The 126,136-nt window shown below is 31.7% G+C and overlaps 1 protein-coding gene and 2 long non-coding RNA genes across 3 annotated transcripts; 1 reads left to right on the top strand and 2 right to left on the bottom strand.

Moving 5' to 3' along the window:
- Positions 1-17,761: 17,761 nt before the first annotated feature.
- LOC140662859 (uncharacterized) lies at positions 17,762-74,162 on the bottom strand. The gene is made up of 3 exons (XR_012046186.1): positions 73,787-74,162; positions 72,403-72,585; positions 17,762-18,140 (listed from the first exon to the last, which is right to left on the bottom strand). It is a non-coding gene; the product is annotated as an uncharacterized lncRNA (long non-coding RNA).
- Tis11 (Tis11 zinc finger protein) lies at positions 74,163-107,253 on the top strand. Its single transcript, XM_072886527.1, has 2 exons — positions 74,163-74,901; positions 99,626-107,253. The coding sequence occupies exons 1-2, from the start codon at positions 74,845-74,847 to the stop codon at positions 100,766-100,768; spliced, it is 1,200 nt and encodes a 399-aa protein (XP_072742628.1). The 5' UTR covers positions 74,163-74,844; the 3' UTR covers positions 100,769-107,253.
- Positions 107,254-115,225: 7,972 nt separating this feature from the next.
- On the bottom strand, positions 115,226-116,745 carry LOC140662971 (uncharacterized). Its single transcript, XR_012046201.1, has 3 exons — positions 116,706-116,745; positions 115,356-115,403; positions 115,226-115,298 (listed from the first exon to the last, which is right to left on the bottom strand). It is a non-coding gene; the product is annotated as an uncharacterized lncRNA (long non-coding RNA).
- Positions 116,746-126,136: the final 9,391 nt, after the last annotated feature.

Below are 126,136 nucleotides of genomic sequence, written 5' to 3'. Positions count from 1 at the left end.
GGAACTTCAAAACTTGTCGAAGTTGTCAAAAGTAATGGCCTTAGTTTTGAACCAAATATCGTTGCAATTCTTCTAGAATAAATATTTAAATATGTTGTTATTTTTCTTAGATACTGTTTAAAATATACAGCTTTTTTTAAAGTATCATTTTTTTAAAGCAAAAAATAAAGAAATAATTATGGATTAATTTATTTTTAGTTGCTTCTTATAAGTTTAAAGATGTGCAACTTCAAGTTAATACAAAATATATATTTGTTTTTTAAATGTGCTATTTAACACTAAAGGTGATAAGAATGTAACACATTAGAGCATTAATCTATTACCTCAAAAGATAATAATCCTAATGTCGTAACATTTGATTAATTGCTGATTTTGTCATTTCATAAAAAATTTCGATATCGCCATTTTCTTTAATTTTTATATAAATCCATACAATTAAAATAAAATGATTAATTAAATAGTAAAATGAGACCAATCAATTGAATACTAATTAGAAAATTATTTTTCCAATTATCTTTTGATAATTAAGTAAATTAAATCATTGAAACTACTAGGATGTGTTCAACGCTACACAGCAATTTTATTTTATGTATAATGCAATCGTTTGTTAATAAATTGCCATTAAAGAAGAAAGTTAATGTCACTTTATTTATAAATATATTCAATCCCCTTAATATATATTATTAACGCGTATTTAACGGCGCAGAGATACGGACGCGTATCGTATGCATAAAACGCCAATGAGGCTTTAATACTCTTCTCTTTTTATCGCTCACGTCGTAAAGTTATTGCATATCACTGTAACAACGCGGTTGTTTTGCAGCATGCATAATTACTTGAAATGCGGGACGAAATCGTTGGAGTAATTAAGCAGCTCCTTTCTCCAGTGCTGCAGAGACGGACTGTATATGAAAAGCCCGCAATAATTACGGTGCACGAAACGGAGAACATTGGGTCTCGCGTGTGAAACGTCGAATCGCGCGATTCCTTCGTATCTCCGTCTTGACACTTTCTTCTCAACATTGTGTCAGCTTATGTAACCGCGCCAGTTTTCGTTTCCACAGAAATACGATAGGCATGAACTATTATTCCTGTAACTGACGTAATTAGCATGTTCTTTGCGGAAAGAATTAAATACATCAATTACGGCGAGATAAATGTTTCATAAAAAATATTACAGCAATATTACTTCCGCGGAAAGTCAGTAAATAGTATATCAGATTCCATCGGTCACATTATTAGAAGGTAGTATTACATTAAAAAATAATGTCTTGAATAACAAGAAATTAATAATCTTCAATAGAGGCCCTTAGAAACTAAAGAATGTTTATTTAAAATTAAATAAATTTACAAAATATACAAAAAAAACGGTGGAAATTTTCATGAAATACTCATATATAATTATAAAGTGTTAGGAAAGGTTTCTTCTAAATAAATATATACTCGAAGTTTTATCTTTAATGAATTTATATTGATTACAATAAAATTTTTTGTTCGACCTATGTAGATCGATTTATACAAAGAGATGTTGTTTGAACTTAACCCTTGCAATTAACCCTTTCGCTCATGCTGTTCAGTAGGGGCGACATATTTGACGACGCGAATTAAGAGAGGACCATTGAGCCAATTAGAGAAAAGCTCGTATGTGTCACGAGGGTAAATATAAATCCCACGGGAGGTGCAACGCAACCACCGGGACGGTAGCAGGCAACGCCCTTAAAAGCGGAGCGAAAATGATCATGATGGAACGTCGAGAGGGGTCCTTTCGGAATGGAAAAGGAGGTGGCGGGTGGGATACGGGTCGAGGCAGGGGGACGAAGGGGAGCGTAAAAATGGAGGAAAAAGAAGGAGGATACTCTCTTGGCTTCAAATCAAGGACCAGACGAACCGGTCTACCCCGTCCGCGGGATGCGTATCATTTTTTTCGATTCCTTTTTGCCCCAGGGCGTATCCTCCCTTTTTCTCCCTTTCTTCTCGTCCCCCCCCCCCCTCTCTCTCTCTTTCTCCTCGGTCTGACCCCTTCTGGCCGCCCCTGCAGTCCCTCTTTTCTTCTCCCGGCCAAATCCTCGCAGGTGTCCGAGGCAAGAGCAGCCAAAAGTCACGGGCTTCGACGGGCCCAGATTCAAGACCCCCGCGTTGTTATCCTAAGAGGGGGAAAAAAGCAGGGGGAAGAATTGGCGAATGGTCCAATCTCACAAATGATTCGGCAAAATTCGTTCGGTTAATGCGATTCCATTGACAGAGAAAATATAAAGCTCTCTTTCTCTCACAAATATTTGCCAGAATAAAATCACTTCTCTATCTAAAACGTTTTTTTTTCGTGCCTCCTTATATATATATATATATATATATAAATATGTATAATTATAAAAAATTTTTTCTATCATTAAAGCAATATATGTGAAGAATAAAAAAGCTAGTCACGATTATTAATCGATACCTATAATATTTGCACTTTTATCGATATGTTCTTTGCACTTTCATCGATAAAAAACGAATCATCTTTTTTTGCGCGAAATACAAAATATAACTCCAAATTATTATTATATTATATACATCATATACACAGATTATATGTACGTGTGTGCAGATGCAATTAAATATTTTAGTAGAGTACAATATTCGCCGAAGCAATCGTTCAGAAAACCCAATTTTCTTTAATAACACCTTCTGTCACGGTGTCCTGTTTCGGTTGAATATTCGTTGCACGCCCACTTAAAAGGACAATTTCTCGATCGTGAGAGCCTTGTACGAAGCTCGCCTTATTTCTTTTGCGAATCGCACAGGTGATCGAACTCTGTCAAGGGTTGCGCGAGGATCCTCAAGGAGAAGGAAGAGAGGAACGCCTCTCTCGTGAGTGCTTGTTGCTGCGCGAAGAACCGCCTTTCGCGCAAACTTTTTATTCCTTCTCTTATGACTCGGTAATTTAAATTTTCGGAGCCATCTCGAGCGAAAGAGAGACAGAAAAAGAAAGAGAGAGAAAGAGAAAGATACTTGCAGAGCGAATGAGATACTTGCGAGCCTCTTTCTTCATCATGCGACACGTTCATTCAGGATCGCGTCTGTCGATCGCGAACCAGGATCTACTTCAAAAAACACTCGTTCAAAGGAAATCGTACGATGGTATACGAGAGGAATATCTAAGAAGATGCATTGTTGCACGGCTCCCCGATTTGAATGCAAAGCCGCGGCGTAAAAGGCGAAGCGAATCGTCGACGATCTTCCTTCTCTCTCTCTCTCTCTCTCTCTCTCTCTCTCTCTCTCTCTCTCTCTCTTTCTCTCTCTTTCTCTCGATGTGTGATTTTATGCTATTCGCGCAGGCACAACAACCTATCCCAGAATCGTCGAGTTTAATTTGAATGAAAGATACTTCGATATATTTGAAGTTATTTTTGCTTCGTCCAAAAAAATGTCGAGATATACATAAATTCAATAAATATAAATATAATTTTATTATTAAACTCAAATATGATGTACGCGGCTGAATAATACAATTTTATCGTTTGAATTCTATGGAAATTTACCTTCCGATTCATTTTATGTGAGTGGTTAGGTCGTGCCCGACACACGCGGGATCGATCCCACATGACCTTTGACAATCGGTCGTGCAGTCATTTGTTATCAACAACGCGGAAGCGACTTCCGGTCATTCTCCAACGCTTCCTTCCGGTTGGAATTATTATTCGCGAAATTGTGCCTCGTCAACGGCGCAAAATCGCGCTAAACAACGAGCAAAATTTTCAAGCAAGGAACAGGCGGAAAGAGAAAACGTAGACGCGACTTTGTTTACCGATGTTTATAATCGTGTCATCGGTATTCGTTGCATTGTAATGCATCTATGCTGATACATGCCAAACGCCCGTACAACGGTGGCGAGCATATAAACATTTATTGTTGCTTCTGAAAGGAAGACAACGACAACATTGAAAGCGAGCGACAGGTACAAGGTCTCCAGAATAAAGCAACCTTGAAATCAAGAGGAAGAGGAAAGTGATCGCATACGATATCACGTTTTGCTTTCGTATATCAACTTAATTAATCCGCATCCCGTAAATAATTGGCTAAGTGATACCTTTCTTTTTATATCGCGAGATTGCTCTTTGCACTGTATTAAATAATAGCTGATGTTTGATGTTCCTTCGGTAATTTGCATCAATAATAGACAAAGTCATGACAGCATTGTAATTATACTTTGCTACAAGTTTTTTGTAACGTCAGACAATTTTTCTAATCGATGAAGTTATTGGCTCGTCAGTGAAATGATATATATATAAATTAATTTTGTTACAATTGACACAAGCTTTTCCAAAACTAATTCTATTTCGATTAAATATTGTTCCTGTCACAACCGATATACTTTAACATGCGAAGAGAGAGAGAGAGAGAGAAAGAGAGAGAGAGAGAAAAGTATTATATATCTTAAATTTTCTAAAACATTTAATGAAACAAATACAAACTAACTTTATTGCATTCGTACGAAAAGGAAAAAAATTAATTCATGCGTCTCTGTTTGTCAGCGTACATAATGCTGCATAATTAGATAATCGACGTGACATTTCTAAAGATAAAAGTAACACCTCTGTCATATAAAAATGGTCTACGCGTTCTACGCGGGGAACCTTGACGCAACTGCACCTGTTGCGTTTAATAGACTTTCACCCAGTTTTCAAGTTGATGTGTGTAACGAGGGATTGCTACGTGTAATCTAGCATAAATACAAATTGTCGGTTACCTACGTCGCGAGCCGCGCTTCACCAACCGCGTCTCTCCTGTGGTGTGCGTAATGCGTAGCGCATTTAGAAGCGCACACGAGTGAAACGCCTTTATCTACTTTGAAGCAATTTGTACCAATTCAACAGCAGCATTTATGTTTTATACGCGTCTTTACTGTTTATATTTGTCATAAATTTCTCGTTAATATTTCACAAACATCAATTATATAATTTTTTTATAGAATCAATCGCTGCTTTTATTTGAAAAAAAAAAGTAGAATTTTTATGCAGAAAATAAAACTTATGCAATTATACATATTGTGCATTTATTTTTGCCATTCTATTTTGATATCGTTCTTCTAAAAACTATAAAATCAAACACTAACAAATTAAGACTAATACTTCTTAATTATTAGTTGGCAGCCGCTTGTTCGTAAATTAACAATTATGTAAGAAGGAGGAGTTCCTACAAGCAACACTGATATCGTGAGTAAATAAGTAAATAAAGTGTCAAGAGACGCGTATTGCGCGGAACACCTCGATCTAATTAAAGGCTTATCGCGACTCAGCGGTCGCTCGAGGAAGATCGTCGACGATCATGTTCGCGAATCACGCACGGATTTTTCAACATACCAAGCACAAAGTGCGAAAATCCTGATACGTTTGCACGAAATATTGCCGTCGTCGTCGAAACCGGAAATCGTGGACTTTTCCACGTCCAGCGAGCGCGCGCTCGTTGCAGCATCGCGGCGTTTAACACGAAAGATCGTGGAGAGACCTTCGTGTAAAAAGGCTAGCAAGAAGGGACCCCTGGGGGCCAGAAGAGAACCCGTTTTACGACTCTTACTTCTTCCCTCGCGGCCCCCTCGGCCCCGCGCTCTCGGTCGCTCCTTCTTTTACATTTCTCTTTTTTCCTTTACTCCCCCTCTTCCTCTTCTTTACTTCCTCAGCATCGACTTTCGTTGCGGTTGGTGCATTTTCGAGGATTCGAGCCGCGGCGAATTCGCGAAATCCTTGCTGGTGCATTCGCCAAAATATGTGCTTATCACATCAGTAAATTGTATGTACCGGCGAAAAACGGTGTTTGTATAATGAAGAAATACACGAGAATTACATACGTAACTAATGAGAAACGTAATGAGAGACACGCAAAGATTAAATTATATTTTTAGCATATTTGCGTTTTCTTTCGTTTACTTTTAATATTTAAGGATGTTACTTATATGACTTTATTTCTTTATCCTGATTAGCATATTTTCGACATTCTCGGATTTCTTCAAAATTATAGTTTAAACGTAATCATCTTTGTTATTAAAAGAGCACAAAAGCCTAACTTATTACGGTGCTGTACAAAAATTTTGTTCATTTTCTCACGTCAATTTCTTATTGTTTACTTTGTACTAACAAATAAATTATTATAGATATTATCATATATACAATTTTCTACGCATTTTAATTTTTTATATTAAAATATTCATATAATATATTAATATTTGTATCATTATTTTGTTTTGAAATAGCGACGCTTTAGTAGAATCATATTCCATAAGCTTGGCGAATTTCTTTCCTTTATTCATAATAATGCAGTAACTAAGGAAAATTATCGATCTACAATAACGAAAATAACATGTTTTGACGAAACATGTGAGAATAATAAAATATTGTGCGGTTGACAAATATATTAATAAACATGTCTCTTCGCATGTCCGGCATTTCGAGATATTATAATCTCTTTCGTGTGACGCAGCATACACTATACGGGGCTACGTGGCAAAATACTCTCTTATCGGCCGTCCTCAGTCCGCGGCAATTTATACCAATTGAGGAGCCCGTATGTTAGCAACACGCGACCTGGTCGTCTAGTACCGGAGTATTAATGCAACTTAAGGGTGGCGACGGGGTGCGGAGAGGAGCAGGCAATTTCTAAATCACATTTGAATGGGGTGGCGCGCGGGAGCGCCGTCATGCGGGTTGCAATAATAATGGGGAATTGGGAAAACGAGCAGATCGACATCTTCGCACAGATCGACAACGTAAATGCCGATTGAATTACCTTCCTAGATTCTCACGGATCGTATGGTGGTGATCGCGTGTGCTTCAATTTGATGCGAATATTGTGATGAGAGACACAGAACAAATAACAAAAATTAATCTATTTTTCTACGAGTATAATATTATAGACATATTATTATAAAATACTATTGTTAACAGCTAATATATACAATTTCTTCTGCACTTAAAAAAATCTATCATTAGAGATATATTAGAGGTATCTAAATAAATAAATTTATAAATTTATAATTATGGAAGATGAAATTTTTCGTATAATAAAATCGCATGTGTTATAAATTCATTCTTCATTAATTAATCATACGTTGAATACATAGTCAAGATCGAAGCGTCGCTATGTCTCGAAAATAAATTAAAAACTTTGATCTTTGAAATCTTTTTCTTAAATTTAATTGGCCACATTTATTAATATCTTGATATCTACCTTAACAACTATACTTATTTCGATATTAAAAATAAAATTGTTCCTTAAAGATGCGGAAAATTTTTCAAATTAGTCAAAGTTATTTCAATGAGACTGGTACAACTTTTTTTCTTATAAGTATAATTTACAATTCTGATCTCTCTGCTACCACAGTTCTTATATATCCTAAGATATCCGGCATCTAAAATTATTCACACAAATCACGTAAGTATCATTTACTCTAGCAGCCATTTATTCAATTAGATATTAAAAAGTTTGATTTTATTCATTTATATTCAAACCAAAATCAATTTATATTTAAATGAAATTAACTACACTTCTAAGAAAATAATTATTATAAAGTTTATCATTATTGTTAATCATGTCAAAATAAAATTAATAATGATTCAACTCTTGAATCATTATTGCTTTTCAAATAAAAAATTAATGCTTTCAACATTGTTACTTACACCGAAAAAATTGTATTCTCGAAATGTATACTTTATAAGCCCTCTTAATAGACATTATTTATAAATAAGAATATTTTCTTTTTTACATACGATATTCTTTTAAATACTTTACTTATAAAAAATTGTATATTTAATTTATCAACATTTTAATAATAAATTAATAATAAATGCCCATTTGTAAAATTGCTTTTTGTTATCAGTGGCATTAATATATAATCCTAAATATTAAATAATATAATAATAAGAAAATATCCCATTCAGTATTCTTATATGTTAAGATTATCTGAAATTATTCTACTCTTTTAGAGAGAATTTCTCTCTTAAATTAAAAGGATTTTTTGACGTTTATTTTAGAGAAAAATATTATAAAGATAAGAAATATTTTTTGTATGAGAATATAATATTTTCGGTGTAGTAATCATCGCCCTAATCTTAAAGAATCCAGATGATCAAGACGATTTAATTTCAAAAAAAAAAACTTAGTCAATTAATGTCCAAATATAAAATCCATACATAAAATTACATTTCGATGCATACACAAGTCATTCATGTTTAGAATCATCGTTATTGATCGCTGATGCATCAACGTCGATCGTAATTGGAAGCTAATTTCTCAGCCGTTTATTGACGGTCGCGTTTTATGTATCTCCCACCAGAATCATCGCGCGACTGGTTAGTTTAATTCGACATATCGTTATTTATCAATACGCATATCATTATACAGAGCAGGATCTCAGATACGCATCGTGTATCTCGTTGTAAATATGATTGAGTAAATAGTCGGGTGGCTTTTTCAGCACGGCCCGCTATTCCTGTTCGCCTTGGATTCGCATCGAGTTTCTCAACTTCCGCCGACAAATCGCGCGTATCCATAGATATTGGCTTCGTTTTCTGCTTAATCCAGTTATCAAGAGAGAAAATTACAGAAACACATATGTACAATGTCGGCTAATGCGACTTATTAGACGTCATTCAACGCGAAACTTTTAATGTTTAGTTAAATTAAGTAGAATATTGCTATATACATATTTATGCAGGGTAATTTCTAATTGCAAATAACAAATAAAGGCATGATATTTTGTATCTGAGATGAGAATCAACGTGTTATTAATATGACAACTTTGCTTCTTTAGTAATATTTTAATTTAATAAAGTGCTTTTAATTTAATATCGTTCATCAAGTTAATTAATTTCTTATAAATTTTTACTACAGTGTTACTTATTTCAAGTTCCTTGACCCTGCTCATCACGGAAAATTCATCATGGCGTCTGTTTCTTTTTCATCGAAGACCTCTTTGTAATTCACGTTGGCGAAGAGCGCATGCTGGCATTTCAATCGTGTCGGCCGCACATCGTGAGCGCAGCTATTGCGAATGCAGCGATTTTTATTATTCTCTCCGCTGTTATTCGATACTGTCGATATTTTGCACGCACAGATGTCACGTTTGAAAAGATAATATTACCGTCACATATTGCCATCCTTCTAAGTCATAAATTCGCAAAGTTATAAAATTTTAAACCTCTCAGAATTTTATTTTAATTTTATGTATTTTACATTATATTTTTCTAAACATTTTCCGCACAATTAAATCTCATCCTTTTTATTGTATCCCTTTGAATTGTAGTTAATTTGTATCTTGTTATCAAAGTTAATAGGTACTTATATACTTTTATTATGTTTCTTTTGCTCGCACGTCAATTGAATAAAAAAGCTGCAATAATAAAATTAGCATCTCAATGCACAAGTACACGAGTCATTTTGCGACTCATAATATAAATAAAATTATGATATAAAAAGGCATATAAAAATTGGAAATCAATGATATCTTGATATCTCTTTTTTTTTTTAATGAAATGACATTTTCTTAATCGAAGTAATCCTAGTTGAAAAAAATGGCTGGAGGAATCGATTAAGCCAAGGTTGAAGTTTAGCGATGTTACCTCTATCTCTTCCGCATTTGCGTTACTTTTACTCGTATGAAGCGTAAGTTCGCCGATGCGATTGCAAATCTAACGGGTCGCAGGCCACACCGCGCCGCGGGGTTTTTCGCTTTCCGATTGCTTTACGACTCGCTTGATGTAACGGTCACCCGCAGCGGACTTTGTAAGTAGCCGGTTGTTAGCCGGCAATTTTCAACAGCAGGCGCTTGTCATTAAACGTCAGCGTCACTCTTAACCACTTGAGGCCCATCACGCTTAAAGCGAATCGGCCAATCGCGGCCTGTAAATAACGATCGTCGTCCTAGCCGGAGGTCTTACGCGCGAGTTGCGCGCGGCTAATTCTCTTATGCGGCGCGCGTCTCGACCGCGGTTTATGCAAGCGTCTGGCATGCCTAATAAACGATAAAAGATCTTTTTTTTTTTTTTTTTTTTTCTTTCGGTCGCCTGCCGCACAACTGAGATTGTCCGGCCTCGCCGCGTCGGAGTTGAAATCGTCTCTCGCGGAATGTGGGAGGTGGACGCGCCACGGCCATTGCTTCGTCGCTCGTAATCATTGTTCGCATAATCCGCGTCCGCAATCCTCTCTCTCTCTCTCTCGTGTCGATTACGAGAGATTAGGCTCGTCGCCGCCGGGGATTATATGTATAAATATATATATATATATATGTATATATAGGTGGTTGCTCGGGGATGCTAGAGGATGGCTCCTTCCTATGGGTATTCTCCGCGTGAATAATCTTATGCGTTAATCTCATTCCCATCGCTATATTTACATTGCTGTAAATTATACGTTACATGTACTAATAACAAGCTGCAAACTGCCCTAATGAAACGCACTGTAAATTAAATTTATGCGCGCTTTTACTAGAAAAGATAACGTACTGTGTATATTCGTAAGTACAGTTTTATATCTTTCACACATATATTTTATTTATTATTTATTTTATTGTAAGACAGTTATGCACACATGTAAAATAAATGGTTCTAATATTTCATAAAATAAACAACCATAATAAAAAGCATTTTAAAATCCTGACGAGAGCAACGGCTTCAATTGACATTTTAACTACTCAACGATGCAATTTCAATAGTTATTAAATAAATTGATACAAATAATAAAATATTACGTTATTCAGTTAACTTTATATAGAGCTCGATATAAGCTCGAGCTTGAGATGAGACGAGATTGCCAATATATCAATCTTCAAAATTTCCAGAGAATGTTACGTCTTATTAAAAATATTGATAAAAAAAAAAAAATTCTTTTTGTCTCGATTCTCTCTCTTGAATATCGCCTTGTTCATCAAACGTATTTTTTTCCGACATGCGTAAAACAATTATAGCACGGAGTATTAAAGAAATTGTTGCTACATTTATTAAAGAGGTTTTCAACACCACGACAGGTTTTTCATGCTGTACCATCTGCTGAAATACGGAGAGCTTATAAATAGGATGAAATCAAGGAGCAGAAAGCAAGGCGTATACTCCACCTGTCGGCCGCCTTGTACATACCGGCACGCAATTTCATTCATTTCGATTCGCATTTAACTTTTCAGTCGCCAACGAGCCCGATATAGACCGCGTTATGAATAGTGCAACGTCGTTCTCGGAGCGTTCAGCATCGCTGCCCCACCGAGTATCGTAATTCTCTTTATCACGTCGTGTCTGCAGTCTCTGCCTCTCGCTCTCTGTATATCAATGCGATACGAATAACGAATATGCAGAACTGCGCATGCATGCATGCATGCATGCAGCGCACAAGGAAAATCGCGCCGGAGCCGATAAGAAGAAATCCAAGCGGCACGTATCCTCTCACGAATAGCCTTTCGTCGTCTTTCACGAACAAAGCAGTGTTTTATTAAAGAATTTTTGCGAAATATATTGTTCCAAATTCTTTTGTAAAAATAAAAGAAAAGATTTCATGTAAAACGTGTCTTGGAAAGATATTCTCATCTTTAAATAAGAAATATCTCTTTTTTTCTGTTAAATAAATATTAAGTAAAAAAAATATTAAGTAAAAAGAACTCTTTCTCTTAGTATTTTTTGTGTATACAAATAATATTTGACACTCGATGAGTAATTGATAATCAACTCGAAGATGATAAAATTATATTTTCTTGTAAAATATATTAAATTGCAATGTTCTTGAAGTCAAAATAATCAAGTTGTGCGAAACATCACAAGATAATATCTGAAAAATTTAGTGATATGTATAATATATCTATATATTTCTTGGTTTTGTTATTTCAATATTTTGTATGTGTCGACGTATTTCGAAATCTGAGCATGATCGTTTCGCTGTGGGAAAAAAAACAGACATATCACAATCTCGCGGAAAATTTTCTGCTAATGCACGCAATGTTACACACACACAGTTACATGTTTTTTTCGATAAATAAGTAGCGTACCATCAATCATTTAATACACATACAATGATACGCTCATCTTCTACTACAACAGTTATTTATAAATATGTATCAACAATGAAAACGGCAAATCATTGTGACGCCACTCGTTTTCTGTTTTCTAGATGAATGTTTATTATACAATCATGGTAACTAAAAATAGTGGTGGTGTTATTGCACGCTAATGACACATATTCGTTCAAACGATAATTTCTTCAGATTTAACTTATATGTTAGTTTTTATATTTATTAAATACGAGTTAATTATGCAATATGAAATTTTTACGATTTATACGTACGAGTATTTACGCAAAACCCGTTTTGCATAAATATTTTTGCGTAAACATACAGGATATTTATTATATATGTATAATGCTACGCAAAGAAAAATCCTTGTATTATTTATAAAGAAATACATTTTGATAACTTATTATAAGGAGAGATATGGGTAATGTATATAGTTTTAAATATAGGTACCTAGGTTTTCAAGACATCTTAAAATCTTTCAAAATTGTTGTTTGAATGCTTTTATTACAACTCATTACAAAAAGTAAATTTTTATTTTGTGATTTAATATTACCTTTTTATTTTTTTTGTTTTAAATTATTTATGATATCGTATAGAGTATAGAATAAATTACTCGATTAGATTATAGGAAGCTGCAGGAATAGAAAAGACATTATACTTTATTTAGCGAGTGAGCTTCGGGCTCTGCAAGATCTTAATCCAACTTTAGTAATAGTAGATATTTGACACACAGCTCTGTTTCCGCAATAAGGAATCAAGGTGATTTTATCCAACCTAATGGGATGATATTCAGATAGAAAATTATTTCTCGCAAGTTGCAAGCATTTTGCACCATGTCGATTTACATAAATTCCAACTTAAAAAGAAGAAAAAGACTACGAACTACCTGATTACCCGCTTCCATATGACGGTTGCGTTAAAATAAACGCAGCGACTAATTTCCTCGAGGGCAGCATCGTCATTACAAAGTCTGCTTTCGACATCGTAAATACTTCGGGTTCTCACAAAAGCAAAGTATTCCGGTTAGGTGCCCGAAGTACTGGCGAGAAAAGGACGATGTACAGGAAAGGTTCCCGCTTGGATACATTTATATTAAAAAATGATAAAAGATTATGCAAAATTGTCTACAGAAAACGTTAATTAAAGTATGTATGTACACTATAAAAATAGTATTGGAGAAATAAAATTCCCTGCCTCGTTAGATATATTGATTTACATATTTTAGAAAAAGTATATACGTTTTCTTCAACGAGAAATTCCAAAGTTATTTAAAATTTTTACGTTTATATAAATATATGAACGTTATGTATACATATATTTCTGAATCCTGCGAGCGTGTCTTCCTTGGATATTCCGCGGCGCGTTTCGCGCTCGCGCGGATGCAGCTGGGGAGGGAATAAATATTTTGCAGCCACGTCTTGTCATTTGCAGTCGCCGCGGCTATTTCCGATGCGGTCCCGCGGATTCAATAAGTCGTCGGGGCCAGTCTCGTCTTCTCGCTCTCCGCCTTGTCGGCGACGACACAACCGCGCGTATCCGCCGCCGGGCTTTACACGCAGGATGTCCCGTTTAAGAATATAAATGCGGACTTATCCCGCTCGCGACCGCGAACATATCCTTCCTCGTCTGCGAGAAAGCCTTTTTACGAGACATCCATAAATACTCGTGTATACGTCCTGTCTTATTATTTAACTTCTGATCTCGAATGCTCAATCGATTCGCATTATTTATCGATTCTATTAGTCCGACGCGATTAATTTTTCCTTCCTTTAAATACCAAGAGTAATTGACCTCATTTAAACAGCAAAGTAAACAAAAGTATTGTCTGAAAAAATATATTGGAGAAATTATCTTTTTCTCTTTTGTTTCATTCAGATGTATTATTTGTTATAAAATAAAAAATTTTCCAGATTTTATAAATGCATTTTTATGATTAAACTACTATTATAATTGGTTATTGCTTGGGTGCATAAGTTTTATATCAATGCTAATTTCACGTTTGAGGTATGATATTCCCTCGAGATGGATAACATCGGACAACCATTTTACGCTCACGTGCATAACAAGTAAAAAAAAGAGAGATGAAGGGCCGCAGTTTTCTCAAGTCGGAAGGCGCACTTGTCAACGGGACTGTACCTTGCCCGAGTCGCTTGAAAGCCCCGTGGTTCACGTATGGTTGTGTCGGTGAAGGAGCTCGCGTGTGAGACTTAATTTGTGGTTTTGTGACGCGTGCACGTACGAGTCACGTACACGGGGAACGGCGACAGCGCGGCGTGCGTGTGAATGGACCCCGAAGACTCACCTTGAAAAGGAGCGAGTATCGAAAGAGAGTCTTGTGCCGCGGCGCGGCATAAGACGTGTGCGACAAATACGTGTGCACGTAAGGCACATACGTTGTACGCGAGACGAACGAGACGCATTTTTACAGACGCGAAAACCGTTAGGGCAACGCTGTAATTGTTAGCGACGGCGATTGAAAGTGCGACCGGATCCATCGCGCTACCAGCCAATCGCCTCAATGATCGATAGACTCGAGTGCGAGATGATCTTTTTATCGCACAAAGTGATTCATTGTCAAGGCGATTGATTAAAGTACTTTTGAACCTCGATCGTTCAATTGAACGATTTTCTATGCAAAAGAAAGCGTTCGCTCGAGTTATAGATATTTCGCAAATTCTCTTGGATTTTGAAAGTACGTATCTTAATGCTGCAAATATAATAATTAAAAAAATGAATTTTATATATATCAAAATCAAAAGTAAGAGTTGAATAATAATGCGAAACATAATATATGATCGCAATTATCAGTGTAATTAATCTCCAAGATAATGAAAGTCGTGCTAATCTTGTTGTTTCCAATCGCGAGGATAATGTATATCTCCTGTTATCTCTCTGCGAAGAAGGAGGGAAACATTTTACGAGGACGTACGCGCGTCAAGTGAATTTACAACGACAGAGAGACATGAGTGTAAATTTGTAAAGGAATTAGGAGATGCCGTGAGCAGATCATTTTTGCAAGTACGAGCTCGTGTATATCAGATTTGCATCTATTGAGCAATCTTATTCTATTAAAAAGCGAAAAATAAAAAATAGTATTTTATATGCACGCTAAATTCTTAATTCGCGTACATCTCGATAAATGCGTGGACGATAATTTTTCATCAAATCAAACACATTTTTCTGCATTTCCACACATTTATGCAAACGCATTAATTATTAGTAAAAGAATACAAGTTTCAAACATCACGTATATCAAGGCAAGCAGAAATTTAAATCGCACGTGGTGCTCTGTTTTGTTAACGCGCCGTCCCTTTGTAACGATTCAGCGTGAAAGCGTTATGTAGAAAAGCATATCACACATATGCATAAAATCCTGTTTTATAGAAAAATCGAGACATATATATATATATTCTTTCTCCGAATTCCCCGTGAGAAGGATCGTCACGGTAGGATTGGGAATTAGGTATTCAGGAAAGCGCCCGGAATTCATAGGAAGTCTACTACGTGACGACGATGTCAACCCAGGGCCAAGGAACGAGAAATGATTAAAAAAAATAAACAGAAAAAAAAGAGAAGAAAGAAACGGGCGAGGCGGTTAAGGCGGCGACGAAGCGTTCGACCGTCCCATCTCTCGCATATGTAATGCATCCTTAAGGAGCTTTTTTTAGCTTCACTATACGCTCTTATCTTGACTTTTACCCGAGTGACAATTCCGTTGTAAACTTGTTTTTCAGTCCTCAATTATATTCCGAAATCAATCTTGTTTTAAAAAGATATCTTATTATGAAATATTATCTCTCTCTCTCTCTCTCTCTCTCTCTCTCTCTCTCTCTCTCTCTCTCTCTCTCTCTCTATTTTTTTTTGTAATTTTATATGTGATACTATTCTTTACTGGTATTGTACAACAAGTAATGTAAAATATGTAATAATACTTATGCCATTCATTTGTTGAAATTATTATTGGATAATTGGCCATCCTGTTGAGATGAAAAGATTTCGGCACGCGAGAAACATTGTGACTGGAGCCCGCTGTTAACCTTGTGATATTTATGGACCAAATGGAGAGCCAAAACAGAGGACGCGGCCTCTCCGAACCTCCGGAATTATCTTCAGGACGACGCGAGTCCATACACACTGCCACTCGCACCTGCCAACTCCTTCAAAATTCCGAATAAAAAAAAATATTCTATCATCCATTGTGTACTTTAGATCTGTAGCGACTATCATTTTTTATATTTTAGAAAATCTTTTAACACAGTGTTTTCATTAAATAAATACAAAAATTCAAAATTTCGTCAAAAAACTGAATATATTACTGGCAATTCTTCAATTCACATGGTAAAATTAAAAATTAAAAATAAATAAACTAAAGATTATTCGTATATATTTAACAATCTAGCAGAATAATAATTTTTTTTCTTCAAATAACTATCTTTTCTTTTAAATCGACTTATTTTATCGACTATTTTCAATTTACTTTATTACTAATTTTAACTTTCTCTTTCTTGTGGTTGATGATTAAAAAAAAAGATAAATCTAACTTTTCTTTTTATTCATTTAAAGAAAAATCCGGCTTATGGCAATATCAGAAATTTTTTCAGTAAAAAAAAAGCTATTTTCACTCAAGGATAATGTAAGATAAGATAAAGTCTACATATGTGTCGCCTTACAATTTGATAAGCAAATAAACTCCAATTTTTAAATTGCCGAGAGCGTAAAAATATTAAATGGATGACTGATAATTTCGGAGACAAAGTGACGTCATAGCCGACGCCAACGAGGGTTGGTACATTATGACAAGAAGGGACCATTTGACCCCACTCATTGTTTCTAATCCCACAATAAATTGAAGCAGCTGTACCGGCAATTGATACAAATTTACGTACAGTCCGACTCATAAGGCGTAGTTCTTACTCGTTACGACGCTGTTGCGACTTAGTCTCTGCACACATGACTCGTTTATTAAATTGTATACCGTTCTGTATTTTACATAATATAAATCATCTCTTCGATTCTGAGAGAGAAAGAGATAAATCATAAGCTATTAAGAACAATATGAACATCATAGCTTTTATATCATTGAACTAAAAGATATAAATTTTAATTATTGATATCACATTGAAATACTATTAAAAAGTAATTTTTAACATTTATATCAAATATACAGAATATTATATTAGTATATATTTAATATATAAATAATATTTTAGAATATATCTTTTTTTAAGCTGCTCAAAATTATAAAAGCAGAATTTACATTCATAATCATAATAATTCAAATAATCTGAACCTTGAGGATGATCACTCGACAGTATTTTACTTTGTCAACTTGGCGACAGATGAGCAAAAATTTTGTGTGTTTTTGCGAAAAGTGAGTACATATATTAACGTCAGCGATTAACCAGAACGATCGTTTTTTTATTTCCTTTTTGCATATCGCATTCGTATTACTTTTAAGTGTTTATTCCGCGTAATATGAGCCATTCAAAAATATTTTAGAGTCCTAAGTTCTAGTTTTGATGACTTTAATTTATATCATATTATATTTAATTTGTAATATATAATTGAAAAAGTTTGACAATTCTCTCTCAAAAAAAGATCACATTTTGTGATTATATATATATATATAGAAACATAATCACAAAATGTGATGTTTTTTTGAGAGAGAATTGTCAAACTTTTTTATATATATATATATATATATATATATATCTTATATCGTTCAAAAATACAATGTAGAACAAGCGTAAATTATCAAATATTGTACTTTGTGTGTTATCTTCAAATGTGGCGTAACATTGTTTTTTTTTTTTTTCGAAAAAATAGTAATATCAACGAAATGTCGGCGCAGAAGAATCTGATTTATGTTATACAGATGAATTCAGCCGCCACCCGTGATGGTTTCTGACTGCCGCATATCCGCAACAAAGATAACACAGATTGACACGAGCAGGCCGAGCGATAACACACAGCCGTTGATTTTTCTGTGGAGTCAGTTGAAAGTTACCGGACAGCCTCCGGGAGGTCAGGCCGGGGCTCGGCTTACAACCGTCGCTTCTCTTCCACGCTCCGGGGTAACCCTACGCACGGTCATCTCTCTTCGTCCGTCCGTCTGTAAGATGTCAGAAAAAAAGTGATCTCGAGTGCATAATATACACTGATATTATATGTGCTTTTTTTTCATATAACGCACATGTTTTGCAATATTGTATTATTTCCAAAACATGTAATTTTTCGATCCTGATCATCTTGCGATTTTACGATTCGCATAATTGAAGAGGGAATTCGGGATGCAAAATTGCTACCTTTTTCTCAATATTTGTGAATGAATTCATTCTCTCTCAGTAAACTGTTTTCTAACAAATTTTTTAAATTTTACTATTTTCTAAAAAATTATCTATCTGTCTGTCAAGTATTATATTTTTTGTTTATATATAACTGACCGTTTTTCGTAAAATAACAATAATTTTTTTTCTTTTAGCATGTCTGATTCGATTTAAACGGTTGGCTGCGTGATACAAGTCATTATTTATTTTTATTCTTTCCGGAACAATTTCAGTGTCGGATTGATTGTAGGTTGTATCCATTGCAGGAGAGGCTTTGTTTGCGTGAAACTCTGTTTGGCGGTTAGTTAATCGCCGAGCGATGACGACACGCGATTTATCGTGCGTATATAATTATAACTCGCGATAAAAACAGCATCGGCCGACTTTAACAGTGAGATCGGTTGATTATGTGTCGGTTGGTATTATTCAAATTAATTTTGTGATAACCGGAGATAACCCTTTGCAGGCCAGATAACGTTAACGGAAAATCAAGGAAGTCTCTCTCTTTCTTTGCCTCGCTTAATCTTTCTAAATCTTTCATAATAATTGTAGACGTTACAAGATTTTTACGTTGTATTTTTCGATCTTAAATACGCTCGATGAACATGATAATTTGATCCGCTATTTTATAAGCTATTCTTATCGTTTTTAATTTCATAAAATTCATATTAAAAACAAAACCATTATTATTCATACAAAAATATTAACGGAACGTTCTAGAACATCTTTTAAAGTTTTCAATCTATTTTAAAACTTATTTTCATTTTATTTATATACCTAATCATATTAATAGAAATAAAGTAATCATATTAAAAAAGAGCAATTATTTATGTTTCTTTAATTTTTAATTTTTATATACAATTTTTCTCTTTTGCAAAATGATTGCAATAATTTTTGTAAAAAATAAAAATTGCATAAATGTGTCCATACACTTTCCAGCATTGATACGAAGCAAGTCTTCGATCCGTGACTTCAAAGGCCCTGATAATAATCATGAGAAGAGGGTCGCAATTGTGGGAAGAGCGACTCACACAGAAAACGAGTTCACGCGGTCACCCATCTCTTTTCGGGCCGTGAAAATTAATTAACCTGCCGTCGCGTAATTTTACGAAGGAATGTGTGGCATACTCTCGGTGTCGATCCAGCCAGCAGGTGACCACCGTAATCATGGCGTTAATGTCGAACACAATACCGCGATGCAATGTCGTACGGCAAATTGCTCCTGCTTGCAGGACAACTTACACAATCCGCGGAACGAGATGGAATGGAAACGCGCGCGCGAGCTCTGGGAGTTTATCAATGGCTCGCGGAGAGAGCAAAGAGAGCCCTTCTCTCTCGACACAACAGACGCGTCAAGATTACTGTGCGCGCGAGAAAGGAGAACCTTTGATCCGGGCGTTTCATCTCGGGAAGCCTCTCTTGAGGACTCTCTTGGCGTCTCGCATCTCGTGTATTTATACGTGAAAGCGTGCCCAAAGTTCGTCCTCGCATGTTAACCCTAGAACACCTAACTTGTTTCTTTGATATTTTTTTTAACTCATGGATAGCAATAATATATAAATAATAAGTTAGAAAGCTAATCACGTTACTTATGTAACAATTCACTCTTCCTGTGTTTCATTATTTATATATGAGAGTAAAATAGAAAGCGCAATACATTTGAAATAGAAATCACTCATTCTGGAAAATGTTGCTTGTAATAATTTTTTTAATGATTACAATTAAACTTAGAAAATATATATTTTTTTTACAGTATTATGAATATTTCTTAAGGAAATAATTTTGCTTCATTTGTTTTTTAATTATATCTTATTGTAAGTCTTCTTCGATTTATCCTTCATAGATAAATTATTAAAAATATACACTTACATAAAAATGTCATATGCAATATAAATTATATTAATAATTATATAATTTAATTTATTTTATTTTCCATATATATTCTATTTTTTCAAAGATGCAAGATTCTAATTTTTAAGATTATTATATTTATACGATCTTGTAAGTATATGATACATAAATACATAATAAGAATAAATTTTTTATTTATGTTCATACGGCATAGGTCACATAGAATGTGAACTGGAATAAATTAAAAAACTCGAATTAATCAAATGTACATTCCATTACATATTTTGCTGCAAGCTTCTTTGTTCTGTCAAAACGTACTTGTGCAGGAAAACAATATGTAATATAACGGTAGACATGGCCGAATTACCTCCCCTCATTTGAAATTCAAACTATCTCTATGCCAATTAAACCACGTCAAAAAAAGGTCGTTAAACCTTTCACCGCCCTTATACGAGAAACTGTTGAGAGAACGCATGCTGAATATGTTTAACATTTGAAACGTGCGAGGCCCCATCTAATTGACTTAATATTATCTATTTTTATCCGAATTCGAGCTTAACAAATTATTTATATAGAAGCGTTGTTTCTCATCTTTCTACATAAGTTATTTACATTTCTCATCGACTTATAAACACAGTTGTGTATTTCCTTTATAACAAGCATTTTTCGGTCTTATAGACATTTTAATGTAAATTTTTCTCAAATAAATATGAATGCGAAGGACGTATATACTCGTATATAGTGGCTTCGCGATTACTATGTATGAAATATTAAAGACAAACTTCTTTAAATTTGAAATAAAAATCTTCAAAAAGCAAAAATCTTGAGGAAAGAAAAATACATAAAAATCAATCAATAATTTTTTAATTATGTATAATTTACAAAAGGGATAAAGTTTACATTTACTCAGTTATGTAGCTGCAAAATGCAAAACTCTCTAAACGCTCTTTTGAGTAAATTATGAATCTGTAAAAAGATAAGATCCTTCTATATTCCATGGCAACATTTGCGCATCAAAAGGCTGTTATGTGTTGGAATATTTTTTACGTTCGTTTAGCATCTCAAGAGGCTTCATGAGCTACGAAAGCTCGTTGATCCTGACAGCGAGCGATCCTTCCCATATTGTAGAGAAGGAATAAATTGAAAGGATCTAACTGGCAGCAGTCGAGGATCAATGGTTATAGAACAAGCGAGCCACTACGAAGTGAGAAAACGAGATGAATGACTGACTGCGAACTGGTCTGGTCGGCTTTAAGTGTCCATCTATGTATTATATAGAGTAGGAAGTATATTGAAGTGTGTACTTGAAAGATATAAAAAAGTAACGTAACATTCTGCCAGAAAAATTTAATATAAAACAAACTTATGAACGTGTTTCGGCGTAAAAAATAACGACAATGATAAATCTGTATTGAATGTCAGAAGTTAAATTTATATGAATCTACAAATACAGAGAGAGAGCGAGAGAGAGAAAGCGAGAGAGAGAGAGAGAGAGAGAGAGAGAAAGAGAGAAAAGAAAAAAGAAATCATATGTGCGACATTTAAATCAAGCTATTTGTTAAATTTTCCTTTTTAAAATAATTTCACAGTAAATAAAATATTAATATCTTGTGTTAGCAATTATATAAGTATTACCCAAAAATTATATTTCTGCTTCATTTAAAATATTTTATAAAAATTCGTAAAAATATAGTTTAAATTCTATAACTAATTATGTTACATTAATTTTTATATTTTTCATTATTTTCGCAGCTCTTTTAAGGGACTCTTATTTATTTTACCGTGTATAAAAATGTTTAAATATATGCGTACTCCTGTAAAGTTGTTATCACAAAGTCCATAAAACTAAAGCAACAGAAGCGTGATAGGATGGAGTTATGTTGAAAGAGCGAGAACGCTGTCCACCCCTTTCCTCTGATAGCAGTACAAAGGAAATATACGTTGACGATAGTAAAGCGACTTTCAACACGATTCTTCCTCTCGTTCTGTTTTTTCTCGTTCAAAAAAATTATACGCTAATAATGTCAAATTTAAATGCCTAAAAAAACATAGATGTTTTAAATATGCAAAAGTAGTCATTTTTATGATTGTAATTTTTAAATCTCTATCGGACATTTAAAGTCGCTGAAACTGCCAACTTATTATTCACTTTATTAGCGCAGTTAAGAAAGAAAGAGACTGTAGAGTCCAATGTCTGATGTCTGAGAAACACTGCTGCCTACAACCAATGGACCAGACCCACACGCATACGTGCACACTCATACGGGACACATGCTCTTATGCGAGAGAGATCCGTAATTCCAAGAAGCGTACAGTCATCGGAAAAAGTGAAGGGGGTTTCTGGCAAAGGAAGAAGGCGGGGGTGAAAATGCTGGACAGTCTTGGTGCTTATTACCAGTTGAATATATTCATGAAAGTTCTTTGACATAGCCAGCGGTTGCAGGAAGCGGTTGTCGGTCTTTAAAAAAAAAAAAAAAAAAAAAAAAAAAACGCCATCGTGAAATTCCTATTATGATTAATGTGATTTTGCTCACAGATTAATCATATTAAATCACAGTTTTTATGTTCAATCGTTATAATATTCTGATTATATAGAGGTTGTCATTTCGAGATAGAAATATATGACGTTTGTATATAAATGTGTGTATGTATATTATTTTAGTGAAATGACATATACGCCATGTGTGCTCTCAACTATTAATTAACCTTAATGTCACATTGTTAAAATATAGTGAAATAATAAATGAAATATATACACTATGTCTTGCGCGACTATCAGTATTCCTTTTATTACGAAGAAATTACCTAAGCAATCTGCAAGTCGTTTGTGTGTAATAAAAATTTTTTTAATTGTAACCTCCTGTCGTAAGATTTTAATTTTCAATTTTAAATATCCTCTTTCTATGATGATCAAACATTAATATATAAATACTTTATGTAAGTACATAAAACGTACATAAAATAGAATATTCATAACCTGATAAATGCAAATGCATAGTTTAGATACCTATAAATAAGGATCATATGCAACAAATTTTTCATACATCAAGTGAAGTAGGTTTTTTTATATTTTGCATAAACGTTATATTATTCTGTTAAATGATGATAAAGTAGCAGATTACGTACATTGCTCAAATCTTCTCTTCTTTTTTATAATATCTCTGCTTCGTAAACGCTTATGTTGATATTCGATGTTCGTTGTAAAATATCGAAATAGGCAGAGAAAGGGTACCTACGAACATACAAGTAGGTCCTATTTTCCACCCGATGAACTTCGACTCTTCCCATCCCCATTCGCATATATGGTTCCTCCTTTTTGCCTTATTTCCGTGTCCGTTAGCATGAAAGAAGCATATTCATGAAAGTTTTTTTTTTCATGTCGACGACCTCGCGCAACCGTGAAGGGACATCGAAGGAAGAGACAAGGAGCCGCTTGTGCCGCTCCGCGTGACGCGCACTAATCGGACGATTTCTCGAAGGGCTCGCATCGTCATTTTCCAAACAGTGCCCATTTGCATCCCGATAAGCCTATTCGATACACAGTCTCGTCCTGTAGAATCATAATACATCGTCCTATGCATTTTTCATACATATATGATATTCATCTGGGAAGCAGCTCATTTCTAACATTGTATCGTCTTGACATCTTGACATTCTTTCTTATATATGTTAATATTTTTTTATAATAGTTAAATCATTTAAATATAGTGAACCTAGTAACATGATAAAGTTAGTTTAATTTCAGAGAATAAGTGATATTATAATTTTTATTATAACAAAAAAAATGATTAAACTTCATTAGATCTGATTATTTTTCGTTATAATAAGTAGAAGAAAATGGTTTCGCATAAAATTATGAAGATATTACAGAGAACAAGGTCTAGAATTAAACTATTACGATGATATAGCGCCAGCTTTACGCGTGGATATACAGGCTTGTATATTTTAGCGTGCGTCATCTCGTTAGCAAGCTACAAGAACGAGACATGATTAAAAAATTTGGTACGCTCGGCCCTAGCTAACTTATCATGCTTAATTATGCGTCATTGCAAAGACACAACAGCGCGTCAGCAGATAAACGCAGCTGTTGGTTTTAGTAAAAATCTCGTTATTATTATAAAATAGTTGCTGTTATAATTTAAGAATCTCAAAATAATACTTTAACATAAACAAATACGACCAAGATTAAACCAAAAAGTCTGAAGAGACTCTCTCGCTGAGCGATTTAAAGAAGATGAAAAATAAGAGTGATACTGCAAGATCCGATCTTTTTTTGCATCATTTCTAGATTATCAAGCACTATTAATTATACTTAAATAAATAATAATCTTGAAAATATCTTTAATAAAGGTTGTTAACAAACTTAAATATTCGTGAATGAGATTATAAAAACATTGAGGAAAAACCTACGTGATATTCTAATTAATAAAACTATTAATTTTATAAAAGCAGCAAGAAATGTCGCGTCAATCGATTCTATTTTTCTATTAATGAGAGTCACAGTAAACAGTGATTACATTGCATTCCGTAAAATTTTTCTGATCGCAATTATTGAATTTTGTTTACGTTGCATTCACGTGATGCACTTTCGCGTGATCCTGACGTCAATTTGCAATTTGATTGACTTTGCATAAATAAGTTTTAACCCCTTGCCACATAATACGCCACGCGTACTTTGCAAAATTTTTCTATTCTCTTCTATCTTAAAATAAGATCATAGGTTTTAATTAATAATTTTTTCAATCGTATTTATCAATTTGGTAAACAAATTCTGTAAACTTACAATGATATGAAACGCTATAATATATGTATATGAATCAACCATTTTTTTACATCTTACACACATGTCATATATATGTATATGTATGTATATATAATTATATATTTAAATAAATAACTCTTCAAATTATATTTGATACGTAAAATAATAGAATCAATAAAACATCAATAAAGAATTTAATTACTCTTATGCAATCGATTAAATATTATATCTCGCCGCATAAGTTGGATATGCATCAAATTTGTAAATGTATGATCGTACTGAAAACAAGCAGTAAATTATGTGTGTGGATCTTAGCGTTGACGATTAGATTTCTATTGATTAGGACTAGATGAACATATGCTTTACTTCCGTGGACGGCTGATTTACGCAGACGCTTTCTGCATGCAGATTTACATAAACATTTCATGCTATAGATAGATTGAATGAACAATTTATGATATATATTTAATGATATCTCAACACGCATGACTTGCATGCGAGATATATCTGGATAAGAAGCGAAAACGCAGTGGAGTTAACGAGGTACGTTTATCGCGTTAAAATGCTATGGTGATACTTATAGCTCTAAAAACAAAAACTATGGAGATTCATATTTATAATAATGTATAATAAATATAAAATAAATACATAAATAAATAAGTAAGTAAATATATATAAAATCTTGAATTATAAATGCAATTGAAAAAAATAAATAATAAATATAAAAGTAATAATTTCTATATGTTTCAAAATATGATAACAAAACTCGCTTTAGATGTTAATTCCCTAAGAAAATAATATAAGATATAATATATGTATAAAAAAATAATATAGATATGATATGATATACTCTAAATTGTCTTTTACTTTTTAATTAATTATAATTCAATGTTAAGTAAACATATATCTTAAATAATTTTGACTTCTAGTTTCAGAGAGAGGCAGATTTCGATTGGCCATATAAGTTTGAAATGTTATTTTTTTCGACGAAGAAATTAATTTAAACGGCACGATTTGGACAAAGGATTTTCGCTTTGGATTTGCTTACTTTCGCCACCGGTCGTTTCCAGAAAAAGAACCAATTCGAGTCTAACGATCATCGACCCGGGTCGACAATTAAGGCAAAGTAGACCACACGCGAGTTTGACCCCTGGTTTCACGTGATCGTGCGTTCATCGGCGAACAAAGGGCAGAATTTGTTTCACTGGGCGACTCATATACGCGAGCGATATACCTGCGTACGCATAACGGATACGCAACATGTGTGTGCGAGGGACCAGTGCTTTACGACGTGCATACACGCCTTTACGGCGTCCACACGTGGCCCAACATTGGAGTCATTGACGAACAAAGAAAGCGCGATGAGCTTCGCTAATAGTCGACCCTCTCTCCCGCTGGAAGCCACCGTATCTTCCTGCCGATGTCGCGAACTTCGGCCTCGACCCTGCCTAAGGTGAATTCCTTAATAAGATACGGGTAAAGAAAGATAGAGAGAGAAAGAAAAGCTTATCACAACATTTTTCGTATCTAAGTATTGTAATATCTTCTGACCTCTTTCGAGAGAGTCAAAATTTACATTTGTATAAAATAGATAAAACCCTTTCTATATTATAATTTTTACGCACACGTACTGTATTTAATAATTTTTTAATTAAATATAAAAAACACATCGATTGAAAGTCGTTAAGATAGATTAACATAGATTGAAATATTCCCAAAATTAATGAGCTTCTTTTCATGTACTATGACGTTTTGAATAGCTTTCAGAATTATTATTTTTTATTATTATTATATTATATTATTATATATCTTTTTTGTAATATTTTTGTCTCTTACATTATAATAATCATCATTTACAATACTTATTGTTAAAATCATGTCTTCTGCTATAGACCCCTACTGACTACACACATACATATACACACAACTACGACCACATGACCGAACAAAGTTACAGTTTCTGATATCTATTGCTCGATTAGTCGGTATTTCAATTCGACTCTCCATGCTCTGACTACTCAATTAATAACTTATGCAAAAATATGAGGAGTTCTGATCAACCCGTATGGTGCAACAGCTGAAACGGTCTGCTTTTTCTCTCGTGATGATGTCACATATCTCGCATAATCGTGTCTTCTCTTTACCCTTCTTACAACAGAGAAAAATACCTCTGAGGGGGTCTCCCGTCTACTCCCTTTCTTCGTCTCTGCGTAGGTTTGTTCTTGCACCATTTTCCCTCTTCGAAACGTGTTTCTTCGTTTCTCAGCCGCGTTTTTGTCCGTGTCCCGACAAATCGTTACTGCTAAAATTACACGAACTGCGCCGAAGTAACCGCAACGTATAAGTCGACCTATAGTTTGTGGGACCTATAGTTTGTCGGTCAAACGAATCGGTTTCAGAAGCAACGCGCGCGATGTCTTGTGTTCAAATTAAGAATAAATAAGTTTCAAAGGAGTTTCATCAAGAAATGCAGTCGAACTTTTTCAGATTTTGACATTAAAACATATGGCAAGACAGATTTTAATTTTAATCGATATATTTGCTAGAGAGTTAGTAAGTTAAATTCATATAACTCAATATCATTTTGTCATATTTTCATACAATTTTTTTTTAAATTCTGACTTGATAGTTTGATTTTGATATTCTTGATATACAAAATAAAAAATAACATAAAATGACATAAAATAATTAATAAATGTACCATAAGAAATTACTGGATTTCATATATAAAAAGAATATGATTATCGGATATGATATATCATATACTCAAGAATTAATTAAAAACGTGTGAGATGACGATTAAACACGAGCTCACGTATCGCAATGGACGGGTGCATCAATGCAGAACGTTAAATTGCGGCAAGCTCCGCCGCAAATAAGCAGTCATAACCACGAACAACGTGAAAAACGTAGTTCTCAGTTTATTGACAGTTAACATTATGATAAACGAGCCGATCGATCGAAAAATAGCGCGGAAACGATCGGCTACTTTTCAACGATAGAATCAGATTTCAAAAACATGAAAAAATTTATTTCTCTAACCAGAGATTATTTTTTTTCTATCCTCACTTCTGTAGTCGATCGCGACTTTCCTAGAGATTAAAACACTTTTGCAACATATCTTTTATCGTTAAGAAATAGAGAAGCAATTTCAAATAGTAATGGTCGACGTGTATAATGTGCATAAATATGGTGTATTATTTATTAAGATTTTTTAAAAAATATATATTTAAATATGCTTCCTTGAATTATAAAACATTATAAAAATATTCTTACAAGGAAAGAGTTGAAAGTGTTCCCCTCCGATTTTAATGAACTTTGAATATGTTGCAGTCTAGGTCAAAATAGGAGACACGTATTTTTTTATATGTGCTCTTACGACCGTTAAGGGGGTGAAACACCCTCTTGAAAAAAATCGGTTTTTATTATATTTCTGAGCGAATACCGTCAAAACAATAAGAGATATAAAAAAAAAGTTTCACATAAAAGTTTTATGGTTTTTAATGTACTTTAAAATTGCATAATCAGATTTTTCAAAAATTGAAAGGGGAAGCGGGAATTTCGAAAAATATGACATTTTCGAAAAATGTGATTATGCCGTTTTAAAGTATATTAAAAACCATAAAACTTTTGTTAGAAACTTTTTTTTATATCTCTTACCGTTTCGACGGTATTCGCTCAGAAATATAAAAACCGATTTTTTTCAAGAGGGTGTTTCACCCCCTTAACGGTCGTAAGAGCACATATAAAAAAATACATATTTCCTATTTTCACCTAGACTACAACATATTCAAAGCTCATCGAAGAGGGACACTTTTAACTCTTTCCTTGTTAGTATACACTTGTCAGATTTAAGAAGTTTAAAATATTCGAAATACTTAATCATGTTGTGTTTCCGAAATTATAGAATTTTATTTCATAATACGTAATGTAAAACAGATTACATGAATGACTCTTAATGTCCTAAAGTAATTTGGACTATTTTCACAATCGTCATTATTATACAACGTCAATATTATCTACAATCTAGTCTGCTTATATATTGAATGGTATCGTGCACTGTCAATTAAGAAAAGACGACTCCGAACTTCCTTGAAATTGACACATCATTATTATTCAGCGTGAAATGTGTTTTTAGTCATGAAGTGTTTACTATTGTTAACGTTATTGATCCTTCGATGCGAGTTTCACCGATAAATCGTTACATAACTGAACTTTGAAATTCTAAGAAAAATATCAAGCGCAGAAAAACACTCAACGTTTTTTTCGACGGCAGATTGACTTCTTTTTCATATCATAAGTGGATATCATCATGGTTTATCTAATTTTTTTTTCAACTGTTCTAAGCAACATTTGTTAGCTGTAATGAAATTATTCTTTCAAGTTTTACACATATATGTTACACACACAACTATGATATATATGTTTAGAAATTACAAATGTAATTTTTTATACTTACAGTTATAAGAATAATAATAAATAATAATTAATAAGAGAAATATTACGCAATTAACTCGCAATTATTTCACACGTATTAAATATTTTAATTATTTTAATACGTATATTTGAACATGTCAAACTGAAATATCATGTGTATTTTAGATAAAAGGAGATGATTTTAATTAACAACGAGATAAATTTAATTAACAATAATAATATAGAATTAGTAGTTTTAGTTTTTATCTGTTATAGATGCATTATTTCATTCGCTAATTCTTATTTTTAAATGTTTATATTAATTTTTCATCTATTATTTTTCTCTTTTCTATTGTTATTTATTAAGTACCTTGAAATACAAAACCTTTTTACGTTTCGATATTTTCAGTTAGATAGCTAACTAATAACGAAATTAATAGCCAATTTGCATAGTGAAGTTGCGTGATCGACTTGACGCATTAAAAGCTTGCTCGCGCTCCGCGATGCGTGTAACGTGCTTACTAGCATCGTGTATAGCGTATGCACAATTTTCCAAACTGGTTTCTCGATAAAATAAACGGGTTTGCTACATCATGCATATATTTCCCAACGATTTTTTGTTGGCGAAGCGTGCCGCAAAACTAAAAAAAAAAACGAGCAGCGGGTCGCTACAAATAATGCGAAAACTGATCGCGTATGTCGAAAGCATTCACTTTCTACTTCTCTCGATTCGTCTTGTTTGTATATTCGATTGAACTTTAAAAAACAAGATACTGAAATTAACAAACAAATTAAAAATTTATCAGTTTAGATTTTAAACGACGTCAAGAATAACTTTAAATCTGTTTTTTTGTAAAGTTGTTTATGCACATGAATATAACAGAGAAATTTCAAGAAAGATATAAAAGAAATTAATTGCAGAATATATTAAAATTTAAAAATCCAAAATAGCAACATGTATTTTTCTGTTTTAATTTTTTACATGTTTTTATAATACCAGATATTTCGCTTTTTTAAATCTTCAATTTATATATTTTCGCTACAAAAATACGACTTTTAACAAATATTCAAAAAATTTAAGAGTGAATGCCATTAAAACCAATATCAAATACTTAACGTAAAAAATTTATGCAAATTAAACAAGCCAATGTTAATGAAAAACTAAGGATAAGAAACTCAAACCAGCTTTGCGACAAAAGTAGTGCCATCGTCATCAAAACTCATTATGATGTTTTTGCAAGATCGTATCTTTCCCGTTACGTATTACTATGAAAAGAATGCTAAGAAGTCGCATCCGGGTTTATCAAAGACTTATTTTGAAGTATCTTTTTGTCAGAATTTTCTCACGGAAAGAGTTGCCATCACTCTATAATAACGCGAAACAAATTGAAGATTAAAATATCGTTATAATCGTTATAACTTTCTTTTTTTTTGTGCACATCATGCTTTATTTCCAGCTAAAATTTTTGCGCGTGATCTAAGACGTACTTAAGAACATTGATATTTGACTTACACGCGTAACTAATCCTTTTGCATCTCTATGGAGAAATATAATTTTTACTACTATCGTTTCACACTTGGAATGTATAGATCTTACTATAGAAAAATATTTAATCTCTCAAATAAAAAAACTCATAATTTCTCCTCATTCTCTATTAAAATATTAACTTGTGATACTTTCATTTAAAAATTAAGAGAAAGTAAGCAAAGAATATATAATTTATTTATATACATGTATGTATAATATATAAATATATATATATATATATATATATATATATATATATGTTTTTTTAATAATAAAACAAATGGCATATTGAATCGTTTTCTTTGTGATTTTTAAAATTTAAAATAACTTTTATTACATTTCTTTCTCATAATTTTTCTTTGATAAAAAATCTGTTATTAACGTCTCTGATCAATATTACGCTAAGTATAAAAACCATAAATGTTACGGTAAATACAATAAATGTCGTTGCACCTGCTGGGCTTGAAAAAAATTATACTTAATTTCACTACATAGTTGATTTTATATAGCCAACATTCAAAGTCGATCATTTTGTGTTTAAAAATACAACGCACAAATTTAAAGTAATATATTGTAAATTAAAATTAAATCAATATTTAATGTTTTTGTGCAAATTAATATTATAAAAAAATATGTATCTTCATGATACTGTATCCGTAAAATTTTTATAAAAATAGAGCTAAGAAATATAAGTAATAATATTTACTTCAATTGTAAAAGCCATACACATAAACCACAATACAATAGATCTAACAATAAGTCTGAATAATTATTCTAAGAACAAGGATGACTCTACATTGAACTTATAAGTGCAAGAAGAATGTATCTCGACCGCGAACACGATGGAACAAAGATGAGATGATAATGTACTTTGCTCTTGGTGCTAGAATAAGATTGTTTACTCCAATCGAGAATTCTATGAATGGATAAACTATTTCAGGAAAACAACACGAGTGTACCCTGCATACGCGCGTGTTTCGCAACGTTTATTCGTGCCCGTTGCAACACGTACAGATACGTAATGGCACAATTATTGTAATTGCGTCTTGTGCATAAATAATGCCGTTTACTTCACATGCTTCTCTCTCTCTCTCTCTCTCTCTCTCTCTCTCTCTCTCACTCTCTCAGGAATATATACAGTCAATTATAATGAAAATCGTTTTGCATTTTGATTGTAATCTTCTGATTTCTTCATTCACTGCAATGGCATCAACTCAATATGTTTGCGGCGTTCAAGGTAATGCATATGTTCAGTGTATTTATTTTTATAGTTCAAAAAGTTTATTATTTTCTACCTTTTTTAAAGCAGATTTCACAGATTATGTAATAAAGTATTTCTCGTAATCGTAGAGATTCATGAGTCATATATAGACTATATAGGTACAAAATATAACGAAATAGCTGCAAACGATTTACAACTTCAAATGATAGAAAAATCTCTTTTTTCTGCTACATCACCCAGAAGTCAATACAACAGTAAGAAGACATTATTTTTTTAATAATGTAATAATTTAATTTAATTTGTTTAAGTAGAAATAGTATTTCTATCGAATATATGACAAAGCTTTTAAACAAGAAAATTTTCAGAACGAATTTTCAAGACACTGCTGATGCATATGGTTCGACGACTGTTTTCATCTGCAGGCATGCTTTATTTCGGATGACTCGGCCGGGGGAAAACACATTCGACATCAGTACTCAGCGGGCATTTCGGAAACTTGAATGGACGCCAAAAACCGCGCGCTAAAATAGGCACCGAAAGATAACATCTTTTTCTTGCACGTGGACGGAAACGAATATTACTATTTATAAATGTCAAACATTCTTTATATCTTCGATCGTGTCCTAGGTCTCTCCCTTTCGTGCAAATATTTAAACTATGTACTCCGTGTGTGTACACTTCATGATCACATACCTACACAGGTTTGTACACGCCTTTTGGCCATATAAATTAAATCGTTTATTTTTAAGAATAATTTTAATACTCTTTGTAGAAAAGTAAAAGTGTATCAAATATATATTTACACTTAAAGTTATATTCTGTAAACTATTTATTCAAAATTGTGTAATGTGTGATTTTCAAATAAATGATATTAATTCAAATCATTACTTCATTGTCTTAATAACTGAAGTAGTAAACTTGTAATATATTACATCCCAATGTGGAGAATACCAAACGATTGCGATAATTAGTTGTAAAGTTCATAGTAAAAGTTATCTGTACCGGTGAAAGTGACTCTGAAAAGGCAAGGAGAATTCACATCTAGCGAATAATTGTAATAATAGCCAATTCGTGATTAGCACCGCTCCAAGTATGGTGTATACTTTTGGTTACCAAGCAGTTATCTTTCATTATAAATGCTTCGGTAGTTATTTTTCAAAACCGGTCTACCGCAATCCGAGCATGAATGTGTAGTATATCTTCTGTCATCTTGAAAATACCTTTCCATTTCGAAAGACGATGGAAAAGATATCTTTGTAAATACACTGATTAGCGGGAGGTTATTAAGTGAAAGCTTCTTGAACAAATCACTGTGTAATAGATGTGACGCATCGTTGATTATTATCAGCAAATTAAAACTTAACCTAGTGACACAATAACTAATTAAAGAATAGAATGTAATTATACTAGATAATAATTAAAATTTTGTTATGATTATTTTATGTCATATTTCTCGAACTACTTTAATAAAGTCAAGTAAAAATCAAACTGAAAAAGAACCACAAATGGCGGTACAGTTGAGAACATTACCTGATCAGGGAGAAGTCACGAACGCAAAAAGGAAGATGAGATGAAGTAAAAGAGTTTTGTTTGGATAGAGAAAGAAAAAAAATGGAACGACTCCCAGAAGCCGCGCGGAGCCCGTTTGGTTCTTTGTTAAAGATTCAGCCGTAAGTTTGTGCAGTAATTATGAGGTGGAAATTTTTGAGAGGTAAACACACTCAATTAACAATAAGATATATACATATATGTATGTGTGTGCATGCGTGTATATATGTAATTATTAACAAAAGATTCACATTTTAGAATATAATAATAAATATAATCTAAAATTATTATTAATATCCACAGTTTGTGTTGTAAAATTTACATATTATTAACGTTATTAATATATTATATATATTTAATTTAAAAATATATATATATATATATATATTTAATAAAATAATTTTTTATTAATTTTTAAGTTATATGCTGCTTACAAAGACATAAAATAAACTTCATTTTTTGTGAAGAATAAAATAGTAATAATAATATATATTTACATACAAAATATCGATTTTACTATTACAGTTAAAAAAAAAACAAACAAACCCCAGATAGCAGGTCTATTTTGACCAAGAAAAAATACAACGCATTATATAACAGATAATCGAAAGATTACCTAAATTACCTGAATTCCGAGATAAAACAAAACATCTTGATGGTGCAGTTTCGAGATTTAATAAACGACTTTTTTACTATCAAAGGTTGCTTAATGAGCAAGAAAATATCCTGAGTGCATTTCCAGTCTCTGGTACATATCATGTGTTTCTTCGGAACCGAGGGGAACCAGGGGAAAGTTTCCACAGGAACGATAGTGAAAACTCGGGTACTTGATCGTTATTTCTAGCACGCGAGACACCGAAGTAGTCGGTCTGACAGGTCGAGATGGTTTCTGACCTGCTAAAACAAACCCCGGACCTATCTTGGACCGGTTTTTATCCTAGTCCTTGTCTTCTTTGGGCCAGCCACACTAAGAACGAATGGATACCCTACTGTGTTGTCTTAGTCCCCGGTTAGACCGTTCCTCGAACGGATATGCGAGGCCGGGGTTCGAGTTTATGCTAGAAAAGACTCTCCGCTCGAGTAGGAGAATACATTTAGATAGCAATCTCCAAAATATCGCTTGCGAAATAAAACAAAGTCTAATTCATCCTTCGGCAAATTTCTCGAATGCTTTCGTAACGCTCGCGTAACGCTAGCTTTATGGCATAATTTCTAGTTATGAGAAAAACACATTTCAAGATTAATTCTGCATATCTACATATATTCCTTTTTCTTTTCTCTTTTGTGTTCCTCAGTTTAAACAAGTAAATATAAAAACTTAAATAAAAATTAAGAGTATGCTTTCTATAAACTTTATAAATAGCTTACACACTTATGTTAACATATTAGTTAACCTAAAATTTTATACAGAACCCTTTAGGGTTTTCAAGTCAAGATTGCTTTTTGTGTTTATATAATAATTAATATTCTATTTAATTAAAGAATATAAAAAAAGATACAAAAAATTGTTTCTCTCTCTGTCGAGAATAATGTAAATATAATAATATTTATGTCAATATAATAATGTAAATATAATAATCATTATGTCATATCTTTATCCTAAAAATGATTTGATATATCACTATCTTTCTTTATTATACAAACAGTTTGTAAGACTATTCTTAAAGATAATAGCAAATGTCATTTCATAATTCTTAAGTGTTGAAAGTAATCGTGTAACAAGACAACGAAATTTAATTCGTTGTTTAAAGTTCTTGAAATGATCTGATGCGGCCTCGTAGGCATACATCCTGGTAATTTAATCGTGACGCTCATATTAACTCCACCACCTAAACCTCCATTCGTGTTTTGACATTCCATAAACGGGCCAATGGTCACGGACAAACTTAATATCGTGAACCAATCCACTAAGCCTCTTACTATGCTCCTCACGTATGAAATCTTGCATATAAATATTTTTCATTGAGTAATCAAGTCATTGAGTATGTCGTGGTTAATTTATAAATGTTACTCAACGTATGTATGTGTTTGAAGAGATATCGATCATGTAAAGTCAAATCATTAATTAAAGTACAAATTAAAGTTTTATGTAATGTTGCATATATATATATATATATATATATATATATATATATACTGGTAATTTTTTATATAACCAATTATATTATTCCGTTGAGATAAAATTATTGCTAAAAATAATTAATGTTTTATTTTTATTTTCTTTAGAATGCAATGTTATAATGTGTTTATTTTTATAATATAAATTGCGTATAAATTGTTATATCAAGTGACTATCCAATTACACGTTGCGTAAAACAATAAGAATAACATTGAAGATAAGATTAATTCGCAACTTATTTTGATTATACCGCATTTTATTGCAGTTCTGCGGAGCAGAAGGTGTGTGCCAGCATTACGTGAAAATAAAAATACTCAAGTATCAAATCTGCAAACTTACATTTACGTTACACGCGATGCAACGCGTACTGCACACGAAACGCATACTTTGAGTAAACGCTCGCTTGCATCCGCTTGTAATAAGCAGTGGATGCATCGCGCGCACGCGCGAATGTTTTATGCATCTTCCCAAACAAAAGATTACATAAATTTTTATTGTGCGTATCGACGAAATTAATGCTGCATTAATACTACATGAGACTGGCATGAGATTGTAAGCAAAACCGAAACGTTTGCCTGCTCGTTCGATATTCCTGTCACGTATTATCGCGCATACGAAACATTATTCGCTAATCGCGTTAAACATTGCACACAGTTTTCTTATTTTATGACATTTCTGTCTAGATACTTATTATCTAGATAATTTTACATTTAAAAAATCGATTTATTAAAATGTAAGGCACGACAAATATATACATGTGTATTGGTATATTACACACACATATATATATATAATTTATAATTTTAAGAAAAATATAATATATTATTCATCACTCTCTGTTCTGTAATATTTATAAGTAATAATGTCCATTAATTATTAACCTATTTGTACTGCTCTGAAGTAATACAATCATAAAAATATGCAACAATAGTAAGTTGATGCAGCCGCTCAAGTCGAGCCAAATAAAATTAGAAAGGACACAAAGGAGGTAGTAGCTTTTTCATTTTTAACGACCTCATGCTGAGCGGCAAGTGCAGAGCACGCAGTGTACAGCCAATAAAAAAGGGAGAAGATGAGGAGAGAGAGTAGTCTTCTCCTCCCTCACAAGAAACAGTTTTTTCTTCAGGACATGTCGTGAGCACGAGAATCCGCTCACTTATCATATGGCTCTCCGGGTTAAAGGTACATTTTAAAGTCAAGGGAATAAGCAAGAAAACAGATGGGATTTGTTTTTGGCTGTCATTTTATTGTTGATATATCAAATAGTATATTATTTTAACGTAAAAATCAATAGTATGTAAAAATATAATTTTAAATTTTAATTTTAAAAAAGAAATTAAATTACTTTAATATTTTTTTAATCTTTCACTATTGTATTCGTTCTATACGCGTATCACACCCGCATTGTTTTACGTAACTACACTCAAATTTATTTGACAAGTTATGACCATGACTTACGAAGATTCATCCAGAATAATAGTGGTTTCCCAGCTATACGACAAACCTTGAATTTACTTTCAACAATATTTAGAAGTATGTCAATTACACGTTTAATGTTTCTCAAGGAGAAAAAGATATTTATTCTGTGTGTATTATATGAAACAAAATAATATTTTTAAATAAATGATTTTTTTATTCTTTCTTTTATGAGAACATTAAAAAATATATATATATTTTTTTAAATTATTGTTTCAATCTTTTGCTCTCTAAAACCGGATAATTACATATATTTCTCCTTCTATTCTAAATATACGCTCAATAATGTCAGAAAGTGAATGGTCCCTATGAATCAAGCGCCGTATCCGTATTATATTTCATGGAAAAAACAAATCGTCGTCAAGCCATTCGGTTGTGATTACAACTTGTAACATGAGATTCGGTTGAACTGGTGGAGCTATCGCTTTGCAGTGCAAACGTGTGCATGGGGAGACACACGGACTCTGACGAGGGACAAAACATTTGCCCCGGCGGTCATGTGCATCGGCGAGGGTGGGCGAAATGTTTGGCTCCGGGCTCGAGGAAAATACGGAGATTTCGACGCGATTGCCGAGAAAATCTATCGTTAACCGGTACACGGCGCTTTTCTCGCGAAACATGTGGTTTCTGATGATGCAACATTGAATCTGCAAGAGGAAAATGTGTAATTTCAAATCGAGTCGACGGAGGCAATCATTCGATCAGGAAAATAAACGCAATGACCACTGAGTAACACGAGCTGTGAACGAGCTTTCCAGAATTTGCATGTTTATACAGATATTTAATATTGATTCTGTACCGTAGAAATAATTATACAGATTATAAGTGCAATTATTTTTTATATAATTCGTTCTCTCTTGATATTTTAAAAATATAGCATTAAGATAAATTTATCTTAAACAAAACATTTGTTATTTTTGTTTTTTATGGCTCCTCTTCTTTTAAATTATATTAGTTGTAAAAAAACTTGCAATAATAATATTTTTATATTTGTCAATTTATACGTACAATTATTTTCATGACGTTGCTTCGATTACAAAAATAATAATTTGCATATTGCACACAAATATCTGAAATATTAATCATTTATTCATTAGATGCATATATATTTTTACTCATCAACCGCAAATTGCCATTTACGAAGAAACTGATACTAAAGGAAATAGCAATATGATAATGACGATAATTTGAATTAATGCAAATGCTACGGGAGAAATATTAATTTCTTGTCTGACGCATTTAAGTAATCAGTTATTTTTCAACTATTACAATCGCTGATTTAAAAAAGAAAAAGAGGGGGGGAGAGAGAGAGAGAGAGAGAGAGAGAGAGAGAAAGAGAGAGAAGAGAAGCAAATAGGCATATGAGAAAAATGAGAAAAAAAATAACAGTGGAAGAAAGAAAATGTTTTGTTTCAAAATTCAAAATCTCAATTTTAAAAAGTTTTAACAAAAAAATAATAATAGGTGAAATAATAATAAAATAATAATAATGATAATTATACTTCTTAAATAGTGCATCTTGTATAATACTTTTGTAGTACCTCTCTTCAGTGTGTTCATAACAATCCGAAAAAGTCAGTAACGATAAGATTCTATTGAAAAAAAAATATTTTTTTGACAGAAACAAGACAGGCGAATATTTCAAGAAAATTCACATTACAACAGTTCTCAAATTTTTATAAGAACAATCCATCTGTCTTGAAAAGATAAATCGAAAAGCTATAAAGAATTCCTCGTCTCTCTAGTTTCAAAAAAGGACAGGATTATTTTGGAACTCGTTTTTATGATACTGCGGCCACCACCTGTGGAGCACTCCTTTCGTTTTGGAATTTAAGATCTAAAGATCTAGGTAAATGAATCCGACATTATATGATCGATGATACGATCATAATACGGCACATTCAAAAACCATATAACTTTTTTTTTACAGTTTCTTTGACTATTTTAAAATTGATTATTTCTCAAATGTGAATGTCAATTGTATATATAATAATAATATTAATATTATATAGCATTAGTATATTATAGTAATATACAAAATATTATATAAAACATATTGTTGTTAATTATATAATTTTAATAATTAATAACTTATTCATTTATTATAATATTTTATGCCATGAGCTATTACTGTAATTAGAAAGATCTAGATATTGTTCATGTAATTTTAAAACGACAAAAAAAAACAGAATCATCTTCAACTTTTAATTTCTTGAATTAAATCGATGCGTGAATGAAAATCGATCATTGTCAGTTTCTCGCAAAGTTATCTCACGCCTCAGTCTTTTTTATTTTGTCAACAGCTGCGACATTAGATGTGTCTGCACCTGCTGAAAAGTGACATATTAGTGTCGTCGTCATGATGACAAAAACACGCAAGCAAAGTCACGTTCCGATGTTTTCACACTCGAGCGTGAGCAATAAAGCAAGTTTCTTATCATCCACATCTGCATTCACGTATAAATGATGGCACGAGAAACGTACACGGATAGTTTAGCTGTATGTATTTCCTATTGTTCTAGTTAGAATTTTCTCCTGTTTACGTTGCAACAAAAATCTACAATTACAAAAAAAAAAACGTCTATATCAATTATTTAATTTTTATTTTATTCAGTCTTTGCAAATAATTTCACTATTAATTAAATTGATAATGTAGAGAAATAGATTTAAAAGTAAGGCAACATTTTATAATTTTATTGTATAATAATATAATCTATATTTTAATATCTCTGTCTCTTTTTTAGTTTAACGCAAAATTAATCAGAGAAACACTTTTACAGATCAAATACTAAATAAAACGCAATATTGCACGTTATGTTTCTTTTAATAGAATTATAAAATATTTTCTTTTATATTAGACATTTTTTACTTTCTTAGAATTGTGATAGTAAAAAATTATTATATATATTTAATTATTATTAAAAAATAAAATTATTTTTAGCTTGCTTTCACATTCTAATTTCTCAATACATACATTAAAAAAAATAATATCCGATAGACTTATTTTTCGAAATTCAGCAAGAACGTGTTGAACGGTATTTAAACTAAAATTTATATATATCCGTTTTTATATAATGATGAGCGTGCCAATTCATTTACGGTTGATTGTTAAAAGTTTCTAATAAATATTCATTACGGGCAACTGTAAATTAGAGAAAAGTTGGACAATCTTGACAATCTAACGAATCTAGCGAATCCGAAAAATGCCAGAGGAGAAAGCCACTACACATATTTGAATAAATCCGTTTCGCAAAAAAGTAGAAGGAAGATAGGAATGTGCCGCGCAATATCGGTTTGACATTCTGACACTATTGGCCTATCCATTGAATAAACACCCTGACAAATCATGCTGAGCGAAATGGCAATGGCTGACATTAAGTCCCGGAGTCGTGGCGCGAAAAAAGGCGGGAAGAAGTCTTCGAAAGTGTTTGTGCATGTGCTGAAAAAACTCAAGAAACTGTGTGTAAGGTTCTTTTACTTTAATAGACTTATCATTTTTACCAACGTATTTTTAATAATTGCAAAAATATATTCTCAAGATAACAATCTATAGCTATAAATATACACACATTATTAGTGTGCACAAATGTGCGTCTTATTAATCTCTATTTTTCTAGTCCTATATAATAAATACAATTTATGCATATAAATTTTTTGATCATCATGCAATACATTATCATATAATTTAATTTCATTATGTGATATTTATTTAGAAAACGTAATAAATCTGCAACAATTGAAATATATCTCATTGTCAAAGTAGACATTTTCAAAAGTTTTTGATATTTTTCTAATGTCTTCATAATTTTATGTATATTGTAGTCATTTTAAGGATTCATTATTCATTCAATAAGAATAGAGAAAGAGAGTAGAAAATAAAGTTGATGCATGCGTTTTTCAATTTATTAATATAAATTATAATATTTATTCATGCGAGTCAAACATACCTGTACATTACGTATAATTAGGAGTCTATTTTATTTGTATGTATAATAGTTGCAAGTTTTCCAAATATTGTTATACAAGTTAACGATCATGACTAATGATCATATTATATTATTTTAATAGAGAGTAGAAATTTGAAAAACCATGGAAAAGTTTGTGCTTGTGAATCATCATTAAATTACTAAATAAATAATGCATTTATAGATTATGAACACTTTATGTGTGTTTAATTTCATTTTCAATAAAACCTCGAAATAACATATTATCAAATTTAAAAATTCGTAAGTGGAAGAGATAATCTAAAAATAAGACGTTGATAAAACAAAGATTATAAGATAAGGAAAAATAAATAATCACGCAATAGAAATTAAATAAATCCAAGTCCATGTAAGTACTATTAAACTTTACTGAGCATTGAGAGAGAGAGAGAGAGAGAGAGAGAGAGAGAGAGAGAGAGAAAAAGAGAGAGAAAGAGAGAGAGAGAGAGAGAGAGAGAGAATTCGAAAAAAGATTATCGGATAAGAAGCGATAATTAATATTTCTTGTTGGCTAAAGTAATAATTCTGTAACAGCATACATAGGAAGGATAGATACATATACGTATACATATAATATATATTTAGAAAAAAACAACCTTTTCTCTAAAAAAATAAAATTTAAATGAAATACTTTATAAAAATAAATGGACCCTCAAAATTCTCAGTATTACATTAATAAACTTCATACGCAGAATACCGATATATCATATCCTTTTCTTTGAATGGATTGAATATTATGCGAACCTGGAAACAATTTGCGCTTTTTAAACAATACAGCCATTATTTTTGTATTAAATGAACAAGATTGAAAATGATCCTGCGATTCAAAATAAGTTGTTATTTTTATCAAGGAGATTATCCCGCGTGCGAACTCGACGTTTCTCATTTATCATAACTTCAACACGCCCGCCTTCACAATTTCTCATCTCGAATAATGCATTGGTTTTCAAGGTCACAAGTAAGGCATTATACTATAATTTAGAGATGTGAACAAAATAGTACATTTAAAATATAAAATAAAAATATTTGACTAAGTAATTAAACTTAATTATTATTTTTCCTATTCCATTATAAGGGATTAATGCGAAATAAAATAATTTATTTGTATGTAAATAAACGTTCTACTGGATATATTTTTAGTTACTTAACAAATCAAAATAAATATATTTAAAATATGTAGTTCGCATTAGAAATTTGAAATAAACTAAATTAATTAATTATGTTTTATTAAATTATATTAATTGTCTTTATATTAACTAATAGTCAATTACAATAGTTCTCAATAAACGATGACCATGTTTAAGATATATGTGCATATTTATCTTATCTTTTTTATTATTTTTATTACATAATGTTGGAAATAATATTAAAAATAATTAAAAAGAAATATTTAAAATAATTATATAATACAAGTTCAGAAATTTTAAATATTATTTCAATTAAAAATTTCTGATATTTCTTTAAATTATAATTACATTTTTTAATAATTTTAACTGTATTTTACTTTATTGTATTTTAAAAATAAATATTTCCTATATATTTTATTTGTATCTGTCAATTGTCGCGGTAAATAAATATTTACATAATATTTTCTTTAAATTATATATAAATAACTATTTTTAATACTTTGTGTTTGAAATATGTCTACAAATGTCACAACTGTTCTTCGCAAAACTCTGTACGGTCAAGCGCGTGCGTGCACGAGCGCACAGACGCTTTACAATCGGCCATCGTCATAATTTACGTGATTTAATTTACCGGCTTGTCAGTCATGTCGTCCTGTCAGCTATTAATCTGTAGGGGACATCGTTTTCATCATGTAACGATGTAGTTATGCATTTATTTGATGCAGCCATCTCGATGTGCGCGTCAACGCCGCTCAAGGATTTCCGGCGTTCGGTGTTCAACATCCGTAAATCCGTATATTTAATCGCGAAACTAGCTGTAAGCAACTAATCGATCATGCCTAGCTTCGATAATCAAGATCAACTGTGCGCCTCTGATGCTACATCGAATAAATTGCTTTTCATAAGTGACATCTTTTTAAGACCTCTGATATTTAGATGTAAAATGATAATTTCAATTAATCATACTTAATGCTGTTTCTGACCTAGATTTTCAAATTAAATTTATGTACGATAAATCGTAATATATACCCTGAACTGCAATTTATGTTTATTGGAGTAATTAGGGAGTGACTAACAAAAAAAAAAAAAAAAAAAAAAAAAGACAAAGAGGAAAAATTGCAATAAATAAACAGATTGTTGATAAATCATCCTGGGATGCTACCGGCACCATATTAGGCACTTCTAATAAATCGGCTTCTTTCGGAGCGCGTAATTTCCCAGCAATTCGCGCATCGAAATTACAGTACCATGTACGGCGACGCGGTAATCACGGTACACCGTGTATATAAGGAAAACGGCGCGCACCGCGTGTGGAAGACTATGGCATTAAGCTAAGCCCCACGCGAGAGCCGCTTCGGTCATGGTTGGTTAAGGTCCTTCGAAAATGGGTGAACAGGACACGAGCCGTAGCGTCTCGTTGTTATGCAGGAAAAAATAGGAGGAAGGAGAGATTGTATATGATATACTTCATACCACTCTTCTAGTTACGTGTCTCTCGTCACGTGTCTTGCACAGACTAGCAAGGATGATAGCATATTATTCTGCTAAGTCTGTGTAAATGAGAAAAATATGTTGTCTTATAGTGTTTCTAAAAATAAATGTATAGATATAAAAATACATAAGAATAGATATAATTACATACAAGGCTATAATAAAATTATAATTAAATAAAATTATAGTCGTATGTATATTTTTAAAAAATTTATACAATAAGATCTTATTTTCTTCTTGAAATTTCATTTTAAAGATTATTTTTAATTTACGACAAAACTCAAAATAGAGTTTTATTTATTGTGTCGTGTTTTTATAAATAAATAAATAAATATATGTGTATATATATATATATATATATATATATATATATATATATTCTGATTATTTAATGTGTTTATCATAAATAAAATTTGTTACTCATTACTAAATTCAAATTAGATTGTCTAAAGCAAGCTTTAAGTAATTAATTATGCTCTGAAAGTATGCAAGAAGACGATAAAGAATTTTTTTAGGCATCATTCCGTTTTTATATTTAAGATGAAAAGTCTGATTTTTGGTCAGCCAATTAGATGATTGAATGGAATCTTAAGACTTTGGTAAATGTAGACCTATATTTATATCTCTAACGTGCCATTCTTGAAAATATTAGTCTTGAATCTGATCTGTCATTTAAGTGACAGCTTTTAAAAGCGCAAGATACTCTCCATCACAATCTCGCAGAGTATTTAACGCGCGCGTGTTAAAACCGGAAGTGTAATGTTCCTGACAATAGGAAATTCCGGGACGCAATTCATACGATTACAGTTGCGACTTTTCGCCGTATGGTGTGGCGGTCAATGCATAAAGACGCTCGTAAATGCATGGGCCGACGTTGTTCTCTCGTTGGTCGTTACGTGCCTGCATAAACGCGGGGTATCTCGACGGGTTTTAATGAGTTTCGCGGCGCGACGAGGCGAGGCGGGAACGGAAACGGCGCGAGGCGTTGTTGTTACGAGATGCGACGCACATAGGTCTCGGCGATTTTTATTTCTAGGCCTTGGTTTTATTGTTACGCACCCTATTGTGCATCGATCGAGGGCGTGGTCGATCGAGAGAATGTTGGCTCCTGCCTCGCACTTTCGCTCCTCCGATGCGCCGATCCTATCTCATCTCTCTCTCTCTCTCTCTCTCTCTCCCTCTAACCTGTTGCCGGCAAACTCTCTGACGCACGGCGAGTTAAAAAGCCGACTGTAATTTGTGATAATTCATCATCCGATTGCGAACAATATCGTCTAAAATACGTGAACTATTCTTCATACAATTAGATTGATACGTAACTGTGGGTTACAGAATCTCTCTTTCAATTGTATAATTGGTTGTTTTTTTTCACACTTTGGTTTGATTTTTATTTTTCTTGCAGGTTTTTTTCTTCCTCGAAAAATTTTTCTAGTTTAATACTAATTATTAGAAATAATTTATATTTAGTTTGTTGAGTTGTAAAAAACCATTCATTAATTTTATATATATGTAACTTAGAAAAATATTTTGGAAAGAGAATTATGGAAATTATATATAAAAAAATAATTAATTTTCAACATAATAAGCAATACAATTTAAGCAAACAAGAAAAAAATTGTATAAAAAGAAAATAGAAAAGAAAAGTACTGTTGACTCAGAAGAGAAATCTTCTATAGTGTTATTCAAAAAAACTTTGACATTTTCGGTTTAACGAAATAAAAAACAATATAGTTTAATGCACTTTCTACAACTTTCTTTGAAATAACACAAAAGTATGCAATGAAAAGTTATTTTTCCCTTTTTCCTTTGCCTGCGAAAAGATTACTGGAAAGAAAAAATATAATGTCTGTAATAGAAAAACGAGAAACTACATCTCCTGAGAATTGATAAAAGAAAAAAAGAGAAAAAAAATAACAAAAATTTTTCTTAAATCGCAAAAGAAATTCACTTCTTTTAATCATAGAAGTAACTCTAGCATTATCCTTATTGTTAGCATAATCTTACGTGTCACGTAAACGGTAATAAACTTCACGAAAACATGGTGATACGTTGAAGTTGCTCGGACCGATTCATACGAAGCGGACCATATTAAGTTACAGTAACTGACAACGTGCGCGTAAGGGGAGCCGGATACGATAAGGTGTTATCGTTTGGGGGCACGGACGCGCGCGCGCGCACAGGCGGGCCTACACACACACACACACACACACATACACATGGGATCTCAGCATATATGCAGGTCTTTCTTATCTTTTTCCCTCTCACTTGCACACCCGATATATCTTGCCATGGATATGTGTACTTGGAAAACTCGGTGGGGTACAAGTCTCTTGGACTTCTTGACGAACTTCTTACTTACATGAATTTTTTTATAAATAGGAAATCTTCGAAATAATGGTACTTAATGTATTGAATAAAGTTCAGCGACTGAAGTAATACTGAAATGTGTAGCCGAGAGTTGAAAAAATCAAGATTAAAAGATATCGGAAGATTTAATTAAGATATTACAAAACAGAAAAATGGCTTAAAGTTGATTTAAAGAATGATGAAAAATTTTTTATTGAAATAATGACTTAAAAACAAATGAATCTTTTAAGATCTTAACAATTTTATTTACGAGAAATTTCTCTTATATAATTAGTAGGTATAAGTAAAAAGTGAATATTACAGGAATATTCTATTTCTTATGATCAAATGTTAACATCAATTTAGTATTAATATTTTTCGAATCGAGAACAATATCGTACATAGATATATAATCACACGTAAACAACGAAGATAAATAATTGTAATGTGGAACAATAATCGTATAATTAAAGACAGCTTCTCTATTGGAATTTTTTCGGACATTACATTTTGGCGGGAAAGAAAGCTTGTAGAAACGTTTTCCGCGCTCTTTGTGCTTTGTTGTTTCACGCGTTAAAATATCTTTGCACGTTGGAAGGTGTTTGCGAATCGAAGATATTTTTGGACGTGAAAACGTTCAACGTTTCCACGATGTGAAGAGGTCGACGAAGTCACATCGTAAAAGAGGGACCGATAGAGAGAGATTCGCGAAGATGCAAATCTGCTGTCGTAATAACCAAACGTTTTCTTTTCACTTTTGCCTCACGTCATATATACCTACCAAGAATAAAAATGACTGTTGTATCTGTTTACGCTTGCAATATTATTTATTTCAATTCGAAAAGCTTCACTTTCAGAATAATAAATTGTAGAAGCATCTACCAGTTATTGATGTACATATATTAGGACAATTATTAAAATATATTCATTCAATTATTAAAATATATTCATTATATTTTTATGATAATATGTTATACTGAATAGTTTTTAAACAAAGTTAAAATTCTACGGTTTATTGCTTATATATTTATATTTTTTAATATTTTACTTTTACGTAAAACTGCCAGTCATTTAGTTTTGCACAAAACAAATTATAGACTTATGTAAATTTGTATTAATAACATGATATATTGGCAGATAAACAGTAGTTTACACAAAACAACAAATGTGACATACGTTTATAAATGTCAATCAAAACAAATAACTCTATATCTGCTGACTAGTTTAATTTTCTACATAATTTTAATATATAAAAAGCAAGTTTATATACAATAGTAGAAGCGTGATTATATCAAAAATATATTATCTTAAAATAACCAATGTCAATAAGATAGTAATTTACTGTAGTAAAAAAAATACCATTCTTGACAAATATCTATAGATTTATCGCGGCTCATTCTCTGGACTTTGTCTTCCTTTCTTGTACAAGTAAAACTCAACGAAAGATACACATTATCTATCGTGGGACATGGAATTTTAGAAAATTATCAGAAAAGTCTTACTTTTATCGTAACTTAAGTGTTTACCGTAAAAGGTAGAAAAAATTTGTGTGATTGTGAACAATTTTGCAATAAAACTTTAATTATTGTTATCACACTATCTTACGAAATCTGGCTGTGATAGTAATTATAAATAGATTAAATAGTGAAAAAACATGATCACGCAAAAATACAATCTAATTTTAATTATGTCTTAATTACTTTTGCGGATAAGATTAATGTACTTTGAATAATTATGTTTGTATAGAATCCAAAATAAGAGAAATAAGAAGTTGAAAAAATATATAAAGCATTTCCAATATTTTAATTTCAAGTTAAAGTATTTGATAACTTGATGTAAATATTTTTCAGTGAACAAAGAGTGTTCTTTATTCTAACTATCGAACTATCTTTAAATAATTTATAAAGATATAAGACAATATTTTAATTAATTTTATAAATGTATAGATAAGATATCAGAAATGATTATTGTTAAGCCATATGTGTGAAGCATGCGATAAATGAAAGTGTACATTGATCGAGTATATATTGCGTGTACAAAAACATATAAACGATGCTACATGGATCATTCGATAGATTTGCGTGAGATATGCTTATACAGGATAAGATTTACAAATCCGACGTTTAATTTTCACAAACGATCATTGATTACCTGAGCAATGCGAGATATGAATTAATTTGGATGCATGTGTTATTAAAGAGTTAATTAATGAAGGGTCTTCGATATAGAACCGGCAACCGGTCCACAGACTTGGCAACATCGCCATCGGTTAAAATGTAAACAACTGAGCATAGTACAGTTCCTGCTAGAAGTTAAATAAATGCTGAATAGTACAATTCACTACAAAAGTATCACTTTATTTTATATTTTAGAGAAAATTTTTCATAAAAAGAATGAGATAATTTAATCAAATTTTATTAAATTATATTTATTATGATTACTGACTCTATAAGAGACAAAGGAAAGTAAATGCGTCTGGTACAGCCTTGAAAGAGAAAGAGAGGAGAAAATCCATGAAGTGAGTAAGACGAGAAGAAAAATGAGGCATCGTTTTGAAGGGAATGGGGTAGTTACGAAAGAATAAGGCAAAGGGAGATGGAGAAAGGACCAGCAGGTCCTTAGATCTCTTGAAAAATGAATCTTCTACAGGTTCAGGGCCGACAGAGCCTGTTTTTGGTCCGCATGAGTGCGAACTGAAAAGCATCCCTAACCTGCATCAAAACCTTGTAGAATCGAGTTTTACGCCTCGGTATACCAATAGCCTGGCTTGATTCTAATCTCAGGATTTACGGAAATATGACAGTCGAGGCACTTTCGTTACTTAGGCCTTCACAATGACTCTTACCGAGATTAGATTAACGCAAATGGAAACTGCTCCTTCAAGAGGGAGAAGGAAAGAGATTAGGTCAGAATATGTTAAAACTTTATTATTCTCCAAATTAACTTCTTGTCTTTGCTGATATGTATCTGAAAAGAATTTTCAGAAGCTGTCTCACAGAATTTCACGATGGAAATCATGTAGATATACTTACGGTTACATTCTTTTTTATAATATATTTACATTAAATATTAATATATTTTTAATATATTTAAATTTATCATATATAAATGGAAGATTTAATATGATTTTGTAATATCTAAGATTAAATTCTTCAAAAATTATTCTTAACATTATATCTATTTCCTTCATTTCACATTTATATTTTTTAATATTTTATATTTAATATTTTTTTATTGCATGTACATATTTAACTTTTTTATTGCATATACATAGTTTTAAATTATATTTAATTGAAGTCGTTTCTTCTAAAAATAAAATATTTAATTCTTTACATGCTTAACGTAATGAAAGGCAGACAAGTTTGTCGTAAAAGTAGTGGTACTTCTCGCAATGATACGACGATATGATGAGTGCTTAAAGATAGCATCAATTATCGTTGAAATGTGACATTTAAATCAAGCGTACAGCGTCTCGCTTCATTGTTATTCCGGGGCCAGTCTAAAGTACATGCATGTTTAATCTGTGAATATTTAAATATTCTATAGCTATAGTGTTATTACGTTCACTAAATCAAAATCTTAATAAAAAAAAATTAAATCATATTACAAAATATTTGCAATATTAAAAATATATCCAATAAAAAAATAAATTCAAGTATTTCTAAAAGATTAATGTTAATATAGTCTAACGACTAAAAACATTTTTCATAATCTTGGTTGTATTATCAGATTATCATTGTATTAAAAATTCACAAAGTTAATTTGAATATCGAATATTAATTCTTTTTAAAAAATTTCAGAATTGCAACTTGTTATATAAATAACTGCTGATAAATAATTTATTTTTACTTTTTTTTTAGTACCAATTATTTATTCATGTAGTTTTTTAAATATTATTATAGACAGCTATATTTTTATTATAATGTATTAACTTGAATGATGAATGACATTTCTACAAGTAGCGCTACTTTATTGCAATAATACAAAAAAATCTGACACACACAAAAGAGAGAACATAAAAATTTATTCATATCCTTCTCCTTGTCTTTCTCTGTGTTCTACCACGTGGCATTCTATATGCACATTCGCAGAGTGTCGCGTACGATAATGGATTTCCCTGGTTGGAGCATCACACAACGAGCCGCCTCTTGCTGCGTATTATAAGTGCCTTCGAACATGGCATGCCGAAGAAACTGGACATCGTTCTCCATTCGGTATTTCAAAGTCGTCGAAGACTTTGCTGAGATAAGCAAATAATGACCCAGTTACGAAATTGTTAAAGTTTTTTGCACACATGAAAAGTATAACCGAAATCACGAAACTTTCATTTATGTACAATATTTTTCATTTTTAATTATTAAAAATTATATATTTTTTTTTCGCATTTATACATATATGTCCATTCACAATAATTTTTTTTTGTATCTTCCAATAAAGATTTTCGTTTAAATTCATTTTTCTTCTTTTTATCTTATCTTTTATTATAATCCATCGTAATGAATAGTACCATCGATTTTTCAATATACGTGATGCTTTGTAAAAAAGTTAGATGGTGCGAGCAGTTTGTCCATACACACGTGCAAATGATTGATTGCTGCGATCGATAAGTTCCGTAAAAGCTTCGTCATGCAAATCAATCGATGACAAAAATACGCGATATGAATGGAAGATTTCACAATGGAATCTGAAAACTTGTTCGCACATCTTTGTGAAATTACCTCAATTGCAAAGTTGCAATCACCTTCTTACATCACATTGCGGTATTTGTGTCACGAAAGTCTTCGTTCGTGAATCCACATTCTTAAAGTTTCCTTAGATTGATCCTACAATACTATGGACTATTTGGAATATTAACATTGCCAGAGTATTAATATGTAAAAATTTACAATTAGTAAAAGAATTTGATAAAACACCGTGAAATAATATAAATATAATTCTATCTTTGTAAAACAAAAGTTATGTAATTTGAAAAATATAAGCCAATGTATAGTCTATGTATGTATAACGCTCTGTATAATTCTTAATATCTTTTAGATAAAGATATTATTTTTCCTGCTTTTAATCCTTCGACACGCTAGAATTAATTATCGCGTAAACCGCTGATTAGTATTGCAGAATGCAAAGAAAGGAAGACATACATGTGCTCACAATTGAGAATAGTAGTGAATATTTCGTGTCCAAATATTGCAACAAATTTCTAAATAAATAACCCGAGCAAAAAAGGAAAACGCTCGATAATAATTGACTTGGTGATGCGTTTGTGTGATTTACATGACAATAGTCATGGTATCTACGATGGAATCTCGAGCAATGTATACTTGTAGCTACTTTAAATAGACAGCATACAAGTCTACGGAATTATTAAATTATTAAAAGAAAAATGACAATAACGATCTTTCGTTATTATGTCTTCGAATCCATTTTATTCATAAACAAATTAATTAGTTGCGTTAGTGGTAATGTATATATCGATGCAATTCTAAGTATTGAATATTACAGAGGGATAAAAATTTCTTTTAATTCCGCTTAATCAATTATTTTTCTTTTGCAAATTTACATGTGTCAACTAACCAAGAAATATAATTTTTGGAAGCAGCTGTACTGCTATCGTTCTGTTATTGCGGAGAAATTGATATAACCCTACCTATACCGGGCCCTTTGCGTATATGTAACCAAGTCCCGCCTGTGTCTGGCCCGATATCGCGGACATGAGAGGAAGAGAGAAGTATCAAGCATGAGCGAGAGTGGCAGAGACAGAGACTAACTACTCATAATGCCAGAACGAACAGGACGGAAACCTTCCACAAGATCTGAGCTGGAGAGATATAGGCCCGCACGAAAAGGACGCGATACGATAGTCCGAGAGAGACGCAGAGACGTCCATAAGATGAGATTACGAGAGACACGAATGATCTGTAAGATCGAGGGAGACATACTGCTGGCGGGATCGAAGTCCGGAGTGAGAGAAATGGAAACATACACTTCAACGAAGACTGAAGATCCTGCAGAGTGATGAAGGGAATCGGGGAGGAATGGGTGAGATCACGAAGATGAGAGAGAAAGAGAGAGAAAAAAGAAGGAGGGAAAAAGACAGAGAATAAAGGCGATAAGAAGAGAGAGGAGGAAATGACTGATTGAAGGAGTGGAGAGAACCCTGGTTCGAGCGAGAGGGACTGAACGATCGAAGCGAGGAGGGGAAAGTGCCTCGAGCCTTTCGAGGCATCTCGGGGGAGATTTTTTATCCCTTCAAGGTCAGACCTTCAATATGGCCGTCGTTGGACCACGGACTCTCGGGAGAACAAGAAAAAGATAGCGAGAAAGAAAGACGCAGAGGGAGAAAAGTTAGGAGTGTCGGGCGGCTTAAGAGGACCGTAAACACCTCGGCCGTCCGGTATCGACGGAATACTCGACCGGTTCTCCTCGTGGTCGTATCTCTCGTCGCCGAAGAGGATATGTCTGGCAGGGCGACGCTAATTAAGCGGAATCGCGAACGGGCGAGTCATTTCGCGGTCTCGAACGCGCGAGCGCGACAAATACGTCCCGTAAGCTGCTGTGTCGGAGAGATTCTCTTTCTCGTATAATAATAGAAATTTAGATCCCACCGTGTGTCGGATGGAGACTAGACTCGCGACTTCATTAATTCGAGTCGAGGTAAAATTATTTACTAGACTAAAAACACACGCAGCGCGGCTTTGTAAAAAATGTTTTCGCATATCAATGTAATAATCATATATTAGTTTGTTTATGTATTAAAAAAATCACAGATAGAGAAATAAATTTGTAAAAATTCTCTTCTTCATCATTTTCGGATTACTCGTTTTTACATAAGTAATATATTATTAATCTAAATTCAAAATTTTTATAATTCGTTACAATGACACAATTTCACGAGAACATTGCATGTCACGCTTCTATGAATAATTTCAGATGTGGTTTTTTTTGTATTTCTTATTATACATTTCATACAAAAGCTATATATTATAATTATTATTTCTTAATTAAGCTATGTACATATAATTTCTTATTTAACAAGTGCAATGAAATACTTTATTTTACATATAATTTTCTTATAAATATTATACTTTAAATATATATATAGAGACAATTTTATAAATAATTCGTAGCTAATTTTATATAAGAATACGATTGTCAAACCAATACCAAAAATCATATAAATCATATAATTTCCTTACTATAGTACATAATACATAATCTTTAAAAAGCGACAATAATTGCGATAATGACGAATTGTGAAGACAGTCATTTCTCTCTAACGCCTAATGTCGAAAGTCACCAGATTATAAATCATGCTATCCCATGTACCCTAGCCGTGACTTTTTTCTACATACGTCATCGTAGAATCAGACAGCCGGAAGCGAGACGGTCTAAGGAGATTCTGTTTTGTTATGATTTAACCCACTTCTCGAAGGTCATGCCAAAATTAGAAACTCCTACGATTCGTTTCCGACTTTCATTTGCGCTCGCACTCGAGCGATTGCGAGCAAGAATTCAAAGTGGAGAAAGTACTCTGTCAAGAGAGGTAATGATTCCACGTGAAGAGAGAGAAGGATCGGAGAGGAAAAGGCTAAATTCACTTTTTTAATTAAAGAAATAAAGAAAGAGAAAAGTATATAGTAGTTTGAATTTATCTCCTTTAATAAAAACTCATAGAAAATAAATAAAGATCGAAAAAATATTTAACAGAGCAATTAACAAATACAAATAAATACACGAATAAACTAATTAGTTAAATATTTAAATAAAATAAAAAATAATATTTATTTAAAAATATACAAAAAACATATATTTAAAATATATTAAAAGATCTTTTAATATATTTTAGGTATTTGCATATTTTTTCATATCATTTTACTATTGTTCTAGCATATTGTTGATTTTTATTCATGATATAAGTTGAACAACAGGCTTAAATAAATCTAAAAAAAGAGAAAAATAAATAGAGGATGTCTGTCTATGTGTGTAGAAATGTAACATGGATAAGCGACACCATAGCATCGAACAATCCGAAAAGCGAACCGGTTCCTTGTCTGATTTCCGTTCCTGTAATCTTCCCGTAGGAGGGACACAATTTGGAAATTGTAAAATAAATCTCGGAGGCTTCCCGCATTCAAGCTAGGCTATCCTGCACGATACATAACTATTCCGGTGGAAAAAAAGGATCGTTGGACAAAAAAAAGTATTGCCTTACAATGTTGCGGTAGTATTTTTGGATTGACCTTCTCTTTGACCTCACCCTTTTTATAAAACGGCAACTTTCGCTTAGTTTACAACGAACATCGGTTTACTTTTTTCTAATAGTTCTTTTTTTTTTATAAAAATGATTATAATTAAAAGAAGTTCAGCAAACTTAAACTTTATATACATGTATACAGAAAAGTAAATGACAAAAAATTATATTCTTCAATTAATTTCAAGTTGAATATTTACTTTTTTATTTCATCAGAAATAAAATAATAAAAATATACAAATCTCTAAAATATCTCCAAGAGATATGTAATATATGAGAAATATTAGTATCTCTAAACTTGACATTGTTTGAATAACGTTTTATTAAAAATAAGAAATTTAATACCTAAGCTATCCAAATATTTACATGAAAAAATACTCTGAATATTTATGTTTATAACGAAACCGTTAACAAACTTCGTAATATCAACGTCTGGATGTGTACAGAGATTAAATCGTTGATTTATTTAGGAAAAGTATTATATATAGCTGAGGAAAAATATGATGAACATGACTGATGGTCTTTCGAATGTTATGCGATCGCAGGTTGGCTAGAATCAGCATAAAATATAGCTTATCGGCGCTGTTATTTTTTATTTGTTTTTGCGCAAGTATAATAATATTTTTCTTTAATATTTCTTATTCCGATCGCGCGATAATGTCGCGCTACTGAGCGACTGTTAACGGACGCGTAAATAATCAAGTTAACAAGACGTTTGCAACTTTGCTGACGCAAATCACGCAAGTTGTAATCGATTGTTACGTAAGAGTAGAGATGAACAAGCAAACTTCATGTTAGGCCGAGCAGAAAAATTACTCGTTAATTTTCTCACTATTGCAAATACTAGAGTAAACCGAAAATCTTGAGAACTTATTTCTCGCAAGAGAAAATATTAGCAACAGAATTATTTCAGGCGTAAAAAAAAATTTCGTGTACAAAGCGGGATCTAATAATATCTCAAAAAAAGTGTAAATATCTACAAATATGTTGAATATAAAAAATATTATCGGGGATTCTTTAAAGCGAAAAACACTTCTTCCTTTCAATAATTTATCGCTTATGATAAATTTGTTTTCAAATATTCTTCTATTAGATAATTAATTGACATTTAAAAAATAACTTGTTTTAAGCAAATTATCAATAGTCTATGCTGCATCTCCTTCTAGAAACTTCTCAAATGTAACGGCTCCATAATAATATAATATGCTCTAATCTTTTAATCTGTATTATTAAATTAATATTTCGATAGAATAAATGAAATAAACTCTTAAAGAAATTATTTTTATACATTTTTAAAATAATTTGTATAATTGTATTTCTTATAATAAGAAAACAATGTTGTACTTGTTTCAATATTACATATATAACAAATAATAATTCCACTAATTTGTTTCACAACAATATTTTCAGCAGTAATAATTATTTAATATTACTCGTAGATATTAAATCAAATTTGACAGCTCTTATATCTGTAGTTGTAACATCGTGCTCCATGATGGCATTTCCATCCCTTGGGGTCGCCATGCGGGGCATGCCGTTGGTCGAGGCATTCATAAATTTCATAATGCAAGTCGACCGCGTTCGAGAAAGAGAAAGGAAGAAAAAGAGAAGGAGAGAAATTCTATCGGCTGGATAAATAAATATATAGACGAGACGCGGTCGGGCACACAGGTGTCTCATAGAAACCAGAAAAAGGGACGGGATGTTATGCGCGTCACCGACGAGACGTGCAAGCGCCTTTAAATAGGATTGGTCTGTGAGGGGACCGAATCTCACCACTGGACCTTCCATTTTAAGAGGCCCTGAAAACCATGAAGGTTCTCCACGCGCATATTTCGTCGGGTCCCTTTTCTCGTTTCCCTTACCGTCTTTCTCTATTGCACACCCCCGCATATGTTACGCAAAGGGATGAATTCTCAGTGCTGTAAAATAACAAATATGTACGACGGAAAAAAAAAATAAATAAAAAAAAATGTCTATTCCTAATACTCTGCTGTCCCCTACAAAATATTTCATAGAAATGAGTTATTGCAATGACACAATCAAATAATATGATTTTACGCTAAAAATGATAAATATAAAAAACCTACTTTGAGTATCAACAATAAATTGTTTATTATAATGTTAATTAATTCAAATATTTAAATTATTATATAAATAAGAATCAAAAATATTTGTGACTTTAAATAGGTAAATTTATAAGTTATTATTGTACTTAAAATATAAATTTATTAATGTAAAATAATAAATTAATATATTTTTTTATTATTTTATTCGATCTATAGATATTCACTTTCTGTTTATGTTGCATAACTATTAATTGATTCGATCCAGAAATGTGATCGACTAGAATTATATTCAACATTTGAAACGATTTCTCGGTCTCGATTATGTTAGATCATCTTTTTTATCGCGATTCACCCCATCCACCTACAGTATATGTAGGGATGAAAGCCGCAGGTGCTGCAGTCTTCGCTAACCCCTCGTATCCAACCAATGGCGTGGTCATTACTAAAGGTGAGATATTTCTATGGCAACGCGCGATTGATGGCGGTCCGCGTATAAAATCAAATGGAGAAGAGATTTCTATTTTTTCTTTTATACAAGCCGTTAAATCTCAATGGCAAGCAATAGCTAAAATATCGTTTCAAAATTATATAGTAAAAATATCTTTTACAAATAACATATAATATCATAAAAGACAAAATATTCACACAGAAAAATAATCAATATTACTATAATAATAGACATTACCAATCTAATAATATTAATGATTAGTGACTAAATAAATTGCTTGTTGCAAAATCGTGATGATAATAATAATAATTACGATTCTTTACATCTTTGAAATTATAATCTCTCTCTTTCTTTCTCTTTTTTTCTTAGTCATTTAATTACACAAAATACAGAATTGCATTAAATTGATAAAAAATATAATACATTTTTAAAATATTATGTAGGAATATTTAAAACTTATACACACTTGTTAGATTGCATATAAATGTTGTACCAAGTTATATTAACCTGCTGCCGAAAGCACAAATTTATTTTTGTGTAAACATTTATTTCTCGATCACGGATTTTGTCATAAAGGAATCTTCTTCAAAATGCGTCTACGCCCTTGCAAACGTTTTAAAGATCTTAGGGATGCGACACACATGTACGCCTGCTGACTGAACAATTATTGGCCGCTTATATCTTTGCATTATTTTCATTCACTCGCAATTCTTATCATGACCATATGTATTCTTACTCTGAACGAAAATTAGTCATGCAAATCACACGTTTGTTCGCAATTGGATTTTTCAATCAAATAAAGTTAGTTACGAAATTCTTACACTACGACACAGACTGGTCTAAAGTATTCCGTATTGTAGACATCGTTCCCACGACCATATCCTGGACCGTTGGATGGTCTACGATGTCTACGGGGGTGCGCAGGCCTGTTTTCACATATGGTTTGCGCAAAAAAGTTTCTTATGAAGTATCACGTAGAACGGTCGGTTGACTTATAAGATATTTATGTTTTTCAGTTTTTCCAATTAAAAAGATTTGTTTCTCTAAGAACATATCTCTCTCACAATAAGTAAGATTTTCTATCAATTCGCTCCGGATCGAAACATATTCCGAAAAGTAATAACTACAATACTACACACTTTAAGAATGAATGGAAACTGCGTTTCCATTTAAAGAATTTGGAACAAAGCCTAAAACGATCACAGTCAAAAATATTGAAAGAAATAATTTTGCATAAAAAGTGACTGAAAAGCCTAAAATGACAAATATTAATTTTTTTATACATATACATATATGAAATCGTGTTAATAAATTTTTTAAAGTTTTTATATATTTTAGTTATGTAATTAGTTATTATATTTTTATGCGGAATCATTTTCTTTTATATTATCAAATTTTTAATACTTTTAACATTGTAACCTTCTCTTTATTTATAAATGTATACAGATGTATATTATATATATTCTTTGAGAACGATTTTTATCATGCGATCCTCTTTAACGCAATCTTTAGAAAATGTAGTGATTGGAATCGTGATTTACTAAGGTCAGATAATTTTTCTATAGGATATAGGTTTATGAACGATTGCGTTAAAAAGTATAGCGCGATAAAAATCGTTCTCGAAGAAATTAAATTACCGCGCGAACTCAAAGATAGTTATTCTACACCGGCGAATTATCGCTTCATCCTCCTCTAATAATGATATTAATTTTCCGGCAACCCGGTATTTCTCTCTCGATCATTACGCCCTCGCAAAACTAACCAGCGATTTATTTGGTACGAAAATTGCTACTAGGCAAATGGCTGAAAAAGATTATTATCCCATTTCGAGCTTGCGCGATCATCTCGTGATAAAGATCTCATTACAGAAGCATGAAATTGCAAGGAGATAGCAAGCGAGATGAACGACGGGTACAAAGAGATAATCGTCGTAAAGATTAAACTTTGCTCCGCGACGGAGATTAAGGATGTTACACACATGCTGCAATAAAATGTATTAACTTATATACACGTTTTTCCAATCTCTATTATCAATTTATTTATATTTAATTTTGATATAAGAAATGCACTGATCGTTATGTTCATTTAATTGCTATGATGTAAGTTCTTAATTTTTATTAGAAATAATCAATGACAAAAACATTATGGTCAATCAAACATTTTCTCAAGTTTCAATTCTTTTCACTTTGATAGTTTTTATTGTACTTTTAGACTACGCTCGCAATTTGCAATACCTCTACACGTGCTGTATGACGGTAATTGTAAGCATGTCTTACATAACGGTGTAATTTACGAGCGGCAGACATTAATTAGCCGGATGATTTCCGGTAATCATCCGGTTTTTCCCGAGCATCTTCGTGATTTCTCTCTGCGGAAATGCTCTCGCAACGCACAATGTAAGGATTAAAACAGGAGAATTTCTTGCCGCGAATCGCAGAGGCAAGCTGGTCATAAAAGACCGCTTATTATTGTAATCGGATTGTACGTGACGAATCGCGGATGCGAACGACAGTTACGGGAGAATATTGCCTGACGAAATCGATTTGGCGAAGATAATAAAATTAAACATCGTGCACGAGTTTCGATCATCTCCATCAGGCGTTTACGTAAGCATTGAAGAACTGGAAGAGGAAGCAAATCTAATTGCAGTCATTTGTCAAAGCACAGTCTATTTTTAATTACACGCTTCCTAAACGTAAAAATCAGAAAATACATATTCTACTTTTATTTTTCATTATAAAGATAAAATAGAGACAAAAGTTATTTCACGAAGAATGAGTTCAAGTAATAGAAATTTGATCAATTTTTTAATAAATAAATTTTATAATAAATTTCAATTTTAAAAAAATCAAGAATTTGTTCCCCTTAATAGTAAATTTTGATAAAGCAGTCTAATCTAACAACGACATAATTGTACTTTATTTGAGAATCAAATTAATAATATTTTTTTAATATATGACATTTTAATAAAATATAATTTAAAATTTTAATGTTGAAGATTTTTGTCGATATTTTGCATTTAAGAGAAAATACTTTTATCCACAATAATATAAAGCAAACATAACGAATCACCGCGTCATAATTAACGAATCCATTATTTTCTTTTCAGACTAATATGCGCATATATCATCAATAGATTTATCACATGGATATGGTTTATGCATTGTGTCAGACGATATTTTGTATTCTGTCATAAATATGTAACGTCAAGTTAACCTATATTTCAGCGCATAACTTTGTATAAATCTGGCGATTTTTTTTTCCGTTCCGAATTTGATGTGCGTATTTGACTTTTTAAACGGCGAAAGCATGCACCGATGATTCCTCTCGTGAGTCGTTAAAAAAAAGGTGTTCTGTGGCAATCGATACTGAGAATAATTTTTCGGTCATTGTTTGCTTTGGAAGTCGATGTGATAGTTTGTAGTAAAAAAAAAAAAAAACGAATACTGATTTCTAATTTCTTATTGAAATCAATGAAGGAGAACATGTTGTAATTCAATGTTGCACATCAGACAAAAATAAAAATGTTTTAAAAATATTGAAAATATCGAATATAGACAAGAAATTTTGGCTCATTTCATAATTGTGTTATTTCTAAAGAAATAATCATATTTTTTTTCGAACACAATTTTGTAAAGAAGTTTTTGTTTGCGTAAAAAATTCACGTTACAAAAATTAATATTGTTAAAATATATTTATATATAGAATATTTTTCTATGTGCTATATTGTAGTATGCTTCTATTACAAAGAAAAATGAGACGTTGACAAATAGACTTGTTGACTAATGCATTTCAGCTATCATAAATAACTGACAAACCGCATTTTTTTTTTTTTTAATTTATTAACTAGTCAGTTGCTCATGATAACTAATGCATTTATAGTTGTCATGGTGGATGAATCTATTTATATAATTCCCGTATATTGCACTAAAAAATGCCATAACATATAAAAATATGAAATTCTATTATCTCATTTCGTTATGCAAACAGTATAAGTATTGATAAAAAAATTTTAGCGGATTTGCCAGAATCGCGGACAAAATACAGGAATTATCGGAATCATGTAAAATTTCCGGAAGAAGAGAAGAGGCAAGTCAAAAAGAGAAGAGAACGATCGACACGATAGCCCTCTCGACTTGCGTGTCGCGCAAGAACAAGGCTCCTCGGCTCGTCTAAGGCCTTTCTTCGTCGTATACGCAGAAACGTGCAAGTAGGTATCAAGCAAGGCCACGGGGTATATTCCTGGTCATGTACCATGGACCGTAACATTTCCCAGCCGCCACCATAACGGAGCCTACCCTTCTCGCATATTTCGCGCATAAAATGCACACTCGAAATTCAGCCCAATGTCAGAAATTGCATACTATTACTTCCGAGTCCGTCATATTGATATATCTTGCTGAAGATTATCGACTTGCCGGTCGTAAACGGATTGAGCTTGAATATAAAAAATAATAATAATAAATACTCGATACTGATCATGTCAATTATAGATTATAGGTTTCTTATATTGTAATGCAAAGAGACGAGATGTGGATTTTTTATTTAATTAAAAAAACATTGCAAAAATTGTAAGAAAGATTGAATTAAAGTGTTAATAATAGAAATTTAATAAAAATCAACGGTAAACATTGAAGCGTCTCACTCATAATGGATATTACTTAATCCTAATTCGTAATACGGAACCAAATCATGTAACATTAGCAATGGAGCGTGTACTTTTCAGCAAAAAGTCGCATGATTTAACGCTATTACAACCTTTGGAAATATAATGGAAATCCTTACGGGATGCGAACGAATGGCAAAGAAATAATAGTTGAAAATATTGTATAATATACAATGTGACTGATACAAATCATCGCGCCGCGCTCGTCCGTAAAATCTTTAATCGGCTGTAAAGTGTAGCGAAATCTAATACACTTGGTATAGACACTGTGCTATTATAACAGCGTAATAGCGGCAGTATGGAAGATGACGAGGTAATATACGTGCGTAGGCATGAACGCGGATAAAATATATCTTCTAATCGTGCAGTGTGCAGCTCGCGCTCGTCCCGTTATTGCAGACAGCGTACGCAATAAAATCGTAAAGGTCTGAGAAACAATTTATGTTAATGGAGGCCTTCTTTTAAACCACACGAGTCATTAGATAGAACAGCGTAATTAGCATCGCAAGTTTAGGTCAATGTTACAACGGCAAGCGCGCATTTTTTTTTCCACAAAACTCCCCTACTCACTCTGTTTCAATAAACGACGATCGCCGATTTCTGTAAATTTCTTTAAACCAATAATGCAAATAACACTGTCGTTATTATTCCGGAATACAGAGTACGTCTGTAAAAACAGCCGCTTATTCGACCGATTGACTGTCGCACGCGGGTGCATTCGATGATAAGAACAGCCGGATGTATTATACATGTCGATGTTATCGTTTGAAATTGACAAAAGTAGGATGACGCGTAAACATATCGAGGAATATAAAAGCCAAATGGGACAATCTGCATCGGAATAAGTTTACTATGAAAAGGTTGCGATTAGATAATCAATTAATCTTTTTGACGGTTTGAATCCATAGAGATTTTTATTTTAATGCAACAGATAAAAAAAATACTTTAAGTGTATTCTTTTTCGTTATAAAAAAGAAATATTATTTATTTATATATTGCTTATACTTTCTTTTTTTTTTAAATAAAAATGTATTATTTTGTATGTAGTAGAAAGTATCATCTTCAAAAATAAATTACAAATATAATAAAATGAAAAAATATATGTCTTTTTTATTTCTTGTAAAGAAAAACGTAAAAACATAAAAACGAAATATTATTATGCATCCGAATATATCCGGTATTCGTTGTACAATTGATGAAGCAATGCACCGTATGAGAGTTTATTTTCAATTTTTTTTAATTTACAGGTAAAAAATTATATAAAGATTATCTGTACATAGAATAATTTGTTGACAAAATTGACAAAACATTCCAGATGCGATAAAAGAATGATACAAAAAAGCTGTGTGATAAACTTTAAAGTCAGTACACACTTTCCCTAAACATCTATCGGATGAACGGAGGCAAAACTATCCTTGCGAGTGACTTTCACCTGATTGACTTTCCCTTTCTCTCTACGGTGCGAGCAGAGATAATTGGACGCGTGGCTGGCTCTTTCTGGCATCGGAAGAGTCTGTTGGCCCACTTCCGGATCGAACATGGCCACCTCTGATCGTTTAACTGTTTACGTTCTCGAGACCAAATGATATCCGAGTGTTAAATTCGTTAATTGGCGTTGGAAAGCTTCAAACGCGCGTATATGTACATACTAAATGTAAAAAAAGTTTTCTTTTATAACAAATATATGTCTACAATTAATTCATTCGTTTATAGTATCATTATTTGAAAGATCTAATATAGACTCAGTCGTCCTAATTTTCTCTCTCTGATAACAGTTATTATATGTGTTACTGTCATCTATAAAATACTTTTTTATATGAAAGAAATTTAAAATAAAAACGGAAAATGTTATATAATATATATGCTGCCTAATAATTTTGACATATTCCTTGTATACGTCATAAATTTTTTAGACATTAATTACACTTTTAACTCACTTACACAGTTAAAATTTATACATATTTGACTTTACATCCTTTATTAATCTCATTGATAAATATTAAACTCTTAGATAGTGCTATTTAATCAGATATTTAATATTAGATAAGATATTTAATATTAGATAAAATATTTAATATTAGATAAGACAACATTAGATTAAAATACAATAAATAAAATACAGTCACAATAATCTTATAGCAATAATATATCACTGTTGTCTCTCTATTTGATTATTTATTTCTAATATCTTTTTCATATTTTTTCCACACAATAATAAATGATTTCTTGCACAAGTATATTGTTTAGCCTTCTGATCAACTTTCAAAAACTTAGAAAAAACTCTAGATAACCTCGTCATAAAGAGTTGGCTACACAAAGTACATAGGATTGAAGACATAACGATAATATACCGATTTATCAAGACATAACGATAATACTATTAGAACAATGTTGTATTTCGAGTAAAAAGTGATACAATAAAGTTTATCAAGACGAGTCATAGAAAATAAATTGTTACCTAGAACAAATATACTCGAAAATTCAAATATACTTGATAATTTAGCTTGTTATTCTACAATAAAACGCTTTAATTCAACAATAAGATTGACAATATATTTAATAAATATAAAATATCACACACTATTATTAATTTTTGTTTTACTAATAATATTTATAGATTGTTAACTATTAACGGAATTGTTTTTTTACAGAAAAAATCAGATCGAACAATTTTTTAATAATTGTAGATTTAATCACATGTTTTATTATGCAATACAACTTAAATTTCAGATTTTATAAAACAAATTTTTGTAATTTTTGAAAAAAAAAATTAAAAATTGTTTTTTATTTAACACAATTTTCTCCTAGAAACTTTTTAAAGTTTCTTAGTTTCTTTTAAACACTTTTAAAAAAGTCCGGTTGTAGAAGAGTTACCTCGGATCTGACTAGAAGGATGCAAAGAGAAAAAATAATTTTAAATTATTAAATCACAGAGAGAGAGAGATAGAGGATGTAGAAGGTCAAAGGGTTCCTTATCTTGTAAATATACGTCGCCGCTGGAAAGGCGCGTAGATAGATAGCTCACTAGCCGGATATTATAATGTATTAAAAACCGGTTTAAAGTATATTCATTAAGACTAGAATTAATAATACGAATTTTAATTAATAGCTACGTCTAGTCACGTAATATGTTTGCAGCTCGTGATGTGTGTAAAAGATGTATTAAAATAAATACAAACAAGATAAATTTTGCGCAAAAAGAAAAATAAAATTTTATATTTAAATATATGATTACTCAATTATTGTATATATATACATATATATTTATATATACATGTATGTATACATATATATATATATATATATATATATATATATATATATATATATATATACACGAATATTATTCATAAAATAATTTGAACATAATCGTAATATGATACCGCAATTTTTCAGCAATTTTTCGAGATTATTCTAGAAAATGGACATTGAAAGACAAACTTTTCGGATCGAAGTGGTTCTAGAAGTTGTGTTAATTATCAATGTAAAATGGTTTAAGCCAGCCACTCTAACGGACTATTTTAATCCGTGAGGTCTGTTTTTGCTGTGTGTCTTTCGACCACTTCCGCCCCCGAATTAGAAGCGCCAATAAATGCGGAGTCCTATAGAGAAAGCGTTATTTGACCAAGTGCACGCCAGAGTCTATCCCTAATTTTTATCTCTATCCCTCTCTCTCTCTCTTTTTCATGCAGCGATGTATGTCATCTACGAGTCTCGAAAAATACTAAGAACACATGAAAAAGCCGGCAATTCAAGATGGTCAAACATGAACTGTCTGCGAACGTTGCAAGTGCTAATGAATGGAAGACGTGACACGAAGCGTTGCATGACGAGGTCTTTCGAGGCGAGGGAATGGGAGAAATACATAAAACTATTTGAAATTCATATATATGTAAAGGAAAAACAAGGGATAAAAAAGGGAAAACAGAAAAAGAAGATGCGAAAGGGTCTCTTATGTTAATTAATACCTTTACAACTATTTGAAGAGTTTCATATTAATATTCACACACAAACCTTGTGCTTTATATATATATTCATGTGTAGATATTAATATTATTCCCGCTCTTCCGCATTCTATTTTATTGCTTTATTATATTGAGCTACATGTGTCAATTAAACAGAGATGTGTCATATGTTAATATAAAATTACTTAATGACTGCATTAATATAGTTACAATCTATTATAATAAAGTAAAAGAAACAAATACAAGGAACGAAAAAGTGATAAAAGTCTGACTGTGAGTCGAAAAAATATGTATTACATATTCAAAATTTACTTGTTATATAAATATGACAGGACTCAAAAATTATAAAATTTCAAAATTTTAACTTTTATTAGGATTTATTGAAATAAGTTAATAAACTCAAATTATAATTTTAAAATTTATAGAAATATTTTTATATTTTTTAAATTTGATTTTGTGACTAAATAAGCTAAAAAAGTTCAAAAACAAATATTGGAATTTTTAATTAGTTTCGTCTTAACTTACTTCAATTCAGTATTTTGAATTCAGATATTTCAATATGTAAAAGATGTAAAAGACAGATAATTTAAATAAATCTTTAATATAAAAGACAAAAAAAATAGAATTAAAATAAGTTTTACCATATGAAGATAAAAATATAAACTAAATATTAAAATAACTGTATTTATAAACTGTATTTTGTTAAATTATTTTTTAATTTGAAAATAATATATATCTGAAAGATAATTTAAATATTTTTATTCAATGCTTAATTCAAATTTAATATAATTTTTATAATATTTAATGTTATTTATTTTATTATCTTCTTTGATTAATATTTATTTTTTAAGTTCTATTTGTATTTAATTTTTATAATCACGTAATGACATTTATCAATTTTGTTTATACTAGAATTTTTTAGGTCTGAGATTATTTTTTGCAACTTTATAGTCTTGAAATTTAAGTGATTTTAGGATATTTTTGACAGATTTTGAGAATATTTTCACAATATATATTATCAATGAAAAAACACTAAAATATATATATTTTTTCATAATTTTCTCTACAATGTACACACGTTTGAAAGCCAATAGGCGTAACCATTCGTGCAATGCACAGGATAGGAAGAAAACTTGCGACTGCGTACAGTACAACTCGCGATGCGTCTGCGTGCTACAAAGATAGGCGGTCGCTCTGAGTACGAAACTATTGTCGCCTGTAGGAAAACGTGCAGAGGGTCATGCGTGCATACATGCATGTACATACACGCCGCCGATATGAGTCGCTCGGCTCGGTCATCACGGCTCAAAGTGCAATGACTTTGGAGCCCCGCACGGCGCTATCGTCGATCATTCATTGCAACACGGTATAACGATAGCGCCCTTCCAAGACCTAGCAATCATAGCTGATCGTTGCACTTTAACTCATTAGAAACTACCACGGAGCTTTTCAAGCAATATTCTATGAAATAATGAAGCTATGACGGATAGAGACTTTCTTAAACATACGTAAAAGATTTTTCACCGATAAATTAATTTTTCAAGTTAAAATATACGAATTAGTTGATAATGTTGAGACTAAAAGGACATTATAACTACTTCGTGAAAATCGCGCTAATGACTGTAACGGAAAACTGGCTACGTTGAATCGATGAAATAGAATAATGACCTCTAGTCCTCTGGCTGACATTATTCTTGTTACTTTACTGTTGTATGCGGTCATTAACCCATTGGCATCAATGAGCGGAATAATCCGCGTTCGCGAGACGATCCGTATCATCAAAACGCATTATTCTACGAGACGATTATTAAAAACAGTTTTTAATAATTTTTTGTTTCTACATAACTTTAGTAGAACCGTTTTAGTATTCTTTAACAATAATCTTTAGACAAAATTTTATTTTTGCGCAGATCTTTATATAATTATTGCATAGTATAAGATATAGCGTTTTCTGATTATAAGATCAATGTTTATCTCGGTTACAAAATCGCGAATTATCTCTTCAAATCTCGACCAAACGAATTTCAAGAGACTATTTGATACCAAAAGCTAAAAAATAGCGTTCGTAAAATTTCACTCTTCTATTTCGCTCATTCCTCGAGTAACTATCTTATAATCAAGGAAGCTATTTCGAAAATACTTGCAATATAAAAATTATTAATCGTACGATTGTAGACTGTAATCCGTAAGTGCTACTATAGGAGAAATGATAGCGATTTATGTAACATTACGCACGTTGTTAGTATTAATTTAAGATTAATATGAAATGTGAAAGTTTCGATCAGAGTAACGTCTGGCCATGGAAACGCCAGAGAATAAGAAAGTAAGAGCGCAAAAACCACAGATATACGTAAGCACTTATGTACCATTATTGACTGACGGCGCTATGTGCTACGTAAACTAAGCAAATTATGTAAGGGCTACGCTAACAAAGACGACATTATGTCACGAAAAAATATGTCAAAACGGCACTATTTTATTTTAAAATATAGATGAAGAGGTTATCAATTTTTACTCAATATTTCGTCTCTTCTCCCCTACGTAACTTGCAATTTTCTCTAGAATACTTTCTAATAGCATTAATGCTCCTGGTTTCTCTGTCTCTTCTTCTCTTTCTCCTATATTTATTTCAAATAAAATAATTTTTTTAATTATTAGTTATTTATTAACTTGTTCAAAAAATACAAAAAAAAATAAAAATTATAATTTTATATCTTCACATAACTATAATAAATTCTATCTCTTTAAAATTATAACTTTTATTTTTGGTTTTTTATTATTCATATTTTTAATAATATTACCATTATTATAACTTATATTATTCAATCTTGACATTTCTAACAATAAGTGAAAAACTTATAATGTCAAAATTATCAAGCCGTTTTTCTTTCGAGCCCTCAATTGTTAACGGTTTCAAATATAGAATAATTTAATATTTGTCCAGCATATATTTTTTGTATTCTAACTTATCTAACTTTGCTAAGTTTCATACACCTTCATCCCTTCATTCGTAAAAAAGTGCTAACAACACGTTGGAATAGACACACAAGTTAGCAAATATCTATAGAAATATCTATATAAACAATAGAAATTAATAAATATTGACTTGATTGCATTTCGTTTTCAGGTATAGACCTCCGAGAGAGATTGTCCCGAATGCCTTCTCGCAAGTGAAGCTTTACGAGGCACGACTTTCAGCACGTGAAAAGAAATCACCAATGTGCACCGATAACGACAACTTTTTCACGAAGCAGACTCGAAGAGAGCAATCCGCTGCCTCCAGCCGACATTACACAAGCCGCCTTTCCGCTCTGTCCGGTTTAGCCGCGTGCATTTACCCGTGTTGTTATATGTCTACCTGCCTGTGTCGTCGTTGCCTTGGCCTTTGCGATTCTCGGAACGATCTTTGCTCCGATCTATCGATGTGCAATCTACGGATGCAGGTATCTGTGCACCGGAGGCGCCATAGTCCGCCGAAAATATTGACCTAACGTTACTTGAGTCAGCTGGAAATTTTCCAGAGAAATAAATTATATTGTAAAAATATAAAAAAACGTATGTGTTGAGTAATCCTTATGTCGTCGATTTATAGAGTTAATTACACAGCGAATGAATCATATTCTGCACGTAATAAAGAATATCTTTAATAAGAAACGGATTAATAATATTTTCGATAGTATACAAGCTTTTTGCCTCGAGATGATTCAGATGTTAAGTAAATTAATAAATCTTGAATTTTTTTGCTGCGCACCCACACAGATACAATGATGTAACACGTTATAATATAATACAGGATCCGCATTGATTAATTCCACGACTTGAGCGCAACTTCTTCTGCATCCCGTTCGCCCTGTGACATTTTCATCGTGATATTTTACCTCACGATTCTCTAATTACATAACTTGAAAGTACAAATTTTTATTTCAATCGCGACTTTTCTGTATTCTACGTATCTCGCGTTCCTTTGACGGAGAATAGAGAAAATGTTCGTTGAGTCATCACGCCATTCAGCATATAACATTTCCAACACTGTTTTTTTTCTTATATTATCAAAAGCATATTGGTAAGATTATTACATAATATGCACATTTTTATTTATGTCATCAATTTTTTTTAACAATAAATTGTTTATATTTGTATTTTATAATATATTTTTTTCTTTAATTATATTAATAACATTTAAAAAAAAAAAAAAAGAATTTTTGAGTGATTTGGTATTTAAAGGTTAAATCTTTTTCATGTTGACAATACGTTTAAAAATCTATAAAAATTTATTGTAAATATCTATTTATTAGTTTATTTTTATGTTTAACTGTAAACAATTCTTAAAGTATAATGCAAAAAAGTTTTTTTTGAGTCTTAAAAGAAAGAAACTTTCAATAGAAAGGACTGGATGTTGCAATAAATGCTTTGCAATAATTGTAAAATAATCGTTGCAAAATTATCCTTTATATTTAAAACTTCTTTTCTCTAAAACCTAAAAAAATCTTTGTATTATTCTAAGAATTTCTTACACAAAAAGGAAAAAAATCCGTGAATCAGTGAACAAAGAAACAACAGGATTTATAATATTTAATATAATAATAATAAAATATATTGCACAGATTTATTATAAATGCATCACGTGTGACTCATTCCGACATATAACTGTGACGTTGTTCGACAAAATGACGTTATCAAAAATTCACACTTATAGAAAAATTTGAATGACGTCTTGCTCCTACTGCGTCATCATTGCAAGACTGCAATATGACGTCAACGAGAGAGGCAAGCAAAGAAAGTGGAGATTTCACTTACGCATGTTTAGATACAAGATCTGCCAAGGAAAAAAAACTTCGTGACGTCATATGACACTCCGCGTGTGACATTTCCAGCGTGGCTACTTTCGTGGCCTTCGCTTTCTTTGTCACCAAGATAATCTATAGAAGGTACAAATTGCGAGTATATACTAACGAACAATGCTTTCCTTTTTGTGTAAAACGCTTTGTGTGTAGTATTATATTTATGTATTGTTATTGTTATTAATTTTTTTTATATCTCTGCTAAAACAAAAATGTGATCAAATTATAATCGTAGTGAATTGAGTGATAACAATCATTAATTCAACCGAAATTTATGTATCGATTTGAATAAAACTGTAATAAAAAAAGATTATGAGAAATTAAATACAACTGTGTTTCTCTTCGCCCACTTCTTTTGCGTCTCAGAAAGCGGTGCAAGACGTGATGTTGCAAGCAAACCAGGTCCCTGTTGTGAGTAGCAACGTTGCTCTGCGTACCACATGGTACGCCCATGCGCTTTTCACGTGCCTTCCCATAATACTCGCGTATTCCCATGATAATGGATACATTTATGCTACGCATGTGCTAAAAACACCACTCGGCTAACTATTCTCTTTACTTTTTTCACCCTTGTACACTCGTATACCTTTTTTCTTTCTTCTGTCTTTGATTTTAAAACTTTATGGAAATTGTAAGCAAGATTGTTTTCATGTCAACTTTTTCGTCTATGCATTTTCTCATGTTTTAATTTTATATGTACTATATATATATGTATATATAATATATACTGTAGATTATTACGAAAAGTCGTAAAAGAGAAAAGAATTTTTTTGCTAGCTTCTATGCATTCAAATTAGAATATTCGAGAATATTTCTGAATATTCATGAATATTCGGAAGTTTATATAAATGGTAATATTTGTCTCTAATTCCTACGATACACATCTTTTCGTTTATATAATTAATAATCATGTAATTTTATTATAATGATGTTATAGCTATCTTTTGATTTCTATCGTCTTATTATTAAAACTTTACATAATAGCGTTAAGTATTTAGAAATAGTCTACACACATATTTAGAATCTCGTTATAAATTACTGAAATATTATTTGTTTAATATTGCAAAAGTATATATTATTAAATGTTATTATATTATTATATATTAAATAATCATGTAGTTTAACAGTAAAAGCATACATAATGTATATTAATATAAAATTATATGTAATTTCTCAAAAATATTTAAAATAAAATTTGTTTTACATGTATATTTACTACCATGTTTATAATCTTTATGAAAATATAAAAAATGTTTATTCTATAATAAACTGGACTAAATAAAAAACAACGTAAATGATAAGAGCACATTCGACTTATTTTTGGATTAATCTGGAAATTTCAAGTCCAATCATACATATAATTGCGTAGACCTAGCCGGGAGTCTTTCTCTTTCTCTTTCTCATACATACGCCCTTTACAAACAGCCCGCATGTTTGATATTTCTGTATATAGCTCACCATCATAACGAAAACTGACTCCCATTAGCTGTTATATTTAGTGGCATGAGAATCTGTTCAGGGTTGAAAATACCTCCCTATGAGAGATTTGATAGTTCACCCTCATGAACCCATATGTTACTGCGCATACCATAATATTCCTTAATTAGACAAGAGTCAAGCTTTGTGCCTGTCATGCACGGTCGATCAGATCTATGATAAGTAGCTAATTTTTCCTGTGTGACTAATAAATTAGTATTTTCAATTCATTATCACCAACTGAGCTTCCGAGTTTTTAGGCATACTATTAAATATATAGTTTAAAATTTAAAATTAATCTATAAATTATATGTTTCTCTTTTAAATGCAAGAATTATAATTTCCTTTAAAAATATAATTGAGATTAAATAAGGAAGAATTAAAATAGCTTTCCTCAGCTATTTAATAAACTCATAAATTGTTTTCTTATTATAGGAAAAGGTTAATTTTATCACTTATTACTTACCTTATGAGATTTCTATTCAACGCTTGACCTTTCAGAACTTGACATTGCGCCTCCGTGAAATTGCCGAGAAATTTAACTTCCTAGTCGCGTGACTGAACTTCCGGCTTTCCCTTTGCGAAATGTTACTTCCTCTTTCGATGCTAACCGATGTCGTTGGTACGCATGATGGTAACAAGTTTATTCCTGTTTTAGTTAAGAAAAAATAAATTATATAATACATATTGATTAAACATTGATTAAATATTGATTAAACATTGTAAGAGTTTTCTCTAAAGTGATATTGCTTTTACATGTTTCCGTTACACACATTTAAATGAGTAAAATATAATTTTTATAATTTAAAAAAATATATATATAAAACATATTAATAATAACATTCATTTAATTAATCATAGTGCACACACAATAATTAACAATATTAATTATATTTTCTAGAAAACATTTTGCTCGTATTAATAATAAATTGTGATGCTGATCATATATTATTGCATATTATAATTTGCATAATAATACATTTTATGATTTTGTTTTCTCTCTCTCTGTCTCTTTCTCTCTCTCTCTCTCTCTCTCTCTCTCTCTCTCTCTCTCTCTCTCTCTCTTTAGTTGGAGAATAAAATATATTTTCATATCGCAATACTTTGTTAATTTAATTTAGCTCTAACAATTTCCATGCTCGATAATGAATCATGTTTGTTATAAAATTACAAACAATTGTCATTAGCAGCATATATGTTGTAATTGTAAAATCGTAACATAGATGGGTAACAAAAAAAAATAGTAACAAACGTAGACAATTACTGCACAAAATTTATCTCGCGCAAGTAAAACTAAACTTTATATTCGTGTTGTTGTTTGATCATTCAAATGCACCGAGTTGTTTAACCGTTAAGATAATTGTTTATCGAAACTCTATTAATATAGTTACATTAAATATAATAACAACACAGTAATCTCATTCGTCAGTTACTTTCAGCTCGAATCTATTGTCCTAGAGCATTTTTTTTAGAATAACGATCGAATATGATATCAATGTTTCAACGATCTTTGCAACTATGTTTAAAAAGCATACATCTTGGTTAGAGCATTTCTGATCAATCGAGGCAATAATGTAATTATATTCATCTATAAATCATTAAATGCACATTAAATTCATTAAATGTAGAACATTTTTAAAATCCAACTTTCTTATTAAAATTAATCTCTTTTTGAAAATAAAATGTTCTTTTTTATAGAAATTCTCGTGTGTTTATAATATGTTTATATCTGAATCTTTTTATAATATATCTGTTATAAAAAAAAAAGTGTAATTTTTTCTTCCATTAATTAATATTAAAAAAGAAACAAGAAAAGTGAAATAACTTATAATTTATAATAAAAAGATTACTTTGTATTCCATAAAGCCGTGCATCGTCCATCGCTGGAATCAAACCCTGCCTTTTGCAGGGTAAGCGTAAGCTGGGGGACGCGACGCCACCCCAAATCTACCCCCAATAAGAAATTCGAATCGCTACCATTGGAGATCGTAAAAACGTGCACATTACGACACTCGAGAGCCGACGTGCCGACACAGGACAACTTCACGTGAGCCGAGGGGAACGCGTTTGCAAGAGGCGCACGCGCGCACGGTTGCCACGTCGGAGAGCTCCCCCCCTCCACCACTGATACGTCAGACGCGAAGCGATTGGTCGGCGCGTCGGCAACGCGGATCGCCCGTCTACATGCTCGCTCGTCGGAGCACAAGCGGCGACTCTTGTACGACGGTAGTCTCAGTCAGCTTTGGGAGGCTCTCCTGTAAACATTGAATCGGGCGAATTGGACGCAAATAATATTCCCCCCTCCCTTCGATAAATTTCCTCACCGAAAGAACCGGGTACTCGCGTTGTCGAAAGAAAGTGCCAAGTTCAAGTTCAGTAACACGCAGACTGAGAAGCATTGTACGCGCGACAACAACGATTGACGACACAACGACATATATCTTAGACGACGGAGTGTATAACATCACTCTGTGTTGTCGATCTACGAAGAGCCGGTTGATTCGTGCCAGGGAACACGAATCGTTTGCGTTTTCCATACTCGCTCGCTCGTTCGCGCGCGCGTTCTCTCGCTTTGCTTGCGTTTTTATTAGTAATCAGATACATCGATACACGTGTCGATTAGGACACGTATACTGTCCTTTTTTGTTTTTTTTTTTTTTTTTTTTTACTTACGTTTTCGCGGGTGCTTTCGATGCGAGCTACAGCGGCATCGTATAACGACGTATACGGTCGGAGTGGCAGTTTTATTGTGTTCTTCTGAGGAAAGTTTTCCTTCAAACTGCGATACCGCTGCTATTACATCTTTCGTACGCACTGTGAAGGACGAGAGAAAAAGGAAGAAGGATTAGAAGAAAGAGGGCAGAAAAACACCAGGATCACACAGTGTTTTTGTGCGAAATCGAGGACCATGTCGACTGCCGTCATGAGTACTCCCATGTTCGAGTGCAGCGAGCATATTTTCAAGGTAAGATTCAATAGTAATTGACATATTTTTACACATCATTATTTGTGCGTCTCGTGTAAATATAATCCATCAATCCTTCTGGAACTTCAAAAAATGCTTCACAAATGAATTATCTCACAGTAAAGTTTTCGTGAATTATTACGAAATTATATCAATTAGTATATATATTGTGCGTGACATGCAAAATATATATGTATAGTAGACAAGCTGAGACACTTTGTTATGCTTTAGTCTTAATCCTATTGCCGAAAAAAAAAAAAAAAGAATTAGTGAAACCTTCGATTTCTCGAACAGTATTGTGAAATATTTCATGGTACCAGACTATGACTGTGTACAAGAGTTCTCTACGAAATTTTTCTTTATTCCTTACCTTTTCTTGCTTTATGTGTTCCCGCCTACCTACTGCTTTTCAATTCAAAATAGATTCATAGCCGGATAGGCACAGGTAGACATTTAGGTAGATATTTTGAACGGACAAAAAATGCAAAATTCCGTTATTCACATTCGGTTCCGATTTGCTGAATATATTAAAAAAAGTTGTAATTGAATAAACTTGACTTTTTTTTTTTTTACATTCACGTACTATTTCTTCATTGTTTTTGTTCATTCATAATATTATTTATTTTTATTCTGCAATTTGAAAACTGCAAGTACAAAATTTCTCGTTATCATAATGAATTTTAAAATAACATTTCTGATATCATAATTTGTTATAACATTATTTGAGGATTAATATAATAATGGAAGGAATAATTAATTTCCTTCAAAATAATAAAAACCCTTATCAGTTGTACGTATGTACATAATTGTACTATTATGTATAAGTGTTCTGTCCGAAATCAAAAGACCATTCAATCCATTCATCTCTCGATTCATATGTATGTACATAATTACTAATCGCGACAACTTATATTTTTGTATATATATATATATATATATATATATATGCGTGTATTCATGTTTGTGAGCGTCTTATTGTGTTTTTCCTCTTTTTGTTATATATAAAGTAAGATGAATCAGATATAACCGCGCATTCCTCAGGAATTATTTACAAGATACGATCGAAAATATGTAACGCTGTGTGTCGTTAGGAAGACATTACAATCCTCGATTGTATATCGTTTCGAGACGGTTTTTCTTGATACGCTAATAGATTAAAATCTTATTACCATTACATTCGCATTTCCAATATTTCCGAGAATGCGGTAAACGACGTTGCAATGCAACTCGAATCGAGATTTCGCACGAGATATCAGAATAAGGTTACAAATCGAGATAATGCAGCATATGAGCGGAAAAAACATTGGGGTGACTGAATTGAGATAGTTCATTAATTTAATTCTACGAAATGCTGATGAAATATTAATTACATATTTTATAGATGACATATTGAAATTCTTTACAATTTATTGCATTTTCAACTTCTCATTTATCAGTTTATTAGCAATAATCTCTTGTTTATAGCAAATTCCATTAAATGCTCTATTTCACATTACAGGCTATCGAATATAAATTTACAATAAAACATAAGTAATTAAAACAGTAATTAATACTATGAGTTATTATTATTCGTTATTTGTATTGAATAATAATAATAATAACTAGTATTAATTATCTTAATATTTTAATTACTTATGCTATTGTAAATTTATATGTGACAACCTTTAATATACACCAGTGCATCTTTAATCGAATTCACTGTTAATTTATACATTTTTTCATCAATATATATTCATTATCGATATCTTGATTATACTAAATTGTAACGTACAACAGTATTTTCAAAATTTTTTCTCTTATCGATTGTAAATATTTTCGATTATTTGGATATGATTAAATCGAATGTGCATGAGAATTTATTTTTATAGTTAGAGATGCAAAAAGGAATATATATATTTTATATTTGATTTAAATTTTCATTTAGTGTAAATTAAATTGAACTGGATATAAATAAAGTGGATATAAATAAAGTTATAAAAAATTACTTACTTTAATCATTATAATAATCCAGCGAGATATCGAATATATTTATAGTAATCGTTGTGCCATTCACGCGTATTTTCCATTTCGCGTACCGATAGATCGAGAGACCTTCATCGCGCAAATAGTCGGAACGATCGCACGTTTTCGCACGATGTAAATAAAAGGCTTGTCGCGCGAGTCGAGCCAGAGAGACTCTCACCTAAGAGAGAACTAGGCACAACACTCTCTTTGGTTTCTCCTCCGTGAGTTTCTCTGTGTGACGCGAGCAATCTCACGAGCGTTGGATTTAAGAGGAAACGTGGAATGAACGTGAATCGAATGATCTCGATTGTTAATACTTTAATACCATTAAAAGTCGGACAAATGTCGGACGATTCATATGTCAGCTTTTAATAGTAGGCTAATTTAACGATCGAGATATTGCTGTTTTTCTATTTTCATATCTTAATTTAAAGAATATTGAATCAATATTACTTGCTTGAAAAAGCAGTTAATTCTATAATGGATTCATTGTTTCACTAAAGAAGGAAGTCTAACGTAACGAAAGTTATACCATGCTTTCACTTTTTTGATTAAAAATACACACATAAGTCATAGTTTAATCTTTTGACACAAGTGTTTTATGACTTTGTTGTATTCATTAAATTAATGACAAAGCATTTTTTATTATTTTTAAATATATCTTATGCTGATTATTTGTTGTAAAAGATTTCACACTATTTAGCTTTTCCCCTTTTTAAAATATAAGATGCTAATTATTTTACTTTATTAAGAATGGCAATTCAATTATAATATAATGCAATATAGGATATCAAGATTGATGGAACATGTAACAAATACATATAATAATTCAAATCATACTGATACATTAGAAATACATTTATTACACAAGTTTTTACGTAATAATTGTATTTCTAATATTGTTGATTTAGTATTGATTTAAGTATCAATTTTCTCTAAAAATCGATTTATCAATCAATGTATTTATTAATCATCATTAATTAATTTATAATTCATTTATCAGGTTTTACTCGATAATCGTTTTCTTCTTTTTTATTTCTGGAAAATTCCTAGTTGCAAATATTCTTTGTCAGAAATGTTATTTTCCTATTTTATCGATTATCTCTTGCGGGAAGATGCGGCTGACACGTGTCAGCGTGAATTCGCGCGCTATTCTTTGCGCATGGAATATCGCTGGTACTTGGTGGTACCGCTTATACACGTGTATGTATTGGTGTGTTGGATTAACAAATGCATTCTCGGTCTCGCCATTCCGTTCCGACTACATGTATGCTCGATTGCGTCGTAATGCGACAGAATGCAATAGGGACAGAGATGTATTTGTTATGCGTTTTGGTACAGTGTTCCTCTCTTGAACACTCCAACAAAAGTATATGAATATTTAATCAGAAAGCTCTAATATACCCGTTTTAATAGAAACGGGTATAAAGGTATTGGACGGGACTTGAATTTCCTGGCAGAGAAAAGTAAATATGTACATCGTTAACGAATTGTATGAGCCGTATTCATTAACTATAATTTTGCTGATGAAAGGGAAAGAATTCTCTGACGTGGGACGATAACAATACGAGCATTATTCTTGATACAATCAAGGTATTGCTATTCCTTTTTAACACAACCGACACATACCGACGATTTTCACAAATATGTAGGTTTCTAAGAATTTATAAATGTTAAATATTTCGAGTATATGTATGAGTATGGTATATATAATATGTAGCTTCTTTAATATTGTTCAATTTAACATAAATAGAATTTTAATTAAAAAGAAAATATTGTTTGTACAGACATATAAGCGGAGCATAAAATCATCGCTTTTCACATTACAAATAACTTTCTTGAAGCTACATCATAGATATTCTATCGAAATCGTCCTAATGTTTTATTTATTCTCGAGTTTCACGTGTCGAACGGATGAGACGGTTGGTTTTGATGTGTTTGTACTGTGTTTTGTATATTTACATAGAATTTTTTACATGACCTTAACACAATTGTTTGCCGTGATCTATTGTATGAAACTCGTACAGTCAGATGATCTTATCAATATTGAACTCGTGTATGTTTTTGTAATTATTTAGACACATTGTATGTAAGTTATTCAAGATATAACCGATCAATATCAGTTTATTTTGTTATTTTCAGATATTTAAAATAGAAATTTTTATATACTGAAAAGACATCATATCGTCCTTGTATCGTGATATTACCAAATGTAACTAAAAATATGTAATAATAGATTTTACCGTTTCAATTTTGTAGATATAAAATATATTATTTAGTTATATTTACAATGAAATTGACATGTGTATATAATTATGTATTTTATCTTTATGCAAATTTTTATTTTTTGAAGTAAAAAGAATAGAAGAAAAAAATGATATAAATGATTTTAATTTAACGTAATACGTAGATTTGAAGTAAGAATACGTGAACATGAATAAATAAAAACTACAATAATTCTAAATGCGTCTCATACATATATGTATGTTATTTAATTAATATTCAATCATCAGAGAATACAACCTATATTGCGAAAGAAACGATTACGATCTTTCTGTAAATATCATTTTTATCCGTTGTTTATCCTTCGCTTGTCCATTACAGGGAATAATACAAGGATACGCGGTTGCTTCACGCACAGATATTGTGAAACCGCCACTTTTTTTTTCTGTGTATATTATGTACAACGCGGTATCGTCTATGTGTTATCGTGTTTGTAAGCGATACTGATCGAAAGATTAAACAAACGAAACGATGATGCTTTGGTATTTTTCCTCTCAATCAGTGTGAAACGCGCACATGCGAGAAATCGATTGGTGGCAGGCGCGTATATTTGGCATAAAACTCTCTCAACAAAGGAACGACCGAGACGTTTTTTTAGCTTTATTTGCGATCGTGAGGATATCCGGTGATACTCACAAATATCTTGTATATGTAAGCAAAACAGAAGAAACGAAAAACATCAGGTTTGCGCAACAATCTCACGTATCAATTTCATTATTTCTGGAAGCATGCTAGCATATGTCGCTACGCGTATACCTATTCGTCGTGTAATTATGCGTGTCGCACGGGCACACGTGTATCGTACGATTTCCGGTATGAGTCTACCACTGCGCGAGGTGGCTCACTTGTCATTTCCCGTCTTACTATCATGCGAATGCGGTTAAGCGTACGTAAAGTTTGAAAAGAGAGAGAGAGAGAGAGAGGGAGGGAGGGAGGGAGAGAGAGCGGGGGGGAGGGAGAGGGGAAAAAAACCGTCTCGGAAATAATTATCGCGTGAGTGATTGCGTCGTTGTCGACCTTTGTCAATGAATGATGGCCTGTATAATCTCGACGAAATCACAAATCGTGATACTTACTATAAATATATGAAAATAATCGTCGTGTTTATTTGCGATAATGAAACTAACGTCAATTAGCGTAAGATATATTTTTCCATGTACACACTGTCGAGAATTTATCTCATCGAAATTATCCTAGTTTCGCAATTCCGTTTACTTGCTGCTGCCACAAGAGATGTATGATTATTTATTAATATATACATGTATATGCGCATGTATTAGAAATGTATTAGTTTTAGAAATTATAAATATTTTTCTAATTTTACTCTCGCAATTATCGATTTTCAGTGCCGTTTTACGAGATCTGTCATTAATGATTAATGCAACCCATGATATATGTTTTTGGAAAATAATTTTCGCAATCATCGGTTTTTTCGGTTTCGTTTTTCCTTTCAACCACGCGATGTGTATTTCACTGCGGAAACACATCTCTCTTTTTTCTCTCCTTTGAACGATAACCGCGCTTAACTTTCCTCCAGCAATTTCTCCTCGGCTCAGTTTCGAAACTCGTTCGATCGGATGGACTTTCGACTTTCGATATTCGCGAGAGCAGTCAAAAATCGACGTGGATCATTGCGAAATGTGGAAATTTTAGTGGGCTGAAATGATCGACCTGACTCTTGTCATGGGTTTCTTCCGCTAAAAAATTTATTTTCGTTGCGAATTCTTACTTTGTATTTGCATTAATTAGCACATGTTAATTAAGACTTAACAAAATACGTCGAACGACATTTTTTTACTCTGAATCAGTTATTATACATTCAAATGTTGGAGAAAGCTGAGTCATAGAAATGAATTAAAGCGGAAATTCGCACAACAAAGGTAAAAAATAAATAGAGGGTAAATCCCACAACAAATATATAAATACGTGTTCATCGTACGATATTGATGTCGTGCAATTGCTACTAGAAGTAACTAGGAAGCATTTTCTAATAAAACTCTCATACAAAAAAATGAATTAAATTTTGAAAAAAAAAGTGTAGCTATAAAAGCAATAATATAGAATAATAGAATCAAATAATAATACATAGAATTTTAATAATTTTAATTCCAAGAGCAGAGCAAACCAAGGCAAAAAAAAAAAGAAAACAGATTCAAGAGATTATTAAAGCGTGTGTTACGGGAGTTTGACGAGTCTCGCAAATTAGTTTGTCTCAACTCTTCTCGCGAGACTTATTCCCCGAAGTAGTGAGATGCACGCCAACAGAAACCCCTGAATTTGTCTAAAAACGGAAACCCCTCGCCCTGAGCGTGCATCGTATACATCGGCAACGGGCAACAAAAAGCCGCTCGGTGAACGCGAGCCACGAAGAAGGGGCGTAGGAACCTGTTGCTTCAGGTTTGCCGCCGGTGCTAAAGAAGGAGTGACCGAGAGAATGAAGGGATGTGAGAGGAAAGGGGGGGATATCAGGAGGGGACCCCTCTTTGTGCGCTGCTCTGCCTGTGCCCCTCCTGTACCGCCCGGACTCTCGGCATCATTGGCGTAGCATGTACCAGGGGCTCCCCCACTCTTTTGTGCTTCCCTTCGACCCGACAAATTTTCCCATATTTTTGAAAAGACCTGTTGTACATGCCATCACAAAAGGATAACGCGACGACTCGTCCGTTCCTCTGCAACTCGTTGCATTGATTTCTGAAACTGTTTTTTCGCAAAGCTTTGTGTAATCCGGCAGGTTCGGCCAGTTTTTGCGCAGGGATTTTGGTGCGATCCGAATCTTTTATGTAGTTGGCGAAATATGCCTGTTTTCGTTTACAACTTCTCACGATGCAAAAGTGAAGAAAAATATTTCAAGCTAGAATTTAGACGCGATAGAAGTTTACATCGGCATTTTCGATATTTTTATTAATTAAATGTTGTAGGATTATTTATTATTTATTATATTTTTGTCAAATACACGTAGAAGACTCTAAAAGTAAAAGGATTAAACTGTAAAAAATTAGTTTACTTGTCTAGTTTTGTAACGATTTAAATTAGACACTTTAAGTGCAATGCTTTCAAGTTTACACTTGTCTTAAAGTGCGATATATCAAAGCGACGATCTAGAAAAATCTCAACTCTTGTATGCTACATGCTTTGTAAATCTACTCAATATAATATTTTAAGCAATTTATTCACAATTTTCTAAATGAGCATTATTGAAAAAAATTTCAAAATTTATTTGCTATTTAATGTAATTTAAATATATTATTATAATTAAAGAATTTTTTACAAAAATTTATTTTTTTATTCGCACTCTGTTTTCTATCCTAGACTCTTATTAGCCGGTTTTTTCCATTAAACATTGTTATTAATATCTTTATTAAACACGAGCCTGTTTTCCTGGTATATTTGAGATCTGTGAAGGCATTTATTAAGAAGGCTAGTACTACAAAAATGATTTATTCGCGTTATTTTTCATAAATTTGTGAATGACTATGTGAACGGCAGAACTGTGCAACGGGTTCTTGTCACATTAAAAGCCAGTCTCTTTCCCGTATTATTCATAAGAAAGACTGGTAAACACAAAAGACACGCAGGGGAAGGACACGAGCCATTTCCGCGCACCTTGCACTTTCCGCACTGCTCGCCTTCGTCGATGCTTTTTGAACGCTGTGCCAGCTTAACCTTTCGCGATCCCCTTTTGAGATAATCTCGAGAAATTATACCACATCGAACGTCTTGTGTTGTTTACGTCAGTATTGTCATTGTTGCGTAAGATTAATCAATTTTCGCGTTACATGCAATAACAAATTATATAATCAAAAAATATCCAGCCTTAAAACAGAGAATCAAGTAATGCAAGTCAATAGAAGTAAAATCGATTATACATACAGTATTTTTTTGACGTAACAAAAAATTTTAGATTTTTTTTTTTATTTAGAAAGCACATTTATTTTTTATATTTAATTTCAAAGAGTAAAAATTTTTCCTTCTCTTTCTATCTCTCTCCTTTCTGCCTCGAGAGAAAGCGAGAGTATCAGGGAGCGTCAACTTCGTGGCTTTCGATTTCACTTTCACGCTTGATTTACACGATGATTCTGGAAGTTTCCAATCCGGGCTGTTTCGGTAGTTCCAGACATCGTCACGCTCTGGAAAAAATGGGGGACCGGTTTTCCGGGCGTTTCTGCTTCCGCTCGTACATGAACGACAAGGTGTGTCGATTGCATTTGTCATATAGTTGATAAAATAAAAGCTCAAATAAAAATAGAAAAAAAGTATTAACGTCTTTAATGAATCGTAACTAATTATGTATTGTCACTATATATAATTATTGTCCTGAAAGTGAAGAATGTAAAAAATCATTCTTATTAATGAAATAAAAATGTGAACTATGAGACAATATTTAAAACCTATATATAATATATATGTATATAGAAAATTTATTATATAATGCTTTTAATTCTTAATTTTATATTTTAGTTTTTTTACTTATTTTTTAAATTTATTGATTATTTTGAAAATATATTAGATTTAAATATTATTAATTATACATATAAAAAAATTATAGGATTTAAAGATCCCTTTAAATAATACAGGAAAATTTAACGAATTATAAAAATAAAATATAAAAATAATCTGAAATATATACAGGTTAGACTCCACACACATACACACGTACATGCTATTAATTTAAATTACATGTCAATTCGAAAATATTTCGTTAAAATTTATTACTATTATATGAGATTTGTTCTTTCGATCGTTATGCCGTGATGAATTAAAGCTGACCGTATAAAAGTGCGCGTTTTAATTAAGACTGAACAAAAATTTTCATTTCATTATCAGAGAAATTTCCTTGCTTACAACTACTATATTTCCTTTTTAATTAAAGTTATTAGCTGCAAATATCTGCGAATGCTTATTTTGTGCGCTATTATTTTTCCGAAAGCTTTATCGATGTAATTTATTTTCTCGGCAGAGCTATGACATTAAGATATTAATAATCAATTATATATATATATATATATATATATATATATATATATATATGTTATACGAGACCATTCACGTGAATATTGGTAACCTTTGCTATGTTAGACTTTGTTGCTATTGTTCACCTGAATGACGTTTCTTGTAGTTGAACCAAGTAAATAGCTGAGCGATTCCGGCGATTTGACGAGTGCTCATATTTTCTGGTATGATGTATTTACTTATTTTCAATTTGATTGAAATTGAAACGTGAGGCGTTTTTTCTTGCCTTTTAACTTATATAAAGCAAATTTGAAATTATCTAAAAATGATTTCATATAGCGAAAAGTACGATAAAATTAATAATTAAGTGATTCATCCTATTTAAATAAAGAACTTAAAACAAATATTTTCTAATTAGCTATTGTTTATCGATCAAGTTGTAGAAAAATTGAGAAGAATTAAAAGATATATTAAAACATATACATTACGATTTAAAAACTGTATATTTAAAAATATTTGAAAATCAGTTTAAAAATTGTATAACATATTTTGCACAATATTTTTACGATTATACAGTAATCGTGCAATATTTTTTACGATCGTTTTTAACGTGACACGCGTAACAAAAGATAAGACAGCTCCAATCCTAAAGCTCGTATTCATGTATTGGCTGTTATTATTACGGCGATGTTATCACATGATGCACGCTATGATGCAATAATGATATTCAAATGTCGAAAATTAGGCGGTTCCGTAAATCACAAACCTGTTAACGAGAGAAATCGATAAAATACTAAGTATGTGAAACATGTTTAACTGACTAGCGTGAATTAATTTCGCTAAATGTAATGCAATCGTAGACTGTCAATTGAATTCCACTAATTAAATTTACTTCTTGGACATTATTTATTTAGGTATGAAAACAATTGGACAATAATTATTAGTTGCTATCGAAGAAATTAATTACCTAATTATCTAAATTCGTCCTGAAAGATATTCTTACTTCAAAAAATAAAATAATTTTGAACAAAATTATTTTTGAATAGAATTAATATTCAGCCAGTACCACTCACTGATGAATAAAAATACATTAAAAAATGATTTTGTAAAAATTACGAGAAAAGATAATAAATAATGATAAAGTAACACATTAATTCAATGTATAATGCAGAACGGTTTGTAACTTTAACTTCGTGTAAGTTGCTTTGCGACTTGATTTACGCACGAATAAAAAGGTACATTTCCTTTCATGAACATAAAGGCAGAGATTAAATCTCGGTTATTGCGCTCAAAGCATCATTAATTTAACAGGTAATAAAGAACGGAATAACACATATCTTTTAATATGAAACGGAAATATATCGATGTAACACCCTCGACAAAATAATTGTCTACATTCGCCGTTTATTTTTGAAATGATACGTTGAAGGTTACGATACAGAATCGCACGTGACCACCACAGTCACGTATTTTCCACGGTTCGTTCCAATGCCGGAAATGTTGTATATTACCGTTAATTCTCGTTCTGTGATACCAGTGATATGGCAAGTCGGTCATTTTTCTGTCGCGGAAGACCTTCGGAAATAATTGAAACTGCTTTACATGGCTTTACATAGGCTTAGCCACTACACGAATCGGCATTAAGATTTTTTTATCTACTAGAATGAGTTCTTTTTAGAGATGTTCCATTTCTATCCAACAACTTTTAAATAAAATTTTGTGTAAATTTTAACTCTTGAATCTCTTTATACATGAAAGTAATTTTTTTCAAATTGGCTTATGAATTTAACATTATTTTAAATTATTGAATTTCAATTATATATAATTTCTCTATATAATACTTATTTATTATATGTGAATCTTATTGTAAATTGTTTTACAATAAGATTCACATATTAAAAATGTAGATTTGATATTTTAAAATTGTTTAATGCATAAAATATTTAATCTCTCTCTCTCTCTCTTGTATAAAGTCACGCGTGAAGAAAATATATTATTTGACGGTCACGAACAATTCTTAAAATAATTTTATCATCGGTTATATTTTTCCGAGTAACTTCTCGAATAAATTAACTCGATCGCGCGCATAAAAATTGCGAATCTAACGTTCGTAGAATGATAAAATGCGATCCGAAAAAGTCTCCCACGTTCTTTATTCCCTTCTGCGAAGAAAAGAGCAAAGCAGGAAAGAGAGTACAAGAGTGTGCGGAGGCGAGAGCGTGGGGTCACACGAGGAGGAAGGAGGAAGGGGGAGGGGGAGGGGGAGGGAGAAAAAAGAAGCAGCGAGAGACGACGCGAGAGACAAAGAAACCCGGGGATAACCGGTGGCATGAAAACAGCGCGCAGGACTTCTTCGCGACTGTAACGTGCACGCACACACGTGCAATGGCACGGATGTGCATCGCTCGTAAACGCACGTGTGCGGGCCGCGCGCGTTTTTACGCGCAAGAAAGTCTTCGCGGTCACGCGGCCGACCGACGCCTGAATCACGCGTCTTATTTTACGAGCAGTCGGGACCTTCGCGCGTATACACGTATACGCACGTATATATTTTAGTATATCCATATATCATCCGCGCGTGTTTCTCGCCGCTCCTGTTCTTGAACCGCGCGCGCGCGATTTTAACGCTCAGCGCGTGCTTTTGTCCGTTAATTGACATGGACATCTATTGTACAATATATAATTTCGATCACTTCGGATTTCGATACTACAATAAAATATATTTCTTTATTTAATTGTCTTTATAATTAATATATTTCTGGTGATACGAGTTTTTAAAATTCAAGACATTTATATATTTTTTTAGTGTTGCAATTGCATTAAGATCGAGTTAAAGAGTGAGTCATATCGCTTTGCTTCTCGAATAGATGTATGAATGCGGACTTAATCGCGTCATCTACTTTCATTACTTGTTCGCTCATCAAAAGTGATTGTGATAACGTCAGCGGCTTGTCGTGTAATTTCGGAAGCTGCCACAGCCTCCTTGTGTGGTCCGCCGAGAATAAATTTTGCGGCATCAGCATTTCGATCATCACGTCGAATTATTGTATTATTTCGATGTATCTGTTTTTATTGAAAATAAACGAATTGACGAACTTCTTCGAAATTTGAGTGAAAAAAAGAAGAAAATTCTTTTTTCTTATTTACACATGAATTACACACGAAGCAATATACATACTTGAATATCTCGCGCAAACCTGGAATGTTGCCAATTAATTCCCAATTAATTTACATGTGATATTATCTCGCGGAAACAAATTGAATTCACCTAACCGACCGAGTATGGTCGCGACTTATGTATTATGCATATCGCTGTCCGTTTTATTTTATTTTTATTCTTGTTTATACATTGATTGCATAATCATCTCTATTTTGTTAGTCACAACGTTATGTTAAAATAAAAGTAATTAAATCTCTAGTATCTACGAGCTCTCGATGGTATATTAAATTGAACGTTTCGATGGAGAACTTCCTTATAATTTATCTTATGTTGTCCATTTACAATTACTTTCAATCAATTAACGTATTAATAGTACGACTGCAATTAAACTTCTAACAGTCGCGTATATTTTCAATTAAATTAAAATAGCAATGAAAGACATATAACTTCTATAATTCTTTAATTTATTATATTATAGAGTTATATAATTTTTGAATCGACGTTTAATTTGATGTTTAATACAATTTTTAATACCGATGCACTTACAAGAAAATTAAATAAAAAGTATTTGCACTATCATAATCTAATTCGTTTCGCATAAAACTTAATTTTATCGTATCGATGAAGTAAAATTAAACTTCTGACATTTATGCGAATATTCGATAAAGTAAAATTGAATCTAGATGAAAAATGTTTTTCAATCATGCACAGTTATAGGAAAACGCTGTTTCTTTCGAGCGCGACAATAATTTTATTATTTCATCCACTTATAATGACAAGTCACGGGGAAAACGGCGGAACGTGTGACGAATATACCGTGTCTATTTTTTTCCGCTAATTGCAAAGGAGAAGAAATGAGTTCGCCGATGGGGAATTGTACAGGGCATGACCCTTATTTGAGTTCAACTGAAAGCTTAAATTATATTCTCTGTATTTCCTCGTTGTATATGTGCATCGATTTAGTACACCTTGAAGACATTAGCACGATAAAAGTCTGAATCACGCGGTGATGCATTTCACGAGCAATTAAATCTTATCTACACGCGCGAAGGAAGAAATGTCGCCGGTCCTGCGATTATTCAACCGCGACTGCGGCGCTGACTGGCATCCGTACATTGTCGACCGTACGGTAATTCTCGCGAAATATACGTGGCACGATATGATTACAAATTCGCTAGCGTAAATTTATGACGACCTCTTTGAACCGTCAGACGAACCCCGACGGAATATGCAAAATCGTTTACCATATATGAGTGTCAGAAGTTATGACGTTCTGAAAATTGCTACTCTCTTGTCTGCATTCTACATCACGTTTCTGAACTTTTTGAAAAATTACTTTCCCCGTTAGATTATATAATTGTATTTTAGATCAGAGATAAATTGATTTTTTTAAACGATTGTATATATCATTAGCACGTATAATTGCAATGTATTTTATAAATGCTTCTCCGGCTTCACTGACAGAAAATATCCTACACATGCAAATTGCCCTACATGTATAAATTCGAATGCATGCAGTCGTGACTAACTGAACCATGACTGATTCACGGTGACAGTGTCAACAACCGCTACAGCCTGCAATAGTTCGTCTGCATTATTATTCTGTGTGATTCGTAGTAATCTGTCTGGTTCGAAAAGGGTTTAATAACCTAGAAATTTCATTCTAATCGCGGGTAAAAAAATGAGAGCTGTAAATAATATGCATTTTCTTCTAATTCATTCAAAATCATCGCGTTACTTCACAATCATTATGTCATTTATATGTATAAAAGTATAAAGCTGTTTCTTCTTTCTCATTTGGACAAAAAATATTGTTTCCCATTTTGTTTCTGTTTTATTTTTTTTCTTTTTTCATTCTTTATTAATATTCTATTTTATTAAGTTTAATAAGAATTATGTAATATTCAAATCTTTTCCTTTAAACTCTAGATCTTTGTATTAGTATAAAAAATGATATAATAATCTTTAGGAAATATAGAAAAATCGATTTACGTGCGTCGATATGCACAGTGAAAATTTTCTCAAGGAACAACTACTATATACACACACTAGAATAAGTCTATCAATTTATTATCCTCTTTATTAGCTACACGTTCTACTACGTTAGATTTTCTGCGGATAAACTAGAAGATAAAGCTAAATCAGCGATAAAATCTTCAGAAGTATGTATGATACTCGTACCGGAAACTATCATTACGATTATTTCGATTATATACCGTTATAAAGATCTCTATTTTAACACTTGTATACTTTTTTTTCGTTTCACGTGGCAACGTAATATCAGCTTTTTTAAAAGAACGTGTTTAAAAAAAAAATGCACGCTTGATTTTCGATTTTCGGTCTCGTTCCTTTTCTTGTTGCGCAATAACGGTACAATGCACTCGGCTTCTGTCTGCCAGAAGAGTTTCTTTACACGATTTCTTTACGAGACGTGGGCAGGCGAGTCACTGACACTCGCCGCGGATACATACTTTGCTCGCGCGTTTACTGTCAGCGTTTACACCCGGCGTACGAAGGAAAAAGCGGCGAGTCGAGTGAACCGTGACCAAAATGTGAAAACCGCCGCGTGAAGAGCCGGTAGTTCTCTAATTCAAATAGATATAATGAAAGCGCTTCCGTGAAACGCACAGATCCGCGATTATTGCGGACGCCATCACGTGGAAAGTTCGCGGAAAGCCGCTGAATCGCGACTACTTTGCTGGCGAACGCACTCGCGCGTTTCTAGATCGAAGAGGAAAGTCTGTAATATGATATGATATAGTGGCGATGGCGCTAATCATGGTAGTCTAATTTATATTTTTTAACTTTATTTTATGTGTATGCGTTTATAAAATACCTATATAAATATTTATTTATGAACAAAAATTTTTTAAATTTTAAATTCTGAAAATTAAAAGAAAATTTTTTTATACATCTATTGTAATTTACAGACCACTTTGTCTTTCGACATAATTGTTTAATGTAACTTAATCTTTTAAATATCTATAAAAATGCACTATCTTTGAATATAAACCAATAAAAAAAATCTGTAAATAATATAGTCGCTAAAAATAAACAAGACCGTATTCAGAGAAATGTTATCATCAAATAATCAAACGAATATGATTCACGCTCGCTTTCGGCGAAAATATTCGCTCATTACTCTCTCTTTCATCGCTTTATCATAATAATTGGATGCATGAGATAATTGCGATTCTAATCCTCGTTGTTATCACAGGTAATTCGCCAACGCAATTTGTGCGTGATTTTTTTGTTTTGCGTGATACGTGCAATATATATGTACATAGTTATGCATCCGACATCGTATATATAACGTACTACATATATATTCCGATTATCTGGGTAAAAATTACAAATACGATTTAATCGACACATCTCGAGTTTGCTAATCATTTTCTCGCTTCTTTTACTTCGCTTTCGATCTCAGAAGCGTTTTCCTCATCTGCGGGGAAAAAGAAATTAAAGTTCATACTATATACATATATATGTATACGTACTTTCACTTTCCGCTATTGTGCATACGACACGCTCGCGCACGGCATAATTGCGCGAAGTGTGCGAAGTTGCATTGTTGCAGCCGCAGCGCATTCCGGTTTCCGTGTGTGTGGTTTCTTTACGACTGTCGAGTCTGATTCATATTGCTCTTTTACTCATTCCCTCGTACTCTGATCAGTTAGTCTCATACGCGTACACCGCACAAGGTTCACGAAGGAAGTAGACTGGAAAGTCGCGCTTCTCTTATTAGCGAGTACAAATTATATGTTTTTCGAAAGCCGCCGTTGTGTGTCAAAATCAACATTTAGAAACCAAACGAGCAGTAGGTAAAATTTGCATCTAATTATTGACGTCAAATTTTCCAATTTTGTTCAATTTAAAAGCAAGCAATAGCTTGACATTGAAAATTCACAGTTATTCTTTTTTAATCTTTCTTGTACGAGCTGTGTGATTCCGAGAGAAACCGCAAGACTTTTAAGACATTTCAAATATCAAAAGTGCTGCTGGCCTAAAATTTACATGCAGTCTTTCATACTTTTCTTGTAACGCGGCTTGTTTTCGCTTCGCACGCTTATGCTTAAGAAACTGGCAAAAAAGAAGTTCGAGAGAGTTTCGAGGGGCGACACGCTCTTCTGGGCCGGAAAGCGAAATGCTCATCGCTTCTCTTGTGTTTCTTTTGTTCGCTTGGCCATGAGTGAAAGACATGGAAGAAAAGGCACATAGAGCACGTCGACGAAGCTAAAGAGAGCGAGACAAAAAGAACAATTTATTTATTATTTTACGTCACTATCGAAATAAATATGTACAAACAGTAGCGTGTCATCAAGTAAACCTAACTGTTTCTAGAAAAAAAAATGGATATAATTCTCTTAAAAAATATTTTAATATTAAAGTATTATATTATTAGCCTATTATTTAACAGAAAGAAATATATAGTTTATTTTTTAAAGAGATTTTGTGTGAAAAAATAGGACAAAATCCATTCGAAAAAAAAAATCTGTAGAAAACTACACTAATGCGTTAAAAATTGATGAAAATCGAGAGGAAATAAAAATTTTTTTTGCTCGATTATATATGGAAACGCACGAGACCCTTTATTAGAGCGAAAAATAGGCAGCTAGCGGTCGCCAAGAAAATTCCAATGCGAATGTCGAGGCATTCGTAAGTCAAGTAATTACGATAATTAAGAGTCGCGTCGCGCTGCGCTTGTTACGTAAGGATCAGTGCGCGAAGCACCGCCGTTCCATTCAGTCGGTCGACCAGCCGGCGCCATGCTCGTTCTTCTCTTAGTTGGCCTCTATCTCTTTCAATTCTTCTGCCTCATCGTTCTCTACGTTACTTTCACCTTTGACCTTCGAGGTACACGTTCTTAACCTGTATATATACGTGCGCGGTTTCTTCTAATGCGGATGCACATGATATGATGTGTGTAGTCATGTTTTCATTTCCAGAAGTGAAAGGTATAATTAAAATACGATAAAATTACGAATTTTAATTAAGTTATATGTGTAAATTGTAACTTTGTAGTTCTAAACTATTAAATCTTAATTTGTAATTAATTATAATTTATTATTACATTTATAATTATATAAAAGCTAATACATTTAAAATAAAAAGAAGCTGTTGTATATAAGAAAACAGAAGAATGTTAATAAAATCTATAAATAAAAAGTATGTCACACTATTTATTATAATTTCTGTAAGATATGAAAATATTAAATTTTTGAAATGTAATCTTTTTAATTGAGAGAAATTGATTTTTATTCGAGTATTTTGTAATTTTTTTTATATATTTCTTTGTAATGTACTTCGAAAAAAAAAATGTGCATTAATATTTTAACCGAGATTTAAACAAATCATCGATATTATTTGTAACACTTTGATACTTGAGCTTACTTTCACTGCCGACCGATCTTGAATGTCGATGTTATTAACTCTTTAGGTAATGTGTGTTTTTATCTTCGTTAGAGTAAAGTGAAAGCGCATGTATCAGAGCCATCTTTGTATCTTTTTGGAAGTCGCAAATATGAATATATAATATCTTGGGAATCGATAAGACGATGCTCACATCGTTTTAATACTAGATAATATAAATAAGCTATAAATAAATTTTAATGAGCAGTTTCTTCACATTGATTACCTTTGACCTATCGCCATTTTTGATCTCTCGAAATGACATGTGTCATTTCCACGTGAAGAAACTATATACTTTGACGTAAGTCATTAATGTCTCTCTCATGATTTCAACATGATTATAATTATGACATCTCTATAGGTATTAAGCTCCTCATAGCTGTGGTGCGAAGTAATCGAATTCCTCGACTGTATCATGACTGACTTCCTAAGTGTATGTATATATGTGTATTGATGAGTAATAATTCATTTCAATTATGAAAATATTTACAGCTACGTATATTATTTTATAATTATTAAAGATAATATAATAATTCTTATTTTATACATTTTATTGAACATTATGAATATTTTTAATTAGGAAAAAATGCGGCTTTTTCAATTATCTCGAAAAAAATGTATATGTTTAATATTTATATATTTTATATACTAAATGAATTATTTTTTAACCATTTACATACACAGAATACTGCTGTTTATAAGAGTATCGGAACAAACAAAACTTTTCTATTAGAATGGATGTTGATTGTTATGTGACATACATAAATGCTTTTCTATTTAAAAATATTTAAAAAAAAATTATTAAAATAATTATATAAAATATTTAAATTATAGTATGTGCAAAATATTTACTGATTATTTTAAGATATAATTATTAAATCATCGTGTTTAAAATTTAGCTTTCATGTCACTTTCACAAAATAAAGGAATTATAATCCTTTATTTATAAAGAAATTACGATCCTTTGCAGTATTCTTTATTTTTTTGTTATAATTGTGTCAACATATGCGTTACCGTTTTTTTTCCTATTTACCATATAGTCAAATATAAAATTATCGTTTCTTCCTTAAAATTTCATAACCACTGTTGTAAAGATAATGGCACGTTCGTTATTATAAAAATAATCTTTCTATTGGCCTTGATGTATGCATGCAGATACCTATGAATCATACATATGTCATATCACGAGTCGTGCGCATCACGCCACTTTCGCAAAACTACTATCGCTCCATGATTCCCATTGGCTAGGATCGATATCTGCAAACAGCAATTGTTAAATAATCATCATTGTTCGATATTCGATACGCGGAGCACGGCGTACGAAGTGCATATTAAGTTCGCAAAGTGAGTAAGAGAGCAAATAAAGCGAAATTATTAACGCTCGCGTCAATAATTATAGACTGCTGATCATTCAATACATATTAACAACATGTGAAGAACATAGCTGGAGAATAAATAGAATTAAATGTACATTAAGACTACGCGAGATGTGATCTGTATAAACACATACAAAGTATTTCATTTCGAATTGCAATCTTCAGAAGTTTTAAAGATGCAGAAAACACTTAGAAAGTAATGCAAGTAGACTTTTCCAATTATTTTTTTAATAAAAATATATTTTTTTATATATGCTGTGATATGTTTTAAACTTTTCCATTTCAGGACGCATTTTGTATACAAAATAAATTATACAAATCTTAATCATAAATTAATGAGCAATATTTCGATGTCTAATATTAATTTAATATTAATTTAATGTCTATTTGTGCAATCAATGAAAAAGATATTTGTGAGGTGTTTGAAGGTAAAATGTTTTTTTTTCACATAAAAAAAGACAAATATTAAATTCAAGATTTATGAAACTGTCAAAAACAAAATAATATATCAACGATTTTATTATATTTTTCTGACAAGAGGAGTGTTAATTGTATATTTTTGTCTTATAATATTTTTTTATTTTATTTTTATTTCCGTAAAATTTGATTTCAAGTTTAAATAATAATAACTACTTTATATTACATTGTTAAGTCTTTTGTTTAAAAATAGACATCACACACATTTTTATCGGTGTTTCATGTTTCATCGACAAAATGGATGAATGAAACGTCAAATATATTACGACATGCGTAGAAATTAAATAATTCGTGGAATCGTATGCTCTGACTAAATAAAAACGTAGTTTGCGTCGCTTTTTTTTTTTTTTTTTTTTTTTTTTTTTTTGGAACGAGCTAATTCTATTACGGTGATTCATCGACGTGTTAAGGAAACGCTGTTTTAACGATATGTCGTCAACTTCGCAGGATCGCAATGTCTACAAGAAAAACTTAACTAGTTATTTTTCCTATTACCAATATAAGCAGCCTTTTCCGTTTATCATGATGATTATAAACTATACATGTTAAAGACATATGCATTAACAGTCGAAATTTATTTTTGTAAGAATCAATTTATTTTCTCTTTCTCTTTTTCTTTTCTTACCCTTATATTTTAATAAAACAGATTAATTTATTTGTATTTTTTATATATTCCGAAAATTGTAGAAAAAAGCTTTTATTACTATTTGTTTTATAATATTGCTTTAGAAAATTTTATATAATTTTATGTGAATTTATTTTATATTATTTTAAATATAATAATAACTTATTACTATTTATATATTTTAAAATTAATGACTTACTGTTATAGAACTTAAATTAAATGTACCAAAGAAAAAGGTCAATAACACACACACATACATATACATGATGTGTGAGTATTTTAAGATACTTATTAATGTGTTATCTTGGAATGGTTAAGGAAATTCGGGGAAGACAAATTCGTAAAGGATGACTAATTATGCTATATTTAGAACAGAATTTAAATGGTAATTCCGAGTAGGGAAATTCAGGAATTCATAAAAGATGATTAATTGTAGGATGCATTTAACAAAAATTTAGAATAGTGCATGACTTGCATTAAACAACGATTATTTAATAATGATAAATGATAATTACTGATAACACATTTTGATTTAGTAACCAGACTCTTAAATTATTACAACTATTAGTATAACCATATTAAAAATATAATAATTTTTTATATAAAATAAATATAATGAATTCTGTAATTTTTATTCTTTTTAAATAGGTTTGCGAAATACAAATTAAATGATCTATATCTACCAATATATAACTTTTCTGTTATCACGATCAAAATGTGATTCTTCTTTACATAGGGCAATTTTGAATCTATATTATCAATCTTAAACGTTGTAACGAGCGTCAAAAACACATAATATTATTTCGGAAAGTACGATTCTGCACGATTAGATACGCGATACATTGTCAGGATATATAATGCGAAGATTTATATATACATATGTAATCACACACACACACACGTGCGCGAGCGATAAAATGTGAGCGAATATTACATATGCTCGCGAATATGCTTTCGTACGTGCGTGTGCGTCCGTGCATACATGCATGCGTGCGTGCGTGCGAACGATTACCGGCGAACGTGCGCTTACGATAAACACACTCTTCAACATGCGGAGGCTACGCGGGAATAATTACGAGAAGGAGTTTGCGGATATATGTGTGCGTTGGCGCTCGTATGTATGAAGATATATGAAACAAACAAGATCGCTCCGGCACGTATGTGCGCACGTGCTGGTGGAAATTTCCAGACTCTCGTGAATTCTCTTTTATGCGATCTCACGCTCGGAAAATACTAGATCGTTTTTTCTTTATTTTTTTTTTTTTTTTTTTTTTTCTTTTCGCGAACGTCACTGAGCACACGATCAATGATTAATCGCGACGAGTTTGTCGTATCCAACAAGACGAAATGGAAAGAGATTCGGAGCTTTAACATCAGTACTCTATAGCTTGTCGCGATGTTTGTTGAAACGTAATGTTTATTGGATAATAAATCATTTTTCGTTGTATAGTACTATAGATTGTAAAATCAAGGCAAAATAATAAGAAAAAACTTACAAAATTTAAATTATTATTGTTAATAATATGTTACTAATATTTATTATATATTGAGATTATTGTTTATATGTATATAACAATATATCTTTATAAATCTTTGCTAAAATGCATAACGCGTTTTTTGATTTTAAGAAAATTGCGAAAGATCCTAATCTCGTAATCCATATGGAAGAGACTGAAATACGCAATTAAATCGTCTTACATGAAGCACCTAATATAAAATTTTGATAATAAAGCTATATTACAAGTTTACTAAACACTTTCCAGCTGGTTATTCGATTTTTCTGCGATATTTTTTATCGAAGTCCTATTTTTATATTATCTTCTATATTAAAGTATAGCTGAAGAGCTGATTATTATCATCAAAGTTGTTGATCCTCGGGGTCCTAAGAGCTCTCTACATGTAATAAAGTTTCGATAACCAGTCACGCCTATCAATCTTCACGACGCGATATACGAAGATTAAAAGCTTGGTTGATTTACGCCGTTATCTACATGATAACATCTAAACAGATTTACGTTTTGAAACCTGTATTATTATATACGGTAATAATTATTGCATTACAAAATAAGGCGTGGAAGATATTATGTAACTTTTCTATAATTAATGTCATCGATTAAAAAATGCAAAAAAATTATATTTCTATGTAGACATGTATGTATATATATTTTAATAGATTTTTTAGAAACTTAAAAAATTTATGAATACTAAAACTGTTTTTGATGTCGGTTACCCCTCCCCTTATCAATTTATTTGATTGATTAGTTATCGCTAGTTTTTTTATTCGTATCTCGTCTAACTTTTCTTTGGTCGAACGTTGATTATTATATTTTCATATTTTACGTGACATATTATGCCATCAGTTTGCAATATTGTATAATAAATGTAAAAAAAGATTATTACCATATGAAGACTCACGTTGTTGAGTCATGTAATAACATTCTGAAATTTTTCATGTGTATAATATAACGATTGTTTTAATATTTAGTTATCCTGTTTTTTTTTCATATTAATCTAATTTAAAAATTTAATTCTTTCATTCGAACTGTACATTTTATTATACTTTTTTAAATCACATGATACATATTAGGAAATTAAAAGAGCGTCTTACGGTATAAAACTAGTGCCACGTATATAATTTGATTCTATTTTTTTATAAAAGAGATAAATCTTGCGTATAATGAAAATCAGAATAACTCTTCGCTTAAACATGATTCTTGGAAGTCTAATGTAAGTTTAACGATAATTGCACAAGTCATCGCGAAAGAAGTTACACGTGGTAAAATTCTGGGAAATAGAGGATACATATGAGGTGTTTCATCATATTCTTACATTCTTACATAGTTTTCCGATTATTTATTTTCAATAATATAAAACATTTCATTTTAGAATTATGTTGATAATTGTCTATCAAATATCTTATCAGACTTTTACAAGATTTTTTACGAATCAATTTTAATTTATATATATAATTTTTACAAAATGATTATAAAATGATTTAATTTAGGATATAGTTTATACTTCTTATATCGTTATGTTTCTTTCTCTGTAATGATCTTTGTGTATTACATATTACATAAGGACCTTAATATATTAGAAGGGGAACCGTTAGAGTAGAAAGTTGCGTAGAAATTAGTTATGAAAATCGATAAACGATATCTTTCTAATTTTGTCAGAAATATTTAAAAAAATAATTAAATAGATGAAGAGAGACAGAGAGAAAGAATACAGATATATAATACTTTTAAAACTATGAAGTTTTTAATCCTAAAAGTTAAAAATTTTAGATTTGTTATACTGGACGAAAATTTTTTTGGAAATGTTTATACAATCCAAATATTGTGTGTGGATCAACAAAAACTTAATAAAAAAAAAATTGTCCAAAATAATGAACTAAAAATTTTTAATCTGTATGCGGGATTCTCGAAAACTAATCTTAATATATCTGCTTTCTTTCTCTGTCCCCTTTTCTTCCTTGTGACTTTATGGTGCTTTAGATCTAAAATTTACGTGATTATCAATTTATACTCTTTACATTTTTATTGCTAAAATAATTTGAAAATGTTTACATTGCCAAAAGATCTGGATCAAATATAAAAAGGGTCAATTTTCAATTTGATTGCAACAAATGTTAAAGTCGCAGTGAAGAAGTATCACTCGAGATACATTAATAATTTTATCTGGCTTTATTTATTTTCTGTTATCTGTCGACTATATTGAGCGATGAGAGATAAAGACTTGATTATCAACTCATAAACGAGATCTTATTGCTGAGATTCTTTAATACGCCTGTTGTTTGTATGCTATGAACTTATTTTCGTACGTTGAACTATGTTATTGTTCTCATTTGCTAAAGACTTTTTGATGTTTCAATTGTGATATGATAATAGTTAATTCTTATCGATTCTACACACTCATACATACAACAGATATATATCTATATATTTTTTAAAAATTGTTATATATGTAAATATCACTTTTGGCTAAATTTAATCATACAATATTATTGTAATGTCAATGCGCATTGTAGTTTAAGAAATTTCCTAAAAAATGAAATAAAAGTCACGTTACAGTATATTAAAGTCAGATATCATTAAATAGAAATCTTGGCACTTTATTTGTAACAGCCACTTGCATAAATGACTGTTGCAACGTCTGCCTTCCGTTTTCTAGCAAACGATGTGCATTGTTCAAATTCTCATTGAAACGAACGACTGTGCCAGCGGCAACAATCCGTCGCTGACTTGCTCGACACGCTATCTCGTCGCTATGACGTTGCGGAATTGTCAAGAGTCGGTTATCATCCGCGTCGCCATTTCAAGCGTCAAATTACTCGCACGATATTTCCTCTCTTCGTTCACCCGATAACGCACCTTATTCCCCGATACGTGATTTCAGTTTTGGAATAATAGTTTAATCAAATGCATTTTTTTCTGCTTGTAGAACGCAGCCTCGGCCAAAGCGAAAGAATCAGCGTCTTCGACAACGTCGAGCACGGCGAACGGCGGCGCTGCTGTCAGTAATGTCACCAACGGACACGCACCACTGAAGCGCTATACTTCCTTGGTGTCCACGTTGATCGAGCATCACCGGAAATTGGATCGCAGCGTGAGCGAGCCGACGTCGCGCTACAAGACAGAACTTTGCAGACCATACGAGGAAAGCGGCTCGTGTAAGTACGGCGACAAGTGCCAGTTTGCTCACGGCTACGGAGAGCTTCGCAATCTCGCGCGTCATCCTAAATACAAGACCGAGTTGTGCCGCACTTTCCATACAATCGGCTTCTGCCCGTACGGGCCGCGCTGTCACTTTATACACAATTTTGAAGAAGCGCGCATACACAATCAGAAGGTGAGTGCCCAACTAGGCTCGACACAGCCGAACATAATCGGTCTGAACCCACTGATGAGCGCGGCAGCCGCTGCTGCGGCAACCGCGGCCGGCAACGGGATCGCCAACAACAACGGTACTACTGTCAACAACAACGTCAGCCTGCTCGAGCTCGCCGCGTCCTCCCACGTGGCTGTTGCGGCTGCGGCAGCATCGAACCTCGTTATGCGAACTAACTCGTTGAGCTTAAATAGCACCGCCAACGCGAACGGCTACACTCAGCCGCCATTGCTGCGAACGTCATCGCTGAGCCTGTCTCCAAATCACGCGATGCAGCATCAACATCCTCGCCTCGAAGCCATCAAGGCGGCGATCAACGCGACAAAACCGAAACCGCTCAATCTCAGCCCCACGCTCTCTCTCGGCAGCTCTGCCGATTCGGTGTCGCCGTCGTCTAGTCTCAGTCAGTCACCGACGAACTCCATGGCGAGTTTCTTCAGCGACGACTGTAGCCAGCAAGCGGCATCATGTACGAACTTGCCGACAACGCCGTTCAGTTTTGGTCAGGATTTTAGTCTACTCCCTTGTTCGAGACAAAGTCCAAGTCCGCGCAATAACGGTGTGTGCAGTCCTCTCGCCTCCGATGAGCTAACGCCCAGAACACCTTCTCCATTGTCACCTAATACGGAGTCTAGGTTGCCGGTGTTTAATAGGATCAGTAGCACCCTGGGCGATTTTGATAATCTCAAGATCTAGAGCGATTGCTGCGCGAACGAGTCTTGCGTTCCGAAGAGTAAGGGGGATTCAGGAGGATTATAATTCGGGGTTTGAGCGAGGATAACTTTCCCGCAGTAGATTCTGTCGGAGGAAAATATTTTCTTTCGTTTTTTTTTTTTTTTTTTTTATATATGAGGTATCGCCGTTCGCGCGACGCGATTCTCTTTATCCATCATCTAACTTTCTTGAAAAGCGATGTGTTTTTTAAGCATATGTCAGGTTTCTTTTTTACCCTTGAAAACCCTTGTCTTTTTCCTCCTTTTTTTATATATTATCATAATCATCATATATATCATATCATTACTATTGTAATATATTACTATATTACTACATATATTATTATTATATTATTATTATTGATATATTTGTCATCTTACTCCTTTTTCTTCTTCTTCTTTTCGTATTTTATCGTTAGGCGTGAGTTTAGCAGAAAAGTGAGATCAGCCCGGAAGTCTCGACTCGCTAGGCCAGAAGACTAAAGTGCTTGGAGGAAGGTTTAAAAGTAGAATAAGAGAGATGTGTAAAAGGACTAGAGGGTGAAAGAGAATACCAAGCGCAAATTTATTCCGAAATGTGACTTTGCTACGAGCAAGTTGTTCATTGATCTCACTTGGTGAATCTTAATCACACCTTCTGGTCATCACAAACCTACTATCCACGATCCATCGCCTTCCTTCATCGAATTTTTGAGCCAAGAGCACTACAGCGTCAGATGCACCGGGGCAGGTGAAATGTTGCAATATCCAAATAGCACGTACAGTTACGTTTCTTCGAGTTTCTTCTCTGAAAGAAGAAGGGTGGGGAAAGTTGTCTCGAGAGTGAAAGGAGAGGCGAGAGTGAGCACTCCGGCGAGCGAAAGAGCGAGAGAGAAAGAGAGAGCGAGAGGGAGGGAGAGGAGTGCATGAGAGAGCTCGATGGAGCTGAGAGAAATTGATTAACGTATTGCAAACGATGCCGCCAAAACGATTATCGTAAAATTATATTTCTGGCTTGAGAATACACTTATCGTAATCGCTCTCGTTCTGCGATCCCGGGAAACGTTTAGCACATCGCGGATGAACTAGCCTGATAATTCGGCGTCATAAATTCGTGATACATTTCCAGTTTTCGTAAATTTTTATGTTCGCATAACGCGACAACGTTTCAGTACAGGGTTATCATGAAACGCATACGACTATGTGTTTTAAACGCCATGCACTGACTGGAACAAAAGATTTCGTTGCTGACAATTTTCATAAATGGACTGTAGAGTAGAGATTATAGCGAGTAGTTTTAGGATCTTTTCTTGTTTTTTTTTTCTTTCTTTTAGTATTTATATAAAGAGCGACTTTAGAGAGCGAATAGATAGAGGTTTTCTCTTTAAATATATTCAGAAATATAACAGCTTCGTTTTCAGTGCGTTAACAGTTAAAAGTGGGTGCCTTTTGTAAACTTCGATTGTCTTCCATATTACAGTGATTAGGCTACATGGTGAGAATGGCGAGAGAGAATGAATATTGAATGATATTGAAGGAAAGAGAGAAAAAAGAGAGAGAGAGAGAGAGAGAGAAAGAAAGAGAGAGAGAGAGAGAGAGAGAGCAAGAATAACTGAAAAATAATAATGGAAAGTAGCGGTGTGATTGAATGTACGCGCTTGCGTGCTGTTTTGTCTGGACAGCAAAATAAGTATGTGAGAAAATAAATAGAAATATGTTTTATAGAATACACATAAACATATGCACACATGCATTATATACACACACATATATACATTAAGAAAGAGAAGATATATTTCGTGCGATTGATTCGTCCGGAACGCCTATAATATCGGTTCCCGACGAGCGTTTCTCCTCTTTTCAAATTGAGGAAAGCGTTTCTTTCTCGTCGCGAGACTCGCAGACTTCTGCCTTTCATTTTTTTTTTTTTTTTTTTTTTTTACGTACATATGTATATGTTATATATTTAACGATTGTGTTTATTGCACCCGTGATCGCGACGAGGAGAGAGAGAGAGACTCACTTCGGCGTGAACGACAGAGCTATGGTGATGCCGGATCTATTTCGTATGTATTGTCCTTTTTCCCCAACAAAAAATGTGATAACTCTATACTAAAATATAATAATAAAAGATGTGGTAACTATTGCATATAGAAATATTTACTATATTATAAAAAAATACGTGTTATAAAAAATGTACGCGAACGTATGAGAGAGAAAGAGAGAGAGAGAGAGAGAGAGAAAGGGAATGAGAGAGAGAGAGAGAGAGAAAGAGAGAGGGAATGAGAGAGGGCTAGAGAGAGAGAAAGAGATAGAAAAGACGAATGAATGAACGAATGAAAGGAAAGAAAGAGAATAGTGTGAGAGGTGGAAGTCGGAATGTTCGCGCGGGCCGAGAGCGATTTCTCGAAGAGATATTTTGTTTGCGTATCATCTGACACAAGTGTGATGAATTGCAAAATCTTGAAAAAAACTTGTTTCGCCGGCGAATCTCGACGAGAAAACGCGCCAACCCCCGCGTTGCTTCGACGGGAATTAATAATTACAGAAAGGAAAGCAAGCGCCTGCAAGCTGACGTGGTTTTCAAAAATCGATATCATTCTGTATATATATATATATATATATATCTCTAACTAAGCGCTAAACTCTCTTATGCTTACACAAGAAATATTTTCGTTTAATTTATACTTGAAAGCAAACTTTGTTATAGATTTAGTTTATTATTATTATTATTATTATTATTAATATAATTATATTTCATTAATAATTATTAACTAATTATTTTATTATTATTATTATCCACAATAATTTTTCGTAATCAGCGTCGCCCAACCACTCCATAATCAGCGCCGCACACGAAATTTTTCTATAAATGATAGTTCAGTCTTGCCGCTCATTTTTACTTCCGCTTTTTCTCTTCTTCATTCAAATAAACGCGAGTTTCTCCTATTCCATCTTAAAATGTACCTTATACAACCAATTATCACAGACACGTCACCATGCAAGTGACGTCAATCGTCAATGACGTTCTAATTATTATGATCATATTAATATATTATTATTACTATTATTATTTTATCATCGTTATATACTTGTCTAACAACAACTATCTTTCCCTATCGCCGTCGTCGTGAAACCAGAAAAGACCACCGCCACTCGTACATTATTTATAATCAATTGTATATTTAGTTTATCCTATATATATATATAGAACCTCGAAATTATTAGTTTACGCGCTTTTATATTATTAATATGTTAATGACATCAGAAATATGAATCTATTCTCTAATTGAAAGTGTTATCGTGACAGTTGCATTTTATCCTATTTAGAAATATTGATATGTAAGATTAATTTAGGGAGAATTTAAGTTATTCAAATTATCTTTATGCAGTATGTCTATTTAGAGATAGATATATTTCATTTATAGATAGATATTCATAGTAAAGATATTTGCCATTTCTGTTATCATATATTTAGTGCTAAAAATTCTCAAAATTCTTCAGAAAGAAAAAAAAAGATCGAATTTTAAATCAGTTATGCTGCAATCAAACGATCACATTCAGCTCTAATGTATATGATTAGAGCAATTCCAAGTTTCTTATTTTAAAAATGCAATTTGAACACTGATAACACCTTCAATTCTCGCCGTTCGTAACGGATTGAAAATTAGTACGACATCGGGAACGAAGAGAAAGAAAGAAATAAAAAACAGACTGAGACAGAAATGCGGAGAGAGTGAAAGTTTCTTTCTCCTTATGTAGAGACGAATCACAAGCTGCGCGAGTTTCGTAAAAGGACCAGACGGTACGCGGCGCGACTTCTTTCGTCGATTAGTCTTTCATAAAAAAAAGAAAAAAAAATTTCGGCCTCGTCCGTCGCGAGACACGAAATCGAGAGGATACGTACGTTTCGCGATCGACGACGTCGTCATCGGAAGCGACGACGGTGTCCTGACATTTCCCTTCCTAAACAGCAGCGATCGCTGCAAAGACATCCCCATTTGGAGTCCTGAGAATGCGTTCCGAAAATCGCGTGACATTTCGATTCTACTTAATTACCGAATGAAATGGGAATCAGCCGATTTCTCGAATTTCCTCACCATGGACTGATCTTTAACTTTAGTTGGACTTGTGAGATTTTTTTTATTTATTTGGATGCATGCGAGCACCTTTATTTTGTTTTGCTTTTCTTTTTTTTTTTTACTGAGATTGGTATTACCAGTTAGGTAAACTCTTAAAAAAATATATATTTATTTTTAGAAATTTTATTTCCATAAATATCTTTTCTTTATTTAAATTATTATGAAAGCTGAATACTATTATTTTTTTCAAGACTTTTCTTAATTTGAATGTTTCTTATCTTATACGGTTTTTGCTTCTGAAATAAGATGAGGATGATTGAGCGCATCATTTAACGGAAAAGATAAAAGACTAAATTTTAATTTATTTTCATTCTCGCTAGATATCTCTTTATAGATTATATTAATTTTGAGTTATGTTAATTTCATAGATTATCTTTCGTGTTTGTGATGCTTTTATATGCTAATGTAGTTCAATTTTTCCTTTCAAATTAGTTTACTTATTTGATATATTCACTCCGTCTAACATTAAATTTTGTTAAAAGAGTTAATATACTTTTAACCCTTTGATTGTGAACGTTTTATATATAGATATAAGTATGTATACATATATTTATGTATATATATATACATATATATATATATATATATATTTATATAAGATTGAGAAGATTTCTCTCTAATGAGAGCAAATATAATTCTAAGTAAATAATAATTTATTTTTTATTTTATCATTATATTTTATATTAATTAATACGGAAATAGTAAATTCAAACACAGTATACGTCGTACCAGCGCATTTCATTTAATGGAAATTTTTGAAATAGCAATTTTTTTACGTATCACAATCAAAGGGTTAACTATGTTTGAACTCGGACGCATCACACGGGACTCCATATTTACCAAGCTAATCTCGCGTTTATCCTTCTGTTATAGACTTGACCTGCATATCTCTGCATATCAAATACCTTATATTTCTGCGTATAAATATCTAATGATAAATGAGTAATAACAAATAATATACCTTACGTGTATGTCTCTTTTTTAATTTAATATATTTATTTTTTCAATCAAGTATTTATATATTTATACAATATTTTATACTGCGTTCTTCATACATACACAGATTAGGTACATGCTATATGTAATACGCGTTACGATGTAATGTGAAACAGGTCGATCTCTTGGCTCTCAGAGGAAATATATCCCGCCTGCACACGACATATATATACACACACATATATATACACACATATACATATACATACATCCATATATACACGAATACATATTCGCGTACACAGAACGAAAGCTTTTGCCCTCGTTTTCGCGGCCCGTTTCTTCCTTTGTAACGCTTCCAAGTTCATTTTCCGATTTTCTTTCGTCAGCTAACAATCTGTTTTTCGGCTCGGTCAAAGGCCGGCATGAGAGACACGGCGAAAGTGAAAAAAACAGAGAAAAAAAGCGAAAGCTTTTCGCGTATACTTAACGCCTCAAATGTGATACACGGCCAATTATCCTCGCTCGTTAAGAAGATATATTCTTTCGTGAGCAAGATATTCAGCTGTGAAAGAAAAAAAGTGTGTCTTTGGTGATACATATTAAATATATATTATATATTTGTGCGACAATCGAAATATATATATATGCGAAACACAATGGGAGCCAATTGATAGGCTGGCGGGAGTCGTTCGAGTTTCACCCGCGCAATTGGAGTCCGGAAATTTTTTTCGATCCTACGTCGGAATCTATAAATGTAAACATTTTCGATCGCCGTCCCATTTCTTATTTTTTAAAAAATTTATTTGAATTTATTGAATCGAATGAATTTTACACATCCGCATTTGATTCGCCATGAATTCGACTTCTTTAGCTCTTCGATTTTAAATGTACACACGCTCTTTTTGACAGAATCGAGGACTATTGGCGATCAGCAGTAGTTCTTCGAAAGATCAAATGGAAATTCGTCTCTTTAGACGGGCATGCTCGAACGACTTCGGTCTAATCCACAATGGGACCACAACCAATGATAACCGTGAAATGCGTTTAGGTTTTCGTTGTCAGAGGACTCGCGGGCTTGGAAAAAGAATTGTAACGGGAAGAGGAGGCGGAAAATGCCGTTCGTTTCGAAGAGAGATCTCGAAAGGGAAAAGAATAGCGAAATGTCGATTATTTGGTTTGAATTTTTTAGTTTTGTTCTCTTTTTCCGGTTTTTCCTCTTCAAGACTCTCGGCCAACCGCTTCCTCTTCTCGATAATTTTTTTCTTTTGTTTTGTTACGTAAAGTAACGCACTCGGTATACACGGAGTATACAGAGTCGAAGTCTCATATAACACACGGAAACGTAAAATATAGTTTGATAAGTATTGCCAACGCTATCTATTTAATACATTTTATTATTATAAAATAATGGAATTGATGTTGTTATTTCGATCACCTAACTCTATCCAATCTCATGATCCGATCTTCTGATTGCTAGTTGATTACTTTAATTTTAATTTGATCGTTTTAATGTTTGATAAATAGATTATGTTCAAAATGGTATATGTATCAAATTCTTTTTATTTAAAATGAACAACTATATAATTAATTTGTACCAACATTTTGCAAAACGGTTTATTTGCATCATTTTTAAAATAAATGACGATATTTTGTTTACGATTTGGAACAAGATTTCTTATAATTATAGATTAGAGGAATTACAAAATTTTTTATTATAATTTATTACTTTGTATATTTACAATCAGGCTACAAGTATTTTAAAATAAAATAAATTGATCTTTGAAAATGCTGAATGATATTACTTATCGTACAACTCAGCATCGAACTATGGATCCAGGTATACAATTAGCCAGTTGGAATACGAGGTAAGTTAATGACAATTGTATAGACATACAACGTTTTTTTTTTTAATATCTTTTATAATTTTTTTGTGAAAGATTTAAGAGAAAAATTTAAGCATCTTTATGTAAATATTACATATTGGAATAAATATTAAGTATTAAATATTAATTATTCTCAATTTTTTATAAATAGAATTAAAGAAACATTTAACTTTGATGAATATTGATTAAAATGTAGTCAGTCTTATTTTACGTTGATTTTACAATTCACAATTGCCAAATTTTATAAAAACTTGGTCAAAAACTCTCACATATAAAAAGATGAAACCTTATACATCTGTAAGATATAAGTTGATTTTTCTGTATTTATACATTAAATATTGTAATGTAAATCTTATTAGTTTATCTCTGCAATTTAGAGAAATTTTCCAGATGTCCGTTTTCTTCCTAATTTTGTTGCTCGCCACGAATGCGACGAGAAAACACTAAACGGAATATATGTATAAATTAAACCTATACAGGTGAAACGACGTACTTGTTTTTTTACCACCGCTAAATTATACTCACGCGAAATGATCGTTTCTGTCGATATGTCAGAAAGATATCACGTAAATAATATTTTTTGAATTCGATGTCGACTGAGATATCGACATTTTTATGTTCGTCAAAATTACATAAATTACATTTTCTCGTAATGCAACATTTTTTATCAAACGACATATATGTAAATACCTGACACACAAGCATAGGAGAATGTAATTATGTAAAAACTAAGTTCTCTTTTTGAGAGTTTAGTTATTTTTCCATCTTCCATTCTTTTTTTTTAATAATTTATATTACAAAATTTTTTGAATGTAATGAAATAAATATCAAAACTGATACATATCTGTAAAGTGGCTATTTTTTATCTCTCAGAATTAGAAATATCTTTATATTTTTATTATCTTAATATTTTTAGCACGTGCACAGATACATATAAAGTTAAGCATGTATATTAATCGATTTAAAGATTGTAAATATTTTTATTAAATTAAAACACTTTTAATCGAGTTAAATTGTTATAAATATTTCAGCCAAAATTGGTAAAGATTTACTGATCTGTTTAATAGCACAGAGGAGGTTAATCATTGGCTAATTATTGGAATCGCTAATATCTATTGTGTAATTCTATTTTGCCGAGCGTAACGTTTCTGCCTTGAGTTTGTTCAATGTAAATTTGATGCCAGAGCTCAAAATAAAAAGCCTTAGGAACAAATACGGACTGCTCAATTTTTTTACACAATATGCTTAGACGTTTGTGCGATTGTACCACGCGGGCATACCTACTAGTCGTGCGATGCAACGCAGAACAGCTGATTTACATAGTCACGTGAGGCGTGCGATAGCGCCATGCAGACACGCGAATCGCACGATACGAGTATTACTTAAAAAGTGTTACAAAAGTATTAAAAATAATGTTTCAGGAAAATTAAATTGCCATTTAAATGAAATCGACATTACGATTGATAAAAAACAATAAAAAATAAAATAAACTCTATTAGAGACATTTTATAAATTAAGAACTTGTTAAGGGTTTGAGAAGGGTTGAGAAATGTTCTTAAGGGGAAAAAAATTTTAAAGCTTTTATATATTTAACTAAAATAAAAATTACTAAAAAAAGATGATATTTGTGAAAAATTATAAAAATTTTTATATAATTGTTATATATATATATATAAATATTAAATGTATTTGTATATAAATATGAATATAAATATGTATGTATGTATGAAAGTTAAAATAACATAAAATAGCTTAAATATATAAATATGCTCTAGTCTCCTTAAATAAAGAATAAAAACCTCTACATTTTTCCAATATATCGTTGTACTAAAACAAAAAATAATGTCATAGAAAGATAGTTACTGTTCAACTTTTTCCTCCACTATTTCTTCTATTGTTAACTATTCTCAAGAGAAAATCCATATTGAACAATCGCTCTGAACCATATAATCCTTTATAAATCTGATAGAATATATAATAACGATTTCCTATATATATAATTTTTATGACAGATAGAGCCAATATATCACAATGATAATCATCAATGAAATATTGACCGGATTTTTAATTAGATTAAAGAAAAAAAAACGACTTACCAATTTATTTAATGATCACTAACGCATCTATTGATCAGCATCGGATTAATTTGTCTATAATAGTCGCGACGTCATTGCCAAGTAGGAAATGCTGTATGCTAAGTCAGCTTATTTTCTCATTCTCGAGCAGAATGACGTCACAAGGTCAAATTCGTGTAGCTTCCTAGTTTGCGACTTCAATAGCTTGACGTAAGCCCGCCGACTGCAAAAGTATCTAGCAATATTTTTTACACGCCAATAAAATATGCATATCCAAGTGATTCGATTGGAGCGCCGTGTGCAAATCATCGTTAAAATTGTTCGGCAAATCAATCGCAGTATCGCTTTTATATTCGCTTCATCTCATCGATCATTCATTAACGTCTTTATTGACCGCATGTTGCACGCTGACTATTTAGACAGTAATGGAATTAATTTGATGGAATCATGAATCTTGTTAAGAATAAATTAATTATATATTAACCGATTGAACAATTCCTTTCATATCTATGTATAATGTGTCCTTTGTGTTAATAGATGCATATTCTCTCCGCATCTTCACTTTAATATCAATTCAATATTTTTAATACAACGATGATGTAGTCTTTAAACAAAGAGCCAACGACCGAAACACTCTTCCGCAAACCTTGCGATAAAACTTGCGAGTAAAATGAAAGTCCGAAGAAAGCGAGTCGTGTTTGCCATCATTCTACAGGCTTTTGTAATAGACTGCATTCCACGTGCATGCATTTTTTTCATTTTTTCTCGAACACGAACGGTAAGATTGCGGCTGATGTAAAACCAAAGAAACGTCACACCTTATGTTACCTCAGCTATTTGTACTTGTACGAATCTCTAGGCGCAACATGGTAGCATTTTTTTAATTGCATTCGATCAGTGGCGTAACTAGGTAAACAAGACTGCATTCGCGCTGCACTTAACGTTTTATGTGCATTCCTGCTTTCCTTTTCCTTGCCTTTTAACACATATGCACACTTTTCTCCCTTCGAGACACAAAAATATCAAATTATAAATAAAACTATGTACATTAATATATTACGCGATAATTATAGATTGCTTTAACATATAAAGATACATGACTTTTAAAAAATGTTTTTTAATTCGTGCTAACATGTGAGATGAGATTATTGGCACATTTCACGCGAGCAAGAATTTAAGTTGTGTATATGTATACATACTACACACACATACAGTATTACTTAATAATATGGTGAATTAAATTAATTAAACTAATTTACTTGTGTTATTTTTGAACTTTATTATGGCAGTTAATTAGACGAACAAAGCAGAGGAATACATAAAATCTTTGTAATCTACTGGTATCATATTTTGCTCTATATTATAGATAAATGTAACATATGAAATTATATTTCTAGTTATACATTACGTGCTATAAGAATCTTTTTAACTTTACTTTTGATCTTATTATAATCGTATTAATCATCATTAGTAATATTTTTTATGTAGGTATATGAATAATGTAATCATATGTATAAGTTTGTTTTATATACAAGAGTGTAATATATTATATTAAATTCTGTATGCATTATTAGACAAATATAATTATTATGCATAATTCTGAATTAAATATAAAATTTCTGCCACGAGTTTTCATGTCAATGATTATATGATGTGTTATGCTCGATCATATCAGGTCCTTGCTCGCCGGCCCTGACCGTTCCGGTCTCGTTGCTCCTACCGTCAGGGATTATGCAGAAAAGACCTAATTTATGTTTATCACACGTACTTAACTAATTTAAGACTGTCTCAATCAGTGTGCTATATATATTTATTTTCAAGCGTGAATATAATTAAATGCAACAAACGGAAACCAGATAAATCTATGAAGGACGAATACGAACAAAAAAAAAATGTCGTCTAAGAGACTGGATAATATAAACATTGTTACTTACTTTTGTGAATCGTAATAATTTTTTATAGGATTGCATGTAATTTTTATATTGGTTTGAAAATTAATAGATATAAATTTAACTTTAATTGTTCAATTTTTAAAAAAATCTAAGAAATTTTAATTATAATTTTAAAAACAATAATGAATTAAAAGTAAGTATTATAACTTAAATTATCAAACGAACAATATATGATTGAAAAAAACATTCTAGATTCTAAATGATTCACCGAATACAAATCACACGTGTATTTAGGCTGGAAAAATTCTTCGAAATGATACTCGAGAAGTTTTTGATATGTCGCGTGTGAGAGTCACGTTCCAAGGCTTGCTGCTATAGTTTGCACATCCGGTTACACTTAATGTGGGTGTAGCGCATGGTGCATATGACAAATCAAAATGTGTTAGGTTAACTTTTGTTAGCGGATCTATCTCTAAATTAACGATAGATTATTAATATTTAATTAACGATTATTATATTATGATAACATCGCTTGAAATTGACGTCATATTTAACGATCTAGAAATAACAGACGTGAGAATCTAATTATACATACACTGTTGTTTTCTCCGAAAAAATTAGAGGGAATTAGAATGAATTAAGTGAAGACGAAATATGTTAAACATTATATATGTCAATATTATGTCAATTATATATATTTTTTTCTTTATAATTTGTTTTTTATAATTTGATATGTCCATGAAAGAGAGATAGGTTTGAAAGATATACATCTAAGTCTTGTTTTGAAGAGAGAACTGTTCTTAATTTAAATTTAAAATTTGAAGATTATTTTTCCTGAACAATACATTTTTTTGTTTATTATTGTCAACTTTTTTTTAAATTATTGTTGGAATCTTTAGGCGATCAAACTTCGATTAATTCAACTGACAAAATTGCCTACAGCAAACTTTCTAATTACATATATAATTTATCGTTCCTAATCTAATCTTTTTTTCCTTATATGTCAGAAAAAAAAATGTTTATAATTCTATCTGTATATTAATAGAATACCACAGTATCACTTGAAAAGTTAATCGCCGATTAAATTTATTCAAAGCTTGATTGAGAAAAAAATTGGCTCTTACAATTAGACTTTTCTATAGACGTTTGAATATCTTTTAGATTTTTTTCTGTCTGCCGTTATAAATATAGATATGATGTGTTTCTGCCTCGATAAAATACAACGTTTCAGTCAGTATGGACATTATGCTGGTTCGAATTCCCTGTGGTTTCCGCGACGCTGCGCTGACTCTTTATCACCGCTGTATTCCAGAGGTCATTAACCTCCTCCTCCATCGCTCTTTTTCCTCGTGCTGCTCTTCTCGAGCTTCTGCCTGGTCGACGCTGTTTCTTCCTCTTCTTCATCTACCCACGTCTCTTCTTACCCGGGATCCTTCGTCTAAGGCCAACGCTGTTTTCTTCCACGGTTCTCTCTATGCTCTCATCAGTCGTCTCTTCTCTTATCTCATCCCCCCCCCCCTCCCCACTTATCTCGCGAGTTCGTGATGCGTGGCTACTTGGTCGCTTGGTTACTTGGTTACTCGGTTACAGACTATGACGGTACCGTCGAGCAAAAAAAAAAATTTAAATTGCTCACGTGTATTACGTAGACTTCTTTTTATTGTGGAGACTGTTAAAGATTGCAATGGTACTTATATATTTTTTTAAGGTAAGGATAAACGTTTAGCTATATATACTCATGTACGAGTGAAAATTTTAAATCTTTATTGTTAAGCTGTCTTTTTCTTATCAAAATCTCCTAAGAAATGCAATAGTAATTTTTGTTTTCTGCACATAACGTTATTTTTTTACAGAATTTTAGAATCTTCATATTTTTAACGGTTTAATGTTTTATTCATCTTAAATTTATATGATTTTATCATTTTACATGTATTTGTATTTTACAAATATTTTTGCTTATTTTAAATTTAAGGTAATTTTAAATTTATTCCAAGAATGCTCCAAAATTCAACGACGATCGAATAATAATCATGCCATTGTGAAATACGTAATCTCGTAATAGCTGTTGCAGGATCTATTATATAAAACTTGTGTCTCGTTACGTATAAAAAGTATGGCACATATTAATTTTTTAAGTGAGATAGCAATGATTTATGAGGCCATTTTTATTTTTTACACGAGTAGAACGTTTTTCTTATAAATGACCTCGTTAAAAGATCCCCTGGCTCTCTCTGTTCTTTTTCTCTTCTTCGCCATGCTCACATTTTGACTGCCCTAAAATTAATGGAAGACACACACGTACGTGCATTTTTATGTCATAAAGTTAATAAGAATTTATAATTATATTGCTGGACTCGGCAAAGTCAGCGTAAGAAAACGATGGCCGTCATTGTAGAAGTTACCCGTGTATAAATAATAGTCTTTTATTTTTATTATTTGCAAAAAGTCGAGTACAAGTAATAAATTTGTTCTTGTTTTCGATATATCCGGTTTTCAAAATGGACCAGTTTCATCGAAGGGCTTTTAATCGAACTTATTATAAATTTTTGCATCAGATATATAATTGTTTAGTTCAAAAAAGATTACAAATATTTTTCAGCAAAATGTGTCTAATCAGAAAGATTACTATATAAAGATTATTACTTCGTAAAAATTATTTTAATTGTGTTTATATATATATATATATATATATATATATATGTATGTATGTATATATATATTTTTATATATATACATTTATATATTTATATTTTTATGTATAATTAAGATTTTATGATTAAAGAAACTATTACATATTTTATGTGTGCTTTCTAATCTTATATTGTAACAAATTCTTGACTTATAAAATGCGAATCTTGCTTGCAAAGCTCACTGTTAAATTAAGATTACCCCTATGTAGTATGTAATTGCACTCTCAAGAATTGCATGCTGCATTACACGACGTAATACATAGTATGCAACAAGTGACTGTTACGTGTCGTAAACTATCGTTAATTTAAAAGAATTGGCGAATTCGAATCCAAGTAATTTCCACGAAAGGATAATTTCATATGGCGAATAAGACGTCCGCGTATAACAGCTCGACGTAAAACGAATTTTGCGCTGTCGATATGCACTTTTAACATCCGGGTATATGCTCGCCTCGCTTTAATGACGGGATTATATAAACTGTATCTTGATTGTCTGGACATGATTTGAATTATTCAAATATTAATTATTCCATAATGATAACGGTCGTAAATATCGTTAATATCAAAATTGCAAAACATTTCCTTTTTTTAAATCACTTCCTAATATTTTTATAGTCTCACGTATATAAGTTAATGCTTTACACGCCACCTTAATCGCATATTAATAGTAAATTTTCTTTCCAGCCAATGAAAGATAGTAGACAAAGCCCGATACGATTTGATATTATAAACTGTCATGATTTCTTTATATTATATCCAGTACAATACATATTTTATTTGAATATTAGTATATTTGTATTTTAATACGATTATTATAAATTAATTGTCTTCAAATGAGGGAGAAAGAGCGAGAGAGAGCGAGCAAGAGAGAGAGAGAGAGAGAGAGAGAGAGAGAGATGCATATACATAATTTCTGTAATTAATTATACATCTTGATATTATAAAATAAAAATTAATTTATTTCACTCACCGTTATAATGTACAACAGCGGGAGGGCAAGTTGTAGTCTACGCAAAATCTATGTAAAAACATCCAATTATACAAATGACAATATTCAAAATAACTACTATCTTAAAAAATAATTATTAATAAAAATAATGTGTAATAAAAGTTTTTTTTATTTACATAGATATATGTATAAAATAAAAATCGTATATAACTAAACAACTTTTTAATTTTTTAAATATATATAATATATATAAAAGTGTAATTCTCTTAAAAAGAATTAATATAAACAATTATAAATTTTAAATAATAATTAAATATTGTTAATATAAATAGTAATTATGTAAAATGGGAATTATATTATAGCGCAAAAATATAAACAAGTATAATTGATTTTACAACTAATAAATAATAAATTAAGTAAGTTATATAAATTATTTATTCTAGGATTGTTAGCCGTTGCAACGATATCTTGAACCTCATTTTTTGCTCTTTTCTTATTTACTTTGTTACTCTTGAATGATACTCATTCGCGAAAACATGAATAATCATAATCGCGCCCTAATCAGCAGAATATGACAATTACGCAGCACTTTGGACAATATTTCTGACATTAATCATAAGCAAAACATACTATATACAGCGACGGAAAAACAAGACAACTATGTAAGAAAACTGTGCTGCGAAAACTTTGCTCAGCACTTGATAATTACACTGTTATATTCGCACATCACACATATACTTTCGTTATAAAAATATATGTAATATTTCTATGAAAAATATACGCCCGCATCATAGAGAAATTTTATTATTATATATACTAACATAGGAAAAAAATTAAAATGAAAAATAAATATTCGCTGATTGTAGTATCGAAAATATAATAAATATCGACTCTTCGTACAACGGATCGATCAAACGGATCTCGAAAAATATGTGCTTCAACAAATTATGATGTATATGTATGTATATGTATATAATTACATATAAACGTAGAATTTACGCAATTGATAAATATTAAAACATAAGAACAATAGTAATAATTATTTTTTTAAATTAAATATGGTATCGATCTGTACCAACAACTTTACGCGAATCTAGTTAATTATTAGTTATATAAGTCACTAGAAAATGTATAATCTAAATCTTTAAATTGTGTGAATATTACAAGAATCACTGCATAAATTTCACGAAATATATGTGTTATTTTAAAAAATAATCGATATATACATGTCATGCTTTTTCGTTACTTGAATTAAATAGCCAATAGTCGCTACGACGATGCTTTTAAAACGCGAGCGTATAGTATTTATTACGGAAATGATCAAGCGCTGTAATAATCGCTAATTGTAATAATTGTAAGGAATAATCGTACGTCGAAGAATAAGACGACACAGCGGGCGGCTCTCGCTGCCTGCTTTCTCGAGTCTCACTGAATGACAAGGCCACGGCGCGGTATGTAAACAACAGCGCGCTAAACCGACGGCGAATGTCGTATGACGGTCGATATCGTCACAAAATATTTCGTAGGTTACAAAAACATGCGAAAATATCATACACTGAGTTTTTCAAACTCTGATTTGTATCTTGCTAGTCATATTAGTTACGTGCTACAACTCTGCTGTTGTGTTATACTGATGAATATTAAAATTAATTTGTATTTAATACATCGAGATAAGGGATTTATGAAAATTATATGTATAAAGTAAGGGAGAGAAAAGAGTCGAGGGATTAAAGTTTTTCTTAGCGTAATTATCAGTATATAAAAATTTGAATTTGCGAAATTATGTAATGTAAAATATTCGCAGTTAGATGGATCGTGTTTAGATATACAAACTTGCCATGCTGCACATGAATTTTGTATAAAACACGATAATGTTTTTTGACATTCAAAATAATTAACTCTCAAGATAGGTATTTGGACAATGACTAGTGATTTATTTAGAATGTTTGTCTATATATCTATTTATGGATAGAAAATTATTAGCATCACCTAACACTTTAACCCGTGTCTGCGCGAATAAAAATATTATTATCTTTTTGGTATATTTTAATTATTCTTTATAAGAGAATCTTAATAAGAACAGTATTCATAAATGTATCATATATGCTAATGCCATTCATATTTAATAGCGAGATATAATTGTTTTGTTCTTGCAGGCACGATAAATTGTTAACATGTGATCTCGACCATTTCAAAGTTATCTATTTGAATTTTTCAATATACACATGTGGAAATTTACTGAGGTCGATTAAAGCTACTGAATATGGAAACAAGATAAACTCATGGAATACTGCATATAATTTAAATGATGCATACTGAATGCCTAATACATAGATCAATATATTATTAAAAAAAAATTTTGTTTAAACTATGTACAATTATTTCTCACATAATAATATTGTGTGTTATACATCTTTACATATACATATTGTTTGTAACCAAAATTGAATAAATTTATAAGATTATTTCTAAATTTTGCATATGGGTATAAATATCAATATACAAAATATTCTATAGATAAATCTAAAAATATATAACATTATAAAATAATAAGAAAATTTTGTTCTCTGAAATAGTATCTAATAGTAGTCCTTAAAAAAAGGTTCTGCTTTTTTGCCTTACTGTTTGCAAATGCAAGAAGACAATCTTCGTCGAAAGAGAATCGGTAAAATTATTCAACTGGAGATCTCGATGAATTAATCGCGTTCCATGTGAAAAATAAGAAAATTAAGCGAGAAATTCGACAACGTAAATCAATATCGATTTACATCGGTTATGTCTCTTCTTTCGTGACGGTGACAAATACAAAATGCGCACGCGAGCGCTGTCACATGTGAACAAACAGACAGAGCGAACGATCGGGCGTATGTTCGCTCATTGGGATACAGACGACGATACGAGAGAGGGCAGTCGGTTATTTCAATATTACATCACGGAATGAGCGAGTGATTTGTATTTGTACGAAAATTACAACAGGATACTCTTTCAATATCTCCAGATGCACATGTAAATGAGAATGGACATCTGCGATGTACAAACAGTAGCATCCGTTCGTCACTTATTGTGACCGATGTTATACGTTATCAAAATGTTGTTTTACGTTATTTAATGTTAATGTACTGTTCAATTTTTTACTTCATTTATAGCAATAAAGTGTTTAGCATATTTTGAAGTTATAGGTTCGAATATAGCATTGATATTAATCTGAAAAATTCCATTATAATTCCACGCTGATTATTGAATCATAAAGAAATTGATTCTTTAGTGTCTCACTTGTTTTTATTTACACATTGAAAATTTAAGAACTAAAATATTCAGAATAAATCAACAATGTAATTCAAATATTATTTGTGTAATAAAAAATCAAAATATTATCTCTAAATTTTAAGTAACACAAGTAAAAAATATTTGCAGCTATATTATGCTATAAGTAAGTGATAACATAAAGACAAATGATGTAATAAAATTAGTAAATCTTTAATATTAATATTTATAATTATATTACTGATAACATAATTATCGATATCAAATCATACCGATATGTTTTTGAAATATTCACATCTCCCTTCCCCCTCTTTTCAGTGAGAGCGCAATGAGACCACATCCAAATATGGGAAAGAAAAATCTTTTTGGCGTTCGCGACAAACTCATGTGCGCCGTCGACTGGACTGGTTGCGCGCGAAGTTTTTTGGCCTGCTCGAAAAATAGATAAAAATGCGCAAATAAACGGCGGTCGCGGCTCAGGGACAACCGGTTGCCATCTTGCTTTCTTATATAAGTCCCTCCTTGGTCTTAAAGACGTTCCATCGCCATGCACTCGCTAACATTTGACTCGCCTTCGACTCTCTCGCTCTCTTCTTTCCTTATTTCTCCTTCAACCCCATATGCCCGTTTCTCTTTCTTACTTTTTCTTTCTCTTTCTCTCTCTCTTTTCCTCTCAATGCTACCACTATAATCGTTTCTTTCTCGTTCTTGTCTGCCCTCATGTGTGCACATCCTTTCCTTCTTCAATTTCCCCCTTTCTTCTCTCTGTTTGCCTCTCTCTCTCTCTCTCTCTCTCTCTCTCTCTCTCTCTCTCTCTCTTTCTCTCTTTTTCCTTTACTCCCTGACGCTATCTTTCTTCTTTGCTACCATCTTCTCGCTTTCGGATCTCTCGACTCGGTCACATTTTCAAACATACTCATCTTCGCCAGGGTCGGGCGATTGCAAACGCGGCCAGATTGAATTTACTGATGAAGGAAATGAGCGACTCGCTCTACGTGCATTTGAAATGAATTAGCAGTCAGTTACTTCCGTAATTTATTTATGTTAACAATCATAATTAAAGCTATTAGATTATAACGCGTAGATGAGACAGTCCTCTTCTTTGATTGTATCGCAGTAGTTTCGAGCTACAGAACTTTAAAGCTGCAAATGGTGCTTGTAAAATTCTTTAAATTACAACGAAATTAATTGAGTGACATTATGTATTAACAATAGTATGCAATAACTATAAAGACTTTAAATCTTTACATACTAAAAAGCGAAAGTTAAATCGTTTTTATAGTTAATTTCTAAAAAATAGATCAGACAAAAACGATTTATTGTAGAACTTTAGACAGGACCATATCTTATAATCAGTAATTTCTGAGAAGTAAATATCAGAAGGTGGGAAAAATGATGACCAACTCGTCGATCGATTATCTGTTACAAAATACTTAGAGATAATGAGAATGATATCTGGAGAAAGAGAGAGAGAGAGGGAGAGAGAGAGCGCGTGATGTGATTAAAATTATTAATAGTACATTAATAATTTTAATACCTTATAATTATTAAGAGCGAAAAAAAAAGTTAAAAAATAAAAATGCAAGATAAGTCAACTTAAAAGGAAAGAGATGAAGGGATGAATAAACGCATAAAATATATAATATATAATATGTAATAATATAATATAATATAATATAATATAATATAATATAAATAGGTATAAATTATAATAAATATATACAAATAATTATTATGTATATATATATATATATATATATATATATATATATATATATCTTCCATTGGTCATTGATCACATTTATATCGCGTATCTCTCTCTCTCACTCCCCCCCCCCCTCTCTCTCTCTCTCTCTCTCTTCCGCCAACGCTTTATTTTGAAAAAAATTATATACTTATTTCATAATTATAACTATGCGTTATAATCACATCTTTTAAAAAAGCTATTTTGTTATTTTGTATATTGTTATTTTGTATATTGTATAATCGATTTATTATAATTGTAATTGTTACAATATTATAAATTTATCAATATAGATATATAATTAATTACCAATATAATTAATGTTGGAACTTAAGTGAAAATATGTGTGTATGTAAAAATTTAAAACAATTTTAGAAATTATATGTACTTTTCTTATTATTTTACGTTTTTATTGTAAAACTTTTTTCTCTGAACACTTTCATTTTTAGTGTTAGAAATGCTCACCTATAGAAAAAAACTTGACAATGAGTATTATAAATATAATACTTTTCAATCTTTTAGAAAGAATCGAAAAAGCATATAAACAGTTACTAATTATTAACAATTAAGTGCTTTTTTTACATACTTTTATTTTTTCCTTGTTTTCTTGTTTGTACGCGTCATTATCTTTCCTATACCGCATATAATTAAATAATAGATATTTATATAATGTAATCTTAATTTCTATAGAATGATTTATTGTATCCACCGATTTTGATTAGAGAATAACATGTAACATACATGCTGTAAACAATTACTAAGTAATTACGAAATGATGCGTTGTCTCCGACTGCAGAGATTAATCATGCCATAGACACAAGAAACTGCAGGGCTGCATATTAGATTTTCTGTCAGGCAAACAGCAATTATTATTAAACTTAATTATTAGGGTACAATAAGGTTAATTGTGACACTAGAATAAATGCGACATTGTAATACTTCCTAATGACATACTTTAGAACGAATAAAGTTCCAACTCTAAAAGTGAAATTGTTCAGGAGAAAGCTTAAAAGACTTCAAGTAGTACGGGGAGGAAGTGATAAATATTATTTCAGATGTATAAAAAAAATTATATAAATGATAATAATATTTTATAAGTCAATTGCATATTGTAATCTTTTTATTTCTCTCTCTGTCTCTTTCTACTCTCCAATAACTCTACTCTCTAATAACAACTAGAGTTTACGTTACAAGCTGAGAGTTTTCGAATATTACTACGCAAGGACCAAATCATAGATCTTAGCACGATTAAGACACGTCCCGGTAAATAAATTGTTTAGCGCAGACACGTTGTTCGACGGTATTTTTCAACGTTCTAGGTTACAAGGTAAGTTACCGCGGTTAGCAACACTTGACTCCATGGTGCAAGGTTACGGTAGACGGACTCTATCTCCTGTTTGAAGACATAACTATATACAGGGTGATATCATGAAAAGAGCGACTTCAATTAAAAAAAATTGATTTATTCATTATGAATTAAATGTAAATAGAATTAATTATTAATTTTGTGATTTTTATTACAGCATAAAAGTTTGTAATATATTAAATTTAATGTATGTAGTATGTTGCAAACCAATATTTAAATTTATTTATAATTTAATATGATATAATATGAATTTTGATATACATATTATTATAGGTATATTGTAGAATAAAATATTGTATTTCCAATATTTTCTTAAATAGTTCTTAAAGAAATCTTTTCTTAAATAGAATTAAGTAGAAATAAATTCTTTTTACACTATTATCTTCAAAATATTTATGTTTAAATTATCATTCAGATAATTGAATTATTTCACATATAAAGGTAAACAACGTAACATAAAAAAATAATATAATATTATTTTGTGTTTCTTAATTAAACTATCGAATAAAGTTGACTGAGAAATAATTATTTCTTTATCTTTTCCTACATAATAGCACTGACAAAGAATGTTAGTTAATTATCTTATATTATGATAATGATTTTTGCAAACTGCGCTAATTACGATTCAAAAACAAATTTACAATACATTTTATGCCATATTTATTAATGAGATATTACAAATATCCGTTATCATAGGCCAAAATGTCATAAAGAATTAATGCAGTTATCCAAAAATTTTATCTTTGTTTACAATTTAAATTTATTTACATGCATGTTATTGAGAGAGATGTAAGTAATTTAAATATACGTATTTCAACTAACATCTAAAGAAACAAACTTAGCTCTACTTCCTTTGATACTTTCAATATTTTTACTAGCGTAGAAGATAAAAGAAATGTAGAAACGTTTCTCAAAAAACAACATCACTGTATATATAAGTCACCATGTATATTCTGGTTCCTCGTTTGTCAGCGTGTGCGTTGCTTGCAAGAAAGCACAGGGGAAGACGAAGGAGGATGGATGTTCTGTGATAAAGAAGAAGAATACGTGCATGCAAGCGACGAAGATGAAAGAAGAGAAAGAAAAGGAAAGACAGAAAACAGGAGAAGAGAAAAGAAAAGAAAAGAAAAGGATTGACAGATGAACACAGACAAAGACAGGATTTTCTACACACAAGTGTATCGGTGCATCGCAGTCATGCTACACTTGCTACTAAAACATGTAAGCTTATCAATAGCACGTCAAAGACGAAAAAAGTATAATATTGCGATATACTAGTATCAAGCGTATCTCTATACTGTTTTTCTCTTTCCTTCTTTAAGATAAATGATATCAAAGCAGTTTGCGTCATGTGCGACACTTAATCATTCAGTTATTTATCATAGCCTGATGAAAATATGCATTTGTATGATACAATTCATGAATTTTCTTCAGTAACATTTTGTTCTTCACTTTATAATTTGTTCTCAAATAATTATATATTTTAATTTTATCTCTTTTGAATTAAAAAATTATAAAATTCAAACTTAGAGAAATTACAAAATAAAAATATTTCGATGAAATACTGATTGATAATTGAGATTATTAAATTTCCAGTTTGAATAATATATTGAAAATAAAATATTTTATTTCTTTATGTAACTTACACAAATTAATCGAGGAGATATACAGATTTGCAATGTATAATATTTTCCACAGTTTCAATAATGAAAAGATTAATATCTTTTGAATGTTATAAATATATGTGTATTAGAAACAATTGCGTTTATATTTCAGTAACGTCATATCAATAATGATGACTAAAAATTATTAATTCACTTACAAAAATTATAATAATTTAATTTCCACTTTATTTACTTGCGAAAAATATGTATAAATGCGCTATCACACATTATTAACATGTTAAGCATGCTTAATTATTCGGTTTTCTAAATATTTTACAATCTAATTTATAATCCATGTGTATAGAAGTAAAACTTTCCGATTAGCTAATTTAATCAGAATGTCTTGTAGCCATAGGTCGCGCGTAGACACGCACGTATCTATAATACACCTCGTACAACCGCGGGTCATAGGAATAGTGCAATTAATGTATAACGGATTCTCTTTAAACTTATCGATAAATCTAACGAGAGAGAGAGAAAGAAAAATTTCATTAAAATTCCAATTGAAATATTCACGGAAGATGCGGATTCATCTATAAAAAAAACGTGGGAAAGTACATAGCGACAACGACTATTGAACGTCTGGTATACGTTAACAATAAGTGTACGAAAAACAAATTATTTTGATATTAATATTTAATATTAATTAATGCAATATACCTTTTTTTAACAAAGAAATAATACAGAATATATAAAGCTTTACAATTTTGTATCAAAACTTCTTTTATTAGTTCTTGTTGATTTGAGATGAACGGTTTAAACAGTAGGACACTGAATCTTTTTGCGAGGAATACGTATCTTCGCGACAGTTTCGAGATTAATATCAACGAGATGACAAATAATAGCACGTCGCGAGCGCCGCGCATAAATCTCGCTTGATGTAATGATATATTTCCCTCCTTACAAGAGGAAATCCATGTAAAAATACGCGATAATATATATCTTGTAAGTACAAGTAGAAATACAATATTTTCAAAAATATCAATTTAATAATTATTTTTATTTATTAATTTTATGTTTTTATAAAACTTTATAGATATTATTATAGAAAAAATATTACCTCTTATTAATTTTAAAAAATTCAAATTTTATCTGACTAGACGTCATTGTGCGATGGATTAGCACAGCTCATTCTGAAGACTTCGTATCAAATGTTCCTTGAGAACAAGGCTGTCGCCATTTAACACGCAAGGGAGCGATGTACTCGACAAGGACGGCCTCATGTTTTCATAAACTCTATTAATGAAATGCACGCGAAATATTCCCTCTCTTTCGTGCGTGTACCTCTCTCTTTATATAGTTCGTCAGTGCGTCATTGAGGAAACAAGGCAGACATTCGTTGAATTCGCGCACTATTTCCAACGAACGGACAGAACAATGCGTTCCTTTTCTTATGTCGTATTTAAGCGCATATTAAGTATACTACTTAAATGTCTGTCAGAAGGAGAGTCTGTTCCAATAATAAATTAACTCTAGAATTAAATATACACAATTCTTTATATTATTATATATCATATATTATTCCATGTATTATTTTAATATTTTATTTAATTGAAATGTATTGCTATATCTCGATACTTTTATCAAAGAAAAATCGATCAACTGAGTTCTGTAGATAAGATATATAGTTCAGAAATATCTAGTTAATTAGTTTAACTATAATAAAAGTGTTTATTATAATAAAAGCAATAAAAACGCGTTAGAAATCATAATGGTTCGATCTTATAATGATTCCGTTAATGAGAAATCCATTCGTGAAATGTTTCCGTGCCAACGATATAATTACTGAATACATGCTTAATCGTTCTTTATTGCAGACAGTGCGCAGAGTACTGAAATCGTTGCTAGCTATTTCAAGCGAAAGCAACGAAAACCATGTAGGCGTGTTCGATCGCAATTTATTTTGGCATAGATATAAACGTTTATCGAAGTGCGAGCATACACGAACGTGCTAGCGATTTCTTAATAGCGTCTTAATTTTTGCTTCGATGCATTCTAATGCAATTCACTGGTGTATTGGCAAGCGACTTGATAAACAGTTCGCGTCGTTAAAATTGTTGATCTCACAGCTGACATAAGACGCTTTACTTATGTAAAAGATCTGGCAGATTGCGCAATTTATAAATAAATTATTAAATTTGTTACATAAAATAGATATCAGAATTCATGTTTGTGGATATTAATTGTAAGTTTCGATGTGATAAGAATTTGATATAATTATGATAATGCCAAGATGAAGAACATTCTGGACACTTCGCATAATGCGATTTGAAAAATATCGAAACGTATCTGACGAAAATTATAGATAGCTGATATTTTCTGCTTAATAGTACTTGTATTAATTTCTTTAATTATTTGTACACACACAATAACGCACAATATAACTTATCGATTTAATAATGAATCGACGACAATTAATGACACGTCAAAATGGACACTTCTGTCAGAGTCACGTTGGTTTGAAAGAGCTTGTGCATTCCACTTAATTATAATAACAATAGTATCAGGATGACTAAAATAAAAGTGACAATAAGATTCGTGTCGACTTCATCGGCTCACTTCGTTGGCGGTATAATAACAAGATAATGAAGCTTACCATATTAAACAACATGCGATAAGGCATACAGACGATAAGACAAGATAAGAATGAATCTCTCGAACGAGCGATGGGACTCAACGTGTTGGTATAAATGCGACCATAAATGCATCCTAATGCTAGCACAAAGATATAAAAATAATTTTTTTAAATTATATATTGTATCTT

Source organism: Anoplolepis gracilipes, chromosome 2 (assembly GCF_047496725.1).
Source record: "Anoplolepis gracilipes chromosome 2, ASM4749672v1, whole genome shotgun sequence".
Taxonomy (NCBI): domain Eukaryota; kingdom Metazoa; phylum Arthropoda; class Insecta; order Hymenoptera; family Formicidae; genus Anoplolepis; species Anoplolepis gracilipes.
This window is presented reverse-complemented; position numbering and strand designations above follow the sequence as displayed.

Excerpts from the sequence above, each read along its gene's own strand:
- Tis11 (XM_072886527.1), top strand. The coding sequence starts at position 74,845 with ATGTCGACTGCCGTCATGAGTACTCCCATGTTCGAGTGCAGCGAGCAT. Across the intron at positions 74,902-99,625 it reads GCAGCGAGCATATTTTCAAG|AACGCAGCCTCGGCCAAAGC; the intron begins GTAAGATTCAAT and ends TTCTGCTTGTAG.